This window comes from Oncorhynchus clarkii, chromosome 30 (assembly GCF_045791955.1).
Source record: "Oncorhynchus clarkii lewisi isolate Uvic-CL-2024 chromosome 30, UVic_Ocla_1.0, whole genome shotgun sequence".
Lineage (NCBI taxonomy): Eukaryota > Metazoa > Chordata > Actinopteri > Salmoniformes > Salmonidae > Oncorhynchus > Oncorhynchus clarkii.
The window spans coordinates 29,813,399-29,957,577 of NC_092176.1; the positions used below are offsets into that span (position 1 = coordinate 29,813,399).

At 43.1% G+C, this 144,179-nt stretch overlaps 4 protein-coding genes across 7 annotated transcripts; 2 read left to right on the forward strand and 2 right to left on the reverse strand.

Annotated features, from left to right (window-relative positions):
• Positions 1 to 36,954: 36,954 nt before the first annotated feature.
• Positions 36,955 to 53,074, reverse strand: LOC139389522 (coiled-coil domain-containing protein 183-like). Its single transcript, XM_071136341.1, has 13 exons — positions 52,975 to 53,074; positions 46,659 to 46,777; positions 44,877 to 45,044; positions 42,619 to 42,723; positions 41,974 to 42,101; positions 41,593 to 41,758; positions 40,131 to 40,185; positions 39,771 to 39,871; positions 38,873 to 39,033; positions 38,600 to 38,759; positions 37,475 to 37,600; positions 37,280 to 37,367; positions 36,955 to 37,085 (listed from the first exon to the last, which is right to left on the reverse strand). Exons 1-13 carry the CDS (start codon positions 53,072 to 53,074, stop codon positions 36,955 to 36,957), a joined length of 1,608 nt encoding a protein of 535 aa, XP_070992442.1.
• A 1,674-nt stretch (positions 53,075 to 54,748) lies between these two features.
• On the reverse strand, positions 54,749 to 88,543 carry LOC139389621 (patatin-like phospholipase domain-containing protein 7). 3 transcript variants are annotated; one of them, XM_071136476.1, is made up of 35 exons: positions 88,462 to 88,508; positions 86,371 to 86,423; positions 86,140 to 86,226; positions 85,786 to 85,882; positions 85,459 to 85,532; positions 85,109 to 85,206; positions 84,831 to 84,971; positions 84,280 to 84,439; positions 83,954 to 84,034; positions 83,536 to 83,664; positions 83,113 to 83,193; positions 82,352 to 82,526; positions 81,861 to 81,953; positions 81,667 to 81,770; positions 81,239 to 81,397; positions 80,895 to 80,972; positions 80,416 to 80,621; positions 80,130 to 80,261; positions 79,608 to 79,731; positions 79,220 to 79,409; positions 78,929 to 79,078; positions 78,732 to 78,795; positions 78,440 to 78,608; positions 76,839 to 77,021; positions 76,149 to 76,267; positions 75,427 to 75,583; positions 75,105 to 75,221; positions 58,505 to 58,574; positions 58,042 to 58,158; positions 57,724 to 57,872; positions 57,292 to 57,444; positions 56,986 to 57,102; positions 56,649 to 56,733; positions 56,410 to 56,564; positions 54,749 to 56,157 (listed from the first exon to the last, which is right to left on the reverse strand). In XM_071136476.1, exons 2-35 carry the CDS (start codon positions 86,419 to 86,421, stop codon positions 56,077 to 56,079), a joined length of 4,146 nt encoding a protein of 1,381 aa, XP_070992577.1. In that variant the 5' UTR covers positions 86,422 to 86,423; positions 88,462 to 88,508; the 3' UTR covers positions 54,749 to 56,076. The 3 variants fall into 3 exon arrangements, with proteins under 3 accessions (XP_070992577.1, XP_070992579.1, XP_070992578.1); XM_071136477.1 differs by having other exon boundaries at positions 55,381 to 56,157; positions 76,149 to 76,240; positions 88,462 to 88,512; XM_071136478.1 differs by lacking the exon at positions 86,371 to 86,423 and having other exon boundaries at positions 54,751 to 56,157; positions 88,462 to 88,543.
• A 63-nt stretch (positions 88,544 to 88,606) lies between these two features.
• LOC139389911 (large ribosomal subunit protein mL41-like) lies at positions 88,607 to 91,091 on the forward strand. The gene is made up of 2 exons (XM_071136944.1): positions 88,607 to 88,645; positions 89,334 to 91,091. Exon 2 carries the CDS (start codon positions 89,372 to 89,374, stop codon positions 89,777 to 89,779), a length of 408 nt encoding a protein of 135 aa, XP_070993045.1. The 5' UTR covers positions 88,607 to 88,645; positions 89,334 to 89,371; the 3' UTR covers positions 89,780 to 91,091.
• A 3,943-nt stretch (positions 91,092 to 95,034) lies between these two features.
• On the forward strand, positions 95,035 to 106,373 carry LOC139389942 (17-beta-hydroxysteroid dehydrogenase type 3-like). Of its 2 annotated transcripts, XM_071136979.1 has the most exons (12): positions 96,789 to 97,022; positions 97,168 to 97,250; positions 101,524 to 101,570; positions 103,367 to 103,442; positions 103,572 to 103,679; positions 104,140 to 104,207; positions 104,354 to 104,398; positions 104,672 to 104,706; positions 104,897 to 104,978; positions 105,136 to 105,201; positions 105,536 to 105,685; positions 105,791 to 106,066. In XM_071136979.1, the coding sequence occupies exons 1-12, from the start codon at positions 96,892 to 96,894 to the stop codon at positions 105,884 to 105,886; spliced, it is 987 nt and encodes a 328-aa protein (XP_070993080.1). In that variant the 5' UTR covers positions 96,789 to 96,891; the 3' UTR covers positions 105,887 to 106,066. The 2 variants fall into 2 exon arrangements, with proteins under 2 accessions (XP_070993081.1, XP_070993080.1); XM_071136980.1 differs by lacking the exons at positions 96,789 to 97,022; positions 97,168 to 97,250 and adding an exon at positions 95,035 to 95,279 and having other exon boundaries at positions 105,791 to 106,373.
• The last annotated feature ends 37,806 nt before the right edge of the window (positions 106,374 to 144,179 follow it).

Genomic DNA, 144,179 nt, shown 5'->3' on the forward strand with positions numbered 1-144,179 from the left:
TAAGTAAGTAAGCATTTCACTAAGGTTGTATTCGTTGCAGGTGACAACTAAACTTTGATTTGATATGATTTGGAATAGTGGCATTTTGGTTAGCTAACTGATTGCCATGAACTGTTAATTTATTATGAAACCAGTTGCAAGGACAGTGAGAATAAAAACTGACCGGAAGAAAACATTATCACATTATATACTCTAGATTGAGTAGCCAACTTTAATTTCCACTTTTGCTAAGCGGTACTCAATAGGCATGACTCATATTCCATTGAATTGTGCATCCTATGGCACAATTATTATTTATGAAGAGGAAGTAAGTCAGCCCTTGCCTCAAAGCAAAGCCTGAATCATCATCTATCTTGGTGACCTTGTCACTGACATCAACACATTATATACCGAGATGACATCATCGACCAACCATACCATACCAACAGCTCTTTCAGCACCATGGACAGTACAGTGCCTTGCAAAAGTATTCGGCCCCCTTGAACTTTGCGACCTTTTGCCACATTTCAGGCTTCAAACATAAAGATATAAAACTGTATTTTTTTGTGAAGAATCAACAAGTGGGACACAATCATGAAGTGGAACGACATTTATTGGATATTTCAAACTTTTTTAACAAATCAAAAACTGAAAAATTGGGCGTGCAAAATTATTCAGCCCCCTTAAGTTAATACTTTGTAGCGCCACCTTTTGCTGCGATTACAGCTGTAAGTCGCTTGGGATATGTCTCTATCAGTTTTGCACATCGAGAGACTGACATTTTTTCCCATTCCTCCTTTCAAAACAGCTCGAGCTCAGTGAGGTTGGATGGAGAGCATTTGTGAACAGCAGTTTTCAGTTCTTTCCACAGATTCTCGATTGGATTCAGGTCTGGACTTTGACTTGGCCATTCTAACACCTGGATATGTTTATTTTTGAACCATTCCATTGTAGATTTTGCTTTATGTTTTGGATCATTGTCTTGTTGGAAGACAAATCTCCGTCCCAGTCTCAGGTCTTTTGCAGACTCCATCAGGTTTTCTTCCAGAATGGTCCTGTATTTGGCTCCATCCATCTTCCCATCAATTTTAACCATCTTCCCTGTCCCTGCTGAAGAAAAGCAGGCCCAAACCATGATGCTGCCACCACCATGTTTGACAGTGGGGATGGTGTGTTCAGCTGTGTTGCTTTTACGCCAAACATAACGTTTTGCATTGTTGCCAAAAAGTTCAATTTTGGTTTCATCTGACCAAAGCACCTTCTTCCACATGTTTGGTGTGTCTCCCAGGTGGCTTGTGGCAAACTTTAAACGACACTTTTTATGGATATCTTTAAGAAATGGCTTTCTTCTTGCCACTCTTCCATAAAGGCCAGATTTGTGCAATATACGACTGATTGTTGTCCTATGGACAGAGTCTCCCACCTCAGCTGTAGATCTCTGCAGTTCATCCAGAGTGATCATGGGCCTCTTGGCTGCATCTCTGATCAGTCTTCTCCTTGTATGAGCTGAAAGTTTAGAGGGAGGGCCAGGTCTTGGTAGATTTGCAGTGGTCTGATACTCCTTCCATTTCAATATTATCGCTTGCACAGTGCTCCTTGGGATGTTTAAAGCTTGGGAAATCTTTTTGTATCCAAATCCGGCTTTAAACTTCTTCACAACAGTATCTCGGACCTGCCTGGTGTGTTCCTTGTTCTTCATGATGCTCTCTGCGCTTTTAACGGACCTCTGAGACTATCACAGTGCAGGTGCATTTATACGGAGACTTGATTACACACAGGTGGATTGTATTTATCATCATTAGTCATTTAGGTCAACATTGGATCATTCAGAGATCCTCACTGAACTTCTGGAGAGAGTTTGCTGCACTGAAAGTAAAGGGGCTGAATAATTTTGCACGCCCAATTTTTCAGTTTTTGATTTGTTAAAAAAGTTTGAAATATCCAATAAATGTCGTTCCACTTCATGATTATGTCCCACTTGTTGTTGATTCTTCACAAAAAAATACAGTTTTATATCTTTATGTTTGAAGCCTGAAATGTGGCAAAAGGTCGCAAAGTTCAAGGGGGCCGAATACTTTCGCAAGGCACTGTATCTATGATGGAAAGGCAGCATGTGTCAGCAATGTAAAAAAAAAAAAAAAAAAAGGGGGCATCCCAAATGGCACCCTATTCCCAATATAGTGTACTACTTTTGACCAGAGCCCGTCAAAAGTAATGCACTATATAGGGGGATATGCCATTTGGGATGTGTCTTTGGATCCACAGGACTGACGGGTTGCTACTGAGGACAGCAGAGACTTCCAGACAGAGACCAAGCGATGGGTAGAGAAGTGGAGAAAGTATGGTTCAATTACACACACACTTGACACTGAGACATCAGTGTGAATTTTTCCCATGCCTGCTGAAAAGCAATAAGGAAATTAATTTAGTGAAAATTAGATTCATTTCTGTTTTGTCTATTTTTGTGTGCGAACCACCCTTCAGTTTTTGAAAGATTGTAGAGGAAGAAAGTAGCGGGAATGTTTTTCTCATTTGTAGAAGAGATTACAGCCTGATAGATTAGAAACAGAGTTCCATGTGGACATCATAGAGAACACTAATGCTAGAGCACATTTGGACATCTGACCATGCAGATGTACTTACTAGCGAGGCGTGTTTATTAGTACAATGGGCAGATAGTGGGAGAGAAATTCAGACCACAACATTAGCGAGGGATGGGGTTGGCTTTAGGAGAGAAGTTTCTTTTTTTTTTTTTTTTTTTTAGCTTTTGGGCCATGTTAAATAATCAAAATGATTGCGAGACAGTCAGAGAAGAGTACCTGCCTATTTCTTTACTTAAAGGTGCCTTCAGGCAAGCATGGTGGGTACTTGTCTGCCTGGCCAGACCTATGGTTGGCCCTGCCCAGTCTTAGAGGTGGGTGGAATATAGGATTTAACTAGGACAAACGCAAATGAATAGGCATGAGGTGCAGGCTCCATACACACACAGACAAGCGCACCCAACCTCCAAATAACATTCTTGTCTGATTTAAAAGGCTTAGCTTTGAGTGGATACAAACAAAGCCTGTCTCATAATTATATTATACTAACAATTATATTACAGGCAATTTAAATGTACTTTTTGTGCAAATAGTTTTTCCTGTTGGGTCTCCAGGGTTTTTGTTTACATGAGCGTCAGCCAGTATTGAGTATCTAAAAATGTCCGTCACATGGTCACTAAGATGACCGCCAACATGGGTGTGTCTTCCCTCCCAGAGAATCCAGTTCAACAGCACCTCACGTACACTCCCCTGTGTACAGGGAAGCTTGACGTTCTCTCTCTCTCTCTCGCAGTGAGATGCTGGGAGTTTTTTGGAGTTTGAGTGTTTGGTGTGGAGGGCTCTGTCCTAACTTTTTTCTTGATTCTGTCCTTGGTCTTTTCTTTCAATTTTTGTTTTAGCGGTATCCAGTTTTTTTTTCAAAGTTATGGTGGAAGAGGACAGAGTTTTAGTTTCCTGGGGTTTGGAAGGTGTGGCTTCTCAGCCTAGCGTGGAGAAGACCCCGTCGTTACGGCATGGATTCAGTTGTGTCCCTGAGAATGGAGTTAAGGCTGAATTTAAACATTCCGCTTCCAGAATGAACAAAGCGATGGCTGTGTTCATGAAAAGAGCTAATTTGGTGGGTAGGCTCATTGCTAATGGAATATTTGTAAGGGGTGTGTTGGTACCAATTTCACCTTTTCTACCCATTTGACCAGGGTGGTATTCTCAAATTTGCCTCTTTTTAATACGGATGATCAAATCAGGAAAGAGCAGAGTTGTTTTTTTAAGTTTGCTAGCGGTTTTCGTGTACTGTCAGCAGGCTTTCAGGCAGATGCTGTTTCGTTGCGAAGGCAAGTGTTCATGTTTCTGAATAACAATGAGCAACAGCTAAATGTGCATTTTAAAGTGAGGCATGGGGAGGGGCTCTACGCAGGGTTTGCCAGCACAGATAGTCTACAGTTTGAGTGTGGGGATTTGGGGCATAAGAGCTTTGCGAGTCCACATAGGCCGTAGACAAGGTGAGTGTACAAGAGCCAGTGGGGGAAATCGAGGTCAAAGTGCAGGGGGCAATGAGATGCAGGCAGCAGAGGCTGGGCCTAGTCATACCAGTGGTGCAGATGAGACTGAGCCTAGTCAGGCTAGAGATGGTGGGGTAGCTGAGGCTGGGCCTAGTCATGCTAGGGAGGGTGGTGTAGATGATGCTGGGTCTAGTCAGGTTATGCTTGTGGATGAGGAGAGTATAGTGGGGAAGTGTAAGAGACTGGGGGGGAGGAGAAGGGTGTCAAGGAAAAAGGGGGGAGAAGAAAGGAGGTTAGAAGGGAGAGGATGGGGTGGTCAAAGGCACCAAGGAACCAGTTTTTTTTCTTGTCTGAGAAAGTTTGTAAGATCAGCACAACATCCTATGAAAAATGAGGGGCATGGTGTCCTCTCACCCAGGAAATGGTTGAGGTTGAGGAAATGGGTAACAATATTGGGTAAAGTTCTACCTTCAGACGCTGTTCAGATGAATAGTTTATTTCTGGCACTAGGGCTTTTTGAGCGTTGCTATTGGTCTCTTTCTCTTATGGAGACTCTTTAGGTAAGCTCGCTTAATATAAATGGTGCCAGAGATCCGGGAAAGAGGAGTGTGTAAAAAAAAAAAAGTACAGGTGTTGTTTCTGCAGGAGATGCATAGTGATGTGGTGAATGAAGTCTGTTGGGCTCTGGTGGAAGGGGGCAAGTGTGTTGTGCCAAATTTTAGTGCAGGGGTGGCAGTCCTTTTGTGTGGGATCTATCTGTAAAGATGCACTCCTAAAAGGAGGTGTGTAGGGTTAGGCTGCTTGTTGTAAAAGCAGAAATTAACAACATGGGGTTTTGTCTTTATAAATGTGTATGTGCCTAACACAGGGAGAGAGGGGGGGGGGGTTCCTTCTGGGTGTCTTAGACAGGAACTCTAATAGGAGGCGCCTGAGGAGACTCTGGTGGTCGGTGGGGACTGGAAGTGCACAATGGATTTCACGAAAGACAGAAATGGGGAAGAGCCTCATTCAGGGTCAGTGGGAGTGTTAAGGGACATGATTAATCAGTTCGACCTAGTGGATGTTTGAAGAACTAAATATCCTGACACAAGACAGTATACATGGGTGAAGGTCTTTGGGGCTAGGGTGAGTGCAGCCCAACACCAGACAGTATACATTGGTGAAGGTCTTTGGGGCTAGGGTGAGTGCAGTGGGTTTTTCGGATCACCACATAACCGTGGCTCGGATGTCTATTTCACCAGGGCCTCGGCATGCATCCAATTGGAGGTTTAATGTAAAGCTCTTACAGTATGCTACTTTTTGCTCGGATTTCTAGATTTCTTTGGGAAAGGTGAGGGCAGCAAAGAGGAGTATTAGTCAATGGTGGGATGTGGGGAAAGTCAAAATTAATATTTTCAGTCAACAGTATTCAGCTCTCTCATCCTCAGAGGCTAGGAGAGTATTGGAGGTACTCAAGTGTAGTATTAGTGAGATTGAGGTAGAGATGGTGGGGCAAGGCAATGTAGGCCTCCAGGCTAATTTAGCTGAATTATGTAGGGACCTGGGCAGTTTATTTTTCTAGGTTAAAGCAAAGGGAGCACTTGTAAGAGCTAGGTTCTCCATGCTCAAGGAGATGGATGCTCCCAGCTCCTTCTTCTTTGGTTTGGAAAGACAGAGAGTCTACGGCTGTCTGATGGGCGGGTGACCTCTGTGGTAGGGGAGATGCGGACTGTGGAATTTTATACTTGTATAGTTGTATAGGGCAGAACAGTGTAATCCTATGTGTGCTCAGGTCTTGTTTGCAGAACTCCCTAAGCTCTCTCTGGCACAGAGGGATGAAATGGACATTCATCCGTTGTCCCATGAACTGGCAGTGGCTGTAACCCAGATGTCCCTTGGCCGTGCACCGGGGGTCGGACTCCCAGTGGAGTTGTATAAAAAAATTGGGGGAATAATTGGACTGGACTTTTTTTTGCATGTTGTGTGAATGCATCGGGGTAGGTGAGTTGCCGATGAGCTGTCGTCGGACGGTTCTGACTCTCCTGCCCAAAAAAGGAGACTTGTGTGAACTTAAGAACTGGATGCCTGTGGAATTGCTCTGTGCAGACCACAATATATTTGCTAAGGTCCTAACTAACAGACTGAAGTCCCATCTGGACTCTATAATACACAATGACCAAACCTATTGTGTACCAGGATGCTCAATCACGGACAACATGTTCTTAATCAGGGACATTTTGGACTTGTCGAGAGGTTCTAGTGTGAACTTTGGACTGGTCTCTTCAGATCAAGAGAAGGCTTTTGATAGAGTGGACTATGAGTATTTTTTTTATGTGATGTCTGTTTTTGGGTTTGGGGAAAGGTTTTTGACCTGTGTGAAGCTGTTGTATGCTGGGGCATCATGTATGCTCAAGGTGGGAGGGGGGCTCAGTAGGCCAGTCTGGATGAGACGGGGCATTAGACAAGGATGCCTTCTATCGGGGCAGTTATTTATTTATTTATTTATTTATTTTTATTTATTTATATATATATATATATATATATATACACACTAGCCATGGAGACCTTTTTGGGGGCCTGCTATGCAGGAGTGTGCTGGACAGGCATGGGGTGTGTTGGCAGGCATAGCAGTGTCAGCGTATGCAGATTACATTTCTGTGATGGTTAGGAATGGTCAGGATATGCAGGCACTAGAGACTAGTCTGAAGGTGTTTGGGGGAGCTTCGTCAGCTAAGGTAAACTGGGGCAAGAGCAAAGCTCTGTTATGGGGGGATAGGGCCCCTCTGCTTCCAGGGGGTTTGCAGTGGGGTTGTGAATGGCTTAAAATGTTGGGTGTATGCCTGGGCTCGGAGAGGTGGGTCAGGAAGAACTGGGAGGGGCTGTCACAGGCAGTGATGTGAAGACTGGCCAGGTGGAGGTGGCTCCTGTTCCAAGTGTCATGTAGGGTGCTGATAATCAACCACCTGGTGGCATCTTCCCTGTGGCATACACTGGCTGTCCTCAACACCCCCCTGCTCGCAGACCTGCAACACAAGATGGTGGATTTTTTTATTTTCTGGGCGGGCCATCACTGGCTGAGGGCGGCAGTGTTGTACATGACCGTCCACAAAGGAGGACAGGGCCTGGTGGAACTGTAGAGCGGGGGTGGCTGCTTTCCGACTAAAGGCGGTGCAGAGCCTGCTGTACCATACTGATGTCGGCTGGAGGGAACCAACATGAGCGCTGCTGAGGATAGCTGTCGGATTATGGTTGGACCGGTAGCTGTTCCACATGAACCTGGAGAAGCTGAGTACAGCAAGTATCTGATTTTTACTCTGCAGTGCTGAGGGCCTGGCAGCTGCTAAGGCCCACACGAGAAGGGGGTGTGGAGCCTGGACTGTGGGTGTGGGAGGAGTATATCTTCCACAATCCAGCCATCCCTTTGAGATCGGATCAGTTGGCCACCCTGCAGAGGCAACTGATGGCAGCGGGTTTACAAAGGCTGGGTGACCTGCGATTGCTGGGAGAGGAGTGGAAAACCCCAGAAGTCCTGGCACAACAAACGGGAATAACGTCTCTTAGGCTGCTGGAGAGATTCATGAAGGAGGGTCCAGGAGGCACTGTGAGTCGGTAAGGGGGATGTTTGAGCGGCCAAAGGGGGAGGGTCCACCAATGTTTCCGCCACTGCAGGTGACTGCAGAGACTGGGGACTGGCAAGGGGACTTGTTCGATTTTAACACTCTGAGCCTGGGGGAGTTTGAGGGGGTGGGATGTAAAGCCCTCTACAACCTCTGCAGTAAGGTAAGGAACATTAGGAGTCTAACAGGAGTGAAGGCACATAATTAATGATTCATTAAATAAGTGTTTCATTAAAGGAAGACAAAGTCAGTGTCTCTCTCTCTCTCAAGCAGCACTAGCTCCAACACACATAGCTGACAAATGGACTCCCATGAATATTTAAGAAGCCATCTGTGTTCTCCTCCTGCTGTGGTCTAACTCTGCTCACTGCCCAAGTGACAGTAGGTTTAACACTACACACTCACACACACAACCCTAACACTGCTCCAGCAGAAAATCCAGGATGGAATATTCCTGGAATCAGGCGGCAATAAGCAGGAAATCCAGAATCTTTCAACCAGGATTTCTGGAAAATGTGGGATTTTGAGAGTTACTGGAATGTTGTAACCCTACACAGAGAGGAAGGCAGAGCGATGTATAAGAAAGGACGGAGCAGCTCTCAAAGTGTGAATAAATACAGCCCTAATGAAATCATACACACTGTGAATAAATACAGCCCTAATGAAATCATACACACTGTGAATAAATACAGCCCTACTGAAATCATACACACTGTGAATAAATACAGCCCTACTGAAATCATACACACTGTGAATAAATACAGCCCTACTGAAATCATACACAGTGAATAAATACAGCCCTACTGAAATCATACACACAGTGAATAAATACAGCCCTACTGAAATCATACACACAGTGAATAAATACAGCCCTACTGAAATCATACACACTGTGAATAAATACAGCCCTACTGAAATCATACACACGGTGAATAAATACAGCCCTACTGAAATCATACACACGGTGAATAAATACAGCCCTACTGAATGTCACACCCTGACCATAGTTTGCTTTGTTTGTTTCTATGTTTTGTTTGGTCAGGGTGTGATCTGAGTGGGCATTCTATGTTGTGTGTCTTGTTTGTCTGTTTCTGTGTTTGGCCTGATATGGTTCTCAATCAGAGGCAGGTGTTAGTCATTGTCTCTGATTGGGAACCATATTTAGGTAGCCTGTTTGGTGGTGGGTTTTGTGGGTGATTGTCTCCTGTGTCAGTGTTTGTACCACACGGGACTGGTTTCGGGTTTTCACATTTATTGTTTTGTAGTTTGTTCATGTATAGTTTTTCTTATTAAAAAACCATGAACTTCAACCACGCTGCGTTTTGGTCCGCCTCTCCTTCGACGAAAGAAAACCTTAACACTGAAATCCTATCAAGTGTGCATAAATACATAAATACAACCCCTTGACTTTTTCCATATTTTTATAAATTAGAAAACATTTCTAAAAAACTGTTTTTGCTTTGTCATTATGGGGTATTGTGTGTAGGTTGCTGAGAGAAAAAAAACACAATTTATTCCATTTTAGAATGAGGCTGTAATGTAACAATGTTTTTTTTTCTCACCGACTGCACTGTACAGTACAGATTTCAAACATGACTATTATTGTACTAGATTCCCAGAGAAAATAGCAGTCTATTTGAATGAATATGGATGGACCTAGTGTACAGTTGAGTGTTGTACTGTACTGACAGGCCTATCACAACTTGAGGATAGATCACTGAGTGTCCCACACATTTAGTTGTGAAATGCACTTTGTTAGAGGACCGAGTCAATGAATGATACTGTCATACTGCTGGTAAGCTGTTACTGATGAGGGCATCCACCAGGTTGTAGGTACCAGTAATGAACAGGGGTGAAGGATGGAGACGGACCCAATGAGAATAGTGGTCGGAACATACACTCTGCTCCATGCTTTCCCCTTTACATGCCAGACCTGGATTCAAATACTATTTGAAATCTAACAAAAACTTGTAGCATTTGCTTTAGACTGCCTTGAGTGACAGATGGGCAGGGTTTGCAGTTTTGCTTCTGTTCTATTGGCTTAATTGCGCCAGCCAAGCTCTATCAAGCCAAGCTCTATCAAGCCAAGCTCTATCAAGCCAAGCTCTATCAAGCCAAGCTCTATCAAGCCAAGCTCTAGTATTTGAAATGATTCCCAATAGAGTTTGAACACAGGTCTGTTATACAGAAGTCCCAGACATGCAGTACTCTCCAACAGTACTGTACTACTGTTCAACATGAACAGACATGCCTCTGCTCTGCTCTGACTCCCTGTCCCTGCCAGCCATACGCACGCTGGATATCCAAGGAATCACACCCTACTCAGCTTCACAGCAGGACATATAGCACACTGTGTAATGAAAAACCCCAAAACAGACTTGCCTATGAAATGAAAACAGTATTGGAGAGAGGACAGTGATGGAAAGCGGGGCTGAATCCACATACTGTATAGGCTGTATATTTTACACAGACAAAGTCCATGAAACGCTTTCATGCTATACACTTTGCTTCATATATCTTTGACTACACACAATCATGATTGTGGAGGACAACTGGTTCATGCTATGCTCTTTGCTTCATATCTCATGATTGCATTGCCGAGGACAACTAGAAAAAAGAGCAGAATTGTTTGTTGATCCTACTGGTTGGTTGTCAATGCAGCATAATAGCTGTCAATGAAGTGAGGCGGAAGGATGCTGCAGTTAGTTTTAACAAGGCCAGGTAAAGCAGAGGGACACTACAGTTAGTTTTAACAAGGCCAGGTAAAGCAGAGGGACACTACAGTTAGTTTTAACAGGGCCAGGTAAAGCAGAGGGACACTACAGTTAGGTTTAACAGGGTCAAGTAAAGCAGAGGGACTCTACAGTTAGGTTTAACAGGGCCAGGTGAGGCAGAGGGACACTAGTTAGGTTTAACAGGGCCAGGTAAAGCAGAGGGACACTAGTTAGGTTTAACAGGGCCAGGTGAGGCAGAGGGACACTAGTTAGGTTTAACAGGGCCAGGTAAAGCAGAGGAACACTAGTTTGGTTTAACAGGGCCAGGTAAAGCAGAGGAACACTAGTTAGGTTTAACAGGACCAGGTGAGGCAGAGGGACACTAGTTAGGTTTAACAGGGCTAGGTGAGGCAGAGGGGCACTGCAGTTATAACCTCACCAGGTCCCTGAGGCTGTAACAACTCTTGGTCTTATTGAAGTGGCATGTCTCTCTCTCACACACACACACACACACACACACACACACACACACAGAACACACTGACAAATACACACATACAACTACACACGTAAGCACCCACATACACACACACTTAAACATACTCGGCTGCACAAAATCATGTCTGACATTGAATCCATTCTCTGCCCACTATGGTAATTACCATATTGTACACATATTTTCACATTGCATAGCTGTCGTTTGATCTACACATTGAAGCAGGGTTGCATTATTGCTAATTACTGTTCCGACCTTGCTCAAGGATACAGTAATATACCTCTAATTCACCAGCAGGGATGTTATGAGAATTCATTTAAATATGACCTTGGAGAGCCAACTGACAATACAAACATTCAGCTGATGGATTGGCCGCCAATGAGATGACAGTCCTGGTGAGGAGGTAGAGAGGGATGAGAGGTAGAGAGGACCTGATGAAATGAGGTAGATAGGAGGGAATTGCATCAGTATCATTAGGTGGAGTTTAGCAGCATTGGTTGTGTTGCGTTGGAGGGTCAGACAGTGAGTAGGCTGCAAATCATGTGGAGGAAGTTAATTGGATTGCTGGAATAGCTAATTGGATCAACCTTCTGTCACGCTGAAGAATCACTGAGCCATCAATGTCAACACTCAGACAACTACTCCCAAATCAGCCTCACTACTTGGGGTGCAGCCATTCTCTCTTTATCATCCCTAGGCTATATGTTTTCCAGATTCTTCTAAATGATTGGTTGGTTCCCACCGTGCCAAGATATTGTAGATATCTGAATGTGAAGCACTGGTTGATTTTAGTAATAGGATATAGTTTATAGAGAACATAATCGAATTGCGTGGCCATTTCAACTAAAACCATGCATGAACAAACAGGATCTTGCAGTAAATGTCAAGACTCCATCTTGTTCCCATTCTGGCCCATATTTCACAAACACATCAGTTCCTTTTAGCGAACATCCATCTGTAGAATTAAACTGAATTCTAACAGAATTTAGAATTCATTCTATGATACTAACGGAATTACAATTAATTATATCAGTCATTGAAGAGTGTTATCATCTCTTCAAATGGAGTTGCTGAAGCCTCTTCAAATGATGTTGTTGAAGAGAGAAAGATGGAGCTTGCTTGCCTTGACAATGCCCCAGAGGACATGAAAGTTGAGGATTCCAAAGCTTACCATAAGGCATTGTAATGGAGCAGTATTCATTAACAAGGCAAGTTTTTCAGAAAAGGAAAAAGTTTCAGTCATTTGAACTCCACTGTGTTCTGCAACAAGCCAACAACTGAGGGGAAAGGCAAGCAAAAGTCATTCAGGTCTCTGCATCTGTAGACTTAGATCATCAACAGCAGCTCAGGCAGTAGGAAACTCTCATCCATTTATATGCAGATGTTTTTTACCATTCCGCCATCATATTTGCCACCAATGCTCCTTATAGGACACATCACTGCACACTATACTCCTCTGTAAACTGGTCATCTCTGTGTACCCGTCGCAAGAACCACTGGTTGATGCTTATTTATAAAACCCTTTTAGGCTTCATTCCCCCCCATCTGAGATATCTACTGCAGCCCTCAACCTTCACATACAACACCCGTTCTGCCAGTCACATTCTGTTAAAGGTCCCCAAAGCGCACACATCCCTGGGTCGCTCCTCGTTTCAGTTCGCTGAAGCTAGCGACGGGAACAAGCTTCAACAAACACTCAAACTGGACAGTTTTATCTCAATATCTTCATTCAAAGACTCATGGACACTCTTACTGACAGTTGTGGATACTTTGTGTGATGTATTGTTGTCTCTACCTTTCCCTTTGTGCTGTTGTCTGTGCCCAATGTTTGTACCATGTTGTGTTGTTACCATGTTGTGTTGTATGAGGCCTTTTGGTAGGCCGTCATTGTAAATAAGAATTTGCTCTTAACTGACTTGCCTAGTTAAATAAAGGTTGAATAAAAACGAAATAAATAAATCAAATCCATTCAAATCAAATCACATGAGCCAAATACAATAGGTGTAGACCTCACTGTGAAATGCTTACTTACAAGCCCTTAACCAACAATGCAGTTAAGAATAGGAGTTAAAGTATTTACTAAAATAAGTAATAAGTTAAAAAACATTATTTATATATATATATATATATATAGAGCAACAATAAAATAACAGTAGCGGGGCTATACACAGGGCGTACCGGTAGAGTCAGTGTCCAGGGGCACAGGTTAGTTGAGGTAATTGAGGTAATATGTACATTGAGGTAATATGTAGGTAAAGTGACTATGCATAGATAATAACACAGAGTAGCAGCAGTATAAACATGTAGGTGGAGTCAATGCAAATAGTCTGGGTAGCCCTTTGATTAGCTGTTCAGGAGTCTCATGGCTTGGGGGTAGAAGCTGTTAAGAATCGTTTTGGACCTAGACTTGGCGCTCCGGTGCCGCCTGCCGTGCGGTAGCAGAGAACAGTCTGACTAGGGTGGCTGGGAGTCTTTGGCAATTTTTAGGGCTAGAATTCTAACAGAATAATAATACATTTCTATGAAACATTGAAGAGGTCTGTCTCGTGTTAAAATGCACATATTTAAAGTCATAAAGTCTCACAGTCTTCTGCAACAACGGAGGCAAAAAGCAAACAAAAGTCATTCGGGTCTATGTAAAATATCCACAAAATGATTATCACCTCTCCTTTCAATTCAAATTCAGGTGAGCCATGAAGTGAGAGAGAGAAAGTGACTCTGTTATAATTATAAACAAGAATGGGAGAAGAACCAGAGTCCAAAAACAATATACTGTAGAATAAAAAACAGACCATTTCTTTCCGTACATTAAGTTCAACGTTGAATAACTGAGACGCAGTTGTGATTACATGATGATTATTACACATTCTCAATTTTTCAATTACAGCATATGAGTATGACACAGGCTACCATTTATTTTTCTCCACAACACAAAAACCTTGAGTGACAGGGAAGTGTGGAGACATGGAAAGTATGTAGGAGGTGGAAAAGAGAATGTCAGCGATGTGTGGAAGAAGGACACACTGCAAATCAGTGTGAGAAGGTGAGAAAGAAGGAAGGAGGAGGAGAAGAACATGTTGGCACAGTACGACTTTTTGAACTCCATCAAAACGCATGGCAATGAATGTAGAAACAACTAGCCACTTATGTTGAGGTTTCTAAATGTCATGAACTACGTCCCAAATGGCACCCTGTACCTTATATAGTACACTACTTTTGACCAGAGCCCATGAAGTGCACTGTGTAAGGAACAGTGTGCAACTTCTGACGCATCCATGTAGAGATGTGAAGAAAAAAACGACTGCAGGGTGTAATGAGGCGGAAGAGCATCCCTCCTGGTGTACAGCGCAGATGGTCGAGAATATGTACCATACTTATCGATATGAGCACGAGTGTTCAGTCATGTGTTGACTATATGGACCAGTGGGTATATCACATCCTATCCCCATTATTAAGCACCAAGCACCTTGAGCGCACCACTGGGACATGCGCCATCACAGGGCAGCATCCCTCTAACCAGAACAGAGTCACACACAAACATATTTGTCAAACCAATCTTCCTAAACCATTAATCACTCAAGCTGGGAGATACTTTTGGTCATGTAGTGTATGTGGACACCTGCTGGTCAAATGGCTCATTCCAAAATCATGGGCATTAGTATGGAGTTGGTCACCCCCTTTGCTGCTATAACAGCCTCCACTATTCTGGGAAGGCTTTCAACTAGATGTTGGAACATTGCTGCTGGGACTTGCTTCCATTTAGCCACGAGCATTAGTGAGGTTTGGCACTGATGTTGAGCGATTAGGCCTGGCTCGCAGTCAGTTCCAAAACATCTTAAAGGTGTTCGATGGAGTTGAAGTAAGCGCTCTGGGAAGGCCAGTCAAGTTCTTCCACACCGATCTTGATAAACCATTTCTGTATGGACCTCGCTTTGTGCACTGGGGCATTGTCATGCTGAAACAGGAAAGGGCCTTCCCCAAACGATTGCCACAAAGTTGAAAGCACAGAATCGTCTAGTATGTCATTGTATGCTGTAGCGTTAAAATTTCCATTCACTGGAACTAAGGGGCCTAGCCTGTTGGGGAATAATCAGAATTAGTTGGTAACATAGGTAAGATGTTTTATATTCATCATATGTTTGTAAGTTACTTCTCATCAGAATGTTTATTTTTGTATAATACTGTGGCCGGGTTTGCAGTATCTGTTCTCTGTCAGGACTAAGTTACTTGGGCCGGAGAGAGGGGAGAGGTCAAGGGTGTATCTCTTGGCTCCACAATGTCTGTGTGCCAGTCAGTGTGTCTCTGTGATCTTGTCAAGATAGGGTGGATGTGATATATGCCTGTTGATATGAGGATTTGTTTTATGGTTCTGAGTTTGAGAAAATAACATAGTTTAGGAGACAAAGCTGAACGATAAATTATGGTCAATGCTGTCTGGCTATGTGTGTCTTTGCTATAAAGGATCTCAGTTGCAATGTGTAAGGAACTCTCCGAGAATTAATTTATAGACACTGAATTGATCTGAGAGTCACAGGGTTGTGATGGAGCTCATATAATTAAAGATGGACTTTATGATACCTCTGACTTGTGTGTGGTTCGCTCTCATGATAGGGTAAATACAGGAAATCCAGTCCCGTTCTGTGAGCTTGTGTGGCCTACCACTTCGCGGCTGACACGTTGCTCCTAGAAGATTCCACTTAACAATAACAGCACTTATAGTTGACCGGGGAAGCTACAGCAGGGCAGAAATTTGCTGAATTGACTTGTTGGAAATGTGGCATCCTATGACGGTGGCATGTTGAAAGTCACTGAGCTCTTCAATGACATTCTACTGCCAATGTTTGTCTACGGAGATTCCATGGTGGTGTGCTCGATTTTATACACCTGTCAGCAACGGGTGTGGCTGAAATAGCCGAATCCACTAATTTGAAGGGGTTGTCCACATACTTTGGTGTATATACAGTGCATTCAAAAGGTATTCAGACCCCATGACTTTTACGTTACATATTTATTCTAAAATGTATAAAATAGTTTCCACACAATAGCCCATAATGAGAAAGCAAAAACAGTTTTTATTTTATATAAAAAAACAATAATGAATAATTACAGTTCCATAACTATTCAGACCCTTTACTCAGTACTTTTGTTGAAGCACCTTTGGCAGCGATTACCGACTCAAATCTTCATGTGTATGACGCTACAAGCTTGGCACACCTGTATTTGGGGAGTTTCTCCCATTCTTCTCTGCAGATCCTCTCAAGCTCTGTCAGGTTGGATGGGGAGCGTCGCTGCACAGCTGTTTTCAAGTCTCTCCAGAGATGTTCGATCGGGTCTGGGATCTGGCTGGGCCACTACATTCAGAGACTTGTCCCGACTTGTCCCGAAGCCACCTCTGCGTTGTCTTGGCTGTGTGCTAAGGGTCATTTTCTTGTTGGAAGGTGAACCTTCGCACCCAGTCTGAATTCCTGAGCGCTCTGGAGCAGGTTTTCATCAAGGATCTCTCTGTACTTTGCTCCGTTCATCTTTCCCTCAATCCTGAGTAGTCTCCCAGTCCCTGCCATTGAAAAACATCTCCACAGCATGATGCTGCCACCACCATGCTACACCGTAGGGATGGTGCCAGGTTTCCTCCAGATGTGACACTTGGCATTCAGGCCAAAGAGTTCAATCTTGTTTCTTCTCATGGTCTGAGAGTCCTTTATGTGCCTTTTGGCAAATTCCAAGCGGGCTGTCACGTGCCTTTTACTGAGGAGTGGCTTCCATCTGGTCACTCCACCATAAAGGTCTGATTAGTGGAGTGCTGCAGAGATGGTTGTTCTTCTGGAAGGTTCTCACATCTCCACAGAGAAACTCTGGAGCTCTGTCAGTGAATCTGCGCATCAACACAATCCTGTCTTGGCACTCTACGTACAATTCCTTCGACCTGATGGCCTGGTTTTTGCTCTGACATACACTGTCAGCTGTGGGACCTTATATAGACAGGTGTGTGCCTTTCAAAATCATGTCCAATAAATTGATTTTTACCACAGGTGGACTCCAATTAAGTTGTAGAAACATCACAAGGGTGACCAATGAAAACATGATGCATCTGAGCCCAATTTCGAGTCTCATAGCAAAGGGTCTGAATACTCATGTAAATAAGGTACATTTCTAAAAACCTGTTTGCGCTTTGTCATTATGGGGTATTGTGTGTAAATAAGGTATTTCTTTGTAATACATTTTCAAAAATAAAACTGTTTTGTCATGGGACATTGTGTGTCGATTAATGAGTGTCGACTTAATAATGAACTTTATAAAATATTTTATCAAGTTTAGAATAAGGCTGTAACAAAAACATAGGGAAGGGGTCTGAATACTTTCCGAATGCATTGTATAGTGTATTTTAAAACCTGTTCTGTTACATACTAGTCTCTCATGAAAGATGTGTGATTTGGTACTGGGTTGCTGAGATTAATCACATGCTAATCCCATGTGGACCTTTTTCTCTGAATTTAACACACATATTAGACGTGCTAGCCTAGGTGTTCCAGCATAATTAGCTGGTCTGTTGTTGCACATTGCTCACAGTTTTTACAGGGTGGGTTGGGGTGTGAAGCTTGATACCTTGGTAGTGTGGTTGTGAGTCTTCACGTGCATCGAGCAAGAGCTGTTTTTAGAAGCTTCACTGTTGCCTGACGCACATCACAGGCACACTAACATCCTACCCTCCCACTGAGCTAACAGCAGCAGGCAGGAATAGCTGCACAACAGGACTCAGGTTGCCTCCCAATTGGCACCCTATTCCCAACATATTTTCACTAGTTTTCACCAGAAGCAGTGTACTATATAGCAACTAGGGTGCCATTCGGGGAGCACCCTCAGTAGGTGCTATTCTTACCTGTAGGTCCCTCTATCATCACTCCCTATTACTGGACCAATCAGACCAGCTCCCCCACTGACATCAGGAGGCCTCTGCCAAGTCTGGGGTCCAAAATGGAAACCTATTCCCTAGTGTACTGCTGTTGGCCAGGGACCTTAGTAAGTGGTGCACTAGGTTGCCATTTCAGATCCAGCCCGGCTGGGTCTAATTATAGTTGGACCCATCACCTGACAAAATAGCATAGCTGCCATAGCATTCCAACTGTACTGTACAAGCTCAGCGTAAACACAGGAAAGCTTTAGCTCCATAACTTCAAAATCTGGCATTCATATTTAGGTAATTGTGGCGGCAGGGTAGCCCAGTGGTTAGAGCGTTAGACTAGTAACCGCAAGGTTGCAAGTTCAAATCCCCGAGCTGACAAGGTACAAATCTGTCGTTTTGCCCCTGAACAGGCAGTTAACCTACTGTTCCTAGGCGGTCATTGAAAATAAGAATTTGTTCTTAACTGACTAGTTAAATAAAGGTTAACAAAAAAAAAAAAAAATGTGTGAGGGAATTAATTCTAAATTTGAACACTTACTTTCAGAATGAATATCTGAATATACGTATTTCTTTCTATGGTGTGCAAAACGCTGTCTCAAAATGGATAAGCGACCCTTTTGGTCATCACTAGTTAATTAACACAGCTACAAAGTCAGATGGTCTGTCCAAAATGTAAACATTTATGTGAAACTGTGTACGTTTAACTTGTGGATTTTGAAAATAAAAATCTGAAATGAAAATGTGTCAATTTGTTTGTCTACATTCCATCTGAAAAACAATGCAGATATTGGAGTAAACCTATTTTCAGTTAAGACCAGTAACTAAGATTAAGGGCATATATCATGATAAGCTTGCATGCTGAGTTTGAATAAGGCGTCCGATTAGCACTTTGCATTTATAACGGTTGGTTTAACTATATTTAATAAATAACCAAATCATTGATGGATCAATATATAAAACAAATGTATGTCTCTTGTCTGTCCCTGCAAGCAGGTCGGCATATGTGTCATCACACTCCCTCACCTGACTGGTCGAGAAGGCAGGCCTTCTGACGTTGTGACAGTTGAAACTAGTGACGACCACTGCGTTCGCTTCCTATTCCCCAACTCCAATCTAATCGTAGATATTTCAGATTCATGTTGTCCTTGAACTCCTTAGAGAATCTTGAAACCACTGTGCTCAGAACTGGTGAGTGGACCAAAGCATAACATATGATTCAGTGTAGAAGGTATGCACTTCAAAAAGAGAGTTTTGAAAGGTCCCTGAAGTCTGTCAAATGAAAACGTAATGGCAGCTGAAAGAGGTTGCTGTCCTAAAGTCCCTGACATTTTTCAGTAATTCTAAAGCACAGTAACTTTCTTGAAAGGTGTCCTTGTCATTTCCTCCCTGGATGTCACTAAGAATCATTACGAGCAGCTTCTAAACATAAAACTGCCCTTACATAGAAAATGAAAACTTAAGCGGACTCCATAACTTAAATTTGTAATTGTTTTTCATGTTTGAATAACCAACAAGATCGAAAATAAAAATCTAATATAGGTCAACCAAAAAAACTCAAACTTTGCCAATTTACATAAGAATTAACCCAACACATGAATTACTCAATTAACAACAGACGTAATTCATAAAATAATATATAAACCTTGCCCACATTTTTTTTCCATTATGCAATATAGATTATCTGGGCAATCTGGGATTTCAAAAAATAACAAAGCAGCAGTTGTTTTGGTATCAAAACATTGTTTGATCTCTACAGCTTCACTCAAAAACACACTAGAGTGAAAGAATGATTAAGCAAAAGTCAATCAGGGTCCTCTCTGCCAAATGTCTAATATTCCACCTGTCAATCAACCAAGCTGTGCACCCGGGTGAACTGTCAGTCCCTAGTCTCAGCAGTGTCTAGCCCATTATTATGTAAATCCTCTTCATTATCATAGATTCCCTCTTCCCCACTGTCTTTCTGACTCAAAACAACAACAGACTTCTACACTTTCTGCAACGGCTCTATATTAAAATGTAAAGCGACTGTAAAAGAGAAGCGCCACATTGCTGTTGGAAACAGTCTTTTCAATCCACCTTGATACCGAAGTGACTTCATAGCAGCTTAGGAGAATTTACACAGCAGGTTAGGATAATTAATGGAGCAGGTTAGCAGACTGAGGTTAAGGTTAGGAAAAGGGTTGGAGAAAATGCTCTCCTGACCTGCAATGAAATTAACTATGTATCGAAGTGGAGTGAAAATAGTTTTTCCTACATAGCTGTCTTTACACTATCCAATATCCATAGCAAACTGTAATACTTTTGTCTTCTAATACAGTACTTTTGTGTATATATAGTGTATGTGGACAATCCCTTCAAATGAGTGGATTTGGCTATTTCAGCCACACCCGTTGCTGGCAGGTGTATCAAATCAAGCACATCGCCATAGAAAAACATTGGCAGTAGAATGGCCTTACTGAAGAGCTCCGTGACTTTCTATGTGGCACCGTCATAGGATCCATATCCGATGTGAGCAAAAGTTTAAAAAGGTCAACATTCACAAGGCCGTGGGGCCAGGTGGATTACCAGGGCGTGTACTCAGAGTATGCGCGGACCAACTGGCAAGTGTCTTCACTGACATTGTCAACCTCTCCCTGACCGAGTCTGTAATACCTACATGTTTCAAGCAGACTATCATAGTCCCTGTTCCCAAGAATGCAAAGGTAACCTGCCTAAATAACTACCACCCCGTAGCACTCACGTCAATAGCCATGAAGTGCTTTGAAAGGCTGGTCATGGCTCACATCAACACCATCATCCCGGAAACCCTAGACACACTCCAATTCGCATACCGCCCCAACAGATCCACAGATGACGCAATCTCAATCGCACTCCACACTGCCCTTTTCCACCTGATCAATAGGAACACCTATGTGAGAATGCTGGACAATGTACATTGACCCCCCCCCCCCCCCCCCCACTTTGTTTCTACACTGCTGCTACTTACTGTTTATTATCTATGCATAGTCACTTTACCCCTACCTACATGTACAAAATGACCACGACTAACCTGTACCCCACCCACATTGAATCGGTACCGGTACCCCCTGTATATAGCCTCGTTATTGTTATGTAATCTTATTGTGATAACTTTTTACTTTGGTTTATTTAGCAAATATTTTCTTAAATATATTTATTGAACTGCTTTGTTGGTTAAGGGCTTGTAAGTTAGCATTTCACAAAAGGTCTACCTACACCTGTTCTATTCCGGCAAAATTAGATTTAATTTGATTTGTGTGTGTGTCACTGTCAGAGTGTCATGCTCGGCTGCATCTCACTCTAACCTGCTGTCAGCAGGTTCCTCTCCTCGTCAATAAGGCTTAATTACTGTACTGTCCCCTAGCCGTCTGGAGACTTGGGCCCTGATCCAGGTGGATGTCATTATCATTACCCATAGATAGAGATGCACACACACGTTCCTACTGTATACTCCTCCAAATCGCTTGCCTGGCTACCCAGACTCCTAACTTTGGCGAAATGCTACGCCACAATGAGTCTGGATCGGAGTACCTCCTCGACCCTTCACCCGCATTCGGTGCCGCCTGATTGGTCCAGAAACCGATGGGTTGGCCAGAGCCAGAACACACATGGGTTAAGAGGCGGCTTGAACATTTGTCATCGGCTTTGATACTCTGATTAGTTAGACGATCCAATCACTGATGACTTTGGTTTGTACACTGCCCCTAGTCACCACAAACAACTTCAATGATCGTAGTCTCAGACTAAAGTATGTAGCGAATGACAGAGCAGCGGAAGAATTTAGTGTGAGTCGTCAGGCTACCAAATCGCACAGAAGACTTTCCCACAAAGCATTTACTGATGGCGATGTCTTCTGGAGTTTTCCCAAGTTGATGCGCAAGAGACCAAACAGCCTCCGATCACGAGCTCAGATCATGTTCGAGCCTCGGACTGGACAGTGAGACACACGCTAGCACCTACAGGCAAGTTTTTTTGTTTGTTATTCATAATACAAAAACTTGCAGGCGATGTGCATATGTTTCATTTCTCTCTTATGCCGTCATGGCTGAAGCCAGCGCAAATTCATACTATTTATGTGTCCAGGTTAAACGTTTGTTATAAACAAACAGTTGGTTAAATCCATGGTTAATGCATAATTTACAGATCAATTGGAAGGTGATTAATAGACAAAACAACAATGTCATTGAACCAATTGACTTGCCAGATATCAGGGCATTCATTAGCAAAGACGCAGTGCAAGCTGATAGTATTTTGGACAACCAAATTGGGGTCAAAATGATTGATGAAATCGAAGTGTGTCAGCTGTATGGTGATTTGCGATTCATAACTTCAATATTAGCGGTACTACCAGTAGTAGTAGGCCAAACGATAACACCAAAGACGGAATGCGTTTGAAGTGATGATGCGGCGCCGAGAACAGCCAGCATGTCCAGCAAAGTACATCGCCAGCGGAACGTACACACTTCGTGCAGATCAGCAGCTCCACAATGATGTGATCGACTATCTCCAAGATGGGGTCTTTTTCTGGCAGCCAGACGAGACAATCGAAACAGTGTCCTGTCCTGAGCAAAGTTACGGGGCTCGAATTTAGTCAAGCTTGCTCTATACAGTTGAAGTCGGAAGTTTACATACACTTAGATTGGAGTCATTAGAACAAATTTTTCAACCACTCCACAAGTTTCTTGTTAACAAAATATAGTTTTGGAAAGTCGGTTAGGACATCTACTTTATGCATGACACAAGTAATTTTTCCAACAATTGTTTACAGACAGATTATTTCACTTATAATTCACTGTATCACAATTCCAGTGGGTCAGACGTTTACATACACTAAGTTGACTGTGCATTTAAACGGCTTGGAAAATTCCAGAAAATGATGTCATGACCTTAGAAGCTTCTGATAGGCTAATTGACATCATTTGAGTCAATTGGCGGTGTACCTGTGGACATATTTCAAGGCCTACCTACAAACAGTATCTCTGCTTGACATCATGGGAAAATCATAAGATATCAGCCAAGACCTCAGAAAAAAAAATTAAGACCTCCACAAATCTGGTTCATCCATGGTAGCAATTTCCAAACACCTGAAGGTACCACGCTCATCTTTACAAACAATCGTACGCAAGTATAAACACAATGGGACCATGCAGCCATCCTACCGCTCAGGAAGGAGACATCTTCTGTTTCCTAGAGATTGGTGCGAAAATTGCAAATCAATCCCAGAACAACAGCAAAGGACCTTGTGAAGATGCTGGAGGAAACAGGTACAAAGTATCTATATCCACAGTAAAACAAGTCCTATATCAACATAACCTGAAAGGCCGCTCAGCAAGGTAGAAGCCACTGCTCCAAAAACGCCATAAAAAGGCCAGACTACGGTTTGCAACTGCACATGGGACAAAGATCGTACTTTTTGGAGAAATATCCTCTGGTCTGATGAAACAAAAATAGAACTGTTTGGCCATAATGACCATCGTTATGTTTGGAGGAAAAAGGGGGAGGCTTGCAAGCCGAAGAACACCATCCCAACCGTGAAGCACGGGGGTGGCAGCATCATGTTGTGGGGGTGCTTGCTGCAGGATGGACTGGTGCACTTCACAAAATAAATGGCATCATGAGGGAGGAAAAGTATGTGGATATATTGAAGCAACATCTCAAGACATCAGTCAGGAAGTTAAAGCTTGGTTGCAAATGGGTCTTCCAAATAGACAGTGACCCCAAGCATACTTACAAAGTTGTGGCAAAATGGCTTAAGCACAGCAAAGTCAAGGTATTGGAGTGGCCATCACAAAGCCCTGACCTCAATCCTATAGAACATTTTGTGGTCAGAACTGAAAACGTGTGTGCGAGCAAGTAGGCCTAAAAACCTGCCTCAGTTCCACCAGCTCTGTCAGGAGAAATGGGCCAAAATTCACCCAACTTATTGTGGGAAGCTTGTGGAAGGCTACCTGAAACATTTGACCCAAGTAAAAACATTTTAAAGGCAATGCTACCAAACACTAATTGAGTGTATGTATACTTCTGACCCATTGGGAATGTGATGAAATAAATAAAAGCTTAAATAAATCACTCTACTATTATTCTGACATTTCACATTTTTAAAATAAAGTGGTGATCCTAACTGACCTAACAGGGAATTTTTACTAGGATTAAATGTCAGGAATTGTGAAACTGAGTTTAAATGTATTTGGCTAAGGTGTATGTCAACTTCTGACTTTAACTGTAGATTGATGCTTCTAATTGTGCATGTTATAAACAAAAAAGGTTATTTTGATGATGATAGGCTATACTCTATGGCTGGATTTATGTATGCTAGATTGTGTCCAATGCTAGATTCATTTGGCAGACCTAACTTGATTCACCCTCTTTCTACAAGGGCTAGTCTATGAGAGACCTAATCATATTTGTATTCATATTTTGTTAACGCCTATAGAGATGCATTCAGGTAATGAACTCATTATTATACATCAACATTTTAATTTGATTACAATTATTTATTGTCAATCATTCTTGAATTAATTATTGTATTGTAAATGAGATTGTAAATGAGAACTTGTTCTCAACTGGTTAAACAAAGGTGAAATAAATAATAATGAAATTAGACTAAATGTAAATAGTCTACTCTATTACCCTATACATCACGTTACATTATGAGTTTGGATTGCACGTTTTTTGTCAGGAATAAAGAAACTGTCACAAGTTATACTTCCCATTGTGTTTCATTTCTCATGGTTACAACAACATTGTAACATCTGCCTTCTTTTTAAAGATAAATAGCATAGGTTTTCATGGAATAATATACCTCTTGAAGCTCACATTTGGCCTAGACTAGAGTCTGGACAAGAGCCTAGGACAAAGTGGTAAAGTACTGTTATTGTCATTATTTTTTGCTCACCTCACTTTTCTGGAGGTAAAATCTGTTAAACATTGAATAACTTTTGTCTGGCCTTAACAAAAAATATATATTTTCAACATCTGTAAAAACATTTTCAATGTCCGTAAAATAAATGTGTTTTTGACATACAGAAAATACATTTTCACCTTTCATTCAAGCAACTAAAATGCACCTGATTCAACGTCCGGGAAATACGTATTTTTGATCCCCGGAAAATGCATTATTTAGACGTTTGGAAAATGCATTTTCGACATCTGGAAAATATGTACACTGCTCAAAAAAATAAAGGGAACACTTAAACAACACAATGTAACTCCAAGTCAATCACACTTCTGTCCACTTTGGAAGCAACACTGATTGACAATACATTTCACATGCTGTTGTGCAACGTCTAAAATATGTCTTTTGAACACAATTTTGCTCACTGGGTTACAAACTTGAGTAGGGAGAAGACTGTTACATAGCTGAGAAAGACAACCCTGAGGAATTACGTTTTACTGCCGACTGCGTCCCAAATGGCACCCTATTTTCTATGTAGTGCACAACTTTTGACCAGGCCCCAAAGAGCTCTGCTCAAAAGAAGTACACTACAGCAAATAAGGGCCCTTTGAGATGCACCCTGCGTGATTCATACAGTATCTGACACGTTTTGGCAACTTTATGTGTGATATGTCCACGGTATTAGTTAAGAGAAGTGAGAGAATCTGGCCATGCGTGGTGTGGTGAATCTCTAATGCTGCACACTGAGTCAGGTCTCCAGTGTTCATCTCATCTTTCAGACAAGCGTTTTGAAGAAGAAACACACAGAGCAGCATTCATTACATCTAGGATTTGATGAGCCTTGTCTTTGAAACATGTGAAGGTCTTTCTCCTGACATGACTAGGAGGGAGAGAGTGGGAAAGCGAGCAAGACGATACAGCAGGCTACATGAATGTTGATAAATTGATCATGTAGGAGATGATAACAAGAAGATTACTTTAGTCGGGGGCATTTCTTGCAAAGTCAAGATACTACTGTAGGTATAACTGGGCAATTTGCTGTGAACCATGCAATACACTGCATCATATAATAAAATCACAGAGAATACTATTTTTTTAAAGACAGAAATCATGGCAAAGATATCAATTATGTCAGTACTGTATGTAAAATGGTAGGTGTGAGTGTTTTAAATTGTACCTATATAGGAATATTTGGGGATTAAACATTCCCATATACTGTAGGTACAGTTTAAAACGTTCTAACACCTACCTCAACCTCTGATATTAAAGTTTAAACACTGAGGTAAACACTAATGCCCAGGCACTATTTAAAAAGGGAAAAAATACAATCTTATTCAGATTCAGAGGGGTTCTATGTACCCTTCTTGCCTTTCAGGAATTCTTTCTTTCCAATAATGTTTCTTACAATGCAATGTAGGAAATTAAAAACGTGTAGTGTTTCTGAAGTTTAAAAAGGCTTCTGAAGAATGTAATCTCCACTTTAAAATGTCAGACTTGATTTTCCCTTACGAAAAATGTATCAACCCCTACAAAAATGTAAATGTATTATAATCCACATAATCATTCACATTTCCTGCTGCTGCAGGATTATTTTCCTGCTGTAGCAAACTGACTCAAATTAAGATCCTACATCTGTAGGATGAAAACGGTTCTACGTAGAACCCTTTGCCTTTCAAAGAACCTTAGTCTTTCTAAGAACCCCCCCAAAAGGGTCAGATGAAAACAGTTCTTGGTAGAACCCTATCCCTCTGCAAATAACCCTTTTTGACAACATTTTATCTAAGAGTATATATGAAATAGTATGTTTAAGGCACACGCTTGGCTCATTGATTTGGTTGTGTGGCCTGACTGACTGAGCAACGTGCCACCATCGTCACCACATGCTAATTGGTCATGTGTGCTGCATGTATCGCATGTGAGCCGGAGGGGCTTTCAGACTGGAGCTGTCTGCCGCTGCGCGGTGCCCCACTTACCTGCCTCACTGCCTGAGGGACCTGATTCCCCCCCCCCCCCCCTTCAAAATTGATGATTTTGGAAGCTGGGATCTGGAGGAGGAGGAGGGTGAGATGGAGGGGGGAGGAAAGGAGGAACGGAAAAGGATGGGGGAGAAGGAGAGTTCTGTGCTGAGGATTGAAAATGGGAGCAAGACGGGCCACTAAAACAGATTAAATCAATACTGCCCTTAGGGTTTTAGCCATATTGCTAGCTATCACTCAATTTTTATTTTCAGCTTTCTCTACCAGGTGGCTCTGCATGGGCTTTATATTCTTTATGATCTAGTGTGGTTTATTTATTCCAAAGGCCCAAAAGTATGTGGACACCTGCTCGTCAAACACCTCATTCCAAATCATGGGCATTAATATGGAGTTGGTCCCCCCTTTGCTGCTGTGACAGCAGAAGGCTTTCCACTAGATGTTGGAACATTGTTGCGGGGACTTCCTTCAATTCAGCCACGAGCATTAGTGAGGTCGGGAACTGGTGTTGGGCTATTAGGCCTTGCTCACAGTCGAGTTCCAATTCATCCCAAAGTTATTCGATGGGGTTGAGGTGAGGGCTCTGTGCAGCCCAGTTAAGTTCTTCCACACCGATAACAAAAAAACATTTCTGTATGGACCTCGTTTCATCATTCTCATGCTGAAACAGGAAAGGGCCTTCCCCAAACTGTTGCCAAAGTTGGAAGCACAGAATTGTATAGCATGTCATTGTATGCTGTAGCATTAAGGTTTCCTTTCACTGGAACTAAGGGGTGTATCCCGAACCATGAAAAACAGCCCCAGACCATTATTCCTACTCCACCAAACTTTACAGTTGGTACAATGCATTCGAGCAGGTACAGTTCTCCTGGCATCCGCCAAACCCATATTAGTTCGTCGGACTGCCAGATGGTGAATCGTGATTCATCACTCCAGAGAATGCTCCAGAGTCTAATCGAGGGCAAGCTTAACACCACTTCAACCGACGCTTGGCTTTAAGCATGGTGATCTTAAGCTAGTGTGCGGTTGCTCGGCCATGGAAAACCATTTCATAAAGCTCCTGACAAACAGTTCTTATGCTGACGTTGCTTCCAGAGGCAGTTTGGAACTCGGTAGTGAGTGTTGCAACCGAGGACAGATCATTTTTACTCGCTTCAGCACTCTGCGGTCCATTCTGTGAGTAAGTATCTGGCTTTGTAATCAAGGGTCAGTGTGTATATTCCTGAGGGGGAAATCCTTCATTCTGTACGTTTGTAGCCTTATAAACAAAAGGAATGTCAAACCGGGCCATTAGGCAAGATGACCCCCCCATCCCTCTAGCTCCCTCCCCTCCCTCTTTTTCTCTCTGTTCCCCACAGGTCCATCCCTCTTGCTCTCTCTCCTCTTTCACCTCCCCAGCTAGTTCATCTCATAATTAGATTCTTCCATAACTTCCTCTGCCTTTCATATTCAATCACCTTCCATATCACTCTCTGTCATACACACTCAACACTTCAGAATACTATGCACAATGCCACCACCCAATGGTTAATGAGAGAAGTGCAGTATCACTATCTCACTCCAGCTAATTTTTACTGATTATTTTGGCCTTGTGCAAGTTGACATTGAGTGACCATGACTTATGATACCCACGTGAATGATGTCTAGGATCCAAGCATTATGTCCCAGATGATGCATTTTATGAATTGCTAAGGTATGCAGAGGATGGCAAAAAAACAAATTAGTAGTTTGTTAGACTTTACTCTAATCTCCCTGACTTTTGACCCTACCAAATCATTAAAGTGGAACTTGCAGCATTTTAAATACTTTGCAGATATGAAACACACAGACAATCATAATATACAGTACCAGTCAAATGCTTGGACACACCTACTCATTCCAGGATTTTTATTTATTTTGTACTATTTTCTACATTGTAGTATAATAGTGAAGACATCAAAACTATAAAATAACACATATGGAATCATGTAGTAACCAAAAAAGTGTAAAACAAATCCAAATATATTTTAGATAGTAGCCACCCTTTTCCCTTGACAGCTTTTTACACTCTTGTCATTCTCTAAACTAGTACGTTATTTGCTGCCTCCACCCATTCGGGATGCACTGTTTAGTTTCAATGACATTTGAACAAAAAAGGACGACTTACTAAGTCTGGGAATGTCAATACAATGAAACTAACAAGGGCAATGATCACAAGTCATTCATAACGTGGCTAATAGGCTAGCGCACATGTGTCAAACACAAGGCCCACAGGGCTGAATAGAACACACAAGCGAGTATAAATTAGTGAACAGTTGAGTCATCTTCTTTACGAAATTACAGCCTGATTACAACTTCAATTGTGCTGCTTTTGTGTGTCCCGTTGACAGCGTGCAGCGGAGGGGAAGCCGCGGCCATGCTAGTCCACTAAAATGTTGCAGCCTGGCTTCGGTGTCCCCCCCGCGGGACTTTTGAGCTAACGTAGGCTAATGTGATTAGCATGAGGTTGTAAGTAGCAAAAAAAAATCCCAGGACATAGACATACAGTTGAAGTCGGAAGTTTACATACACCTTAGCCAAAAACATTTAAACTTAGTTTTTCATAATTCCTGACCTTTAATCCTAAAAATTCCTTGTCTTAGGTCAGTTAGGATCACCACTTTTATTTTAAGAATGTGAAATGTCAGAATAATAGTAGAAAGAATGATTTATTTCAGCTTTTATTTCTTTCATCACATTCCCAGTGGGTCAGAAGTTTACATACACTCAATTAGTGTTATAAATGTGATATTCCCATAAATATTCCCTATGTAATGTTAATGGGGCGCTAACATGGCTGCCATAGAACATTGAAGTGTCATGTAAATGCGTCATAATCCAAAAACCGCATTGGCCCAACTATCTAAATAGATGGCTCTGTAGTGCACTACTTTTGACCATGGCCCATAAGGCTTTTGTCAAGGGAAGTGCACTGTGTAGGGAATAGGATGCCATTTGAGCCACTTTGCCAGTCCTACCTAGTCACACTGGTCTGTTGATCGGGATTACACTGACTGGAGTATATCTCCCAAAGGAGACTTGAATTCAATGTTAACAATTTTATTTAATTCAATGTCCACAAAGAAAGGCTGATATTTGTGAATGTAATAGTGTTACAGACCCGATGTAGGTGGTCGCAGACTCGCAGGTAGGTTTTTTGGATCCTCTCAGCCTCTGTGATTTTGATGGTCATCTTTTCTAGACTGTTCTCCAGCTCTCTCACACGCTGCCATGGAAGACAGAAATGTCAACAATAAAAAAAAACATATCAAGCCAATTACTGTGCAGTGTAAATGCTTGGATCCTAGACATCATTCACATGGGTATCATAAGTCATGGTCACTCAATGTGAACTTGCACAAAGCCATTCACGGGGCGGCAACTAGTGGTTAGAGCATTGGACTAGTAACCGAAAGGTAGCAAGTTCATATCCCCGAGCTGACAAGGTACAAATCTGTTGTTCTGCCCCTGAACAGGCAGTTAACCTACTAGGTCGTCATTGAAAATAAGATTGTGTTTCTAACTGACTTGCCTAGTAAAAAAATAATTTAAAAAAAGGCCATTCACACACCAACACCACAGTGCCTCTCCTCTTTCTAAAGACTTTATAAAATGTTCCTGTATATGAAGTGTGTAAATACTATTTTTGTCTCTTGGTGTCTTCCCTACAAAAACAGTTTTTTTGTTGTCTATTACTGTAACGGTTTTCTGTATGAGAAGGAGAGTCGGACCAAAATGCGGCGTGTAGATTGCGATCCATGTTTATTGTGACTATAGCAACACGAATCTAAATACAAACAGTGCAAAATAATAAACGTAATGAAAACCGAAACAGCCTAAACTGGTGCAAACTAACACTAAGGACAAACACACAGTGAAACCCAGGCTACCTAAATATGGTTCCCAATCAGAGACAATGACTAACACCTGCCTCTGATTGAGAACCATATCAGGCCAGACATAGAAATAGACAAACAAGACATCCAACATAGAATGCCCACCCAGTTCACGTCCTGACCAACACTAAAACAAGGAAAACACACACGAACGATGGTCAGAACGTGACAGTACCCCCCCTCCAAGGTGCGGACTCCGGACGCACAACTTAAACCTATGGGGGAGGGTGTGGGTGGGCATCTGTCCGCGGTGGCGGCTCTGGCGCTGGACGTGGACCCCACTCCATAACAGTTTTAGTCCACCTCCTTAGCGTCCCTAGATAGGTTACCCTCCTTAAAGACCGCTCGGGACAGAGGGGCAGCTCGGGACAGAGGTAGCTCGGGACTGATGGGTAGCTCGGCACTGATGGGTAGCTCGGCACTGATGGGTAGCTCGGCACTGAGAGGAAGCTCAGGCAGGTGGTTGGATCCGGCAGATCCTGGCTGGCTGGCGGTTCTGGAAGAGTCTGGTCGGCTGGCGGTTCTGGAAGAGTCTGGTCGGCTGGCGGTTCTGGAAGAGTCTGGTCGGCTGGCGGTTCTGGAAGAGTCTGGTCGGCTGGCGGTTCTGGAAGAGTCTGGTCGGCTGGCGGTTCTGGAAGAGTCTGGTCGGCTGGCGGATCTGGAAGAGTCTGGTCGGCTGGCGGATCTGGAAGAGTCTGGTCGGCTGGCGGATCTGGAAGAGTCTGGTCGGCTGGCGGATCTGGAAGAGTCTGGTCGGCTGGCGGATCTGGAAGAGTCTGGTCGACTGGCGGATCTGGAAGAGTCTGGTCGACTGGCGGATCTGGAAGAGTCTGGTCGACTGGCGGATCTGGAAGAGTCTGGTCGACTGGCGGATCTGGAAGAGTCTGGTCGACTGGCGGATCTGGAAGAGTCTGGTCGACTGGCGGATCTGGAAGAGTCTGGTCGACTGGCGGATCTGGAAGAGTCTGGTCGACTGGCGGATCTGGAAGAGTCTGGTCGACTGGCGGATCTGGAAGAGTCTGGTCGACTGGCGGATCTGGAAGAGTCTGGTCGACTGGCGGATCTGGAAGAGTCTGGTCGACTGGCGGATCTGGAAGAGTCTGGTCGACTGGCGGATCTGGAAGAGTCTGGTCGACTGGCGGATCTGGAAGAGTCTGGTCGACTGGCTGCTCTGGCTGCTCCATGCTGACTGGCTGCTCCATGCTGACTGGCAGCTCTGGCTGCTCCATGCTGACTGGCAGCTCTGGCTGCTCCATGCTGACTGGCAGCTCTGGCTGCTCCATGCTGACTGGCAGCTCTGGCTGCTCCATGCTGACTGGCAGCTCTGGCTGCTCCATGCTGACTGGCTGCTCCATGCTGACTGGCGGCCCTGGCTGCTCCATGCTGACTGGCGGCCCTGGCTGCTCCATGCTGACTGGCGGCCCTGGCTGCTCCATGCTGACTGGCGGCCCTGGCTGCTCCATGCTGACTGGCGGCCCTGGCTGCTCCATGCTGACTGGCGGCCCTGGCTGCTCCATGCTGACTGGCGGCCCTGGCTGCTCCATGCTGACTGGCGGCCCTGGCTGCTCCATGCTGACTGGCGGCCCTGGCTGCTCCATGCTGACTGGCGGCCCTGGCTGCTCCATGCTGACTGGCGGCCCTGGCTGCTCCATGCTGACTGGCGGCCCTGGCTGCTCCATGCTGACTGGCGGCCCTGGCTGCTCCATGCTGACTGGCGGCCCTGGCTGCTCCATGCTGACTGGCGGCCCTGGCTGCTCCATGCTGACTGGCGGCCCTGGCTGCTCCATGCTGACTGGCGGCCCTGGCTGCTCCATGCAGACTGGCGGCCCTGGCTGCTCCATGCAGACTGGCGGCCCTGGCTGCTCCATGCAGACTGGCGGCCCTGGCTGCTCCATGCAGACTGGCGGCCCTGGCTGCTCCTTGCAGACTGGCGGCCCTGGCGGCTCCTTGCAGACTGGCAGCTCTGGCGGCTCCTTGCAGACTGGCAGCTCTGGCGGCTCCTTGCAGACTGGCAGCTCTGGCGGCTCCTTGCAGACTGGCAGCTCTGGCGGCTCCTTGCAGACTGGCAGCTCTGGCGGCATCCTGCAGAAAGGCAGCTCTGGCGGCTCCTTGCAGACTGGCAGCTCCATGCAGACTGGCAGCTCCATGCAGACTGGCAGCTCCATGCAGACTGGCAGCTCCATGCAGACTGGCAGTTCTGAACAGGCGGGAGACTCCGGCAGCGCTGTAGAGAAGGAAGGCTCTAACAGCGCTAAACAGGCGGGAGACTCCGACAGCGCTGGAGAGGAGGAAGGCTCTGGCAGCGCTGGACAGGCGAGGCGCACTGTAGGCCTGATGCGTGGTGCTGGCACTGGTGGTACTGGGCCGAGGACACGCACAGGAAGCCTGGTGCGGGGAGCTGCTACCGGAGGGCTGGGGTGTGGAGGTGGTACTGGAAAAACCGGACCGTGCAGGCGCACTGGAGCTCTTGAGCACCGAGCCTGCCCAACCTTACCTGGTTGAATGCTCACGGTCGCCCTGCCAGTGCGGCGAGGTGGAATAGCCCGCACTGGGCTATGCAGGCGAACCGGAGACACGGAGCGCAAGGCTGGTGCCATGTAAGCCGGCCCAAGGAGACGCACTGGGGACCAGCTGCGTAGAGCCGGCTTCATGGCATTAGGATCAACGCTCAATCTAGCCCGGCCGACACGCGGAGCTGGAATATACCGCACCGGGCTATGCACCCGCACTGGAGACACAGTGCGCACCACTGCATAACACCGTGCCTGTCCGGTCTCTCTAGTCCCCCGGTAAGCACAGGGAGTCTGCCCAGGTCTCCTACCTGACGTAGCCATACTCCCTGTTAGCCCCCCCCCAATAAATTTTTGGGGCTGCCTCTCAGGCTTCCATCCGCTACGTCGTGCTGCCTCCTCATATCTGCGCCTCTCAGCTTTCGCCGCCTCCAGTTCTTCTTTGGGGCGGCGATATTCTCCTGGCTGAGCCCAGGGTCCTCTTCCTTCTAATTCGTCCTCCCATGTCCATACCTCTTCTTTGGGCTGCTCCTGTTGCCTCTTCTCCTGCTGCACCTTTGGGCGGCTACACTCCCCTGGTTTAGCCCAGGGTCCTCTCCCGTCGAGGATTTCCTCCCATGTCCAGAAATCCTTATTAGGCGTCTCCTCGCGCTGCTCCTGCCTGTTGACACGCTGCTTGGTCCTTTTGTGGTGGGTGATTCTGTAACGGTTTTCTGTATGAGAAGGAGAGTCGGACCAAAATGCGGCGTGTAGATTGCGATCCATTTTTATTGTGACTATAGCAACACGAATCTAAATACAAACAGTGCAAAATAATAAACGTAATGAAAACCGAAACAGCCTAAACTGGTGCAAACTAACACTAAGGACAAACACACAGTGAAACCCAGGCTACCTAAATATGGTTCCCAATCAGAGACAATGACTAACACCTGCCTCTGATTGAGAACCATATCAGGCCAGACATAGAAATAGACAAACAAGACATCCAACATAGAATGCCCACCCAGTTCACGTCCTGACCAACACTAAAACAAGGAAAACACACACGAACGATGGTCAGAACGTGACAATTACTGTTCTGTAATTTGTCATGTACAGTTGAAGTCGTAAGTTTACATACACCTTAGCCAAATACATTTAAACTCATTATTTCACAATTCCTGACATTTAATCCTAGTACAAATTCCCTGTCTTAGGTCAGTTGGGATCACCACTTTATTTTAAGAATGTAAAATGTCAGAATAATAGTAGAGAGAATGATTTATATCAGATTTTATTTCTTTCATCACATTCCCAGTGGGTCAGAAGTTTACATACACTCAATTAGTGTTTGGTAGCATTGCCGTATAAATTGTTTAATTTGGGTCAAACGTTTCAGGTAGCCTTCCACAAGCTTCCCACAATAAGTTGGGTGAATTTTGGCCAATTCCTCCTGACAGAGCTGGTGGAACTGAGGCAGGTTTGTACATTATAATACATTATGGCCTTTCTCTTGCATTTCAAAGATAGTACAAAAAAAGAACAAATCTTAACAAAAACCCAAGTTTTTTGGGGTTGGGATCATTTTTTACTAGATCTAATGTGTTATATTCTCCTATATTAATTTGACATTTAAACAAACTTCAAAGTGTTTCCTTTCAAATGGTATCAAGAATATGCATATCCTTGTTTCAGGTCCTGAGCTACAGGTAGTTAGATGTCATTTTAGGTGAATATTGAAAAAAAGGGTCCGATCCTTAAGAGGTTTTTGAAGCTTGACAATGAATAACCAAAAACTAAACCTGCAACAAAACACCATGCAAAGGAGAAACATGAAGGGCTATTACAGCAACATTTGAGTAGTATCTTAGGCTGACTACTCAACTACCATACATTTTGAGTGCACCATACAGCATTCACCCACACAGGTGATCCAAGCTGTGCAAACATTTTTTTAAACATATTTCAAGTTAAAATGTAACAACAATCTATAGCCATATTTGTGTTATTTTGAGTTGTTAAATACATTTTGATTAGGGTCACAGAATATTGTGAACATCTGTGTTATGGGTGTAAGATGGCTTCACTGTGCAATCTTACACCCATAACAATCTGCAAGCATAGCAACAAAGGCTGGACAAATACTATTTCTCTCTTTTGTTTTAATATGTTAAAATGCTATATCCATCATCCTATAAATTATAAAAGGGACATTTTCTTCTAATAAAACAAAAGCTAGTTTGCATCTGAGTTTTTTTGTAAAAACAAACAGACTATATCTGGCTCGCAAATTCGTTGTTTTTTCAATATTGTCTGTCCGGTGATTAAGTTTGACACCCCTGGGCTATCTATTTATGTAGCTAGCTATTTATTTAGCAAGCTAAGAACACAGCCTAATATTATCTAGCTAGCTAGCAGCTGGGAGGATGTCATGTCATTAGAGGAGGGGGTGAGTGACCGACTCCAATCAGATTATGTTTTGGTGGCTACAGATAGAGATAGCAAGAAATGTGAATCACTTTGCTTGCTAGCTATGCTGAACTTGAACGACTGTTATCCACAATTAGCATATCTCTTAGTTGTTAATCAAATGTATTTGGCATCGATCGAATGGGCGGGCAGGCAGGCATGTTCCCATTCTGTTTTCAAAACATGGGTTGGGACAAGCATGCAGGATGAGCAAGCTACTATTCCCCATCGTTTCGTGCAATTTTTACAGCCAACTAGTTAAAGTTTAAAAGGTTCACTGAATGTTCCCTCGTTAGATTTTAGCTTATCTCGTCCTGACTAACATTAGTTGTTGATCTTGTTGTTGTGCATAACGGAGGGAGAGGGAGCCTACCATTTCATGGTTGTTTGATCAATAGGACTGTAATGTTCCCAAATGTAAGAGGACTCCAGTGGTATTTACATATTAGCAGAAATCCATTCAGGTGTATTTAGTGGCTTTTGGCAAATGCATTCTAATCTAATGTCACACTGTTGCTACTGCCTGTAAACACACAGTCCAGTTTAAAGTGAATGATGGCAGGCCCATGTGGCAAATGGCTTGTTTGCATTTAGGCCTACTGTAGCTCTGATTGGCTATGGCACACCCGTCTGTGTAGACTCCGGTCCTGGACAAGACAGATGTTTTTATTTGGTTTTATTTACTGCAGTCTATTAATTGTCCATATACACGGCCGCTTTCCCACTCTGTATTGCTATATAATTTTCACAAAAGCCTTACAAAACATAATTCCCAAACATTCTATACATTTATGAAAATTACCATATCGAAGTGCTTGTTGGCCAGAAAATGTAAAAAAATACAAATATTAAAATAAAGTGTCGCATGCCTCCCGGTGGCGCAGCGGTCTATAGCACTGATTGGTGCTAGAGCCACTACAGATCTGGGTTCGATCCCGGGCTGTGTTGCAGCCGCCCGGGACAGTGAGAACCATGAGGCGGCGCACAATTGGTCCAGCGTCGTCCGGGTAAGGGGAAGATTTGGCCGGCTGGGATATCTTTGTCCCATCGCACTCTAGCGACTCATTGTGGCGGCCGGGCGCATGCACGTTGGCTTCTGTCGCCAGCTGTACGGGGTTTCCTCCAAAACATTGGTGCGGCTGGCTTCCGGGTTAAGGGAGCAGTGTGTCAAGAAGCAGTGCGGCTTGGCAGGGTCGTGTTTCGGAGGACGTTTGGCTCTCAGTGATGGGACAGGACTATAACTACCATTTGGATATCACGAAAGGTGTCATTCTTTCTGGGGATGTATATGAACAGATTATAATATGATTTCATGTAGCTAAAACGCTGTCAGTTCCACTTTAATCATAGCAGTAACTAACTCCGGTATAAAGTAGACAAAAAAAGTAAAATCATACTATGAGCCTGTTTATTATTTCCTCAGGTTTACTCCCTGTAGGATATAGAGGGCCACAGCTGGAGCTTGTCTCTAGCTCTTTGTGTTGCTCTTCTGGGCTTTCTTCTTTGGCTGGTGCACCTCGATCAGCTGGATGCTGCGACGCTTGATCTCATCGCGAGACATGGAGCAGTCCTCCTCCTGACCGCGGAACTGGAATGTATCTGAGAGGGAGGAGAGGAGCAGTGAGGAGCAGGTGGAACCAGAGGTATTACACAGAATATGCAAACACCATTAGCCAAGCACTCAACAGCCATTATGGAAATGTACAGCAATGGCCTCCTGCTGTTAATAATAAGATTTTGTTTACAATATACTGAAAAACCATGCATAACCATACACCCCCAAAAAGGCATACCTTCTGAGGTACTGTCATACACAGGGCTGCTGGCCCTCTTGTAGTTCCTGGGCTCCATCATGGTGCTCTGCTCCAGGAAGCTCCACACCTGAGGTGAGCGGGGAGGGGGTGAGATCAGAGGGGAGAGATTCAGGCTCACAGAAAAGAGGTAGAGAGAGATGAGGGCTGAGGAAAGAAAGTAAACCAGTGTTTCACCTTCTCATGGTCAGCTGTGTTTTCCTCGGTCTTCTCTGAAGCTGTGGTCTGCAGTGTGGGCAGACGGGCGACGATTTCCCTCAGCTTCTCTATTGCATCCAGACCCCACAACTCCCTGGGAGAGTCCTATAACAAGACAGACATTTGGTTTAGAATCCTCTCTATTCCTGATTTAAATCACCAAGGGCTGGCATGTTTAATGAGAACGGTAGTAGTAAAGAACAGAGCCTCTGGCTGATAGGTGACCAGGGGTTTGTTTTTCATGGTGACCAAGAAAGGGCCAGATGAGACTGAACTGTCCATCTACAACTTGATTGGAGTCCAACTGTGGTTAATTCAATTGATTGGACATTATTTGAAAAGGCACACGCTTGTCTATATAAGGTCCCACAGGTTAGAGTGCATGTCAGAGCAAAAACCAAGCCACGAGGTCGAAGGAATTGTCCGTAGAGCTTCGAGGCAGGATTGTGTCGAGGCACAGACTAGTCAGGATCAAGGGAAAGATGAACGGAGCAAAGTACAGAGAGATCCTTAATGAAAACCTCCTCCAGAGCACTCAGGATCTCAGATTGGGGCGAAGGTTCACCTTCCAACAGGACAACGACCCTAAGCACACAGCCAAGACAACGCAGGAGTGGCTTAGGGACAAGTCTCTGAATGTTCTTGAGTGGCCCAGCCAGAGACTGGACTTGAACCCGATCAAACATCTCTGGAGAGACCTGAAAATAGCTGTGCAGAGATGCTCCCCATCCAATCTGACAGTGCTTGAAAGGATCTGCTGAGAAGAATGGGAGAAACTCCCCAAATACAGATGTGCCATGCTTGTAGCATCATAACCAAGAAGACTCGATACCGTAATCACTGCCGAAGGTGCTTCAACAAAGTACTGAGTAAAGGGTCTGAATACTTATGTAAATGTCATATTTCCATTTATTTATTTTTTATACATTTTCAAAAATCTAAAAACAATAACGGTTGTTTGCTTTGTAATTATGGGATTGAGGGTGAAAAAATGATTTAATAAATTTTAGAATAAAACTGTAACGTAACAAAATGTGGAACAAGTCAAGGGGTCTGAATACTTTCTGAATGCACTGGATATAAAGAAAGGGATAAAATGGCTACCTTCACTTGCACGCAGCTCATCCTGAAGAACAGGTTGTTGACACCCTTCTCCACCCCATGTAGCACTGATTGGGCCTTTCCAAGCTTGTCCTCCCAATGGCTGCAACGCTCCTCTTCCTGCTCAAGCTCCGCCTGCATTTCCTCCTTCAGCCGCTCAAACCTTTAGATAAACAGGCTGAGTCTGAGGCTCGAGATCTGAAGTCTCTTCAGATCTTTTCCTCTTTTTCCATGGATGACACAGGAGTACAACTCTTCTGTGTAGCTCTACTGTACCTGTCAGAGCTGGGCCCAGCGCTGAACTTGAGCTGGGCGTACTGGAGCTCCAAGGCAGCAAAGGTCTCCATGCTCTGCCTGACCAGCTCCTCACACTGGGTCATTTGGTTGTGCAGCTGCTCCCTGATGGCCTTCTGAGAGACCAGCCGTGTTTCCAGCTCCTACACAGAGGACAGAGAAACGGGTGAACAGGTGGACACATAGTCAGCTCAAAGAGACTACCAAGCACCTGACTGCCATGTTGACAGGATGCCCAACTCAAGTGCGGCAGCCCAGGAAGTCCACGTATATACAGTGGTACTTGGTGAGCAATTAGCCCTGACAAAGATCCAGTTTGGGGGAGAAACGTTGTCCTGTTAAACACTTTGAAGCCTTATACAAGTGTGGATTACATTTTTGTTCAGAGACTATCAGGCAAGTTACCAGTCTTGGGGTTTGTTTCACAACCTTTGTTTTTTCTGTAACAAGTGATCACGTTTTCATATGTGTAGTTTCATGCTATCACATGTTGCTTTACATGTTGTCACGTTATCCCATTAACTTCACATGAGAACGTGTTTTTGGAACACTTCACATGTTCACGTGAAATTCATGTGGTTTTCACGTAAGGTCTCAAACACATCAAACATCACATCAAAGTTTCCATGTGTTTAATACCATTCCAATTACTCTATTCCATTCATTATTATGAGCCGCCCCCCCCACTAGGCTCCTCTGACTGCAATATAACTCAATAAAATGAAACGCCTACATCAATGTGTCACGGGACATAAAGTGCTGTTTGCAACAGTGGCTTACATAAAAAGGTAAGATGAATAATAGGTAATGCGTTGCTTATTAGAGTGCTTATTAGATACTGCATATAATAGGGCTAAATGATCCACGTGGGCCACCATACCTGCAGATCAGTGCAGCTGAGAGCTTCTCTCAGAGCATCAATATCCTCCACCAGTTTGACTATGGACTGGGGAGTAGTGGAGACAGGGGCGGTCTGCTGGGCTGCAGGAGGAGAACACAACACAGACACACATCATTTCATCATCTCCCTGCTCAACATGGGGAAATAAAATGTGAGCACAAGAAAAATGGATATCGTATGTACGCATATTGCCTTTTCTCATGCAAATGATGTATGATTCAGAATATTATTGCCTTCAGGCTAGAGTACTATCTGGACATGGGTGATCTGGTGCTTAGTATTCACTGTATTTATTTGAATACATAAGTGTCTTTGGTGAACGATCCCCTGTCATAGTACCTCTGATATGAGCCGACTCTTCAGCCAGTCCCTCTCTGATAGTCCCTCTTCGAACCTGCAAAACAACAACGCTCATTGACTGCAATAGACATCCTTCTGGACCAGAGATGGGCAACTGGTCCCTCTTTTGTAAGCTTGCGGATCAATTCCGAATGTTTTATTTATTTAATTGTTTTACTCAGTCGGGGTCTCAACTTACTGTTGAGAGTTAGAATAGTATAATACACAAGTTACAATTTCGAAATTTGGTTGTGCATCAGCAGTTTTTCTCATCATGTCAGTCACTGACAGTCACTCAAGTAGCCCATGTCAGCTAACATTTTTTAGTTTGGTAAGTTAGTCTAGCTGCCAGTAGTAATCATGGTCGAATTACCGACCGGGGGCCTCCATTGATTTTGTTAACCACTCACTCAGATATTATATTAAAAACTGTTACTTTTTCTCTCCGCCCCATGGCAAAATGTCTAGAATTGAATGAAATGAATTATAAAATTGCAAAATCTGCTCACATGGCAAAATGTATAGAATTGCAGGAAATTAGCTCTAAAACGTATTTTCTCTTCGTTGTCAAGTGCGGGCCGCAAAAAAATTATTCTTGCAAGTTATCCCCAACAAAATGTTGCTTAGGGCCGGCTCAGACTGTATGTGTGGGTATGGATGTGGGTATGCAGACCCGTGAGTCACTGTGGCCCCTCATGATGAGTTCAGATTTTTTGTGGCCCCATCATAGTTGCCCATTCCAGCTCTTGACTAATGTGTTCTTTCACTTTAAATATTCCCTTTCAATCGCTCTTTCTTTTTCTAGCTCTCGGTTCCCCACAGGTCCCTCCCTCTCTCTCTCTCCCTCCCTCTTGTTCTCTCTGTTCCCCACAGACCCATCCCTCCCCCTTTCTCTCCCCCACAGGTCCCTGTCTCTCTCTCTCGCTCTCTCTCTCCCTCCCTCTTGTTCTCTCTGTTCCCCACAGACCCATCCCTCCCTCTTTCTCTCCCCACAGGTCTATCTCTCTCTCTCCCTCCCTCCCTCTTGTTCTCTGTTCCCCACAGACCCATCCCTCCCTCTTTCTCTCCCCACAGGTCCATCCCTCTCTCTCTCTCCCTCCCTCTTGTTCTCTGTTCCCCACAGACCCATTCCTCCCTCTTTCTCTCCCCACAGGTCTATCCCTCTCTCTCTCTCCCTCTTGTTCTCTGTTCCCCACAGACCCATCCCTCCCTCTTTCTCTCTCCACAGGTCCATCCCTCTGTCTCCCTCTCCCTTTTTCTTTCCCTATTGTCTCTTTCTCACTCTCTGTTCCCCATCCCTCTCTTTCTCCCTCTCTCTCTTGCTCTCGGTTCCCCACAGGCCCATCCCTCTCCCTACCTCCCTCCCTCCCTCTTTTCGCCCTCCCTCCCTCTCTTTCTCGCTCTCTGTTCCCCACAGGTCCAGCCCGCTCTCTCCCTCCCTCCCTCTGTCTCTCTCTCTCACCTGCTCTTTCAACTTCTGAGCTCCTTTGCTGCTTCGTCGCTCTCCCTCCCTCTCTCTCTCCAGCCGACCCTCCACCTCCTTCTCTTTCACTCCCCTCCTTTCACTCAACTCCTTCTCCATCATCCTGCGTTCCACCATTAGCTGTCTCTCCATCTGAACCAGCTGACTCAAGGCGAAAGACAGAGAGACATACACACATTCTACTAATGTAGTGTGAAAAGACATGCACACATCCTGGCCGGTATTCAAACGAGCCTTACCTTTTTTCTCTTATTTTTTTCCCATTCATACAAAGACATGTTACCGAAGATAATGTTATTCAAATGTAAACATCCCAAAATAGGCAAGTGGGGGCTAAAAGTTACTGGACCCCCAATTTGCCTTACCTTAGTGCAGTCCACAGCAGCCACTGCGGTGTGAGACATGTGGGCCACCTTTCCCAGCTCGGTCTGCCCGCTGACCACTGCGTTCTGCAGCTGATCCAGAGCCATGGGCATCTCACGCACCTCCTGAACCAGGAACAAACAACCCAACCCCAGGTTACATTGGAGCTAGATTTGTCTGTATCCCAAATGGCACCTATTCCCTACATAGTGCACCTGAGCCATATATTTAGAATGTTGAATATTGTTCTAATTCTAGACATTCAGTTGTAGCGTTGTTTAAATATTCCCTATGTAATGTTAATGAGCGCTAACATGGCTGCCATAGAACGTTGAAGTGTCATGTAAATGCGTCATAATCCAAAAACCGCATTGGCCCAACTATCTAAATAGATGGCTCTGTAGTGCACTACTTTTGACCATGGCCCATAAGGCTTTTGTCAAGGGAAGTGCACTGTGTAGGGAATAGGATGCCATTTGAGCCACTTTGCCAGTCCTACCTAGTCACACTGGTCTGTTGATCGGGATTACACTGACTGGAGTATATCTCCCAAAGAAAACTTGGATTCAATGTTAACAATTTTATTTAATTCAATGTCCACAAAGAAAGGCTGATATTTGTGAATGTAATAGTGTTACAGACCCGATGTAGGTGGTCGCAGACTCGCAGGTAGGTTTTTTGGATCCTCTCAGCCTCTGTGATTTTGATGGTCATCTTTTCTAGACTGTTCTCCAGCTCTCTCACACGCTGCCATGGAAGACAGAAATGTCAACAATAAAAAAAAACATATCAAGCCAATTACTGTGCAGTGTAAATGCTTGGATCCTAGACATCATTCACGTGGGTATCATAAGTCATGGTCACTCAATATCAACTTGCACAAGGCCATTCACACACCAACACCACAGTGCCTCTCCTCTTTCTAAATATTTTATTAAATTGTCCTGTATATGAAGTGTGTAAATACTATTTTTGTCTCTTGGTGTCTTTCCTACAAAAACAGTTTTTTTGTTGTCTATTACTGTTCTGTAATTTGTCATGTACAGTTGAAGTTGTAAGTTTACATACACCTTAGACAAATACATTTAAACTCATTTCACAATTTAATCCTAGTAAAAATTCCCTGTCTTAGATCAGTTAGGATCACCATTACATTTTAAGAATGCGAAATGTCAGAATAATAGAAAGAATGATTTATTTCAGCTTTTATTTCTTTCATCACATTTGCAATGGGTCAGAAGTTTACATACTCAATTAGTATTTGGTACCATTGCCTTTAAATTGTTTAACTTGGGTCAAACGTTTCGGGAAGCCTTCCACAAACTTCCCACAATAAGTTGGGTGAGTATTGGCCCATTCCTCCTGACAGAGCTGGTGTAACTGAGTCAGGTTTGTAGGCCTCCTTGTTCGCCCCTGCTTTTTCAGTTCTGCCGACAGATCTTCTATAGGATGAGATCAGGGCTTTGTGATGGCCACTCCAATACCTTGACTTTGTTGTCCTTAAGCCATTTTGCCACAACTTTTGAAGTATGCTTGGGGTCATTGTCCATTTGGAAGACCCATTTGCGACCAAGCTTTAACTTCCTGACTGATGTCTTGAGATGTTGCTTCAATATATCCACGTAATTTTCCTCCCTCATGATGCCATCTATTTTGTGAAGTGCACCAGTCCCTCCTGCAGCAAAGCACCCCCACAACATGATGCTGCCACCCCCGTGCTTCACGGTTAGGATGGTGTTCTTCGGCTTGCAAGCCTCCCCCTTTTTCCTTCAAACTTAACGATGGTCATTATGGCCAAACAGTTCTATTTTTGTTTCATCAGACCAGAGGACATTTCTCCAAAAAGTATGATCTTTGTCCCCATATGCAGTTGCAAACTGTAGTCTGGCTTTTTTTATGGCAGTTTTGGAGCAGTGGCTTCTTCCTTGCTGAGCTTCCTTTCCGGTTATGTCGATATAGGAATCATTTTACTATGGATATAGATACTTTTGTACCTGTTTCCTCCAGCATCTTCACAAGGTATTTTGCTGTTGTTCTGGGATTGATTTTCACTTTTCGCACCAAAGTCTCTAGGAGACAGAAGATGTCTCCTTCCTGAGCGGTATGACGGCTGCGTGGTCCCATGGTGTTTATACTTGCGTACTATTGTTTGTACAGATGAACGTGGTACCTTCAGGCATTTGGAAATTGCTCCCAAGGATGAACCAGACTTGTGGAGGTCTATTTTTTTTCTGAGGTCTTGGCTGATTTCTTTTGATTTTCCCATGATGTCAAGCAAAGAGGCACTGAGTTTGAAGGTAGGCCTTGAAATACATCCACAGGTACACCTCCAATTGACTCATGATGTCAATTAGCTTATCAGAAGCTTCTAAAGCCATGACATCATTTTCTGGAATTTTCCAAGCTGTTTAAAGGCACAGTCAACTTGGTGTATGTAAACTTCTGACCCACTGGAATTGTGATACAGTGAAATAATCTGTCTGTAAACAATTGTTGAAAAAATTGCTTGTGTCATGTAAACTTCTGACCCACTGGAATTGTGATATAGTGAAATAATCTGTCTGTAAACAATTGTTGAAAAAATTGCTTGTGTCATGCACAAAGTAGATGTGCTAAACGACTTTCCAAAACTATAGTTTGTTAACAAGAAATTTGTGGTTGTTGAAATGATTCCAACCTAAGTGTATGCAAACTTCTGACTTCAACTGTATTTGTACGTTTTATGTGGACCCTAGGAAGAGAAGTTACCGCATGCGCAGTAGCTAATGGGCATCTTAATAAACTGAACAGTTGTGTGAGTGGTGCTGTCCATGGTGCTAAACCTTGACATTTGCTTTCTTCTAAGTTTTTGGGGACAATTGAGTCTGTCAAATGACACCCTAACTATATAGTGGAGTCACCTGGTCGTAGTGCTGCTCGTCTCCGTCCTTATTGGAGTCCAGCTCCAGGGCTTTCATGGCCTGCTCCATCTCCAGCAGCTGAGACCCCTTGGCCCTCACAGAACACTGCAACCCGTTGTGCTGCTCTATCAGAGTACACCGCCTACGCTTCTCCCGCTCCACAATGCTCTACGCACAGAGATATGCAAGCATATTATGTACAAACCGGCATATACAACTGGGCTCTTCCAAAAATGTGATGCCTTCATACTAAGCTAATATTGTCTACGCACGCACAGGTCAAGCTTGCCACCTCTCTCTCTCTGCCTGAGTTGAAGTTAAACTGAACAAAAATATAAACACAGCATGCAAACATATTACAGTTACAATTCATATAAGGAATTCAGTCAATATAAATACTTATCCCTAATTATGGATATCACATGACAGGGAATACAAATACGCATCTGTTGATCACAGATACCTTTAAAAAAAAAAAGTAGGGGCCTGGATCAGAAAACCAGTCAGTGTCTGGTATGACCACCATTTGCCTCATGCAGCGCGATACATCTCCTTCGCATAGAGTTGATCAGGCTGTTGATTGTGGCCTGTGGAATGTTGTCCCACTCCTCTATGTGCAAAGTTGCTGGATATTGGCGGGAACTGGAACATGTTGTCATACACATTGACCAGAGCATCCCAAACTTGCTCAATGGGTAACATGTCTGGTGAGTATGCAGGCCATGGAATAACTGGGACATTTTCAGTTCCTGGAATTGTGTGAAGATCCTTGCGACATAAGACCATGCATTATCATGCTGAAACATGAAGTGATGGCGGCGGATGAATGGCACGACAATGGGCCTTAGGATCTTGTCACGGTATCTCTGTGCATTCAAATTGCCATCGTTAAAATGCAACTGTGTTCGTTGTCCGTAGTTTGTCTGCCCATACCATAATCCCATCGCCACCATGTGGCACTCTGTTCACAACGTTGACATTAGAAAACCGCTCGCCCACACGATGCCATACACGCTCTCTGCCCGGTACAGTTGAAACAGGAATTCCACCATGAAGATCACACTTCTCCAGCGTGCCAGTGGCCATCGAAGGTCAGAATTTGCCCAATGAAGTCAGTTACAACACCAAACTGCAGTCAGGTCAAGACCCTGGTAAGGACGACGAGAAGAGCTTCCCTGAGACGTTTCTGACAGTTTTGTGCAGAAAATAATCAGTTGTGCAAAACCACAGTTTCATCAGCTGTCTGGGTAGTTGGTCTCAGATGATACCGCAGGTGAAGAAACCAGATGTGGAGGTCTTGAGCTGCCATTGTTACATGTGGTCTGCGGTTGTGAGGCTATTGGGCTTACTGCCAAATTCTCTAAAATTACATTGGAGGTGGCTTATAGTAGGGAAATTAACATTATATTCTCTGGCAACAGCTCTGATGGACATTCCTTTCCTTCCTACTTGAGACATCTGTGGCTTTGTGCTGTGTGACAAAACTGCACATTTTAGAATGGCCTTTTATTGTACAAAAATGCAAGGTGTACCAGTGTAATGATCATGCTGTTTAATCAGCTTGTTGATATGCCACACCTGTCAGGTGGATGGATTATATTGGCAAAAGAGAAATGCTTACTAATAGGGATGTAAACAAATGTGTGCGAAAAATATATATATTTGAGAGAAATAAGCTTTTTGTGTGAATGGAACATTTCTGGGATCTTTTATTTCAGCTCATGAAACATGGGTCCAAAACTTTACATGTTGCGTTTATATTTTTGTTCAGTGTATATGTACCTCCATTGACAGTCCTGGCTTGGACAGTAACCTGCTCAGGGTCGTTCCACCACGTGGGGCTTTCTGATCATTCTCTAAAATCTCCTTGGCAGCACTGTACTCTGCCTGGGCCTGCCGCTCTGAACATCATATACAGGGAACAGAAGTCATTGAGAGAGGGGTGATTAATAAAATAATTGCAATCTATAGAGCATTTGTTTGGCAGTAGAGGATGCCTGGTTATTCTTTAAAAGTGCCTTCCTCACCATCTTAAATAAGCATGCACCATTCAAAAATGTAGAACCAGGAACAAATATAGACCTTGGTTCTCTCCAGGCCTGACTGCCCTTGACCAGCACAAAAACATCCTGTGGCATTCTGCATTAGCATCGAATAGCCCCCGTGATATGCAACTTGTCAGGGAAATTAGGAACAAATATACACAGGCAGTTAGGAAAGCTAAGGCTAGCTTTTTCAAGCAGAAATGTGCATCCTGTAGCACAAACTAAAAAAGTTCTGGGACACTGAAGTCCATGGAGAATAAGAGCACCTCCTCCCAGCTGCCCACTGCACTGAGGCTAGGAAACACTGTCTCCACCGATAAATCCACTATAATTGACAATTTCAATAAGCATTTTTCTACAGCTGGCCATGCTTTCCACCTGGCTACCCCTACACCGATCAACAGCCCTCCACCTCCCACAGCAACTCGCCCAAGCCTCCCCCATTTCTCCTTCACCCAAATCCAGATAGCTGATGTTCTGAAAGAGCTGCAAAATCTGGACCCCTTCAAATCAGCTGGGCTAGACAATCTGGACCCTCTCTTTCTAAAATGATCTGTCGAAATTGTTGCAACCCCTATTACTAGCCTGTTCAACCTCTCTTTCGTATCGTCTGAGATTCCCAAAGATTGGAAAGCTGCCGCGGTCATCCCCTTCTTCGAAGGGGGAGACACCTTAGACCCAAACTGCTACAGAACTATATCTATCCTACCCTGCCTTTCTAAGGTCTTCGAAAGTCACGTTAACAAACAGATTACCGACCATTTCGAATCCCACCGTACCTTCTCCGCTATGCAATCTGGTTTCAGAGCTGGTCATGGGTGCACCTCAGCCACGCTCAAGGTCCTAAACGATATAGAGGTCGACCGATTATGATTTTTCAACACCAATACCGATTATTGGAGGACCAAAAAAAGCCAATACCGATTAATCGGACGATTTTAAAAAATGTAAAAAAAGTATTTGTAATAATGACAATTACAACAATACTGAATGAACACTTATTTTAACTTAATATAATACATCAAAATAAATTTAGCCTCAAATAAAAATGAAATGTTCAATTTAGTTTAAATAATGCAAAAACAAAGTTTTGGAGAAGAAAGTAAAAGTGCAATATGTGCCATGTAAGAAAGCTAAAGTTTAAGTTCCTTGCTCAGAACATGAGAACATATGAAAGCTGGTGGTTCCTTTTAATATGAGTCTTCAATATTCCCAGGTAAGAACTTTTAGGTTGTAGATATTATAGGAATTATAGGACTATTTCGCTCTATACCATTTGTATTTCATTAACCTTTGACTATTGGATGTTCTTATAAGCACTTTAGTATTGCCAGTGTAACAGTATAGCTTCCGTCCCTCTCCTCGCTCCTACCTGGGCTCGAACCAGGAACACATCGACAACAGCCACCCTCGAAACAGCATTACCCATGCAGAGCAAGGGGAACAACCACTCCAAGTCTCAGAGTGAGTGACGTTTGGAACGCTATTAGAGCGCATCCCGCTAACTAGCTAGCCATTTCACATCAGATATAAAAGCCTAATCTCGGGTGTTGATAGGCTTGAAGTCATAAACAGCACAATGCTTGAAGCATTGTGAAGAGCTGCTGGCAAAACGCACGACAGTGCTGTTTGAATGAATGCTTACGAGCCTGTGAGGATTCTGTGTTATGCACTATAGCCCGTTACCATATATGTGATTGAATATTATCTGCTGTTGGCTTGTGTGGATGTATGTGGTATGCAACATAGCTGACTTGAGACATTGTTAACAGTTTCAGGGCCATGGGCCTTTCTCATGATGGAAAAATACAGAATAACATGAAGACAGGAACTGTGCATGAGTTGTGGGGGCACATTCAGAACGTAGTGTTGCGAGAACAAACGGTATTTTGTTAGATAACAAGAGCCAGGTGCCTGATAACTGTATATTCTACACAACTACAACGACTGACCGCTGAAGAGCCTAGGAGGCTGGGACCAGCCTGTGCGCCAACAATCAACGATAGGCTGGGTGAGTTTAAACCACGCCCAGTCTCTACTCTGACAGGCCGGCTCGGAAGCAGGAACTACTTCCGTCATCAGAGTATATTATAATATCTTTGTCAGGAACAAGTCAGTTCTCTGTTTTGCCCAGCGAGGTGTGACAGAGCCCGTATATACGAAAATTGCATTTACCACTTATTGCTTAGCTAATAAAAAATACATAGCATACAATGCGGTGGGTGACTCATTGTCATATTTATCCTGATACCAGATTAGATTAACGGAACCCTAACAAGCCTGCTGGTGCCTACCACCGCTCAGTCAGACTGCTCTATCAAATCATAGACTTAGTTAGAACATAATAACACACAGAAATACGAGCCTTTGGTCATTAATATGGTCGAATCCGGAAACTATCATCTCGAAAACAAGATGTTTATTCTTTCAGTGAAATACGGAACCGTTCCGTATTTTATCGAACGGGTGGCGTCCATAAGTGTAAATATTCCTGTTACATTGCACAACCTTCAATGTTATGTCATAATTACGTAAAATTCTGGCAAATTAGTTCGCAACGAGCCAGGCTGCCCAAACTGCTGCATATACCCTGACTCTGCGTGCAATGAACGCAAGAGAAGTGACACAATTTAACCTGGTTAATATTGCCTGCTAACCTGGATTTCTTTTAGCTAAATATGTAGGCTTAAAATATATACTTCTGTGATTTGATTTTAAGAAAGGCATTGATGTTTATGGTTAGGTACACATTGGAGTAATGACAGTCCTTTTTCACGAATACGCAACGCATCGATTATATGCAACGCAAGACATGCTAGATAAACTAGTAATATCATACCATGTGTAGTTAACTAGTGATTATGATTGATCTTTATAAGATAATTTTAATGCTAGCTAGCAACTTACCTTGGCTTACTGCATTTGCGTAACAGGCAGGCTCCTCGTGGAGTGCAATGTAATCAGGTGGTTAGAGCATTGGACTAGTTAACTGTAAGGTTGCAAGATTGAATCTCTGAGCTGACAAGGTAAAAATCTGTCGTTCTGCCCCTGAACAAGGTTGTTAACCCACTGTTCCTAGGCCATCATTGAAAATAAGAATGTGTTCTTAACTGACTTGCCTAGTTAAATAAAGATTAAATTAAGGTGTAAAATTATTATTATTTTTAAATCGGCCAAATCGGTGTCCAAAAATACCGATTTCCGATTGTTATGAAAACTTGAAATCGGCCCTAATTAAATCGGCCATTCTGATTAATCGGTCGACTTCTAATCATAACCGCCATCGATAAGAGAGATTACTTGGCAACCGTATTCATAGACCTGGCCAAGGCTTTCGACTCTTGTCAATCACCACATTCTTATCGGCAGACTCAACAGCCTTGGTTTCTCAAATGATTGCCTCGCCTGGTTCACCAACTACTTCTTTGATAGAGTTCAGTGAGTCAAATCGGAGGGCCTGTTGTCCGGACCTCTGGCAGTCTCTATGGGGGTGCCACAGGGTTCAATTCTCGGACCAACTCTTCTCTGTATACATCAATGATGACACTTGCTGCTGGTGATTATCTGATCCACATCTACGCAGACGACACCATTCTGTATACCTCTGGCCTTCCAGACGAGCTTCAATGCCATACAACTCTCCTTCTGTGACCCCCCAACTGCAAGTAAAACTAAATGCATGCTCTTCAACCGATCGCTGCCCGTCCGTCCAGCATCACGACTCTGGAAGGTTCTGACTTAGAATATGTGGACAACTACAAATACCTAGATGTCTGGTTACTGTAAACTCTCCTTCCAGACTCACATTAAGCATCTCCAATCAAAAATGACATCTAGAATCGGCTTCCTATTTCGCAACAAACCACTCATGCTGCCAAACATACCCTCGTAAAACTGACTATCCTACCAATCCTCGACTTCAGCAATGTCATTTACAAAATAGCCTCCAACACTCTACTCAACAAATTGGATGCAGTCTATCACAGTGCCATCCGTTTTGTCACCAAAGCCCCATATACTACCCACCACTGCAACCTGTACACTCTCGTTGGCTAGCTCTCGCTTCATACTCTTCACCAAACCCACTGGCTCCAGGTCATATACAAGCCTCTGCTAGGTAAAGCCCTGTAGCACGTGCTCCAGCAGTTATATCTCACTGGTCACCCCCAAAGCCAATTCTTCCTTTGGCTGCCTTTCCTTCCAGTTCTCTGCTGCCAATGACTGGAACAAACTGCAAAAATCACTGAAGCTGGAGACTCATATCTCCCTCACTAGCTTTAAGCACCCAGCTGTCAGAGCAACTCACAGATCACTGCACCTATACATAGCCCATCTGTAAATAGCCCATCCAACTACCTCATCCCCATACTGTATTTATTTATCTTGCTCCTTTGCACCCCAGTATCTCTACTTGCACATTCATCTTCTACACATCTACCATTCCAGTGTTTAATTGCTATATTGTAATTACTTTGCCACCATGGCCTATTTATTGCCTTTATTAACTCCCTTATCCTACCTCATTTGCACATGCTGTATATAGACTTTTTCTACTGTATTATTGACTGTATGTTTGTTTATTCTATGTGTAACTCTGTGTTGTTTTGTTTCGAACTGCTTTGCTTTATCTTGGCCAGGTCGCAGTTGCAAATGATAACTTGTTCTCAACTAGCCTACCTGGTTAAATAAAGGTGAAATAAAAATTGGAGTACATTTTATGCAGCCTATCATATATTTTGCAGTAAAAGTGTTTTAAGAATAATTTATTCAACTTTTATAGCGCCATTTATTACATACGGAATATCAAAGCACTTTAAAGCAACAGTAAAAAAGACAAGCAATTTAGAAAACATCATTCATGAGATGGAAGGTCATAACAGGACAGCTCAAAGACCGGCATCTGCGTCCAAACGCATCGTATGCAGCAAGAAAAAAACACTGTATCATCCGTGGACCGGTTCGTACCTAAAACATTCTCTATACAGTCAGTAAAGGCGTTGACTTCCTATTTAACTCAATTTAATGGCGAGAAGGCGGACAAAAATACGGAAATATGTGTCCCATGTTGCGTTCAGCCAATACAGTTGCAGCAGTCTGTCCTGGCTGAATGCAGGGTAGGGTGCAAGTCATCAGGAGGTAGCATTAGCATTGTTGTGGAAAATTGTGTTTTTCTAAAGAAAGTATTGCTATTTTCCCGCCATTAAATCTAGTTATGGATGAAAAACGATGCTTTTGCAGCCTGAATGGATGTTTTTGGTATTAACCGGTCTACGGGGACACGATTGTATTGCCGGCTGCATTGTTTGGGCTAATGAGACGGTCGGAAAGTTCATGACTTGAGTGGTGAAGCAACATCGGAAGGTGGTCAAAGGGGGAGCGCAATGGTCTCTGGAGCAAGTCCAGTGGCAGGCAGCCATTACGGTGCCTCGTCTGTGTTTGGCCTCCATATAGTTGGACTGATGAAGTTTGAGCTCAGCAACTGCAGGTCATGGACTCCGTTGTAGGTGTAGCAAACTAGCTAGGCTTCACTACTACCTAAATGAAACACCCACTTGGGTAGGGCTACGCCAGAAAGCACGCCACATTTCATGAACAATTCAATAGTAGCCTCGTTACTTGGTCCTTACTACAGTGAACACATCAGCCGTCTTCGGGCTTTTCTCCATCCTAAACCTCCGGACAGATGGCTGGCAATTCAAATCAAAACAATTGCCAGCGAACCAGCTAACACATTAGCTAGCTTGCCAACTTCAGTTTTGAAACTCCGTGGTGGATTCTGATATTAATTCGCTATATATGTATATTTTTAAAACAATGTTTGCAGGGGGGAAAATGACAAATGTATTAGAAATATTTCCAAAATGTACAGGCGCTCTTTGCCGATGCGACCTCATGGCAAACACGGAATCAATAATTGTGTCAAGGTGTGACTGATATATCGAATGCCTGGCTACAGTGGTTTAGAACCACTTAGTTATCGTTTGAATGTTTACACTAAACGTGCATGTATTATCCCTCAGAAATAGGCCTACCCGTGTACAAATAACTTTTACCTAATTGTTGTATGCGGAGTCGCTGTTCTTGCAGAGTCAGCATCGTTGGCTGCTCTGTATCCGCTGGCTGCATACTGCCTTGTCTTTTGCTGTACGACATTTGTGTTTTATCGTCGATTTTCAATAGGTTTCTGTCACGTAGTGATCTATATCATTCTATTGAGATGTCATAATAAAACATAAATACGTGTTTGATAACAGGCACGTGAAGTAGCCACACTAGGTGCGTTCGTAAATTCACTAACTACTCCGATTTCAGAGCACTCTCGAGTGCCAGGGCGCAGAATAACTAATGCATTTACAAACGCGCAGTAAACGTGGGCAAAAAAACGTCATTCAATTGTTGCCAAAAACACATTTACAGTCGCTCTAGAAAACATCCAAACCAGCTCTGCTAGGGCGAGTAGAATGGTCAGTGAGGTATTCTCGCATTTTTGTCTGGAAGTAGTTAGCAACCTAGCCAACATTTCAATAGTTTGGGTGCTACACTGCCATTGTGAGGTCAGAACGCTCTGATCAACCTGCCGAACGCTTCGAATTTACGAACAGACAATCTGACAACGTTTCGAATTTACGAACAGACAATCTGACAACGCTTTGAATTTACGAACAGACAATCTGACAACGCTTTGAATTTACGAACAGACAATCTGACAACGCTTTGAATTTACGAACAGAGAATCTGACAACGCTTTGAATTTACGAACAACCCAAAACAGACTCTGACACACTGGAAGAAATTTACGAAAGTACACTACTTCTTATTCATTTGTGTTATTGGAGTACGATTTGGGGCAGCCCAATTTCTCATTTGGGTCTCGAGCTAAAAAAGTTTAAGAACCCCTGGGCTAATGTAATGTAAACAGTAGCTCTAGTTTAGATCTCTGGACGGAGTTGCGTTTACAAAGCTATGTAAACTGCATCATCAAATGCTATGCTGTTATTGATCAACATAAATCAGTGCAATTTATTATATATATTTTTTTATTAACTTTAATTTAACATGGCAAGTAAGTTTAGAACAAATTATTATTTACAATGACGGCCTAATCCCAACGACGCTGGGCCAATTGTGGGCCACCCTATGTGACTCCCAATCACGGCCGGTTGTGATACAGCCTGGAATGGAACCAAGGTCTGTAGTGATGCCTCTAGCACTGAGATGCAGTGCCTTAGACATCTGCGCCACTCGGGAACCCTGAATGGGTGGTCTGAGCCCTGAATGCTGATTGGCTGAAAGCCAGGTATGACAAATTAATTTGCACTGTTGTAATTTCCTTAGTAACCAGTTTATAATAGCAATAAGGCAGCTCGGGGGCTAGTGGTATATGGTCAATATACCACGGCTAATGGCTGTATCCAGACACTCCATGTTGCGTCGTACATAAGAACAGCCATTAGCCGTGATATATTGGCCTCAAACCACACCTCCTTGGGTCTTATTGCTTAATTATAAACCAGGTGGTTTCAGCACTGAATGCCTGACTGGTTCCCTGGTTCTGATGAAACAAAGATTGAACTCTTTGGCTTGAATGCCAAGCATCACATTTGGAGGAAACCTAGCACCATCTCTACTGTGAAGCATGGTGATGGCAGCATCATGCTGTGGAGATGTTTTTCACTGCAGGGACTGGGAGACTAGTCAGGATTGAGGCAAAGATGAATGGGAGAAACTCCCCAAATACAGGTGTGCCAAGCTTGTAGCGTAATACCCAAGAAGACTCAATGCTGTAATCGCTGCCAAAGGTGCTTCAACAAAGTACTGAGTAAAGGGTCTGAATACTTATGTGTTTTATAAATTAGCAAAAATGTCTAAACCTGTTTTGGCTTTGTCATTATGGGGTATTGTGTGTAGATTGATGAGGGGAGAAAAACAATTGCATCCATTTTATAATAAGCCTGTAACCTAACAAAATGTGGCAAAGTCAAGGGGTCTGACTCTGAATACTTTCCGAAGGCACTGTATGAAGACTGTTTAGTGACAAAAATAAGGGGTTACAGGCATAGAAAACATGTTTTTTTTTAGTTTTTTTTTGTTGTTTTTTTTTTGTTTGTTTTTTTACATCTTTCCTGTATCTCTCGGATATCGGACAGACACTTCAGAACAAACTTCCTTTTCATTTTTTGCGGTACTATCTGTTCCATGTAGTGAATCTGTTATTCAATGTGTTTATATGGGCTAATGGCAGTAAGCCCCACAATTATTTTTTTTATACTTCCAGGCGTCTTATAATTCCAAATCAAATATCTAAATGATGGTATGACCTCATTAAAACAATTCCATATAGCTTAGTACAACCTCCCCGGCTTAGACTGGGCTTAGACTCTTATGGGTTAAATCATCAGTTTTCAAATCATAAAGGACAAAACCATAGTGTTTGCAAAATCATATCAAAGTATGATCTATTTTCTGCTACACTTCCACCTTTTATTCTTAGTAGTGTACTACAGATGTTCCATAACCCTGAGTAAAATGTTCTACTCTGCTAAGGAAAAGTAATCTAAAGAAAGGGAAGGAGAAATAAATACATATACCGTTAGGTATCACACACAAATCCCTGATAATATGGCACTCAACAGTGTCCTTTCTAACAATGTAAATAACAATACATATTCTAGATAATTAAAGTAATACATTCACTCTAAAACAACAATACCATGTATAATGTTAATACTAGAAGAATGGTATGATTGTTTTGCAACCCAATCTAATAAGATTGAATATTTCCTTTATCATAGTTGCCCCCAGGTCAGGCTTCCAGCTCCATTAATTCATTATTGGTACTGGCTACAATAAATCACTATCAATCGATGAATCAGAAAGGAGCTGTTCTGTTACAACCATGAATGTGAAAGGCACACATGGCAGCAAAAAAAGAAGAGTAAAATATTGCTTTGTAAAACATCTCTTCATATAGTTTCATGTAACCAAAAGTATTAAGAATGACATGTAAATGTTATGACCTTGATTATAATACAACCTAACCTTAACATAACAGCTGAAAAATGATAAACATCCTAACATAATACTAATGTCTAGACTGGCATTGAAGACCACTGTCAACCGGACAGAGAAACAGTACATCATGAATATGATGGATGTTATGCATCATCAACACTGTCTGAGCGGTTTGGTGGCCGTTTGGTTAGGTGATGTCGGACCCTGATCTGAATCTCTTCATCCTGCGATAGGAAGATGGAGAGAGAACATGAAACAGAATGAAAAGAGGTGAGTAGTTGTAGGAGATTAAACAATGCTTTTGTAAAACTGATCTCTTGACTTTATTATTTTCTTCTTGAGAATTCCTTGGTTCTTTGTTTATTTAGTAGTTAGCATAACTTTAGTAAAGGTAATACTGGATCCTGCTTCAGTGGGTGTGCGTGTGCATTCCGAATGGGAATAGGGGACCAATTGGAACTCAAACTTGTACATACTGTGTCAGTAGTGTCTGCAGTCTCCTCCCCCTCTGTGTGTTCCACTCCACTGTTGGGATTAGACATGTCAAAGTCGGAGAGAGCACTTTCTCTGGCCTCCTCATCATAGTCCGTCTGGTAATCATCATAGTCCGTCTGGTAATCGTCTGATAACTCTGAAGGACGGAGAGCGAAAAACACAGGAATCAGAAAGGTACCGTAGGGGGGTGTGTGTGTGTGTGTGTGTCCGTCCCTCTCACCTTCCACCAGGACTGGTTTGACAGGCTCAATTCGAGAGACAATCTCTGCCAGGTCAGTGAAAGAGGCATTGGGACATGTGACCACCTGAGAGAGACACAGACCGAGGATCACAAAAGGCAGTCAATAATAGCCTGGTATCAAATCTGTTTCTGCCATCTTGCCAACTCCTTGTCACGGCAAACAATTGGTATGACAATTCAATAGGGAATTGGCAAGAGAGCAGAAACAGGCTGGGACCTAGGCTAAGTCAACAAAGTCCAAAGGAACATTTATTGGCGACTATAGAAACTAGGTGTGGTGCAGTTAGGAAGCTGTCTGTGTAACTTGCTAACTCACATTGCAGCTCTTGGTCTTGTGAAATTCCTCTTGATGTCTGTCTTTCATCATCTTATCCACAACTCCACTACGACTCCACATGTCAAACACTGTCTTACCATGCTGGAAGCCCACCTCCTGAGACAGAGACAGAGAAAGGGGGATTAGGTGAGATCATGATGACACATCTAAGGTGTTTATGTCCCAAATGGCACCCTATTCTCTACATAGTGCACTACTTTATGGGCTCTGGTCAAAAGCAGTGCACTATATAGGGAATAGGGTGCCATTTGGGATGCCGCCAGTGAGAAACAGAGGGCTACTCACAGCGATCTCGTCAAACTTGCCAAACTCCAAGGTGCCATAGTGATCGATGGGCGGACGGATGCACTCGCAGTACTCGCTGTCTTTAACCAATTCCAGCTGACGAACGCAGCAGACATAGGCCAACCTGGTCTGGATCTCAGCCATGTTCAGGACCTTTATAGTGAATTAGAGCACACAAATACATGGGAGTGCAGGTAGACATCCACGCTTACGCAAACAAAGGAAAGTAGCAGGGGTGTCCAAACAATGACAGGAATCCAATTACAGGGCTTACCCAGAAATGTCCAAAAACTGACTAATACCTGGTAAACAGGAGATGGAGCATTCAAAACCGTCCTCATAGATCTGTTGTGATCAACAACCGAGAGCTTACTCATTGTCAACTAAATAACCCTGAAGTATCCTGGGTTTTCTAGCAGCCCTCTTACTCACCTGGACTTTCTCTGACAGGGGATTGAAGCGTTTCCATAGCAGCCACCAGCCAGACAGCGAGTCGCCATAGTTGGTGAGGTTAGTCTCGTCCTGGCTGCCCACGTCGATGGCAATCACTACTTTGGCCCCCATGGAGCGAGCTACGTCAGCTATAGACAGAGAGCGAGACAGAGGTAAAGACTGACCAATAACCATGGCATCTACTGTGTACTGTACATCACATGCAAGTTAATGTCTCTAACTTGTTCAGTATTACAAGTATGCTGACTTAATTTCATGTTTTATAGTCATTTGAGACATGGTCATATGAAAACTGACCAGGTAGGTTATTGATGTAGCCACCGTCCATGAGTAAGTGTCCGTCTTTGGGGTCACAGAGGGGAGGCATGTACCCAGACAGTGACATGCTGGCACGCACATACCTCCACAGGGAACCTACAAGAGGAGGGAATGCTGAGGTTTAATACTTCAAAAGAGTCAAAGAGCTAGATGATGTGTCCCAAATGGCACCCTATTCCCTATATAGTGCACTACTTTTGACCAGGGCACGCATCAAATTATATCCTATTCACTATACTTTAGTTTATTTAGTAAATATTTTCTTAGAACTGCATTATTGGTTAAGGGCTTGTAAGTAAGCATTTTACGGTAAGGTCTACACCTGTTGTATTCGGCGCATGTGACAAATAAAATGTGATTTGATAGTGAACTACTTTTAACCAGAACCCTAAGGCCCTGGACACTATATATGGACATAGACAGAGATTAAAGCCAGACAGACCATCAGTGTGAACCCTCATGGAAGAAGCAGTGATATCCGTTGTGACGTTGAAGTAAGGGATCCACAGGTCCTAGGACAGTAGGAGGAGCAAGAGGGGGAAAGGGAAATTAAGAGAGGATCATCTAAAACCACCACACAGAGGATTTCACCTTATCTTGTTTGACCTTATGTAAATTTGAATAGGGTAAGAGCACAATAAAAATGTAACTGACATCCTAAGTTTGTACCGACAGATGTAGCCTATTGAATATCATTATAGAAATGCATAAAATGCAGCCTCCAATTGACCCTTCGTTAAGCCCCGCCCCAGAATCTAATCGCAGCGCTCCAATGGATAGCAACTGTCGAAATGGAAGTGTTGCGGTAGCTATTGATAAATAAGAACATCAAGGCGAAACAGCTGCTTTACAAGTGGGATGCACTGTTGAGTGCTACATCCTAAGGGGTTCGTGCAGATTGTACAGAGATTGTGACAGCCGTTTAAATGGCGTCCCTTGAGAAGGCAAGAACAAGATGTATGTCAGGAGAAGTGTAGTATAATCATAAGTAGATGTATACTTGGAATACGGAGGAGGAATAGAGGCAGAGGAGGTCTCAGAGAGACAGAGAGGAAGAGGGTGAGCTTGAGTCGGTTAAAAATGGCAGAAAAAAAGGAGATAGTTTGTTAAAGGGGGAATGGGGTATTGTGTGTTGATTGATGAGGGAAAAAAACATTTAATCAATTTTAGAATAAGGCTGTAACGTAACAATTTATGGAAAAAGTCATGGGGTCTGAATACTTTTTGAATGCACTGTAGACATACCAACAATGCAGTGAGCTTGTCTGATGCTTTAAGCGCACTGTTTGAATAAATAATTAAGACACATATGACTCAAGAAGGAGCCAGAGATCAAGATAGCCTAACCAGAAGAAAAAAAACCTGTTCCCGACCCGCCCCTTCCTCCTGCTCCTGTTGGCCTTTGCAGATTCTGCCATTATGCTCCCGAAGTTGCACCTACACCTATGGTCAGCAAACCTTTCCATGTGGAGTGCCAATTTACAATTTCTACCGATCAATTATAATAACATGTTTTGTTCTCTTGCCAACTAGATAAAAATTGCCTACATAAAGCCAACCAATAAAAACATTTCAGGTAGAATATCCTGATATACAGTGGGGCAAAAAAGTGTTTAGTCAGCCACCAATTGTGCAAGTTCTCCCAATTAAAAAGATGAGAGAATCCTGTCATTTTCATCATAGGTACACTTCAACTATGACAGACAAAATTAGGGAAAAAAATCCAGAAAATCACATTGTAGGATTTTTAATGAATTTATTTGCAAATTATGGTGGAAAATAAGTATTTGGTTACCTACAAACAAGCAAGATTTCTGGCTCTCAAATAAGTATTTGGTCAATAGTAGCCTAGGGTAACGTTGGACTAGTAACCGGAAGGTTGCAAGTTCAAACCCCCGAGCTGACAAGGTACAAATCTGTCGTTCTGCCCCAGGCAGTTAACCCACTGTTGCTAGGCTGTCAGAATTTGTTCTTAACTGACTTGCCTGGTTAAATAAAGGTTAAAAAATAACAAAAGTTTATCTCAATACTTTGTTATATACCCTTTGTTGGCAATGACAGAGGTCAAACATTTTCTGAAGGTTTTCACACACTGTTGCTGGTATTTAGGCCCATTCCTCCATGCAGATCTCCTCTAGAGCAGTGATGTTTTGGGGCTGTCCCACCAAAGTGTCCTATTTCAAATAGGCTTTTCAGCGAAAGCACTACAAATGATTATGTTAGGTCTCCACCAAACCACAATAAGCACAGCCATTTTCCAGCAAAATATAGCATTCACAAAAAGCTGAAATAAAGATAAAATGAATCCCTAACCTTTAATTATCTTCATCAGATGACACTCAAATGACTTCATGTTACACAATGCATGCATGTTTTGTTTGATAAAGTTCATATTTATATAAAAAAATCTGAGTTTACATTGGCGCGTTAGATTCACTAGTTCCAAAAACATCAAGTGATTTTGCATAGCCACATCGTTTCAACAGAAATACTCATCATTAATGTAGATGATAATACAAGTTATACACATGGAATTATAGATATACCTATCCTTAATGCAACCGCTGTGTCAGATTTCAAAAAAAGTTTACGGAAAAAGCAAACTATGCAATAATCTGAGACGCCGCTCAGAACAGTAGCCAAATTAGCCTCCATGTTGGAGTCAACAGAAACCAGAAAATACATGATAAACTTCATCAGAATGCAGTCCTAGAAATCCCAGGTCTACAATAAATGCTTGATTTGTTCGAAAATGTCTGTTATTTATGTCCAATTAGCTACTTTGGTTAGCGCATTTGGTAAACAATTCCAAAGTCACAAAGCGCGTCCACTATAACGTGACGAAATGTCCAAAAGTTCCGTAACAGTCAGTAGAAACATTTCAAACGATGTACTGAATCAGTCATTAGAATGTTGTTTACATATATCTTGAATAACGTTCTAACCGGAGAATTAGAATTTCTTCAGATGAGCGATGGAACGCAAGTCCTTCCCCTGTGAAAGCGCCTGGTGAAAACATGGTCCACTCATGGCTGTGGTGACTATTTCCTGTGTCAATCGACCCCCCTTCACATTAGTCATCAGACAAAGTTCTATTGACTGCTGACATCTAGTGGAATGTGTAGGAAGTGAAAACTCATCCATATTTCGCTGTAATTTCAATGAGACCTTGGTTGAAAATCTCCAGAAAAAGAAAACAGGAAGTGGAATTTCTCAGTTTTTTGCCTGGTATATGAGTTATGTTATACTCACAGACATAATTCAAACAGTTTTGGAAAATTCAGAGTGTTTTCTATCCAATACTACTAAAATATGCAAATATTAGCAACTATGACTTGAGGAGCAGGCTGTTTGATATGGGCACCTTTCATCCAAGCAACTCAGTACTGCCCCTGCAGCCATAAAAAGTTAGTAAATAAATATATAATTAAGCCAATTTGTGTATCTTTGAGTCATCATTTAGACTTGTGTTCGTGCAGATTTGAAATCAATGACGTTCAGAATGAGACTGATATGAGGTAATAAATGATTGAGGGATGACTGGTATGATAACGATATTCCGATATATTCTTCAGTTAATTCGGGAAATGGTAACTCATTAAACAAACTTCCGTGGTGCCCCAAGATTGCTAATGAGTTAATTGTTACATGATTCATTTAATCACGTAATAGTTCAATCTAGTTAATTGATTTTATAAAATAACCATCACATTAATGATAGTCACATCACGACATATGGAATGGTGAATTGATAGACAATCAAACTAATAATCACAGGGAAAACAGTTCACACAATGAAGTTATGAAACAAGGAATGCACACAAATTGGCGGTAAGAGTGCATTCTGGAGAGAGATGTGCCTTGTGCATCTAAGCCTTCCTTGACTCAACATTTGAAAATTATACCCAAGAGACATTATCTTCACACATACCGTAGGCTTAAGGAATACTCTCTCTCACAAACGGTGTCATGTCCAAAGCAGTAGCCATTTATGGAGAACCAATGCAATTGAAACAAATGCAATTTCACTTATTTTCTCAATTTTATAAAATTTCTTGGTGTGCAGAGGCAAATACCCTGGCAGCATATGCATGCCTTACTTTGCCAATGCCTGTCTTAGAGTGATGGACTTTGCCATCCCCATGGCCTCCGCAATGGATTAGACAGTCCACTGAGATGGGCACGAATCAGGCAGGTGTCTCGTGTGCCATGATTACATTTTTTTATTTGCGACTGCTCAACTAAAGAAATCTCAGTCGACCACAAGCCTATTGACCAAACAATCAACCACTCAACTAAATAGGGTCAGCCCTAAAACTGAGATATCTGCCACCTTGGTGTCAGAAGGGGGGAAGGAGAAGAGAAGTTGAGTGTTGTCCGCATAGCAATGATAGGAGAAATCATGTGAGGATATGACGGAGCCAAGTGACTTGGCATACAAAAGCAGAGGGCCTACAATCGAGCCTTGGGGGACACCAGTAGTGAGAGCATGTGGTGCAGACACAGATCCTCTCCACGCCACCTGGTAGGAACGACCTGCCAGGTAGGATGCAATCCAGGAGTGTGCAGAGCCTGATACGGCCAACCCTGAGAGGGTGGAGGAGGATTAGATGGTTTCAAGGGATTTAGCTTTCTGCAGTGTTTAAGAAGTCAACACAATATGATGCTCTGTAACTTTATTAATTCAGCTGTTTAATTAGATAACTAGCAAGTCAAGTTAAGGGGTCGCGTTAACACACAAAAATAAAGAATAGGAAATATCTTGCTGTGTTTTGTAAAAACAGATCTAAAATGCTTCTTATTGGAATTTCTGGTCAGCATCAGACTCAGACTCTCTTTTCGCAAAAAAGACCTTGCTTTTTCATTGTAAGCTCATTTTACTTGTCATCTGTTGAAGATTAAGCTATTTTTGGCCAAATGTGTTGCACTAATGTGTTTTCTTTGAAGGAAAACTATAGTTGCATGTCTCTGATCACTCTATTGAAGCAAAAAAACACTTGACTTTCAATATAAAATGCGACCGCTGTCAATACACAGCTGAACTCACCTGCTCCCACTTTCTCCCATTGTACTATTTATAAACAAACTATCTAAGCTCTGGGGAACTACAGTAAGCTTCATAATGTAAAAGAATGTGACAGGTAAAATGAAGAATGCGATCTGCTTTATCTCCTAACGTATTGCACAAGTTGACTGCAGGTATTTACAAATATAACAATTTATTGAAAAACTTCAAAGAAATAGTTTAAACAGTATTGATAGTATTGAAAAACCATCCCGTGGCTATTTCTAAATACCTCGGTATATATGGTATATGGTATAGCGCCCATGCAACAAAAGAAGCAGACATTGAATATCCCTTTGAACATGGTGAAGTTATTAATTACACTTTGGATGGTGTATCAATAACTCAATTGCCGGAGAGGAAGAAAATTGCTTAGGGATTTCCCCATGAGGCCAATGTTGACATTAAAATAGTTACAGAGTTCAATGGCTGTGATAGGTGAAAACTGAAGATGGATCAGCACCATTGTAATTACTTCACAATACTAACCTAAATGACAGAGTAAAAAGAAGGAAGCCTGTATAGAATACAAATATGCCAAAAACATGCACCTGTTGGCAATAAGACACTAAAGTAAAATTGCAAAAAATGTGGCAAAGAATTTAACTTTATGTCCTAAATACAAAGTGTTATGTTTGGGGCAAATCCAACACAGCACATCACTAAGTACCACTCTTCATATTTTCAAGCATGGTGGTGGCTGCATCATGTTATGGGTATGCTTGTCATCGGCAAGAACTATGGAGTTTTTAGATAATATACGGATAAATAAATAAATGAAATAGAGCTAAGCACAGGCAAAATCCTAGAGGAAAACCTGGTTCAGTTTTGTTTCCAAAAGACACTGGGAGACAAATCCACTTTCAGCAGGACAATAACCTAAAGACAAGGCCAAATATGCACTGGAGTTTCTTACCAAGATAACACTGAATGTTCCCGAGTGGCCTAGTTACAGTTTTGACATAAGTCTGCTTGAAAATCTACGGCGGGACTTGAAAATGGCTGTCTAGCAATGACCAACTTGACAGAACATGAATACTTTTTTTCAATTTAAAGTTTTTTTTTCAATTTAAAGTTTTATTAAGTTTTCTTATTTTTCAATCAACCAACAAAACACATTCCCAGATGTGACAGACTTTAAAAATATATACAGTGCCTTGCGAAAGTATTCGGCCCCCTTGAACTTTGCGACCTTTTGCCACATTTCAGGCTTCAAACATAAAGATATAAAACTGTATTTTTTTGTGAAGAATCAACAACAAGTGGGACACAATCATGAAGTGGAACGACATTTATTGGATATTTCAAACTTTTTTAACAAATCAAAAACTGAAAAATTGGGCGTGCAAAATTATTCAGCCCCCTTAAGTTAATACTTTGTAGCGCCACCTTTTGCTGCGATTACAGCTGTAAGTCGCTTGGGGTATGTCTCTATCAGTTTTGCACATCGAGAGACTGAAATTTTTTCCCATTCCTCCTTGCAAAACAGCTCGAGCTCAGTGAGGTTGGATGGAGAGCATTTGTGAACAGCAGTTTTCAGTTCTTTCCACAGATTCTTGATTGGATTCAGGTCTGGACTTTGACTTGGCCATTCTAACACCTGGATATGTTTATTTTTGAACCATTACATTGTAGATTTTGCTTTATGTTTTGGATCATTGTCTTGTTGGAAGACAAATCTCCGTCCCAGTCTCAGGTCTTTTGCAGACTCCATCAGGTTTTCTTCCAGAATGGTCCTGTATTTGGCTCCATCCATCTTCCCATCAATGTTAACCATCTTCCCTGTCCCTGCTGAAGAAAAGCAGGCCCAAACCTTGATGCTGCCACCACCATGTTTGACAGTGGGGATGGTGTGTTCAGCTGTGTTGCTTTTAAGCCAAACATAACGTTTTGCATTGTTGCCAAAAAGTTCAATTTTGGTTTCATCTGACCAGAGCACCTTCTTCCACATGGCTTGTGGCAAACTTTAAACAACACTTTTTATGGATATCTTTAAGAAATGGCTTTCTTCTTGCCACTCTTCCATAAAGGCTAGATTTGTGCAATATACGACTGATTGTTGTCCTATGGACAGAGTCTCCCACCTCAGCTGTAGATCTCTGCAGTTCATCCAGAGTGATCATGGGCCTCTTGGCTGCATCTCTGATCAGTCTTCTCCTTGTATGAGCTGAAAGTTTAGAGGGACGGCCAGGTCTTGGTAGATTTGCAGTGGTCTGATACTCCTTCCATTTCAATATTATCGCTTGCACAGTGCTCCTTGGGATGTTTAAAGCTTGGGAAATCTTTTTGTATCCAAATCCGGCTTTAAACTTCTTCACAACAGTATCTCGGACCTGCCTGGTGTGTTCCTTGTTCTTCATGATGCTCTCTGCGCTTTTAACGGACCTCTGAGACTATCACAGTGCAGGTGCATTTATACGGAGACTTGAATACACACAGGTGGATTGTATTTATCATCATTAGTCATTTAGGTCAACATTGGATCATTCAGAGATCCTCACTGAACTTCTGGAGAGAGTTTGCTGCACTGAAAGTAAAGGGGCTGAATAATTTTGCACGTCCAAATTTTCAGTTTTTGATTTGTTAAAAAAGTTTGAAATATCCAATAAATGTTGTTCCACTTCATGATTGTGTCCCACTTGTTGTTGATTCTTCACAAAAAAATACAGTTTTATATCTTTATGTTTGAAGCCTGAAATGTGGCAAAAGGTCGCAAAGTTCAAGGGGGCCGAATACTTTCGCAAGGCACTGTATATAATAATAATATATATATATATATATATATATATATATATATATATATTATACATGCATACACACACACACACACACACACATATATATATATACACAAAGAATAATTATTAAAAAAGAAATATATTTATAAAACTTGCAGCAGCACAATCAAGGTTCTTATTAGCTATTTCCAGCCTTAGCGGAGACGACGAGCAAATAATTTGTTTTTAGATTTTACAGCACCTTACACAACATGTATCTGCTCATTTCCCTAATCACCCCATTCACTCTGTCCAATTTGAAATATAGTTGAGTAGTGGAGACCAGAGTCTATCAATCTTGGGCTGTCTCTTGTGGAGGTCATAAGTGAGCTTTTCAATTGGGAGAAAGTCAACAATCTGGTCAATCCACATTTTAAATGTAGGAGATGTACTAAAGGCCCACAATAGAATAATACATTTCTTAGCAAAGTATGTAATAGTCATAGGGAAATTTTGATCAAGAACAAAGTCCTGTTGGGCATTAAGAAGATAGATACACGGGGTCATATCAAACTATCCATCTAGTATTTTCTGTGCAACAGTATGTATAGATTTCCAAAATCTGGCAATCTCTCTACAGCTCCAAAATACATGCATACAGGTTCCACTTTCAGAGGTACATCTTTTACAGTTAGGAGAAATGTCTGTTTTCATTCTATGGAGTCTCATTGGAGTGTAATAAAATTTGTACAAAAATTTGTAATTAGATTCTTTCATTTTTACATTAGCAGAGGAGCTGTATATCCTGTCGCAAACCTCCGCCCATAACTCATCACTGATAGTCAGACCAAGGTCCTTTACCCAGATTATTTTCAAAGGAGTAAAGGAGGAGCCTCCTTTCTCAGAAAGGAGTCTATAGATATAAGAGATTTTGCCTTTAATGGATTGTGCTGTGACAAGAAGGGTTTCAACTTCATTCAGCTGAGTTCTAAACCTCCTCTTGGAAGTAAATGAGGAAATGACATGTCTAATTTGAAGATATAAAAAAAAGGGATCTTGGCACATTGAATTCACTGCAGAGCTCTTGGAAGGATTTCAGTGTAGTGGTTTTCTGATGAAATAGGTCTGAAAAGGTCCTGATTCCAAAGATTAAAGTTGGCATCACTCAGGGCTTTTGGCAAGTCTGGGTTGCCTACTATAGGCGAGTGAGAACATATTTGGGAGGAAATGCCCAGGAATTTCTTACAGTCCCTCCACGCTAGCTAGTAGGGTGCTGTAAATCACAAAGGTTTTGACTATGTTGCCCACTTCACTAAAGTTATTAGTGAAGATAATTGAGCTTAGGGGCAATGAACCACATGATTGGGCTTCTATCTGAATCCACGTTGACTCTTGTCTGTTTGTGATCCATGTTAGAATGTTGCGGATTTGGGCAGACCAGTAGTACAATTGAAGGGAGGGAAGGGCAAGACCACCCTTAGATTCAGGTTACAATAGAGTGGAGAACATGATCCTAGGTTTTTTATTGCCCCATATAAATTTGGTGATGCTTTGGTTAGTTGTTTTGAAAAAGGAAACTGGGAGATAGCATGGGAGCATCTGAAATAAATAGTTCAGTCTAGGGAGGATGTTCATACGGATTACATAAATTCTTCCTACTAAGCTAATTGGGAGGGAGATCCAGGTTTGGAGATAGTTCTTGATTCGATCCAGGAGTGGAAGATAATTTTCCTTGAAAAGGCCATTCAGATCTGGTGTTCTGAAGATCCCAAGATATTGAAACCCCTGTGTCTTCCATTGGAATAGACATAGTGTCTTCATAGAGCTGGTGAGTGTAATATTGAGAGGGCAGACAGTGGATTTGTTAAAATTGATCTTATATCCTGAAAACTTGCCATACTGAGCAATTGTGTCTAAAATGGGAGGGAGGATATGTAGAGCAAGACATCATCCTTGTAGAGCGAAATCTTGTGCTGCAGGCCGCCTGCAGAAACATCCATAATACTTGGATTGCTCCTTATCAACTCTGCCAGAGGTTCCGCCCCCAACAAGTAGAGCAGGGGGGACAGCGAGCACCCTTGTCTTGTGCCCCGTCCCAAAGGGAATCTGTCAGTTCAGTCCGTTAGTAGTCACCATGGCAATTGGATGAGAGTATAGTGATTTGATCCATTTAATAAAATTTGGGCCCATATTGAACTTTTCTAAGACTGAAAACAGAAAGCTCCACTCCATCCTGTCAAACACCTTCTCAGCATCCAGTGAAGACAGCAGGACAGGGGTGTGGAACACCTTCTCAGCATCCAGTGAAGACAGCAGGACAGGGGTGTGGAACACCTTCTCAACATCCAGTGAAGCCAGCAGGACAGGGGTGTGGAACACCTTCTCAGCATCCAGTGAAGCCAGCAGGACAGGGGTGTGGAACACCTTCTCAGCATCCAGTGAAGACAGCAGGACAGGGGTGTGGAACACCTTCTCAGCATCCAGTGAAGCCAGCAGGACAGGGGTGTGGAACACCTTCTCAGCATCCAGTGAAGCCAGCAGGACAGGGGTGTGGAACACCTTCTCAGCATCCAGGGAAGCCAGCAGGACAGGGGTGTGGAACACCTTCTCAGCATCCAGTGAAGCCAGCAGGACAGGGGTGTGGAACACCTTCTCAGCATCCAGTGAAGACAGCATGACAGGGGTGTGGAACACCTTCTCAGCGTCCAGTGAAGCCAGCAGGACAGGGGTGTGGAACACCTTCTCAGCATCCAGTGAAGCCAGCAGGACAGGGGTGTGGAACACCTTCTCAGCATCCAGTGAAGCCAGCAGGACAGGGGTGTGGAACACCTTCTCAGCATCCAGTAAAGACAGCATGACAGGGGTGTGGAACACCTTCTCAGCATCCAGTGAAGCCAGCAGGACAGGGGTGTGGAACACCTTCTCAGCATCCAGTGAAGCCAGCATGACAGGGGTGTGGAACACCTTCTCAGCGTCCAGTGAAGCCAGCAGGACAGGGGTGTGGAACACCTTCTCAGCATCCAGGGAAGCCAGCAGGACAAGGGTGTGGAACACCTTCTCAGCATCCAGTGAAGCCAGCAGGACAGGGGTGTGGAACACCTTCTCAGCATCCAGTGAAGACAGCATGACAGGGGTGTGGAACACCTTCTCAGCGTCCAGTGAAGCCAGCAGGACAGGGGTGTGGAACACCTTCTCAGCATCCAGTGAAGCCAGCAGGACAGGGGTGTGGAACACCTTCTCAGCATCCAGTGAAGCCAGCAGGACAGGGGTGTGGAACACCTTCTCAGCATCCAGTGAAGCCAGCAGGACAAGGGTGTGGAACACCTTCTCAGCATCCAGTGAAGACAGCATGACAGGGGTGTGGAACACCTTCTCAGCATCCAGTGAAGCCAGCAGGACAGGGGTGTGGAACACCTTCTCAGCATCCAGTGAAGACAGCAGGACAGGGGTGTGGAACACCTTCTCAGCATCCAGTGAAGCCAGCAGGACAGGGGTGTGGAACACCTTCTCAGCATCCAGTGAAGCCAGCATGACAGGGGTGTGGAACACCTTCTCAGCATCCATCCAGTGAAGCCAGCAGGACAGGGGTGTGGAACACCTTCTCAGCATCCAGTGAAGCCAGCATGACAGGGGTGTGGAACACCTTCTCAGCGTCCAGTGAAGCCAGCAGGACAGGGGTGTGGAACACCTTCTCAGCATCCAGTGAAGACAGCATGACAGGGGTGTGGAACACCTTCTCAGCGTCCAGTGAAGCCAGCAGGACAGGGGTGTGGAACACCTTCTCAGCATCCAGTGAAGCCAGCAGGACAGGGGTGTGGAACACCTTCTCAGCATCCAGTGAAGCCAGCAGGACAGGGGTGTGGAACACCTTCTCAGCATCCAGTGAAGACAGCATGACAGGGGTGTGGAACACCTTCTCAGCATCCAGTGAAGCCAGCAGGACAGGGGTGTGGAACACCTTCTCAGCATCCAGTGAAGACAGCAGGACAGGGGTGTGGAACACCTTCTCAGCATCCAGTGAAGCCAGCAGGACAGGGGTGTGGAACACCTTCTCAGCATCCAGGGAAGCCAGCAGGACAGGGGTGTGGAACACCTTCTCAGCATCCAGTAAAGCCAGCAGGACAGGGGTGTGGAACACCTTCTCAGCATCCAGTGAAGCCAGCAGGACAGGGGTGTGGAACACCTTCTCAGCATCCAGTGAAGCCAGCATGACAGGGGTGTGGAACACCTTCTCAGCATCCAGTGAAGCCAGCAGGACAGGGGTGTGGAACCTTCTCAGCATCCAGTGAAGCCAGCAGGACAGGGGTGTGGAACACCTTCTCAGCATCCAGTGAAGACAGCAGGACAGGGGTGTGGAACACCTTCTCAGCATCCAGTGAAGCCAGCAGGACAGGGGTGTGGAACACCTTCTCAGCATCCAGTGAAGACAGCATGACAGGGGTGTGGAACACCTTCTCAGCATCCAGTGAAGCCAGCAGGACAGGGGTGTGGAACACCTTCTCAGCATCCAGTGAAGACAGCAGGACAGGGGTGTGGAACACCTTCTCAGCATCCAGTGAAGCCAGCAGGACAGGGGTGTGGAACACCTTCTCAGCATCCAGTGAAGCCAGCAGGACAGGGGTGTGGAACACCTTCTCAGCATCCAGTAAAGCCAGCAGGACAGGGGTGTGGAACACCTTCTCAGCATCCAGTGAAGCCAGCAGGACAGGGGTCTTCTGTGCGTTTACTTGATCAATATTATCAAAAAGACGGTGAATGTTATCAGAAGAGTATCTGTCTCTAATAAATCCAGTTTGGTCCGCTTTTATTATTTTGGGAAGAAGAGTGTTTAGTCTTTTGGCGAGCAATTTGGTAATTATTTTGTAGTCGAAATCCAACAAGCTTACGGTCCGGAAGGACGAGCAGGATAGGGGGTCCTTGTCTCTTTTGAGCAACACTGTAATGCGAGCTGTGTGCATTGAGTCTGGTAGAGCTTTGTAGAACTCTCTGGGCAATACATCTGGGCTTATTAGGTGGCATGGAGGTAATTGCCTCCAGGGCCTCCTCAGGAGTGAAGGGGGAGTTGAGATCTCCTTGGTCGGTCTCTGATAATTTAGGTAGCAAGAGTCCCTCTAGGAAGGAGTGGATTTCTGCCTCCGTGTGTTTTCTCTCGGAGGTATATAGTTTGCAGTAAATATCATGAAAAGTTAAATGTATCTTTTTTGGGTCATATGTGACCTCGTCCTCTGCTGTTCGGATAGCCATGATTGTACGCTCTGACTGCTCCTTTTTTAATTGGTAAGCAAGCAATCTACTGGGCCTATTGCTATACTCATGGTATTTCTGTTTAGTAAAAAATTTTTTTTTTATCTCCCGAGTGTAGTCCAAATTCAGTTTGGCTTTGGCTGCTTTAAGATGACTCCAGGAGGTGCTGTCTGGGGATTGTTTATGTGCTTCTTCACAGCATCCCAGCTCCCTCTCAAGATCTAGCCTGTGTGCTTCCATTGCTTTTTTCTTAGAGGAAGCATATGCAATTAGATGACCTCTTAGTGTGGCTTTAGCAGCGTCCCACATTGTGGCCGGAGAAACAGGAGAATCTTTGTTGTCTTGTGTGTAGTTGTCTATCCATGTAGTTACCAATGTATGGAACGCTTCGTTTGATAGCATGGAGGTGTTGAATTTCCAGCTCTTTGACCTCGGGATGTTTTTGCAGAGGTCAAAGCGGAGGTGGACAAAGGCGTGATCTGAAAGTGCTATGGGTCCGATTGTACATGTGGCTGAATTTATGAAACTCTTTGGGATAAAAATGTAATCTATACGGGAGTAGGTGTTATGGACAGAGTAGTATGTATAGTCCATAGATGAGCTATTAGTCTCTCTCCAGATGTCTATCAGTCCCATCTCTTTAGTAAGAGAGTTCAACATCTTTGAAGATCTAGGATTTGTGGTGGGGACTTGAGATGATTTGTCTAGGGTTGGGTTACGGGTACAATTAAAATCTCCGGCCACCACTCCAAAGGAAACACAATGCTCATTGAACAGGGTTATCATTTTTGACATAAAAGCAGGAGTATCTGTGTTAGGGGCATATATGTTTAAGATAGTAATTGGTTGGCCATACAGTGACCCAGTTATCAAAATAAATCTCCCCTCCGGATCAGATGTTTTTGTCGATTATGAATGGAACATTCTTATGGATAAGTATGGCTGTACCTCTACTGTTTGATTTGAAAGATGAGAAATACACCTGTCCCACCCAAGCTCTGCGGAGTTTGGCATGTTCGGCATCACAGAGGTGTGTGTCTCTTGTAATAGCGCAATGTCTAATTTTTCCTTTTTAGAGCACATAGTATATTTTTCCATTTTATTGCATGACCTAGACCATGGCAGTCCCATGTCAATAGATTTAAGGTACTAGTCATCGTCATCGAACAGTAATCGAACTTTAGTGCAAGTCATCTCTGGGTAAAGGTGGATAATAGTTACAGCTGCGTTCACATAAAAGGAAAATAAATGGTGTACATAAAATAATAATCTGAACACCCCAGCCGAGTTCCCAAACAACTCAACACATCCCGTTGGATCTATTACCCCCCCGCTCAGTCTCAATTCTGTGTTCCGAAAAAAACAAAAAACAGGAATAGTTAGCAACGCACAACGTCTCCCCCTCCCCACCAAAGAAATGCCTCATCCTCTCCGCCCCGCATTGAGTAAATGACAACGTCTCCCCCTCCCCACCAAAGAAATGCCTCATCCTCTCCGCCCCGCATTGAGTAAATGACAACGTCTCCCCCTCCCCACCAAAGTAATGCCTCATCCTCTCCGCCCCGCATTGAGTAAATGACAGCGTCTCCCCCTCCCCACCAAAGTAATGCCTCATCCTCTCCGCCCCGCATTGAGTAAATGACAACGTCTCCCCCTCCCCACCAAAGAAATGCCTCATCCTCTCCGCCCCGCATTGAGTAAATGACAACGTCTCCCCCTCCCCACCAAAGAAATGCCTCATCCTCTCCACCCCGCATTGAGTAAATGACAACGTCTCCCCCTCCCCACCAAAGTAATGCCTCATCCTCTCCGCCCCGCATTGAGTAAATGACAACGTCTCCCCCTCCCCACCAAAGTAATGCCTCATCCTCTCCGCCCCGCATTGAGTAAATGACAACGTCTCCCCCTCCCCACCAAAGAAATGCCTCATCCTCTCCGCCCCGCATTGAGTAAATGACAACGTCTCCCCCTCCCCACCAAAGAAATGCCTCATCCTCTCCGCCCCGCATTGAGTAGATGAGTAAATGACCACATTAAAAGAGGGAGAAAATAAAATCAATAGCCCAGCCTACATATACCTTCCCCAGGGGACATAGGGAACCACAGTGATAATATCAACAAAAAGATGGAAATAAAAGTAGGCTGAAACATTAGTAGGCCTAGGTTAGGCTATAGAGCCTACCCCTCTCAGCTAAAGGAAAATAAATATAGATTAGACGGCTATAATGACATTTAGCGGGGCGGGTGGGTCTTTGGATGTTGGCTATATGTTGTCTTACCTCCTTTAGTAATAACAGTAATCGCATTTAGTCATTGGTCCATTTCACATTGACCAGGATTGTCTTTCAAAAACCGTTTTTCCTCTTCGGCAGTTTTGAAGTGTCGCAAGGCTCCTTGGTGAAGAATCCTGAGCTCGTTTGGGTATTTGAATCCCCTAAAGATGCCTCGATCAATGGAATATTTCTTCACCTCGTCAAACTCTCGGCGCATTCCAGCTGACAGGTTCTGGTGTAAAGTGAGTTTGGCATTTCCCACTGTAATGGTGTTGATTTTCGCCGCCTGTAGGACTCGTTCCTTGTCTGTGAATCTCAGGAAACGTATGGTGGTTGTCTGGCTGCTGGTGGGGGCCTCAGTGCTCGTTGAGCTCTCTTGAGTTCTATGGGCCTGTCGGTGGACATGTGGAGCCACTCGGGATGTTTGTCTTGCAGGTAGCGGATCAGTGGCATGTTTCCCTCTTCTTTTTAGCCCAGATTTAATAGAACACAATTATTCCTTCGCCCCCTGTTTTCCAGGTCCTCTGATTTCTCTTCCAGATGCTCTATTTTCTTTTTAGCATATGCTATTGTTTCCATGGCGTCTGTCCATGGATAGGATTCACCCCTCTGCCTCAACCATTAACACAAGGCGCCTGGACATCTTGTTGTTGATGTCAGGCAAATCATTTTCCAGGATTGCCACCTTTCCCCCTAACGCACTGAGCTGAGAGTTAATGGCATCTAATCTAATGTTGAGTTCTGTACGCTGGGATCTCAGCTCAGAAAGAATGTCTTCGACAGAGTGCGAGGTTGGCATTCATTGGGCCTCAGGGGGGGGGGGTCCTCTTGCTCCTGGCTAATGGTGCTAGCTTTTCCTGAAGCTGCTTCTTGGAGGCTTTTTCCGTCGCTAATGCTCGAGGCCGGGTAAAAATGTCACCTGTAGTGTCGCCTTTTGTAGCCGCCATGACTTTTTGACTAAAGCTAAATGAGTTTGAACTTGGAGTGGAGGTAAGATTAGGAATTGGAAACTACTTGTGCGGAGCTCTTAGTTCATGCAGCCATCTCTTCATGGGTCACATGATCCCCATGAATACTTTTTTAAGAATAATGTGCAAATATTGTAGAATCCAGGTATGCAAAGCTCTTAGAGACTTACCCAGAAAGACTCCCAGCTGTAACCACTGCCAAAAGTGATTCTAACATGTATTGACTCAGGGGTGTGAATACTTATGTCAATTAGATACTTCTGTATTTCATTTAACACATTTGCAAAAATTCCTAAAAACATGTTTTCACTTTGTCATTATGTGTATTATGTGTAGATGGGTGAGAAAATGTTTGAATCAATTTTGAATTCAGGCTGTAACACAACAAATGTTTGAATCAATTTTGAATTCAGGCTGTAACACAACAAAATGTGGAATACGTAAAGGGCTATGAATACTTTCTGAAGGAACTGTATATCTTTTCATACGTGCAATGTGAATGCAAGAGACAAGTTGGAATGTCTGACTGAAATACAGGACAAATCAACCTTTTTTTCTAAATTAGTGATGTTTGAATTTGTTGATAAAATGCAGGACATGATTGTTTGGTTGCGGGACAAAGGGCCAAAATTCAGGACTGTCACGCACAATTCGGGACATGTGGTCATATAAACCACAAAATAATCCAGCACGGGGCTTATTCTTTAACCAGTCACTATTAGAAATGGAATCCTGTCATTGGGAGTGGACTACAGTATAACCTACTCAGTCTCACCTCAATCTGTTTGTCCTTAAAGACAGAGCTTATGCTGTTGTTGAAGGAAGCCCCAGAGAACATCGAGGTCACAGGGTACGTCAGGTCGAACACATTCTTGAAGATGGACCCCGTGTTCTAGGGATGGAGAGGGGAGAGAGATACATATTACAGTAAACTTCTCTAATGCATTTAACCCAGTTCCTTGAATTTTATTTGACATATTTCAAATATAGAGTTGTCTCAGCCACTGGAGTACAACAATACATACATAACAAATCATCAAAAATGCTAAACACAAAGTCTACCGACTTATTTTCATTGTGGTCCTGTACCTACTCACCATGGCCCACTCGCGAGCGCGAACCCTCATACGGCTGCTGCTCTTCTCCTCAGCGTACAGCGCCCCCATCAGGGAGCCGATGGAGGTTCCACCCACCATGTCCACAGGGATTCCTGCCTCATTGATCGCCCGCAGGATGCCAACTTGAGAACAGCCCCTGGATTGAGGAACACAGACCACGGTTAGGTTACAGATTCCAAAAAATGACACTGTACAATAAGCACAGTCAGTGTGTGAGTAAAAGCAGGGGAAAGGGGATGTTCAGCCTAAGAAGCCTTTAGTGGACATTCAAGTAGAGCAGTATTTAGGGGACTAGAGTGAGTAGTACCCACCTTGACCCAGCTCCTGGACATGCCAGAGCAGAAAGGAAAGAGAAGCAGAGAGTAGACAAGACAGACAGAAAGGCCATCATCAAAAGACAGGCCTCACAGAAACACAGCAAGGTAGACAGAGGAGAGAGTAATGCAGAGCAAACAGACACTAAGAACACTATACTACAAATGTAAAGCTAGGCAAAAACGTGGAAAAACCATTACATGGGACTAAAATCACAAAATAATGGTCTTTATATAATTGCAGAGTTGTAACAATCTGCAGCATAGAAATCATAATATGACTACTGCAGACTACATATCTAATCAGCTTCAAAAGTCCTACTGATGGTGCTGCATGTTCATGAGCATGTTACACTGGAGTGTGAGGTAAAGAGAGAGTAGCAGTACCTAGCACCCCCTCCCCCTAGCACCAGGGCGATGGTGTTGCCTGTCAGTACTCTGGCCAGACGGCTGAAGTCAGAGTGGCGGTCCGGAGGCTTCTGGAAAGCACGCTCGTACATCTCTCTCTGAGGATGACCACACAGGACCACAACAGGAACACAAGACCAGGGGTAGAGGGAAAGAGTCTGCAAACTAGTGATTCATCCCAATTGGCACCCTATTCCCTAGTACACTACTTTTGAGTGCTATGTAGTACTCTATATAAGAAACAGGGTGCCATTTGGGAAGCAGCCTAGGTCAAGGCTGTCCTTTAAAGGCTTCTTTCTGAGACCTACATCATATGAGCAGTGAAGCAGAGTGAACCAAGACCAAGAACTAGGTTGAATATTCCCTAGTGAGAGGAGCTGGGATTATTCTGGCTGAGGTGTGTGTGTACCAAGCCTGGACACGCAGCTCTTGGAAAAGTGTGTGTGCGTGTGCTTGCGTTGCCTGTGCCTGCCTGTGTGTCTCTGTGCCTGTCTGTGTGTGTGTGTCTGTGTGTCTGTGTGTCTGTGTGTGTGTCTGTGTGTGTGTGTCTGTGTGTGTGTGTCTGTGTGTGTGTCTCTGTGTGTGTGTGTGTGTGTGTGTGTGTGTGTGTGTGTGTGTGTGTGTGTGTGTGTGTGTGTGTGTGTGTGTGTGTGTATATATATAAGGTACCAGTTTAGGCAGGCTCCTCTTGGAGAAGACCCTGTGTGGACAGGAGAGATGCAGGTGTTTGGAGATCCAGCTCCTCATGTTGAGCCAGTCAACAGTGCCCTGGGGCGGGGGACCATCCTCCCTGTGCAGCAGAACCAGCTGCTTCTGTGCCCGCACAGCACTGCCCTCCAGCATCCGCTCCAACTAGGAGACATAGGCCAAAGCACAGGGACAACAGGGTCATATCCACAGTGGAGTTAAGGTTGTTTTCCAAATGGCACCCTATTTCCTATATAGGCCATTACTTTGGACCAGAGCCCCAGAGCCATCTGGAACACATCCCCAAGGCATGATGTCACTGACAGCTGGGTGGAAATGTAATCTGGAAATACAAATAGCTGTGAAACTCTAAAGTCTTCTGTCACAAGCTGCATTTCACACGATGTCCTATCCATCATGTAATAATAAACTATTGGACCAGATCCATATGTGTTCAAACATTCGGTAGTAGCTTTATAAGAAGTACACTGTATAAGAGGGATTGGGTGCCCATCAATATTATCCCTTCATAGCAATCAGACAGCAGAGAATGAAATAGTCCAAAAGCCTTTCCTATGGGTATCATGATGAAGAGACTCAATGTAAGACCGTATGCCTGCTCCTTAACAAAGCAGAGTGAGGGTAGAAAAGAGAAAGAAACGTGTATTTTAAAAATCATGAGCTTGCCTTGGGCTCAGTTTCAATATATCACCTTTTTTTTATGGCAGTTGTGTGTGGAAAAAATATTATTTGTATTTGATTCCGTTATATTCCATTATATTCTTACTATAAAATATATGGGTGTTGACTAATCAGGGTAGGTGTGTTTTGTCTGTTTAAATAAACAATATAACATGATTTCATTTGGATGATGCCACCATGGCTGCACAGAACCGTAACATAATTAAGCTCAAAATACGCCATTCTGTTATTTTCAAAATGTTTTTAATTATTCTTTGAATGTTTCTTAAAACAAATGAATAATGGATTTCTTTCGATGGTGTATATTCAGTTGATTTATTAAAATAGATGTCTGACCACATCGGCTCACGTCTACTCATACTCCTAAACATGCCGGCATGTGCACAGGAGACATAAAGGCTTATCCTGGCAAGAATGTGGTAAAAATGGGACTGTATGAATTGGGTTCTAAAAAATATTGCCAGATTTTTTATTTTACAGGCAACATACCGTAAAGTCTTTCTCTAAAGGGTAAAAGAGACAAGCTTTGTAAATCTCCTTCCTCATTAAGCTAGAGCATCAGTCATTCAACCCCTAATTAACAGACTTACTTTAATAGGGGTTAAACCTAACAAAGCTAATTAAGAATCCCTTTACACTTCACTAATCCACACACACACAAACACACTCATTACTCTTTACCAGTAATTCCACTTGATAAGATATTGCTTTCAACAAAGTAGTCCCTTGACTATGCTAATTCCAATTAGGCAGATACGGTTTTATATGTTGATTCTCTATTCAGCTGCCCTTCTTCAGGTTCCTCTTGTAAAAGAGGTCTTCTGAATGGGACTTCCCAGTTAAATAAAGACATTTTTTTTAAAAGGCTGTGCGTTTTGTACCTCGCCCACAGTGGGCTCAGCCTCTCCTAGTCCCACAATGATGATGCAGTCGGCCTGGCGGATGCAGCGCTGGGTCCAGGGGGTTAGGGTATCGTCTGATTGGTAGAGAACAATGCGGTGGATGTCCTCCTGCTGCCCCAGCCAACTGGACAGACGGTACTCATGCACACTATAGAGGAGAGAGGTGAGATGTGTTTGTGTTTTCATCAACTATGACAATGAACTGATCTTGACATTAATGTGCTAAAGCAGATAAGCGAGTGCATGCCTGACATTATGACATCATTTCTACCTGTCAAGTGCAGCAGCACCCAGTCTCTGTTTGATGATGTCACTGGTCAATAGTAAGGTTGGACCTAAAGGACCAACATAAATAAAAATGGTACATACTGAATGTTGACCAGTAGTTCACTTTATTGTCCCACATTGGGAAAGCTGTTTGAGTCACTGGGATTGGTGGAACTGGAGGAGTACTAGCGTGGTACATACCAATGGCACTGAGTGCATGTTGCAGCTCCAGTGTGAAGGCTGTTAAAGGTACCTCCAATGATACAGGCAGGATGGTCACAGTGGACAGGTTAGAGGCAGGGTTCCCTGAATCCCACTTACTGCTGGGGGTGTGTAGGAACAGGCCACTAGCTACATACAGGGGGAAGGAACACAGTAGCATGGGGGAGACATCATGGGTGGTTAACACAGACAAAATACAAGAACAACACACACACAGGCACACAGACACACATTCCCCATGGCACACACATGTTTTGAATGTACACTAACCTGCCAAGGGTCCGTTAACCTGCTGCATATTCCCCAGGATTTTCTGACCCAGCAGATGGATGAGTCTGGTCACTACCTGTGGATACCTCCTCTTGATGGAGCTGAGGGCCCCTTCAGGCAGCTTGGCTAGCTCAGAGTCCCTGACTGCGTGTACTGTAGTGGCTCGGTTCATATGGGTCAGGGCCTCCACCTGATGACACCACACAAGTTTTATGAACAACAGTAAATAAAGGGTTCTATCTCTGAAATGTCGAGTTAAATTAGTCGGGTCCCAGATGCTATGACAATGGGTGACAATAAATGGACATGATAGCACAAAAAGATCTGGGACCAAGCTAGAGGTAAATACATAAGCCATAAATAATATGCGATTCTACAAGACTCTCACCACCCCAATGAGGTCACCGCGACCATACTCCCCAGTCAACGCCTTCTTCCCATCATCCTTTGCAATGACAGAACGTAGGCGGCCACTGAGGACGATGAAGGTGCTGTCTGACTTGTCTCCCTGCCTAGGAACGGGTGGGTATAGAGGTGAGACAGAGGAACAGATAGAGGACATGAGTCCATTCAGCAGAGAGAGAGCCATTATGTCATGTGGCTACGATGCCAATGTCCATTCTAGTGTTCTGTTCAGATGTAGGATCTTAATTTGATCACACTGTTGCAGAATAACTTATATTTGAGGTTTTAAAAGTCTTCTGAAGTATGTAATTCCACTTTGAAATGTCAGACTTGATTTTCCCTTACAAAAAAAACATATTATCCCCTAAAAAAATTCCATTAATTATAATCAACATAATAATTCACATTTCCTGTTGGTGCAGGATTATCTTCTTGCTGTAGACCGGCTCAAATTAAGATCTTACATCCTAGTACAGTATGTACTTTGATGCTATTCAGCAGGTACCTGTAGACAGCGCGGCCGGCCTCCAGAGCCATCCAGTCCAGAGCAAAGTCTATCTGCCTGACGAAGGAGGATACTCTCTTCACCACGGTGTGAGCCACATTCAGCACCACCCTGGGCTCCTCGCGCATGATCCTACATAGACACACATTCGCATGTTCAGATAGCAACTACTGTGCACAAAAACATGCACACCAACAGGTGGGACTCTTGGACAAAGATGACAATTACAGTGACAACACTGCCATCAGACATTGACAGAGAGTGTCTGTGCACTGGGGACACATACTCATAGAAGGCAGCTTTAGAGATAGACAGGAAGGTGCAGTCCCTGTGTGCTCGGACGCTGAAGATGAGGGGTTCACCGGTCAGCACGGCCAGATGACCCACCATCTCCCCCGGGTGGGTGAGAAACAGCAGGGTGTCCTCCTCACGGTCGATCGTCCTCTGGTACACATGGAGCGCCCCCGAGATCACAAACTGCACACTCACATCCTGCCAGATGGAACAGAGACGCAGATGTACATAATGTCAATGGGTGCGTCCTAATGGCTCCCTATTCCCTATGGGCCCTGGTCAAAATCAGTGCACTATATAAGGAATAGGGTGCTACTTGAAACGCATAAATAAACCACTTATAACATGCAGAGACAAACGGACGACTGTTTCTGCCAGTGCTACTGAGAGAGAAGAAGTAGACGTTGTAGTGAGCTGAGCTCTAGCCTCAGGGCTTTGGACCACCACCAGCATGCAGACAGATAGACTGACCTGGTCCCCCTGGCTGTTCACCACACAGCCAGCTTTGACCTGACGCAGAGTCACTCTGCCCTCCAACAGACTGAGGTCCTGACAGAGAGAGGCAGAGAAGAGAGGGTCAGAAAATACACATTGGCTCTATGGCAGGAATGTCCAAAGTCTCTGGAGGGACGCAGTGTGTGTCCCGGCTTCTGTTCCAGCCCAGCTACTGATCAAGCAATAACAGTCTTCAATCAGGACTGTAAATAGTTGAATCAGGTGTTAATGCTGGACTGGAACAAAAGCCTGCACATGGTGTGTCTCTCCGGGGCCAGAGTTAGAGTGTATACTGAGACCCAGAGGGAGCCATGCAGTACCTGTAGTTGTATGAGACGCTGCAGGTCCTTCTTGGCAGCCTGGAAGATGGTGTTGATCTTGCTGTGGTGGATGTGGGCTGACTGACTTTCTCCAGCCTCACGGTAGTGATACACAGCAGAGGGAGTATGCAGCATAGTCACACTCTTCTTCAGAATGGACTGATGAAGGAGAGAGAGAGAGAGAGAGAGAAGGGGTAGAGAGAGAGAGAGAGAAGGGGTAGAGAGAGAGAGAGAAGGGGTAGAGAGAAGGGGTAGAGAGAGAGAGAGAGAGAGAGAGAGAGAAGGGGTAGAGAGAGAGAGAGAGAGAGGGGGGGGTAGAGAGAGAGAGAGAGAGAGAGAAAAGCCTTTCTGATTTTCCATGTATCTTTATAACTTTTTTGTTACTACATAGTGAGAGGCGTCCATTAAGATTCCAGTGGACCATATACCTTGTGTGGGACCTGGGGACTTGCTGGTGGTGTCTCTGCTTTAGCTGCTGCTTCTCGTATTCTGGCTCGCTGATACGTCATGTTGAGGTCAGCAGACGTGACACCTGAGAGTGTGAGGAGAGAGCATTCAGACACACGGAGCAGGGCTTGTACAGTACAGGTGTGTGTGTGTGCATGAGGTAATGGATGCTTACTTGACACTGCCACAGGAGTGGACTGAGAGCGAGACCTCTTTCCTTTAGTGGTGGGGCTGCTATCTAAAAGACAGGACTTCCTCTCCCCATTCTCTGAAACACCACAACCATACAGCAACACCATGAGTATGTGTTTCCAGAAAGCCACCATTGTTCATAGTGACATAACATAACTGCCTCCACATTCATCCATTTGGATCAATATTTACATGATAAAGTGTTCCAAATGTAATCCAGACATAATCCAGACTAGAGTTTCACATTTCCAGTAGCTTTCCCAAAATTGCCACGTTTTCCCAGAAACCCGAGTTGGAGGATTCCCGGATTTTCTGCTTATACCCTCCTGATTTCAGGAATCTTTCAACTGGGATTTGTTTTTTGGGGAGAGTTACCTGAATTATGGAACCCTATGCAAAACCAAAGGATAAATGATCATTCAATGCAATGATGCTGAGATTGACCAGTGAGATGACCATCCCATAATAACTGACCTGTGTCACTGGGCCCCTTCTCATGGCAAGACTCTTCAGACTGAGTCTGTCTATGAGAACCCCCTCTATCAGGCCCAGCCTCTTCAGACCGGGAGTGCTGTCTGTGTAGACCCCTGTTAGGGTTGGCTTCACCTATCACACTGTGCACTGCCACCAAGGGGACTGCCTGGCTCTCCTGAAACACAACACACACAGAGAACCATCAGGTTTGTGCATTCCCTTCAAAGATTAAATACCCAGTCATTAATCTCAGGTTAACTCAGAACTAAAGTATTGAGTAATGGTCAGCTGCTGGGTCCATACATGTTAAAAGAAGAGATTAAGAGATGCTAGAATGAGGAGTGGAACTGGAACGAGGCGCTCAACCCTCTCTCTTTGCAAGTTATGGGAAAGTCTATGGGCTGAATGTCCTGTCCCCTTCTGAGAATTCAAAATATGCTAAAACCTGCGAAAACATAATTTGTCCAAATAACAAGTGTCGAAAAACCCAAGCACCAGACCTATTGCTGCTCGTTAGCTATCGGCAGCCATAGTATAGATACAGTGTCTGTGTCTGTCAGATCTACGATACGATTTATGTTTACGTTGTCTCCCCATGAGATTACCCAGTCATGGATCATCTTTCATTATTGAGGTCTGTGTGTGTGTGTGTGTGTGTGTGTGTGTGTGTGTGTGTGTGTGTGTGTGTGTGTGTGTGTGCGCGTGCGTGTGTGTGCGTGTGTGTGTGTGCGTGCGTGCGTGCATGTGCGCATGTCTCATACCGCATTGAAGAGCTCGGTGGTGAGACCTAGGTAGTTGTGAAGGGCTAGGAAGGTCACTCTCTGCAGGCGCACCATGATGATCTAGAAAGGACAACAAAAAGTAACAACGGACCCACTGTTTTAGGAGAGCAGAACAGAGTACAGCCAGGCTGTGTCCCTGAAAATAATAAATACTCAGCCATTTTGTATCTTGTGGTTAGCTGTGTAGCTACAAAATAATGTTTCAGTTGCATACAAACCAGTCAGGGGTGTAATCTCCAGTATTTGAGTGAGATTATATAATCGCTGATTTCCCTATCTACAGACCACATCCCAAATGGCATTGAATCAGTTGGGCCCTGGTCAAAAGTAGTGCACTATACAGGGAATAGAGTGCCATTTGGGAAGCAGCCTAGGACAGTCTGTCAATGATAGTAACAGTACCTGGATAACGCGGACCAGAGTCTCTGGGTATTTCTCAAACACACACTGGAAGGCAGCAGCTGGAAGACGCAGTATGGTAGAAGGGGCTGCAGCTCTGGCAGATACAGTCTTGTAGGGGGCTGAGTGACCCTGGGATGCATAAGGTGGTAGAGGACGAGAGGAATTCATTCTAGCTTAGTTCAGTGGTGGCTGGTGTCACTTTAAACCAGAGGACGGGCTCCTTGTAATGGCTGGAATGGAATAAATGGAATGGTATAAAATACATCAAGCACATGGTTTTCCATTCCAGCCATTACTATGAGTCGTTTGCCCCTCACCAGCAGTCCTGTGTCTTCAGTACTTATCAGAGTGGAGCGGATATATAAACATGCACTAGTTGAGTCAAAGGGTAAATGACAGAGTGGAAAGCGTAACATACAGTGATGACATCCAGGATACTGAGCAGACTGTGGACACTGTCTCCTGGCAACACCTCCTTCACAACCACATCTGTCCCATCCTATAACAACAAAATACATTTCATTTGCATTTGACTGTCAAATTTGACATACATAATACATGTAGTTGTAAACGCATCGTAATGTCGGAGATCACTTCACCTCATGACCTTGGGGCGAAATGTTTGTCAAATATGAAATACAATTTCCTTTCAATCACTGCAAATACCTTCGGCATTTTCCTATTCATTGAGGTGAAATAACATTGTCTCCAGCACCAGATAGATATAGCATGTGGAGACCTTACACTCTCATGTATGCAGAGCTCCAGACGGCCATCTTGCACCACGTAGATGCTGTCGTCGATGTCCCCGGGACGGAAGAGAGGCTCCATCTCATGGAGCTGCACAAACACCATGTGACGACACAGCTCCAGGAACAGAGGCTTCTCAAAGTGGCCCAGGACCCTGGTGAGATGGATTACACAGGGGTTATCACTCACAGGCTTTGCTAACACAACTGTTGGTAATGCAACACCTTACAACATGAGAACCCATCATTTACTCAGTCTAGGTGAGGGATACTCAAATCTGGACCTTGAGTCTAGGTACACTTCTGGTTTTGTTTTTTATCTGGTAGTTCATTGAACTCACCAGGTGTCCTGGGTTTGTTGTTGTTTAACCATTTTAAAAAATATATATAATATTTATCCAGGCGAGTCAATGAAGAACAAATTCTTATTTACAATGACGGCCTGGATTAAAGTGCAAGAATGAGAATTATCAGTGTAACTGGACTCAAGGTCCAGATTTGAGTATCCCTGGTCTAGGTGTAGACGTATGTTTGCGGTTCCCTTACCTGACATTCTTGAGCATGTAGAGCACCTCAGAGGGCAGGTGGGAGTTCTGCACGTCAAACTCTGTGAGGTCAGCCTCCAGAAGAGAGGGAGGGGGCTCCTTAGCCACCAGGGTGGGAGGCTCCTTCCTAATGCGCAGGATTCTGGGACACAGAGTGTTAGCCTTAGTGCGTGGTGTTCAAACTCATCCTAACAAAACTTGGTCAAATTGTTCACCATCAGGAAAGGAGAGGTTATCACTTCAGGTATCATCTGAATACACAATGTAGTCATGACTCACTTTCGTGCTATAGACAGGACTTTAGTTCTCTTCCTGATTCGCTGCTTCTGGGACCCTGAGGTAGAGATAGGGGTTGAGGTAGAGGACAAGGTCTGCACCTGGTATGGAGAAAAACAGGGAGACATATTTTTATTTAAATATACTCTGTGGAACCAGCCTGATCTCGCAGTAGCTCACATTCTGACAAGTGAAGTCAAATGAAACCAGAGCGCAGTGCTCAGTCCGCTTGACCAGGCTACAGTGGAGCCTAACAATCGGACAATCTACTGTATCTCTATGTGCTATTTATACTGACAATAACGCCAAACAGTTATGGGAGACACACTAGACAAAATATGCGAGGGACTGACCTTTCTCATGATCTTTCTGCCATAAAACATAACTTTGTCTCTTTTCCTGAAGCGATAGTGAGGCTGCTCCTCCTCTGGAAAACACATACAGAAACATGCCATGAACATATTAGGCCTAAATGGCTTTTAGAGATAATCTACATTTTTGGGGGGTTCATTACAATGTTACAAACTTGAACAATGTTCACTATTTTACTGGTTTCAAATATTTTGGTTTCAAATATTTGCTAATACAAGTAGGTAGTTACTGTACAACAACTGACTCTAACAATTAAATCAAATAGTAAGCTCTTCAGTTATAAGGGAATGGAGGAAGGGAATACAGACTGTACTGTTCGTATCTTCTGTAGAATAAAAACACAACAACGCCTATGAGAGACACTCCCACCACAGCCAGTACAGCTACGATCAGCAAACCAGTCCACTGGGAGGGGAAAAGAAGATGATTATTTGGCGTGAACCAAACCACATCCACACTAATATATTGGCTAGGGGTTTGTCCCAAATGACACCCTATTCTCTATAAAATGCACTACTTTAGACCAGAGCCCTAGTAGGCCTACACTGGGAGCAATTTGGGACGCACAACAGTAGGCTTTTGGCATGCTGGTCTAAGAACAGCCACAAAAGCATTTTTTGCAGAGTAAGTGCTAGAGAAGAAAGTGTTGGGTAGCTACCTACCAATGGCAATGGCATAGCAGTCTCTGTTCTGTCCTCCACCCAATGTTGCATCCTGGCCTTGATTTCACTGCCAAGAGGCACCATCCTCTACAAAACAAAAAGGAAACCAACATTCATCTGATGTGTATTCATGACCAGGCATATAGGAGGTTAGATAGAGGAATGGAATCAAAGACTGCATATTAGACAGGGTAATAGAGTGGGTAGGAGACATAGAACTTGGTTTATTACTGGGTATGTACTGCAGCTGTCCTCATCTTTGTCATCCACCTTGTCATCCATTCCTGGCAACAACAAAACAAGGTCACAGTGGAAGAGACTGTAGAAAATATCAGAAAGTCTTTCTCACCCACTTCAATCATTCCATACAGTGATAGGCCTAATCAGAAAGGAATGGGGTTAAATGTGCATTGTGTGAATTATTGAACTCCTAAAAAGTAATTAAGGCAAAACATCCACTAACAAAACAGATTAGAAATTAGAACACTGGATCACTCACTGGCTGTAGTCACAGAGAACTGCCACAGTGTGACTTTCTGCTGCACTCTGTAACCAGACACCCTCTCGCCACTGCACTTGCATACTTGAATAGACTCACCCACAAACAAGGAGGCTACACTACACACCAACGTAAACAGATTGTTCATGACAGGCATAACAATGGTTTAAAGTCAGATCAAATAAGGCCTGTTCATAAAATACTGTGCAGGTGCACTGCAGGATTGTTTTCAAGAACTGGACTTTTTGCCTAGCTGTGCTTGATCAACAAACTGACAAAACACAGGCATACCACTCTACGAATGTTTCCCCTCCCTTAATGTATCTATGGAAGAAATATGGAAGACTATATTTCCAATCAATTACATTTAACCCCAGATATTAAATTGGTGCTCATAGGTCCAGGCAGTCGACGGCTATATACCGAGGTAAAGTTGGTTTTAGACATTCAACAGATATTCACCAAAAGCCATTTTAAAATGTAAAAATTAATATCTAATTCACCGTTTGTCACATAAACATCAAACTATGTATGATTTATTCTATAAATGTCTAGCATACCTTTACAACCTTTGTTTTGAGTAAACATTATGTAGTCCGTCTAGAGGCCATGTGGTCAAAGTTGTAACGAGTCTGTTATACCCTATTAGAAGGGGCCTGGCATAAAATTCTGCATCTTCAGTCATATTAAATTAGATTACAGGAAAAAACTAAGGGGTCAGGCCTGACTAACAAAGAAGACAGGTGGATGGATCAAGAGGACCAATACAACCAAGAGGATCAACATGGACATTCCACAGTGGAGATAAGGAAATCTAAGAGTGACCCATAACATATACTACCGTTCAAAAGTTTGGGGTCACTTAGAAATGTCCTTGTTTTCAACAGTGAAGAGGCGACTCTGGGATGCTGGCCTTCTAGGCAGAGTTGCAAAGAAAAAGCCATATCTCAGACTGGCCAATAAAAATAAAAGATGGGCAAAAAAACACAGACACTGGACAAAGATATGTATTTTTCTTTGCAACTCTGGATAGAAGGCCGGCATCCCGGAGTCGCCTCTTCACTGTTGACATTAAGACTGGTGTTTTGTGGGTACTATTTAATGAAGATGCCAGTTGAGGACTTGTGAGGTATCTGTTTCTCAAACTAGACACTCTAATCTACTTGTCCTCTTGCTCAGCTGTGCACCGGGGCCTCCCACTCCTCTTTCTATTCTGGTCAGGGCCAGTTTGCGCTGTTCTGTGAGGGTATTAGGTATTACCATATCCCTTTCAATTCACATTCCTTGCAGAAATAACTATTTGCAAACATTGTGTAACTTCATATAGAACAAATTGCACTTGAAATTAACATTTCTTTAAAGTTATTGCAAATAAATGCATATTTTCACTTTTTTTCTGCGACGATCACTGAATTAGTTATTGATCTCTTCATCTTTAAATGCAATATTTGATATTTTATGTATTTCAATCAAATCAAAACTGGAATTTCTACTCAAAACAGGTTGTAAAAGTATGCTAGACATTTATAGAATTTATCATATCTAGTTTGATGATTTTGTGGCAAATGTTGAATTCGTTATTGATTTTCACATTTTTAAATGGCTTTTGGCGAATATCTGTTGAATGTCCAAATGTGTGAATATAAAACCAACTTTACCTCGGTCGGCTATATGGCCATTTGTGTAACAACTGCCACACGAAGCTCAATGGACTGACAAACAAACATACGAAGTCCCGCTATGCAGTTTTGTTGCCATGCAGTCAAATAAACACAAAGGAATTGCACCACACTATATGGTTAAATTAAAATATTATGACTTACTGGATCGTATTACCAAACGTTCCACTTTATTATCCACTGTCAAAGTCTTGTACACATGTATTTTCATTCCAGTATCTGGAATTCCAATTGGCTACCACTGACTGAATCCAACCAATAACAAAAGGTTTTATTCTGACGTCGGTGTCTTCGTGTGCGCCCTATCTTCCGGTGGGCACTGTTCAAGGTGAGTGTGTAAAATGTCCACGTATTATCGCTAAAGTGAGATTAATCGAAGTCATGTAGCTAGTGCCTATCATCCAAAAGTTGATCTAGCTAGCTACTTCAACAATTAATGTCCGCACTACAGCTGTTTACAAACCGAGAGTGTGTTGTTAACCCATGCCATGTGTTTTGCCAGCTACAGCAGCTAACGTTAGCTAATTAACTCGTGCTATCAACATACAAGGGACAAAAACCATATTGCTAGCTAGTTATAACAGCCAGCAACGAAACTATGGACAGAGGACAATGTTTAGACGTTTTCAATTATTAGCCATATCTTCAGGAAGAATCACAACATGGAACATGTGGTAATTCGAGTCGTGCATAACATTAACGGTACAAGCATGATGACATCGACCGTTAACGTTAGTTACTAGTAGCTAGCTAAAAATAGCTAGCGAGAAAGCGAAGCAGTAGTTGCTTAACAATTAACTAATTTGCACAGGGTAGGAAACTGAAGTCAATAATATAACAATTGATTTCTCATTCTTCATCTTAGTCTCATTTACTTAATTTAAACGAATGTGAAAGAACTGATACCATAAAGGTTGCTAGGTTCACCACGGTGAGGAGCTAACTGCTTAATATTGTTTCCAGAGTAGGTTTAAACTATCAGTTGTAATCTCACCCATTTCATTGACTCCATACAGATTTGTCCTCCAGCTCGAGACCAAAACTCTTCGATGCAATGGGTGTATTGAATGCTCTTCGAAGGGGCCTCGTGAGAGGAGCAGATCGTATGGCTGAATTCACCAGCAAGCGTGGCTCAAGGACTCACTACAAAGGCAGAGGGGCACAGCCAACGGGAGTACTGACCTCCAGCAGAAAATTTGTTCCAGTACAGGCAATGATTCCTCAGTTTGTGGTGCCAAACTTGGAGGGATTCAAACTCAAGCCCTACGTGTCGTACCGCACCCCGGCTGGAACGGAGCCCGCTGTCACCCCTGAGGGTCTGTTCTCTGAGACTGTGGCCCCACAGATCCAGAAAGACTTTGAGGAAGGCTCCTTTGATAAGGAACAGCTGGAGAAATACGGGTTTGAACCCACACAGGAAGGAAAGTTATTCAAACTCTACCCCAAGAACTTTATACGATAAGTAGTCCACCAAATCTGATCCATCTGGAACTCTGAGTGTTAAGGATCATTGACTTATTTAGTTTGTGTTGGGAGGTCAAGAGGTTGTTTTACTGGACCCTGGTGTATTATGGATGTGCTTGCTGAAAGTACTAGTAGCACTTCTTATTTAAACATGTATATTATGTTTTGGTCTTTATTTTTTTTAGACCTCAATATGCATGTTGGCTACAGGTTATTCGAATGTAGTCGAGGTTTGCACTAAGCAAAATCATTGCTTAGTGCAAAATGCTTACTTACGAGTCCTTAACCAACAATGCAGTTTTTAAAAATCCAGATAAGAAATAACAATAAGTAATTAAAGAGCAGTGTTAAAATAACAATAGTGAGACTATATACAGGGGGGTACCAGTACATAGTCAATGTGCGGGGGCACTGGGTTAGTTGAGGTAATATGTACATGTAGTTAGTTATTAAAGTAACTATGCATATATAACAACAGAGTAGCAGCACTGTAAAAGGAGCCATTTGATTAGATGTTCAGGAGTCTTATGGCTTGGGGGTAGAAGCTGTTTTAGAAGCCTCTTGGACCTAGGCTTGGCGCTTTGGTACCGCTTGCCGTGCGGTAGCAGCGAGAACAGTCTGAGGCTGGGAGTCTTTGGCAATTTTTGGGGCTTTTTCTGACGCCGCCTGGTATAGAGATCCTGGATGACAGGAAGCTTGGCCCCAGTGATGTACTGGGCCGTTTGCACTACCCTCTGTAGTGCTTTGCGGTCGGAGGCTGAGCAATTGCCATACCAGGCAGTGATGCAACAAGTCAGGATGGTGCAGCTGTAGAACCTTTTGAGGATCTGAGGACGCATGGCAAATTTTTCTGTGTATATATACAAAGAAATAAATGTAACATGTAAAGTGGCCCATGTTTTATTATCTTAAATACAAGATCCCAGAAATGTTCCATACTATCATGCTTATTTCTCTCATGTTTGTTGCATAGAATGTTTACAATCTTACATTTTTTGTTCAGTAATATATACATGGAAGTGCTTTTCCTGAAACATTTCTCAGCACAGTTGTAACAAGCCCATGATGCACTTGTCAGGGAAGCAAGCATAATTTAGGGATAGTTCACTGAACATTGTATAATGTTCATTAGTCCACTGTTGATATGCTCCCCAAAAATTATACGGCAGCAGTAAAGTTTTCAACATATACCACTTTCAGTTTAAAAAATCTAAACGTGTGACAGTTTTTTGTATCACAGTTTTTGCTTTTTACTGTTAGTGCTCTATCTTCAAGATTTGATATCTATAATAAAAAAATAATAATTGAAACTGGCGCTGGTTGTTTTGTTTGAACATTCAAATAGGTGATGCAGGTACGTTCCTCACAGGTGAAATATTTGCATTCTTCTGTCTCTGCTTCTTGATTTCATGGATTTGACCAAGGTGACTAAACAAGTCTCAACTTGTACTTTGCTGGTGCTCCTGCCTGGCAACCATCTCCCTCTCCCGTTGTTCCTCTCCCTCCTAGGCTTTCACAGTGCAAGTGACCTGTGGGTCCAGTCACAGTGCTACACATGCAGCATGTGGTCTTAGAAGGGTTGGGACAGGGAAGTGGGCATGCCACAGAGAACAGAGCTAGCAGGTGGTGGGGATAAGCTCTCAGGTACGTAAACACGACGTCCGGCATCATCTTATTGAAGTTGGCAGTGGGAAATTCATACTGAATCCTTAGGTGTCTTCCTGTATGGAACTGTCTTGCTCTGTGGTCTCCAGGGGGAGGCTCATCCAGGAACAGGCATGACCAGTCGGCCCTATAGGCCAGGGAGTTATGGAGCATGTAGGAAGCGAAGACGGAACACACTCCTCTGCCCATACCTAGAGGAAGAAGTGAAAAATACTGTTTTGACACAATGACAAAACATTACCCGCTCTTACAATTATATGGTACTTTACTAAACCTTTTTGTTGGAATGCCCCTTTAAAAATCTATCAGACATGGTAGTTGTGGTAAAGGGGTAAGTTTTCATGTGCATGTCATGCCCCTGTCTAGCCCCAATTCCCACACTTTGCTCGAATTTGAGGTGTATGTACCATATACTCTGCTGTTGTGATCTCTGTGCCTTTTGATGAAGTGTGTGATCCAGTAGAGGGTGACAAAATGCCACTATTGACCGTTATCCCATGATTAAATAGGTTCACAAGAAAATATCAAAATATTTGAGAATCGGCTGTCGTGACGTAATCTGTGTGAGATTGTTGGGTGTGTGTGTGTTTGCATATGTTTTACTGAGAATAGATTATTCCCAGATGTTAGTTTTTTTTTCACAAGTATGTCATGAATTTTCATAACTCCAAACTGGCAACACTTGTAACGAAGCCAGTTTTACATTCAAAACCTTTCATTGTGCATTCATTTTGTTTGTAGAGATCTTTCACCACACAACCATTGATCCAAAATATGTTTGCTGTGAAATATAATCATCATATAAATTAATCATATATCATCATATATATAATATAAGACCATTGGTTTAAGCACCAATATACAACAATTGAGTGATTTTGAAAACCAGTTAATCCAACAGCAAAACATTTTAAGATCTATGTTTTAACATTGTTATTTGAACGTATTATGCGGCAGTACTGTAAATTACTGTACATTACACTGTTTTCACATTAGGCAATACATTTCCACTACCCATTAAAATGGACTGAATATCAAATTTCCATCATTTCTATCCCATGTGTGATCAGAGATGTGATCATTGAAGACATATTTCACAATGTAATCACATTTTAAAAAGTAAAGAAACAATGTTTAGCTGGTTGATTTGAAAAGTCATAGTCAATCGATCAATAATATAATAATACTCAGCAAAAATGTTTAGCATTAATTTACAATCTTAGAAACTATGAGAATAGAAAGGTTCAGAACTTTGGTGAAACATCACAGCACAGTTGAAAATTATATGGCAATTAGAAATCAAAACTGGATGGTTTTCAGAGATAGATGAGAGGGGTTGAGGGTAGCTAAACAAACAAATATAACTCATGTAAAATATACCATGTCCATAAAATGTATATAGTATGTAAAAGCCTAAGTACTGTTGTCCATTACTTTACTCCAATTAGGGGAGGGGTGATAATAAAGAAGGAATATATTTTTAATAAAAACAAATGTTTACACCTCAACATTTTTTAATGTGCCAGAAACAACAATGCAATGCACCCACTAGTGTTTTTGGCACTCCAAAGATACTGTATGGTACACTATTCTGTGGGGGTGAATTACAGTACCATTCAAAATACAGCAATGTTCCCAGAATTAACCATAATTTACAGCCTGCTGCAGTAAAATGTTCCAGAGTTGTTTACCTTTTGGTCTGGATTGAAATCATTGCATGCTTCATCCATGGCCTGAAGGAGGGTGGTACACTTCATGGGGATGTATTTCTTTCTGTTTTGGACTTTCTGTATTATTTACATGTTGGTATTGTATTGATATTGTATAATTGCACTGTAGGAGCTACAAACAATAGCATTTCACTGCACCTGCTGTAACATCTGCTCATCTGTGTACGTGACCAATACACTTTCATTTGATTTGTTGCATACAGTACATCTCTGATCTTGTCAATATCAGATTTGTATAAAACTTACTGTGAAGTAAAATCACAAGTCATCATCATAGTAGTACATGTGAGTACATAAAATACGTTTTGTTTCTTCTTTCCAGACGTATTGCACATTTCCCTAACGGTTTTGTTTCAATCACTTTGGCACATTTTTCAGATGTACAGTGTTAAAGTAAAACAACTCTAAGGTGATAACACTTGTAATGCCCCTGTCTTATGTTTAGAACTTTTAATTGTGCACACATCTTTCACCGCTGAGTCATTCATGTAAAATCAAGTTTTTCGTGAAATATCATGACCACATTTTGTTTAGTCACCAATACACCAGATAATGATAGGCTCACCATTTAGTAATTTTAACTACCATTTAATACAATAGCAAAAAATGAAAGATACACATTTCAAATCTGTTCTTTTAAAGTGCTGAATGGAAAGAATAGTAGGTGGTAAATATCATTTTCCATTCAGTATGATACTTAAAAAAATAATTATCCATTGGCAGGTTGTGAGCAAGTTGGGAAATATGTCAGCCTTACAGTTGAATTGTCCTTATACAGTACATACATAAGACACACTCAGAAGTAAAAAACTTAGCAAGGTGGTGTCTTCCTTTTATGCCCCATGCAACATTGTACAAGATCACCTTTTCTATGTGACTTGTCAACTGATACAGTATCGCCTGTCTCTCTGCTTGAAATTCATCAGCTTACAGTGTATCAATGAAATTCAGATAATGAATGAAATATATTGTTATATACAACCCAGGTATTTCAGCATTGCCTTGTACACTACACTATACTGTTTATTTTAATCGCTATGGTACTATTTTCACAACTATGTGGTGAATTTTCAAAACTCTTAGTACAGAACTCCAAACTGTTAACACTTGTAACGCAGACAGTTTTACATTCAAAACCTTTCATTGTGCATCCATTTTGTTTGTAGACATCTTTCACCACACAATCATTGATCCAACATATGCATTTACTGTAAACTATAATGAGTACATTGGTTTAATCGCCAAAACATCCTGCTGCTTTGGATTGTTCCATTTCATGTAATTACAGCCATTCAGCAGCAGCCCTGTGCACAACACCTTAGCAAAACCCAAGCTTACTTTATGGCAATAGAGCTCCCTCTCACCTCTAGTGACTGGTTTTGAAGGTATTTCCCGACGTCTTCAGGACTTGGACACATGTCCAATTTCGGCGTCAGTCTTGAACGATCTCCTTGTTCTGAAGAAAGCCTGTATGTATTTTCAAACACTAGAAAAGTAAGTCATCTTGATTTAGCTGTGAGGAAATGCATGAGAGCATTTCTAAATTAAGTCACTAATCATTCTGAATTTGATACAGAGAAGTAGAGGCTACATCTGACAAGCTCTCCATTTTGTCCTTAACTGAAATGGAAGCTGTAGCTTGGTCTGATTGGATTTAATTTGGTGTCTGTTTTTGTGTGGCCTTGTGTGTGTGTGTGTGTGTGTGTGTGTGTGTGTGTGTGTGTGTGGGGTGTGTGTGTGTGTGTTTTGTTTATGTATCCTTCTGTGTGTGTGTGTGTGTGTGTGTGGGGGGGGGGGGGGGGGGGGGGGGGGGGCTATGGAGGGGGGCTATGGACTGGCTATTCCCCGGTCATTCCCCAGTGTTTCTGGCTGAGGAGCGTGGTCAAAGCAGACTGAGTCAGAGTTTGTTGTGGCAGGCAGACAGGCAGTTCTAAAGGGCTAGTCTGTGTGCTATGGATTTCATGGAGGTGTTTTTTGTCTCTCTTGGCACTGCAGTCATGGTCTTTTATGTAGTGAAAATGGTCCGCTTTGCTAAGATGTTTCATCCCAGAGTTTGGTTCCCGCAGCCAGAGTCCTTCTTTACATCCTTGGGAGAGTGGGCAGGTGAGCTCTGAGTGTGTGTTTAAGCATGTGTGTTGACATGTTTAACTATACTTGTGGGGAGTGTGTGTGTGTGTGTGTGTGTGTGTGTGTGTGTGTGTGTGTGTGTGTGTGTGTGTGTGTGTGTGTGTGTGTGTGTGTGTGTGTGTGTGTGTGTGTGTGTGTGTGTGTGTGTGTGTGTGTGTGTGTTCACTGAATATTGCCATTGGAGGCAAAAATAAGTTATTTTATAAGTAAGTAATTGAGAAGAATCAAGTAATGTAATGTCTCATGAAGTGGTTAAACATTTATATGAAAATGTTATACTTGAATGCCTTTCCCTGTAACACCTTGTGGCATCAAACCTCTGACAAGCTGGCTCTAAGGTATTGCACTGGATGTAAAGAAGTGTGGCAACTTGTGATCACAGTGTGATCTCACTGTGCAAATTATACTGAAGGACAACGAGTTCCATCTGGACTCAGATTAAACCCATTAGTTTTTTCCCCAGAGCTTTAAATGTCTGGGTGCCTGGGGAACACTCTGTAAGGTCATTCACAGCCCAGTGGTTCAGTTAGGAGATTTTAAAGGGGCAATCAGCAGTTGCTGTATCAATTTTGGACTTATATTATAAATTAATAATATGCACCCATTTATTCTTGAAGAATACAACTTCTAAACGCCTCATGAGTTTAGTTCAACGGTCATACCCCATCAGAACCTAAAATATACGCTTTTTATAATCCAACGTTTGTAAACAAAGTAGATGTAAACAAACACTATATAGCCTCAAAACATGGTTAAAACTCAAATGTTGATATCATAGATGGCCAGTCCTTGCATCCATAGCTCAGTCTATGAATTTGAGAGTGGTGACATTTCTTCAGCTGTCAGCTGTAAGGTTTCTTCACTGTTTTATTTGGCGCATGTGACTAATAAAATATGATTTGATTTGATTTTGATTTGTTCCATCAGCTTTTTACTGAAACAGGGGCGGGGATTACGCTTTGTTATTGTTTCTACTGCTAATTGTCCCTTTAAAGAATAGAGGGGAGTTTAGGTGAGTGAATTAAAGTTGTTTTAAACACAACTATCAATGTCATGCCATAACTATCAATGTCGTGCCATAACTATCAATGTCATGACAAAGCTATCAATGCCATTTTAATGTCACATTGATGTCATGTTGACACATTGTATTACCTGCTGGGGGTGACATGTTATCTGACACGGTCATCTGGTAATATTATTGAACTGGCTGACATCATTGATAGTCCATGAAAGTGACTTGCGAAAGTATTCACCCCCTTGGCATTTTTCCTATTTTGTTGCCTTACAAACTGGAATTAAAACAGATTTTTGGGGGGTTTGTATAATTTGATTTACACAACATGCCTACCACTTTGAAGATGCAACATATGTTTTATTGTGAAACAAACAAGAAATAACACCAAAAAACAAAACTTGGGCGTGCATAACTATTCATCCCCCCAAAGTCAATACTTTGTAGAACCATCTTTTGCAGCAATTACAGCTGCAAGTCTCTTGGGGTATGTCTCTTTAAGCTTGGCACATCTAGCCGCTAGGATTTTTGCCCATTCTTCAAGGCAAAACTGCTCCAGCTCCTTCAAGTTGGATGGAATCCGCTGGTGTACAGGAATCTTACCACAGATTCTCAATTGGATTGAGATGCCGATGGCAGCATGATCCTGCCACCACTCTCTTTGCCTGGTCCGTGAGTTGTGTTGGGCGGCCCTCTCTTGGCAGGTTTGTTATGGTGCCATATTCTTTCATTTTTTAAATAATGGATTTAATGGTACTCCGTGGGATGTTCAAAGATTTTGATATATTTTTTTTATAACCCAACCCTGATCTTTACTTCTCCACAACTTCATCCTTGACCTATTTGGAGAGCTCCTTGGTCTTCATTGTGTCAATTGTTTGGTGGTGCCCCTTGCTTAGTGGCGTTGCAGACTCTGGGGCCTTTCAGAACAGGTGTATATATATATATATATATATATATATATATATATATATATATATATATATATATATATATATATATATATATATATACTGAGATCATCTGCCAGATCCTGTGACACTTAGATTGCACACAGGTGGACTTTATTTAACTAATTATGTGACTTCTGAAGGTAATTGGTTGCACTCGATCTTATGTAGGGGTTTCATAGCAAAGGGGGGAATACATATTCACTCACCACTTTTCCATTTTTTAGACTTACGTGCCTTCAGAACGTTTTCACACCCTTTCACTTTTTCAACATTTTGTTATGTTACAAAGTGGGATTCAAATTGATTTAATTTAATTGTACAATCTACACAAACTACTCTGTAATGTCAAAGTGGAAGAAAAAATTCTAACATTTGTAAAAATAAATATGAAAAATAAAACTTGATGTTCAACCCTGTGAGTCAGTACATGTTAGAATAATATTTGGCAGAGATTACAGCTGTGAGTTTTTCTGAGTAAATCTCTAAGAGTTTTGCACACTTGGATTGTACAATATTTAACGTTATTATTTTTTAGATTCTTCATGCTCTGTCAGGGGGTGCTTTGCTGCAGGAGGGACTGGTGCACTTCACAAAATAGATGGCATCATGAGGGAGGAAAATGATGTGGATATTATGAGGCAACATCTCAAGACATAACTCAGGAAGTTAAAGCTTGGTCGCAAATGGGTTTTCCAAATGGACAATGACCCCAAGCATACTTGAAAAGTTGTGGCAAAATGGCTTAAGGACAACAAAGTCAAGGTATTGGAGTGGCCATCACAAAGCCCTGATCTCATCCTATAGAAGAACTGAAAAAGCGGGGGCGAACAAGGAGGCCTACAAACCTGACTCAGTTACACCAGCTCTGTCAGGAGGAATGGGACAAATTTCACCCAACTTATTGTGGGCAGCTTGTGGAAGGTTACCCAAAGCGTTTGACCCAAGTTAAACAATTTAAAGGAAATACTACCAAATACTAATTGAGTGTATGTAAACTTCTGACCAACTGGGAATGTGATGAAAGAAATAAAAGCTGAAATAAATAATGCTCTCTACTATTATTCTGACATTTCACATTCTTAAAATAAAGTGGTGATCCTAACTGACCTAAAACAGGGAATTTTTTACTAGGATTAAATGTCAGGAATTGTGAAAATCTGAGTTTAAATGTATTTGGCTAAGGTGTATGTAAACTTCCAACTTCAACTGTAGTTGAGATCATTTTTATGTTAAAATGATGTTAAACACCAAATCATGTTAAACACTTTTGCACACAGCGGGAGTCAATGAAACGTATTATGTGACTTGTTAAGCAAATTTTTACTACTGAATTTATTTAAGCCTGCCATAACAAAATGGTTGTATACTTATTGATTCAAGACATTTCAGTTTTTCATTTTGGATGGATTTTGAAAACATAATTTCACTTTGACATCAAGACTATTGTGTGTAGGCCAGTGATTGAATCCATAAAAAATCAGGCTGTAACACAACAAAATGTGGAAAGGATGTGAATACTTTCTGAAGGCAGTTTATATAGTCAGACTTATATAGTCAGAAAGTCTCCGAGTCAGTTTCCTAAAAGATCATATCCTGACCTAATATTATACCACGCGGTATGGGACATTGAGCACTATGCAATCCAAATACATACACGCCCACACACCAACTGAAACACACAGGGACACACACAACTAGTCCTGTGGTCCTGAGGGAGCAGTCAACTGGTGTTACTGGGTCCTCTTCTCCTCTGAGTGTGTTCTGCCTCCCACAGTGCTATAAACTGTGGTGTTCTCTTTCCACATAAAGGACCAACAATACACAGCCTGACCACCTCCCTTTTCCCAAGCTCTGCTTCTATTCCATTCCAATCCAGCACAGGGGGGAAAAAAGCAATTAGAACAGTATGTTCTGGAGCGTATTATCCTCTTCCTTCCCCTTAACCTGGAGGAGTCTCTCAAGCTCATTTGAAATCAAATGAACATATGTTTGTTTCTCTTTCTCTGTTTCCTTTCACTATCAAGCGTTTTTGAGTGTTCGCGACATGTTTGGTTAGAGTGTGTGAGTATGTGTGTTTGTGTAGCCTTCAGTCTGTGTATGTGTGTGTTTGTGTAGCCTTCAGTCTGTGTCTGTGTGTTTGTGTGTGTTTGTGTAGCCTTCGGTATTTGTCTGTTTGTGTAGCCTTCGGTATTTGTCTGTTTGTGTAGCCTTCAGTATTTGTCTGTGTGTGTGTGCTTGTGTAGCCTTCAGTGTGTGTCTTTGTGTTGTGTGTGTTTGTGTAGCCTTCAGTGTCCCATACCGTGTTGTTTCTAATTCTTCCTCTGTGGGAAGTTTTTGGTGCGTCAAGATGTGCTTTGCGTCTGTTCTTGCTTCATCTCTCTGCCCTGAAGCAATGCAGGAGAAGACAAGGGGAGGAAAACAGACAGTCTGGACATTGTACATTCAGAGGAGACTGGATATACTTCCGCTAGCTACTGAGGGAGAAAGACACGCAGGCTAGCTTGGACAGCCCTAAGACCACTCAGTTCTGTTCAGATACTGCTGCCTTTGTTATTTTAAGGTCAATAAACAATGCAGCCTTAACATCCCTCCCTTCCCCTCAGAGTGGAACATACCAGGGCTTCTGTGGTAGAGTTTGATTCGAAGGTTCTCGAAGGCTGGAGTTGTTATTCTGAACTTTTATGTTCACTATCACTGTATGTGTGTGTTTGTGTTCCCAAGCATATACAATTAGTGAATTGCATTAGTCAAAGACAAACAAGGTTTACCGAGGCATGGTGAAGACGAACATTTTTAGTTTTTGTTCGCTCTTCAAGCCAGGCACTGCCTCATGGTCAGAAAGTATGGATGAGTTTGTTACTGGGACCACAGAGAAATAAACACCGGACTGCAAATACCGCAGCAATATTGAAAACACTCCAAATAATTATGCAATTTATGAAAGTAATGTATCTCTTTTGCTAGCATGACACTGTATAAAAATGAATAGTCCAAATCTGAAATTGTAGTGTTTTGCTTAGTTGCCCAATACAATTAACCCTGAATTCTGTATCTATGGACGCAACCCAGACATTCATTCTAAATGTTCCATTGCCATACTGGCTGACAACGTTCTTATCCCTTGCTTGCTTGATAGCCAACTATGACTAACTTACAGTCACGTCAAACAGTGCAGCCAGAATAATAGTTTAAGCTGTTTTCTAGTGACATTGTTTTGGATACATCCATAACAATGAGCAAATGAAGCACGATTTCGCCTGTGCTCTCTCATTAGGACACTGTTGTTCAGAGGAACTAGCCATCAACACAGCTAACACAATAACCTCAAACTGAAGCTGGAAAGACTGCAAACTAGCTACACTTTGTTTCGTTGACCTTTTTTCAATTGACATTTCTTTGTAAATATCCAGAAAAATGATGCCAGCTGATTCATGATTTCGACTGGCTGAGAAACTCTGCCTGCCTGTCTCTCTCTCGTCCCAACCCCGACACGTTCATTACTATGGGACAGCTGGAGATCCAATTTAAATATTGAAACAATGTTTTATTAAGTGTCAGAGAGACAGAAAGCAAGGTTTGTACAAATCTCCGCTGTTGAAAAATAAATGTTAGTCTAAAAAAATGTGAGATAATGTCTAGATGTTTTTTATAGTGGAGATCAAGTTTATAAGGTGCCTGGCTGGGTTGATGAGACAGAGGATTGTGCAGTCAGATGGAACAGAGTAAATAGGCATTTAACGTTGTAGATTTAGCCGTGGGTAACTTGTGGAATAGACTCCAGCTGGAATGCAGTTTTAACCAATCAGCATTCAGGATTAGACCCACCCATTGTAAAATGTCAGTGTATAAAACACACAGACAGTTCTAGAATGAGTACATACTGCATGTGTGTGCGTGAACAGAAATCAGACTCATCAGGACAAAGGTCAAATTAAACACACAGAGACTGATCTCCTGTTGGTTCTCTGTCCTTGCGGTCCTTTTATCAGAACTGAGGAACACGCTGTATGTATATGAGTACACTGTGTCAGGACAAGATAGCACATGCAAACAAACACAGAAGAAAATTCCTATTTTTATTGTCTGCAGGAGAGGAGAGGAAAGAGGAAAGGGAAGTTCTAAGTGGAGCAGTACACCCATGCTGTGGTGAATGAAGCCTGTAGTGGAGGGAAATGTTACTGCCTGGTTACTTCTATCAGCTATGTGGAAAGAGATTTCCAGTGACATCCTATCCCACCTTCCTCTGTTGCAGTGGTCACTGGTGGGTCAGACGGAATAGGGAGGGCATATGCCTTTGAAGTAAGTTCCCATTGTTGTTTCTGAATATGCCTGTGACATCCTACCTGTCCATCACTATCTCCTACGGTTTAATGCTACCTGTCTGTCCATCACTAACTCCTGTGGTTCAACCCTACCTGTCTGTCCAACACTAACTCCTGTGGTTCAACCCTACCTGTCTGTCCATCACTGACTCTTGGTTTCTCAAATGATTGCCTCGCCTCGTTCACCAACTACTTCTCTGATAGAGTTCAGTGTGTCAAATCGGAGGGTCTGTTGTCCGGACCTCTAGCAGTCTCTATGGGGGTGCCACATGGTACAATTCTTGGACCGATTCTCTTCTCTGTATACATCAATGATGTCGCTCTTGCTGCTGGTGAGTCTCTGATCCACCTCTACGCAGACGACACCATTCTGGCCCTTCTTTGGACACTGTGTTAACAACCCTCCAGGCAAGCTTCAATGCCATACAACTCTCCTTCCATGGCCTCCAATTGCTCTTAAATACAAGTAAAACTAAATGCATGCTCTTCAACCGATCGCTGCCTGCACGTGCCCGCCTGTCCAACATCACTACTCTGGACGGCTCTGACTTAGAATACGTGGACAACTACAAATACCTAGGTGTCTGGTTAGACTGTAAACTCTCCTTCCAGACCCACATCAAACATCTCCAATCCAAAGTTAAATCTAGAATTGGCTTCCTATTTCGCAACAAAGCATCCTTCACTCATGCTGCCAAACATACCCTTGTAAAACTGACCATCCTACCAATCCTCGACTTCGGCGATGTCATATACTACCCACCATTGCGACCTGTACGCTCTCGTTGGCTGGCCCTTGCTTCATACTCGTTGCCAAACCCACTGGCTCCAGGTCATCTACAAAACCCTGCTGGGTAAAGTCCCCCCTTATCTCAGCTCGCTGGTCACCATAGCATCACCCACCTGTAGCACGCGCTCCAGCAGGTATATATCTCTGGTCACTCCCAAAACCAATTCTTTCTTTGCCCTTCTCTCCTTCCAGTTCTCTGCTGCCAATGACTGTAACGGACTACAAAAATCTCTGAAACTGGAAACACTTATCTCCCGCACTAGCTTTAAGCACCAGCTGTCAGAGCAGCTCACAGATTACTGCACCTGTACATAGCACATCTGTAATTTAGCCCAAACAACTACCTCTTTCCCTACTGTATTTATTTTATTTTATTTATTTTGCTCCTTTGCACCCCATTATTTGTATTTCTACTTTGCACATTCTTCCACTGCAAATCTACCATTCCAGTGTTTTACTTGCTATTTTGTATTTACTTTGCCACCATGGCCTTTTTTTGCCTTTACCTCCCTTATCTCAACTCATTTGCTCACATTGTATATAGACTTGTTTCTACTGTATAATTGACTGTATGTTTGTTTTACTCCATGTGTAACTCTGTGTCGTTGTATGTGTCAAACTGCTTTGCTTTATCTGGCCAGGTCGCAATTGTAAATGAGAACTTGTTCTCAAGTTGCCTACCTGGTTAAATAAAGGTGAAATAAAATGTAAAATTTAAATTTAAAAACTCCTGTGGTTCAACCCTACCTGTCTGTCCATCACTAACTCCTGTGGTTCAACACTACCTGTCTCTCCATCAGTAACTCCTGTGGTTCAACCCTACCTGTCTGTCCATCACTAACTCCTGTGGTTCAACACTACCTGTCTGTCCATCACTGACTCCTGTTGTTCAACCCTAACTGTCTGCCCATCACTAACTCCTGTGGTTCAATCCCACCTGTCTATTTATCACTAACTCCTGTTGTTCCATCCGACTTGTGCAGCTGGCAGGACGTGGGCTGAACGTGGTGATCCTGAGCAGAACCAAGGACAAACTGGATCGGGTGGCACTGGAGATAGGTGGGAGGAACTAACATCCTTCTTCTTCTGGGATGAGCAACATTGTCATTGGGGACTGTTTAGATGTTAGGTCAATGGGATCAATGATGTATCTATTGATCTTCATTCCGTGACATTGCTCTTTCACAGAAGAAACCACGGGTCAGAAGGTGAAAGTGATCGTAGCTGACTTCACTGAGGATGACATGTACGAGTGCATTAAGGAGAAGCTGAAAGGCTTAAATATTGGTGTATTAGGTACGTGGTTTTCAGATTTTTGTAAGTGCAGTAAGTCGTGTCATTCAGTCGTATTTATTGGAAATGTTAAAAATGAGTTTATAAACGGGGTGGTTTGAGCTCTGAATAATGATTGGCTGAAAGTCATGGTACATCAGACTATGTTCCACGGCTATGACAAAAAATATCTATATTTTGAAGGTTCTAATTACGTTGGTAACCAGTTTTTAATAGCAATAAGGCACAATAAGGGTTTGTGGTATATGGCCAACATACCACAGCTAACGGCTGTATCCAGGTATTCCGTGTTGCATTGTGCGTTCAGAACAGCCCTAAGCCTTGGTACATTGGCCATATACCACACCTCCTTGGGACTTATTGCTTAAGTATAGTATTATAAATAAGACAAGGAGAAATAATGATCTCCAAAAATGGTCTACCTAATGTCAATGAAAGTTAACATTTTATCCAATCCACACAGTGAATAACGTGGGGATTCTACCCAGTCATATTCCCTGCAAGTTCCTGCAGACTAAATACCTGGAACAGGTGAGAGGAGTCAGACACTATTGGTTATCTATTAGCCTGTCCTCGTACCTCACATGTCCTCTCACCTACATTGATGTTACCTGGTGGGAGACGGAAGACAAGGAAAGGGAAACACACTTCACTATTGTATTTTTTTTTCCTTCCAGAAAATTACTAAAGTGATCAACTGCAATGTGAAAGCCTTGGTCAAGGTGGGTAGACTTACTGCTATTGAATTGCATCAGGTGTTTATGCTTAAAACGGTATACCTCAGGATGTTGGCAATGACGCCCTTTATCTACTTCCCCAGAGTCAGATGAACTCTTGGATACCATTTTTATGTCTCTGTGTCCTGTATGAGGGAAGTTATAGGTTGTTTCGCGGGCCAATGATAAGTGGCGTTAGCGCAATGAGTGGAAGTCTATGGGTATCGCTTTAGGTGTCTTCTTGTTTTTAACGGACTTGTCTTATACTTTATCCCACAGATGTGCCAAATAGTCCTGCCAGGGATGGAGATGAGGTGTTTATGGAGAGAGGTTTTCCTCAATATAATATTGAGACGTCACACTGTCAATTAATCAAAAGTCCAGTTTACTGAAATTGTCTGTTGATTGCTTGATGAACATATGTTGATGAATGTTAGGAGTAGAGCTTGAATAGTCCTGACCAGAGCCATGTATTTGGATGTATATTCTCTTATGCCCTTACAGAGGGAAGGGAATGATCGTGAACATCTCCTCTGGTGTGGCCAGTGTTCCTTCCCCCATATACACCATGTACTGTGCATCAAAGGCTAGTACAGATCTGCTCTGTCTTTCACTTTGAAATCGCTTCTCTTAGCTTAATTTAAGTACAGGATGATCAGTAAATTGTTGAAAAATTATTCTGGAATTAGTGTAACAAATAATCAAAGTGATTTCAATGTTTCTATGTGTCGGTCTTTGTCCAGGTGTTTGTGGAGAGGTTCTCTCAAGGTCTGCAGGCTGAATATAAAGCTAAAGGAGTCATGATACAGGTGCAGTGATACATCTAAGCATCAGTGTGCATGGATCTATTTTACATTCATACGAAAGGGGGAAGGGTGCTCAAATGATCCGTATGTGCACTGGGGATCTGCTATCAGAGCTGGGGTGAATTCTATAGAAATTCAGTCAGTTTAGCTGGTGAATTTAAATTCTAGCTTAATCAATAATTTAAAAAAGTACTCAAGGGAAATAAATGCCACTTTTCAATTGGAAGTTGAATTCACTTCCACACTTGACTGATTTGAAATGGAACTGAGCTCTGACTTTGTCTTCTCTATTTGTCTGATTTACTCTATTTATCTTTCCTGTATCTCTGTGTCACAGGCAGTGGCTCCATTTGGCGTGTCCACCCCCATGACAGGCTACCAGAAGCCCAACATGGTAACCCTGACAGCAGAGGACTTCGTCAGGTCGTCCCTGGAGTACCTCCTAGCCGGGGACAAGACCTACGGCAGCATTTGTCACACAGTACTGGTAAAACACATGAGAACATTTACAGATTTGGAAAGGAGAAGTATTTACAGTGTATAGTCAGAGCCATCACTGAAACCATGCCACTTGCCTCTCTCCCTCCTACAGGGTTGGATGGTAAAGACTGTTCCCAAGCAGATCCTCCATAGTGAGAGCATGCAGGACAGTCTACTGGAATATGTGAAGAAAAGACTGGGGAAATAGGTGATGGATCACACATACACTATTTTGTCATCATATACTGTGCTTTCAGAAAGTATTCACACCCCTTGACTTTTTCCACATTTTGTTGTGTTACGGCCTGAAATTGATTAAATTGAGATTGTGTAAATGGCCCATAATGTTTTTAGACATTTTTACAAATGAATAAAAATTAAAAGCTGACATTTCTTGCGTCAATAGGTATTCAACCCCTTTGTTATGGCAAGCCTAAATAAGTTCAGGAGTAAAAATGTCCTTAACAAGTCACATAAGTTACATGGACTAACTCTGTGCTCAATAATAGTGTTTAACATGATTTTTGAATAACTACCGCATCTCTGTACCCCACACATACAATTGTCTGTAAGGTTCAGTTGAGCAGTGAATTTCAAAACACAGATTCAACCACAAAGACCAGGGAGGCTTTCCAATGCCTCGCAAAGAAGGGCACCTATGGTCGATGGGTAAAAATAAAAAAGCAGATATTGAATATCCTTTGAGCATGCTGAAGTTATTAATTACACTTTGTCACTTCAAATTAAAACTTCTTAGGGCTAGGCCCCTTTTTCTCCACTTCCTGTCTGAATGACGTGCCCAAAGTAAACTGCCTGTTGCTCAGGCCCTGAAGAAAGGATATGCATATAATTGGTACTATTTGAAAGAAAACACTTTGACGTTTGTAGAAATGTAAAAATAATTTAGGAGAATAACACAACATATATGGTAGGAGAAAATCCAAAGAAAAACCAACCAGAAATGTCTTGTTTTGAGAGACCATCCTCTTAGAATGGCAAGTACGAGGCATTTTGAAAATAAGCTCCCTGGATGCAATTCCCATGGCTTCCACATGGTGTCAGTAGTATATGTTCAAGGTTTCAGGCTTGTGACTTCAAACATGAAGAAGAAATATCAATTTTAGTACAGGGACACAGTCTTGGAAATTCGTGTTTGCATGCCATGAAGACAGGACGCACCTGATAAAATCGGTTTCCTGTTGAACAGACTTATTTCCGTATATTGTAGTTTGATTAAATTTTAGGGTATCTAAGGGGTAAATAGAAACTTTTAACTTTTGACTGATTTTCGGATTCCTTTCTCTGCATGTTGAACGAGTGGATTACTCAAATTGATGGCGCCAACTAAACTGACTTTTTGGGATATAAAGAAGGATTTTATCTAACAAAACGACACTACATGTTATAGCTGGGACCCTTTGGATCACAAATCAGAGGAAGATTTTCAGAAAGTAAGTGAATATGTAAATCGCTATTTGTGAATTTATGAAACCTGTGCCGGTGAAAAAATATTTTGATGTGGGGCACTGTCCCCATACAATCACATGGCATGTTTTCACTGTAATAGCTACTGTAAATCGGACAGTGCAGTTAGATTAACAAGAATTTAACCTTTCAACAGATAGGTTTAATATCCATGATTTTTATGATTATTTATTTGAATTGCGCGCCCTCCAGTGTCACCGGAAGTTGTCCCGCTAGCGGGATGCCTAGCCCCTTACACCCAGTCACTGCAAAGATACAGGCGTCCTTTGTAACTCAGTTGACGGATTTCACCATTAAGCCACTGGAGACTTTAAAACAGTTAGAGTTTAATGGCAATGATTGAGGATGGACCAACAACATTGCAGTTACTCCACAATACTGACAGAGTGAAAATAAGGAAGCCTGTACAGAATAAAACATATTCCAAAACATGCATCCTGTTTGCAACAAGGCACTAAATACTGCAAAAAATGTGGCAGTTAACACTTTGTATTCAGGAAAGAAAGTTATGTTTGTGGCAAATCCAATACAACACATTACTGAGTACCACTCACCCACCATATTTTCAAGTGTGGTGGTGGTTAGATCATGTTCTGGGTATGCTTGTAATTGTTAAGGACTGGGAGTGCTATAAAGTCAAAAAGTTATGACCGAGTCAGAAAGTTGGCTGTCAGAAGTTTTACAATATAGGTTCACCTTTAATCCATCTACAGTATGTGCATATTTCAAGATATGGCATATGAGGGTGTAATGAGGTACCCAATGGGTTTGACCGTATTTCTCTCAACAATCATTTGGAAAAAAAAAATTCTTAAAAACTGGAAATCAAATGACCATCCATCATTTTTTATTTTTTTTATTTTATTTTACCTTTATTTAACCAGGCAAGTCAGTTAAGAACAAATTCTTATTTTCAATGACGGCCTGGGAACAGTGGGTTAACTGCCTGTTCAGGGGCAGAACGACAGATTTGTACCTTGTCAGCTCGGGGGTTTGAACTCGCAACCTTCCGGTTACTAGTCCAACGCTCTAACCACTAGGCTACCCTGCCGCCCCCATTAAGACAGTGGATGAATCAAATGCCATTTTGATAGCAGATTTTACAGGTCTTCCTACTACACCGCCTGATATAGATGTCTTGGATAGCAGCGACCTTGGCTCCAGTGATGTACTGGGCTGTCTGCACGACCCTCTGTAGTGCCATGCGATCGAGGGCAGTGCTATTGCCATACCAGGCAGTGATGCAGCCAGTCAAAATGCTCTCTATGGTTTTGCTGTAGAACTTTGAGGGTTTGAGGGCCAAACTTTCCTCCTGAGGGGGAAGAGCCGCTGTCACGCCTTCTTCACGACTGTGTGAGTGTGTTTGGACCATTTAAAGTCTAGTGATTTGGACACCGAGGAACTTGAACCTGCTCTACTGCAGCCCCGTTGATATGGATGGGGGTGTGCTCATTCCCCCTGTTTCCTGTAGTCCATGTTCAGCTCCTTGGACTTACTGACTTTAAGGGAGAGATTGTTGTTCTGGCACCACACTGACAGGTCAATGACGTCCTCCCTGTAGGCTGACTCATCATCGCCTTTGATCAGGCCTACCACAGTCGTGTCGTCAGCAAACTTGATGGTGTTGGACTAGTGCGTGGCAACACAGCCATGGGTGAACAGGGAGTACAGGAGGGGACTAAGCACACAACCCTGTGGGGCCCCTGTGTTGAGGGTCAGCGTGGCAGAGGGGATGTTGCCTACCTTCACCACATGGGGTCAGTCAGTTAGGAAGTACAGGATCCAGTTGCAAGGGAGGTGTTCAGACCCAGAATCCTAAGCTTGGTGACAAACTTAGAGGGGACAATGGTGTTGAACTCTGAGCTGTAGTCAATGAACAGAGTTCTCACATAGCTATTCCTCTTATCTAGGTGGGTGAGGAAAGTGTGGAGAGCAACTGAGATTGTTTAAGAAAAAAGTGAAGTAAAAAAATAAGTAAATCATTTACAAATAAATTAAAAGAGCAGCATTAAAACAACTGTAGCGAGGCTATATACAGGAGGTTCCGGTACAGAGTCAATGTGCGGGGGCACAGGTTAGCATTCACTGTAAGGTCTACATCTGTTGTATTTCGTGCATGTGACAAATACAATTCGATTTCAAAACTGAAACCTACTTGAAGGTAACAGCGCTCACTTTTGCCCCTAGTGGCAGGTTTCCACATCATCGCCCAACATCCTCAGAGAAAGTCCCTACGTGGAATACCGACTTGTATCACGTGTGACCTGGTTGTAAAGAACACTCCTCATAAATTTAATTGAAGAACAGAGTGAAGACCTGAGACTGGAGCCATATCTCCACACACACACACAGTGTGTCTGTAACTCGTATCAGTGTAGTCTCATCCAGGGTGCGAGACAGACAGCCAGTCTGTCTCGCACCCCAATGTCTACGCTTTTCAGTAAATCACTAAAAATATTAATATATAAGCTTTAAAAAATATAAGCCTCAACTGTGGGATGATGTGAACAACAGCTAATCAACAAGGCCACTTATAAGAATAAGAAGCAAATATAACTTTCCATCCCACTTACCGGAAGCTGATGTTGTTCCAGCTTGTCAGAGCAGGTTGACTGGCTAAGCACAGTGTGACTGGAGTGATTTGACATGATGCATTATCTTCATATGGTAAGGGGGAAAGACGGGAATAGAGTCAGAGAATATACATTAGATAGAGGAAGAAAGGGAGAGATGAGAAGGAGAGATGATAGATGTTGAGAGGGAGGAGGTTAGATTGACCGAGAACAAAATCTTCGCTAGTTCTGCATATTACTGTCGGAGTCCCTTCAAGACCGAGACAGAGAGAGAAAGAGATTGAGCGAGAGGAGGGTAAACAAACAGTTAACTCATTATCAACACACAGCAAGACACAGGGGAGAAAGACAGACACACACACATATGCACGCACTCGCAAAAGGCAGGCAGGCAAGAACACACACACACACACACCCCCATATTGTTCAGCATGTCGTGTGTTTCTCACTGATAAACCACAGTAATGGGAGCATATCAGGATGGCTATCATTATTTCAAAGAATGTAACATGCATTGTTTTTAGTCTGTGTCACTATCTAGTGGCAGTTTATCGTCATCACAAGCAGAAACACAGGAAGTTATGATTATGTTACATTTTTATCAGAAAAAAAATATTACACATATATATATTATATATATATATATATATATATTTTTTTTTTAAATATATTTTATTTTATTGAACAAATTCTTATTTACAGTGACGGCCTACGCCGGCCAAACCCGGACGACACTGGTCCAATTGTGCGCCACCCTATGATACTCCCAATCACGGCCGGATGTGATACAGCCTGGAATCAAACCAGGGACTGTAGTGACGCCTTTTGCACTGAGATGCAGTGCCTTAGACCGCTGCCCAAATTGATCCAGAGATGCCCAAAGCCTAGTTCCTGCACCTTGGCTCCAAAGAGGAGTAGGATGACAGTGCTAACCCTAAGCCTAAAATGGTAATACATTGTACAGCCGTTACCTTAAAGCTAGCCCTGAGCCAAACCCTACCCAGATAACAAAATGTATCTGGGCTGGACCTGGCCCTCAATGACCACCTTCTTCCGGTCCACATTTGGTTTGGAATTACAGTCCTGAAGTGGCCCAGATGCAGCTGCCTTAAGACAGCCAGAGATGACCAAATGTGTAACCTCATGTCAGCCAGCAATTCAACAATGGATCCCTAGATTAAAACTAGACATCTACCATTAGAAAGCCTCATTTGGGACAACAAATTCCCTGAGCCACCTTCATTGGGCCAGAGCTTCGCCTGAATTAAGTGACCTGTACACACATGAGACATAATTACAGCAATAAAAAGAAGACATTACTAGCCTGTTCAACCTCTCTTTCGTATCATCTGAGATTCCAAAGATTGGAAAGCTGCCACATTCTTCCCCCTCTTCAAAGGGGGAGACACTCTAGACCCAAACTGCTACAGACCTACATCTTTCCTTCCCTGCCTTTCTAAGGTCTTCGAAAGCCAAGTTAACAAACAGATCACAGACCATTTCGAATCCCACCGTACCTTCTCCGCTATGCAATCTAGCTTCCGAGCTGGTCATGGGTGCACCTCAGCCACCCCCAAGGTCCTAAATGATATAACTTCCATCAGTAATAGACAATACTGTGCAGCCATCTTCATCGACCTGGCCAAGGCTTTCGACTCTGTCAATCACCACATTCTTATTGGCAGACTCAACAGCCTTGGTTTCTCAAATGATTGCCTCGCCTGGTTCACCAACTACTTCTCTGATAGGGTTCAGTGTGTCAAATCGGAGGGTCTGTTGTCCGGACCTCTGGCAGTCTCTATGGGGGTGCCACAGGGTTCAATTCTCGGGCCGGCTCTCTTCTCTGTATACATCAATGATGTCGCTCTTGCTGCTGGTGATTCTCTGATCCACCTCTACGCAGACGACACCATTCTGTATACCTCTGGCCCTTCTTTGGACACTGTGTTAACAACCCTCCAGACGAGCTTCAATGCCATTCAACTGTCCTTCCGTGGCCTCCAACTGCTTTTAAATGCAAGTAAAACTAAATGCATGCTCTTCAACCGATCGCTGCCCGCACCTGTCCTCCCATCCAGCATCACTACTCTGGACGGTTCTGACCAAGAATATGTGGACAACTACAAATACCTAGGTGTCTGGTTAGACTGTAAACTCTGCTTCCAGACCCACATTGAGCATCTCCAATCCAAAATGAAATATTTTGCAACAAAGCATCCTTCACTCATGCTGCCAAACATGCCCTCGTAAAACTGACTATCCTACTGATCCTCGACTTTGGCAATGTGTTATGAGAATTATGTTCTCAAGGTTCATAACCCAATTCAATTATACTACTCAGTCTGCAACTCAGAATTTGTAAGATACTGGTCGAATGAAACAGACGGAGGCCCAGCTAAAATGGTCAAAAAGGTTTATTCACGAGAGCGCTGGTCTGTTGTACAAAACCATTCATTTTATAGTGGCTTCTTACGCACATACTTTCACACACAAACATTAGGTATCCTACGCACACACTGTCCTGCTACCCAGCTGACAAAGATTTGGGGAGTCCGTGAGAATCACTCCCCGTCCTCCCTCAAGATAGGGAGACCCTGGGAAGTACTCTCAGCGGCCCCCAGCCAAGGTCGGCACCGAATCCTGCTCAGACAGTCTGTTTTTAAGATACTATAATATATTGTACAGATATATTGTTATACCCTAATTCTGACTAAAAACTACACTCACGGATATATAATTCTACTGACTAAAACCACACACATCATTAGAATAATCTCATGATTCTAATCAATTTCATACAATCATATGGTTTCAGGGTGGAATATTCTAATAATTAATTTAAACATATGAATCCCATTGACACAATGTAATTTACAAAATAGCCTCCAACACTCTACTCAACAAATTGGATGCAGTCTACCACAGTGCCTTCTGTTTTGTCACAAAAGCCCCATATACTACTCACCACTGCGACCTGCATGCTCTCGTTGGCTGGCCCTCAAAAACATTACGACCAGGAATACGGCTTTCCCGAAGCGGATCCTCTGTTTGGTCCACCACCCAGGACAATGGATCAGATCCCAGCTGGCGATCCTAAACAACGGCGCCGTAGAAGGGGCAGACGGAGCGGTCTTCTGGTCAGGCTCCGTAGACGGGCACATCACGCACCGCTCCCGAGCATACTACTCGCCAATGTCCAGTCTCTTGACAACAAGGTGGACGAAATCCGAGCAAGGGTAGCATTCCAGAGAGACATCTGAGAATGTAACATTCTTTGTTTCACGGAAACATGGCTCACTCGAGACACGCTATCTGAGTCGATACAGCCACCTGGTTTCTTCACGCATTGCGCCGACAGAAACAAGCATCTCTCTGGTAAGAAGAAGGGCGGTGGTGTATGCCTTATGATTAACGAGACGTGGTGTGATCATAACAACATACAATAACTCAAGTCCTTTAGTTCATCTGACTTAGAATTCCTCACAATCAAATGCCGACCGCATTATCTACCAAGAGAATTATCTTCGATCATAATCACAGTTGTGTATATTCCCCCCCAAGCAGACACATCGATGGCCCTGAAAGAACTTCATTGGACTCCATGTAAACTGGAAACCACATAACCTGAGGCTGCATTTATTGTAGCCGGGGATTTTAACAAGGCTAATCTGAAAACAAGGCTCCCCAAATTCTATCAGCATGTCGAATGTGCTACCAGGGTTGGCAAATCCCTAAACCACTGTTATTCTAACTTCCGCGACGCATATAAGGCCCTCCCCTGCCCTCCCTTCGGAAAAGCTGACCACAACTCTATTTTTTTGCTCCCTGCCTATAGACAGGAACTAAAACAGGAAGCACCCACGCTCAGGTCTGTTCAATGCTGGTCCGACCAATCGGATTCCACGCATCAAGATTGCTTCGATCATGTGGACTGGGATATGTTTCCGCATTGTGGCAAACAACAACATTGACGAATACGCTGATTCGGTGTGCGAGTTCATTAACCTTTTGTGTGTAGGGGGCAGTATTTTTGTTTTTGTCTAAAAAACGTACCCATTTGAAACTGCCTATTTCTCAGCCCCTGAAACTCGAAACTCTGAATATGCATATAATTGTCAGATTAGGATAGAAAACACACTAAAGTTTCCAAAACTGTAAAAATATTGTCTGTGAGTATAACAGAACTGATGTTACAGGCGAAAACCTGAGGAAAATCCAATCAGGAAGTGCCTCTTATTTTGAAACCTCTCTGTTCCTATGCAAGCCTATCCTCGATTTAAAGGGATATCAACCAGATTCCTTTTTCTATGGCTTCCCTAAGGCGTCAACAGTATTTAGACAAGTTTCAGGCTTTTATTTTGAAAAATGAGCGTGAAAGATCACATTGCGTAAGTGGATAGGTGGGGGCTCTCAGAGTGAGTTTTGTGCTACAGAGTAAAGCGGCCATTGTTTCTCCCGGTGTTATTGAAAAACCTACACACCCGGTTGATATACACTGCTCCAAAAAATAAAGGGAACACTAAAATAACACATCCTAGATCTGAATGAATGATTCTTATTAAATACTTTTTTCTTTACATAGTTGAATGTGCTGACAACAAAATCACACAAAAATGATCAATGGAAATCAAATTTATCAACCCATGGAGGTCTGGATTTGGAGTCACACTCAAAATTAAAGTGGAAAACCACACTACAGGCTGATCCAACTTTGATGTTGGAGGATGCTTTAGTCCATGTCTGGGAGGAGATCCCTCAGGAGACCATCCGCCACCTCATCAGGAGCATGCCCAGGCGTTGTAGGGAGGTCATACAGGCACGTGCAGGCCACACACACTACTGAGCCTCATTTTGACTTGTTTTAAGGACATTACATCAAAGTTGGATCAGCCTGTAGTGTGGTTTTCCACTTTAATTTTGAGTGAGACTCCAAATCCAGACCTCCATGGGTTGATAAATTTGATTTCCATTGATCATTTTTGTGTGATTTTGTTGTCAGCACATTCAACTATGTAAAGAAAAAAGTATTTAATAAGAATATTTCATTCATTCAGATCTAGGATGTGTTATTTTAGTGTTCCCTTTATTTTTTTGAGCAGTGTATTTAATTTTTTTTTATACAGAACACAGCCTACCTAATTCAGTTGGAAAAAAAACTCTGAACAGCTTACTTGCGCACCAAAGTCACACATAGACCAACAAATACCAGTAGGAGATTCAACCCTGTTAAATTATTTAGCTAACTACCGTGACAGCAAAATAATTTAAGTTGACAGTCTGCAACCAAATAGCGAGTGTCCTCTCGAAACAGCAGGGGTCTTAAGTCTTAAACCGGGGTACAATTACTTTTATATTGAATATTCGGTTTTAGAGCCAAATACACTGATATAAGTCACCTTGTCCGAGAGTGATTTACAGTTGTGGCCAAATATTTTGAGAATGACACAAAAATTAATTTTCACAAAGTCTGCTGCCTCAGTTTGTATGATTGCAATTTGCATATACTCCAGAATGTTATGAAGAGTGATCAGATGATTTGCAATGTCGCTATTTGCCATGCAAATTAACTGAATCCCCCAAAAACATTTCCACTGCATTTCAGCCCTGCCACAAAAGAACCAGCTGACATCATGTCAGTGATTCTCTCGTTAACACAGGTGTAAGTGTTGACGACGACAAGGCTGGAGATCACTCTGTCATGCTGATTGAGTTCAAATAACAGACTGAAAGCTTCAAAAGGAGGGTGGTGCTTGGAATCACTGTTCTTCCTCTGTCAACCATGGTTACCTGCAAGGAAACACGTGCTGTCATCATTGCTTTGCACAAAAAGGGCTTCACAGGCAAGGATATTGCTGCCAGTAAGATTGCACCTAAATCAACCATTTATCGGATCATCAAGAACTTCAAGGAGAGCAGTTCAATTGTTGTGAAGTAGGCTTCAGGGCACCCAAGAAAGTCCAGCAAGCGCCAGGACTGTCTCCTAAAGTTGATTCAGCTGAGGGATCGGGGCACCAACAGTTCAGAGCTTGCTCAGGAATGGCAGCAGGCAGGTGTGAGTGCATCTGCACGCACAGTGAGGCAAAGACTTTTGGAGGATGGCCTGGTGTCAAGAAGGGCAGCAAAGAAGCCACTTCTCTCCAGGAAAAACATCAGGGACAGACTGATATTCTGCAAAAGGTACAGGGATTGGACTGCTGAGGACTGGGGTAAAGTCATTTTCTCTGATGAATCCCCTTTCCGATTGTTTGGGGCATCCGTAAAAAAGCTTGTCCGGAGAAGACAAGGTGAGCACTACCATCAGTCCTGTGTCATGCCAACAGTAAAACATCCTGAGACCATTCATGTGTGGGGTTGCTTCTCAGCCAAGAGAGTGGGCTCACTCACAATTTTTCCTAAGAACACAGCCATGAATAAAGAATGGTACCAACACATCCTCCGAGAGCAACTTCTCCCAACCATCCAGGAAAAGTTTGGTGACAAACAATGCCTTTTCCAGCATGATGGAGCACCTTGCCATAAGGCAAAAGTGATAACTAAGTGGTTCGGGGAACAAAACATCGATATTTTGGGTCCATGGCCAGGAAACTCCCCAGACCTTAATCCCATTGAGAACTTGTGGGCAATCCTCAAGAGGCAGGTGGACAAACAAAAACCCACACATTCTGACAAACTCCAAGCATTGATTATGCAAGAATGGGCTGCCATCAGTCAGGATGTGGCCCAGAAGTTAATTGACAGCATGCCAAGGCAGATTGCAGAGGTCTTGAAAAAGAAGGGTCAACACTGCAAATATTGACTCTTTGCATCAACTTCATGTAATTGTCAATTACGTAAAGACTTGACACTTATGAAATGCTTATAATTATACTTCAGTGTTCCATAGTAACATCTGACAAAATTATCTAAAGACACTGAAGCAGCAAACTTTGTGGAAATGAATATTTGTGTCATTCTCAAAACCTTTGGCCACGACTGTACATGGTTATCAAAACGTCCTGCCAGGGTAAGCCTTCCAAAGCACAGCCCTTATTTTAAGAGTTTACAAAATACCCTATGGGCAAAATGGTGGTAAAATTATTGGAACCATTTCCCTGTTTGACTGCTAAGTTTAATGGGTTCATGACATCTCCACTGTGGGGTTCTATTGCTAAAAACCCATCCACATCTGCCCAACTTTGTGATGAAGTGAAAACTGAGGCATGCATCCTAGCCTAACCGGCTAATATAGAACATAAGCTATAGTATAGACAGAGACAGCCGATCAATTTTTTACATAATTTTGCCTGATTTAGATATGTTTCTGCTTATATTTACCAACATTTTGGTAGGCTGTTAGTCAACATGTCTATAATTAGACAGGCCTGCATTCAGCTTCTGTTCTTCCCTAATATGTTTCCCTAGAATACTAAATAAACCCTTGCTCACCAGAATAATGACACAAATCAATAGAATGAATGCCTCAATCTATTTGACATCTGTAAAGTTCTCTGTCATCTCTGCTTTCGTGGAGCAAAGACGTTTAGGGGCCAGGGAGAAAATGCCACAACAAAAAAAACGGAAATTTTGCACAGAAAACCTTTCTAAATGACATCAGTTTGACTGGTTCTAAGGAAATAGAAAGCTGTGAAATGACCAACATGTTTCTGATAAGATTTCCATTTGGCTTGGATGCATCATTTATGTGGTTGAAATACTATCAGCTTTTATGATGCTGATTGAAATGATTAAGATAGCACCCCTACAGAAGGCATCTAACTCTGCATTCATTCTCATTTCAAGACGCTGAAAGAAAGAAATTGTATTTCTCCAACATTTTGCATACATTGGGTGTATAATTTAACTGAGGGAAATGCCTAATTCTTCAGGAGTTAATATGAAGGCTATGTGAGAGGTTAGACCAGGCGAAAAACGAAATTTAAGATTGGGAATGATAGAAATAGCGCATATAGAACAGATCTACCGCTTCTTTGACTTTCTTTCAATGACAATGAAAGATCTATAAATCACACTTCTATGTGAATTTGGTTGGGTTGCCCAAAAAGTTACATATTATAGCTTTAACCCATCTGAACAGTAGACTACAATTCCTTTGAGGCGCCATAGGCCTATTTAAAATCCCCATCTTGTGACTGTGGAATTTATATAGCACCTCACAAACTTAACACATAACATACTGCTATCATCCTCTTTCACCACTTCAGCAAATCTCTTTCAAACATTTATTTTCTGGCCCTCCCTTCTCTTTATTGTCAACTCTTCATTTTGCAGATTTTCCCTCATTGAATTAAACTCTGGCATAGTTAATTTTTGATACACAGAGGGGGAAAAACTAGGCTATTTGGCTTGGTGTAGGGTATTTGGCCCGCCTACAGTTACACGCTGACTAGACCGGGCGCACGCAAGTTGATTTTGTCCATCCACACAAGACACGATCAGGACATGCAGGTTGAAATATCGAAACGAACTCTGAACCAACTATATTCATTTGGGGACAAATCAAAAAGCATTAAACATTCATGGCAATTTAGCTAGCTAGCTTATTGTTGCTTCCTAATTTGTCCTGGGATATAAACATTGGATTGTTACTTTACCTGAAATGCAAAAAGTCCTCTACTCCGACAATTAATCCAGAGATAGAAGTGTAAACTGAGTTAGTTTCTAGTAATCTCTTCCTTCAGTCTTCTTCTTCTTTGGACTTTATATGGCGGTTGGCAAACAACTTTAAGGTGCATTACCACCACCAACTGGACTGGAGTGTGGACCTCAGTTCATCTTTCAATCACCCACATGGTAATATGCTCCTAAAAGGAGATGGGAGATGCGGGATTTGCAATGATTGAATAACATGTATATGTACATTTATGTTTTGCAACGGGAGTGGGGGGGGGGGATCAGCATGTTACATGAGTGTTTTATGCGTTTCAACCTGTCTCCAAATTAGTATAGTGGGTTCTGAGTTTGTTTCAATATTTCAACCTGTGTGTCCTGATCGCCTCTGGTGTGGATGGACAAAATCAACATGCGTAAGATGGCGCACGCAGACGCACACGCCTGCCCGGTCTAGTCAGCATGTTAAGCCATAAAGCACAGTGCCAAACCAGTGGCTGCGGGTTTTCGCTCCTTCCTTGTACTTGATTAATGAATTTAGGTTTCTAATTAGTAAGGAACTCCCCTCACTTGGTTGCCTAGGTCTTAATTGAAAGGAAAAAACTAAAACCTGCAGACAGGCCCTTCATGGAATAAGATTGACACCCCTGTCCTAAACCTTAGGCTTATACACTAATGCCAGATAGTCTAAAATAATGCAAGAAAAACCTCAACCTATAGATATAAATTGCACAAGAATGACAGTTTACATTTATGTATTTTTGAAGGTGTTGTTTTCTGTTTGTTCATCCCACCCAGATAAAACTATGACCGCGGGGACTGCAGGTTAGGAGTCAACCTGTACATCACTAGTGCACACCGTAGCATAAACATAGTAAAACCTTACACAATTGAAAAGGAAAACAAAACAAGTGTTTCTTCTTGGACAAGTTCACGTAGTCAGTCCTTCCCGTTTGAGTTCCGTATCATTCCAAGTGGATAAGACCCATCACCCAGGTTGGATGACAGAGTGCTATGGCATTTAGAGCCACTAGAGGGCACTCGATATACACCTTTCACAGCAGTTCCAATGACACAATTAGTCCAGATTCATCTCTGGTTAGAAAGAATTAGGCACCACACACACAGTAGAGAACACCACAAGTGTCTGCCTGGTGAAACACAAGGAGTTTCCAGTGACAGATCTGTTTGACATAGACTAGTAGTTACTCAGGCTACTGTACGTTCTCCTTCCAACCCACAGTTTGAAGGATGAATATCACTTTCTCCTGAAATCAAAAGTGTTCAGTTTATTGTGTTCATTGATTGGACTTTCCACACCTGAGGTACTGGGTCATTATATGGTGGGACCTTGAACATGTTAAATACCACCTTTCAGTGTTCTATTTCAAAGCCTTATCATGGATCAAGTGATGAGTCAATTGAACCCTTGTCACATTGGCACAAGTTCAGCATTTAAAACTGTATGTTTGATGGGGAGAGAGCAAGAACAGGTGAGTGAGAGAATAAGAGAGAGACAGAGCGAGAGAAGGAGATAAATAGATAGAGAGAGAGGAGGATGAAGTAATCTGCCTATGCCCAGGGTATGCGCTGTGCATAGGGCTCCGGTTTATAGGAACTCAGTAGGGACTCAGTGTTGAGAGTTAGAACAATGTAATTCATATGGTGCAACTTCAAAATGTGGTTGTGCATCAGCAGTTTCTCTCTTGTTATGTCAGTCACTGACAGTCACTCAATTAGCCCATGTCAGCTAACATTTTTTAGATTGCTAGGTAAAGTAGTCTAGCCAGCCATCTAAACCCTGGGCATGTGCCCAGGGGCCCTGACCTCCCCATTGATTTTGTTAGACACTCTCTGTCAGATATCATTATGATCATGGCATAAGTCATGGCAAAATGTGCAGAATTACAGTAAATGTGCAGAATTACAGTAAATGTGCAGAATTACAGTAAATGTGCATCAAACATGCAGAAGCTTCTCTCCGCCCCCTGGCAAAAGGAGTACAATTGCATGAAATGAGTTTTCAAATTGAAATATATTTGTTTTGCCTGAAAGGTGGGAGGGTTCCCCAACCAAATCTCAAAAAGCTATGGGCGGCTCTGAGCACAACGCCGACTTACAGGTTCCCTCTCAATATTGACACAAAAAAACTGAAGCTCAATGGAATAAAAAATAAAATACAAATGCATGAAGGCACTCAACAAATGTTTAGTACAATATTTCCTTGTGTTTTGGGGAGGATAATATGGAGAGGAAAGTGTTTAAATTGTGCTGTATTTTTAGCAATAATAAATAGAAGTCTAGCAGCAACTGTCATGATGCATGTGTAGTGTGAATGCGCGTGTGTGTGTGTTTGTGTGTGAGAATGAGTGAGTGCATGTGTGCTAAGGTGAGAATGAGTGAGTGCATGTGCTATGCTATTGATATCCGTGCAGCGTTTCATGTAAACTTGCATGAAACGCTGCACAGATGGCTTGTGAGGCTACCTCTCTGCTTCCTGAAGTCGATAATAAATTCCTTTGTTTTGCTGATGTTGAGGGAGAGGTTACTGTCCTGGCACCACAATGCCAGTTCTCTGACCTCCGTGTAGGCTGAGTCATTGTTGTCAGTGATCAGGCCTACAACTGTGGTATCATCAGAAAAACTTGATGATGGAGTTGGTGTCGTTTGGCCACGCAGTCGTGGGTGAACAGGGAGTACAGAAGGAGGCTGAGCACGCATCCCTGCGGGGCACATGTGTTGAGTCCCCTATACAGAATTGTCCATTCAGTGATGAACACAAGGAGGGGAGGGGATGAAAAAATGAAATAAAGTGGTCCTACACGTACTAGAGAAAGAGTGATGGTGTGTACATCATCAACCTGAAGAAGACATGGGAGAAACATGTGGGTGGGCGAGAGGACAGAACAAAAGCCTAGCTGCCTTTGAAGACTGAGTGCTTGTTTTTTAAGTAAACAGAGCGGAAAGGGTCCAATGAGCGTCCAAAACAAGCACACAGACACCACGGCCCACCCAACATGCATGGTTATGGACCAGGTCGAACCACCTCAACACGAATGTTTATGGACCAGGCCGGACCACCTCAACACGCATGATTATGGACCAGACCGGACCACCTCAACACACATGATTATGGACCAGGCCGGACCACCTCAACACAAATGTTTATGGACCAGGCCAGACCACATCAACACGAATGATTAGGGACCAGGCCAGACCACCTCAACACAAATGTTTATGGACCAGGCCAGACCACCTCAACATGAATGATTAGGAACCAGGCCGGACCACCTCAACACAAATGTTTATGGACCAGGCCAGACCACCTCAACATGAATGATTAGGAACCAGGCCGGACCACCTCAACACAAATGTATATGGACCAGGCCAGACCACCTCAACACGAATGATTAAGGACCAGGCCGGACCACCTCAACACAAATGTTTATGGACCAGGGCAGACCACCTCAACACGAATGATTAGGGACCAGGCCAGACCACCTCAACACAAATGTTTATGGACCAGGCCAGACCACCTCAACACGAATGATTAGGGACCAGGCCAGACCACCTCAACACAAATGTTTATGGACCAGGCCAGACCACCTCAACACGAATGATTAGGAACCAGGCCGGACCACCTCAACACAAATGTATATGGACCAGGCCAGACCACCTCAACACGAATGATTAGGGACCAGGCCAGACCACCTCAACACAAATGTTTATGGACCAGGCCAGACCACCTCAACACGAATGATTAGGAACCAGGCCGGACCACCTCAACACAAATGTTTATGGACCAGGCCGGACCACCTCAACACGAATGTTTATGGACCAGGCCGAACCACCTCAACACAAATGTTTATGGACCAGGCCAGACCACCTCAACACGAATGATTAGGAACCAGGCCGGACCACCTCAACACAAATGTTTATGGACCAGGCCGGACCACCTCAACACGAATGTTTATGGACCAGGCCGAACCACTTCAACACGCTGGACCACCTCAACATGTATGGTTATGGACCAGGCCAGATCACCTCAACACATATTGTTATGGACCAGGCCAGATCACCTGAACACACATGGTTATGGACCAGGCCAGATCACCCCAACACACAGGCTGGAGCAGGCCCAGAATAGTCATCAGAGCTGAACTCGGACATCCTGGACAGGAACAATGACAAGATTTTGGCCGTTTTTCACTATAGCTTTCATATGTCTGATTTTTCCATCAGAGGTTTGTGCTGAGCTTGTAAGTATGACACACCACAATAAATATTTTAACATTTACATTCTCTGACATATTTCTGTGACATTACCACCATATCCCTCAACTTTTGTTTTTGTGAACATCAAAAAGGATGTTCACATCGTTTCAAGGTGTAATTATTTCCCTCCAAAGTAATACCACCTATCCTCCCTGTCCTTCGATGCAGGTCTTTGAAACTCAAGAGTATAAATTCCTACCTTTCATCTCCTCCTAAAGAGCGCGCTGTCAAGGTCAAGGTGAACTTTCGGCAAGCAGGAGGGGAGCAGGAAAGACAGAGAGAGTCAGAGAGATGGAGAGAGAGGGAGAGATGGAGTGAGAGAGAGGGAGAGATGGAGTGAGAGTCAGAGAGATGGAGTGAGAGAGAGGGAGAGATGGAGTGAGAGAGAGGCAGAGAGATGAAGAAAGAGGGAGAGAGGCATGGATAGAGAGAGAGAGGGGCAGACAGAGGACCCCACATTACAGAGATTGATGGGGAGAAAGAAAGAGAGAGAAAGTGATTGTGCACGCAAGAGAGGTTGGAGCGCACTCCACTCCACTCACATATGGTGGGGCTTTGCTTGTGTAGTCCCACTTCAAGGCAAGGGCCTTGCAAACATAAACAGGGAGGAGGCTACAGCTGGGGAGAGAGGAGGGAGAGGGGCCGGGCCGGCGAAGCACTTGCTTACTGATCCCCCCCGTTCACTAAACAATGGATCAGATGACGCAGGCCCCTTTGGCACCGCTACACAGACATGGCCCAGAAATGCCTTTCTTCTCAACATTCATGTCTCCCTACTCTCAATATTTACTCTACTGAAACGCACAATTTTCCATTGCTTTTGTCCCGTTTGAAAGGAGAGATCTCCCTCACTCTCTGTCTCACCTTCTACAGTTTGACATTAGGGCGTTCAGAGAGGACATGCATCTCATTATGGAATATCCAGAGGAACATGAAGACATTGACTTTCTACTAAAAACCATATTCTACTATAGAAACACGTATTATTTCAGTCATTCTGTCTAGGTGTGGAGAATGAGCAGGTCTGAGCCCATTTAGGTCATCTCACCAGTGGATCATTAACATTCAGACAGTGGGCTTGCAGTTTGTTTCCAGGCGTGGAAAGAAACGAGAGACTAAACTGGAGGATGATTCCTTCCTTCCTTCCTTCCTTCCTTCCTTCCTTCCTTCCTTCCTTCGTGTGTGTGTGTGTGTGTGTGTGTGTGTGTGTGTGTGTGTGTGTGTGTGTGTGTGTGTGTGTGTGTGTGTGTGTGTGTGTGTGTGTGTGTGTGTGTGTGTGTGTGTGTGTGTGTGTGTGTGTGTATCCAGTCTACCTCTTTTATAATGTAGAACAACAAGAGCGGAGGGGCCCAGGAGCTAGTGAATTAGACTCAATTACAGCAAACGGATTGCCTAGGAAACCAAGAAAGGAATGATTGACCAATGTTGTGTAATTTCCTAATGAAATGGGGGAATGTTTTTCATTCAGAGACCTCCTTGGAGAGTTATCGTAACAACTATAGGATATTCCCCTGCTCGATGGAGTACTTTGCTTGCTGAGTCAGCTAAATATGCCCCATGAGCCTTAATGAAACTTAGATACGCTCACTATATGGACTCTCATGTACTGCATGTCCATGAATATCTGTGTACTGCACAAAGCATTGAACATAGTGTTAGTGTGTATGTACTATGTTAAGTACTAAGGTATAGTATATACAGTTATTTAAAAATATTTTATGTTTAAAATAATACAGTTTTAGCAATTTAGGAGGAGAGAGAGCATATGGACGAGAGAGAGAGAGCTTATGGAGGAGAGAGAGAGAGCATATGGAGGAGAGAGAGAGCATATGGAGGAGAGAGAGAACATTTGGAGGAGAGAGAGCATATGGAGGAGAGAGAGAGCACATTAGGAGGAGACAAAGAAGGGAAAAGGTAAGATGGTAAATTTTGTGGCAACGATAGACATGGAGAGGAGAGTTGGAGTGGGAAAAGTATGTGAACTCTTGGATCAATTGTGGATCAGACCTGCACAACGGTCAGGAGGAATTTTGGACCATGCCTCTTTACAAACTGTTTCAGTTCAGTAATATTATTGGGATCTCTGGTGTGAACTGCTCTCTTGAGGTTATGCCACAGCATCTCAATCGGGTTGAGGTCAAGACTCTGACTGGGCCATTCCAGAAGGCATATTTTCTTCTGTTGTTGATTTACTTCTGTGTTTTGGGACATTGTCCTGTTGCATCACTCAAACAGGAAGTACCCGTGCTAAGGACTATTCAACGCTGGTCTGAACAATTGGAATCCACCCTTCAAGATTGTTTTGATCACGCGGACTGGGATATGTTCTGGGTAGCTTCCGAGAATAACATTGACGTGTACACTGAGACGGTTACTGATTTCATCAAGTAGTATATAAGATATATTGTAACCACTGTGACTATTAAAACCTACCCTACCAGAAATTAAAACCTAACCTACCAGAAACCATGGATAGACGGCAGCATTCGTGTAAAACTGAAAGCTCGAACCACCACATTTAACCATGGCAAGGTGACTGGGAATATGGCAGAATACAAACAAGGTAGTCATTTCCTCCACAAGGCAATCAAACAGGCAAAACGTCAGTATAGACAAAGTGGAGTCGCAATTGAACGGCTCAGACATGAGACGTATGTGTCAGTGTTTACAGACAATCATGGACTACAAAAGGAAAACCAGCCACCTTACCTGTCACCCTAGACCCACTTAAATGTGCTTACCGCCCCAATAGGTCCACAGACGATGCAATCCCTATGACATTGCACACTGCCCTATCCCATCTGGACAATAGGAATACCTATGTAAGAATGCTGTTCATTGACTATAGCTCAGTATTCAACAGCATAGTACCCTCCAAGCACATCATTAAGCTTGAGGCCCTGGGTCTGAACCCCGCCCTGCGCAATTGGGTCCTGGACTTCCTGACGGGTCGCCCCCAGGTGGTGAAGGTAGGAAACAACATCTCCACTTTGCTGACCCTCAACACTGGGCCCCCACAAGGGTGCATGCTCAGTCCCCTCCTGTACTCCCTGTTCACCCATGACTGCGTGGCCATGCACGCCTCCAACTCAATCATCAAGTTTGCAGACGACACAACGGTAGTAGGCTTGAATACCAACAACGACGAGACATCCTACAGGTAGGAGGTGAAGGCCCTCGGAGTGTGGTGTCAGGAAAATAACCTCTCACTCAATGTCAACAAAACAAAGGAGATGATCGTGGACTTCAGGAAACAGTAGAGGGAGCACCCCCTATCCACATCAACTGGACAGCAGTAGAGAAGGTGGATAGTTTTAAGTTCCTCAGCACACTCATCACAGACAAACTGAAATGGTCCACCCACACAGACAGTGTGGGAAAGAAGATGCAACAGTGCCTCTTCATCTTCAGCAGGCTGAAGAAATGCGGCTTGTCACCTAAAGCACTCACACACTTTTACAGATGCACAATTGAGAGCATCCTGTCGGGCTGTATCACCTGCCCAGTACACCACTACGGCCGAGCTCTCTGCCATCCAGGACCTCTATACAAGGCGGTGTCAGAGGAAGGCCCTAAAAATGGTCTCCTGCCACCCAAATCATAGACTGCTCTCTCCGCTACTGCATGGCACTGATTCTGGACAACAGGAACCTGAACAGCTTCTACCCTCAAGCCATAAGACTGCTAAATAGTTGGTTAACCTCTAAAAGTCTATAGCCCATAGAAACACATTGAATAACACATTCATACATGGAAAAGGGAATCAGGTTTTGAAGTGTCTGTACAATACAGCATCTAGGAGATATAAGAAAGGTAAGGAAATATTTACGTTTTTTGGACACATATTTAACCCCTTTATTTGTTGGCATACTTCCATTCATTTTTTAAACCTGTACCGGGTTACCTTCAGATGAGTCCCATGACAATTGTGGGGGTCGTAGAGCAAAACGGACAATACCATAAACCAATTGATTAAAAAAAATACATAACTTACTCCTCATGAGCCTCATGAGCTTAGTTCAACTGTTGTACCCCATCAGAACCCAAAATACAACCATGTTTTACTCCAATGTTTGTGAACAATATAAATGTAAACAAACACTGTATCGCATCAAAACATGGTTCAACTATAGTATTGATATCATGGATGGTCAGCCCTTGCATCCATAGATCTGTCTTTTTGACCAAAACACAGGCGTGGTGACCGCTTTGCTATTGTTCCAATTAGGGAGCTTTAAAGGGGCCTTCTAATTAGGACCACCAATGGTCCTGCCATGTAAATGGGCAGACATGAGATCCTCAGGCTGGCGGTCACTAATGAACACAGCAGGCAGCTTGGGTTACAACCACTGACACACTGTCAGACCATACCTGGTCCAAGTCAATAGCACATGGTAGTAATTATCTGCATTACAACGTAGATTTCTATACAAACAAACATGTGCACGCATACACGCGCATAGTAATCCGCAAGCTCCGGCTCCGAGCGTTGCTCGTTCAATCCCAATGATTTCCAAGGATGATGAGTGGCTCCAGTCTTCTTTACATCCTACAGTTTGTGACATATGTACTTTCGTAGACTATTAACATAAGCCTCATCAGTACTCGCTACTGTATATGGCCTCACTACTGATATTTTTCAGTCTTTTTACTGTTGTTTTATTTCTTTACTTACCTATTGTTCACCTAATACCTTTGTTGTACTGTTGGTTAGAGCCTGTAAGTAAGCATTTCACTGTAATGTCTACCTACACCTGTTGTATTCGGCGCACGTGACAAATAAACTTGGATTTGATTTGATTTACTTTGTCCATGCACTGTGACAGAATAAACATTGTACTTTGTGACCCCATTTGAACCCACAACTTTTTAGTTTGTAGTACATTGTTCTCTCCACAATGCCACCAGTTCACTGCTACATCACAAGAGGAATACGGGGGTTCAGATTGTTCAGAGAAATGTGAAACTTGGGGAAATACTTTCCTTGAGGTTGTAAAGACATTCCAAACATAGAGAATAGTTGAATATTTGTAAGAAGAAAAGGTTTTCTTGTTGTAATAGCCTGTTCAGCATGGTCTAAAAGTTATCCTCTTTTACTACTTCTACTGCTATCTGTTTTGAAATAAATATTTAGCTTTCTACATAATGCCATTTCTGTTATTTAATTTTTTAAAGATCTTAACATTTGTGTTCTATCTATGTTGCTGGACTCAGAAATGGACTTACTGCAAACCTCCAAGACTTGTTGCTGGACTGGCCATCTGGAATTTTTGGCAAATGGGATGGTCCATTTTTAGCCCAGTGGGCCTGTCTAACTTGGATTTTTTGTGTGCAAAATGATCATTATCTGGTTAATAAGTTTTTTTAAAAGTAAGTAAAGTAAAAAAGTAAAAAAGTAAAAAAGTTTTTAAAAAAGTAAAGTAAAAAAGTAAAGTAAAAAAGTTAAAAAGGGTTGTTGGAAAGTTAGAAATGCCAGTGCTGATTTCTGGTCCCATTCCGCCCCTGAGGTGTCTCTTAGTAGCTCTGTGAGGAGGACCCCCTCCCTGGGGGCTAGCTGTGAGCTTAGCCTGGGAGCGATGGTGATGGATGAGAGCTGAAGAAGAGGAGGAGGAATCAGGTCTATGTCTGGTCCAGTTGAGCTCCAGAGAATCCAGGTCGTTCCAGGTTGGAACGAGATTGTGTGTGTGTGTGTGTGTGTATTTGGATGTCCTCAGGCAATCATTTTGGGGTGTGTCAGGAGAGCTGTGGAGGGGAAAGGTAATACCATAGGGCCTGAACACAACTTGCTAAAGTTAGGCAAATGGGTGGGAGGGTTAGCTCACAGGTGGTCTCACACACATGTCATATACACTGAGAACCCTTTTGTACCAGTTGAGGGCACTCCACACTATAGTGGTGGTTAGATTTGGCTCTCTGCCCTGCCCTAGCAGGAATTTCTGCCCTCCCCTCACCTGCAGATGGTTCCGGGGGTCTCTCCGATAACAACGGTGGTGTGTCAGTTGGGATGGTTGATGCTCTTGGAGGTGTGTGATCTGGTGGTAAATGTCACCACTGCATGTCTGTCTGTCTGTGGTGCTGGGCCATAATTATGGTTCTGTGGGGCTGCAATATAACTATTTTGGCTGGAGGAGGTGAAAGTCGTTATGTTTGTCTGGATCTTCTGCTCTGATCTACTGGTCAGTTACTGGCCCGGTCTCCCTCCTTCCTTTAAATATTTTCTTAACTCTATTTTCTTAAAAATGCATTGTTGATTAAGGGCTTGTAAGTAAGCATTTCACAGTGCATTTGGCGCATGTGAAAAATACAATTTGATTGGATTTGATTTGATGTCAATATCATCAGACTCATCCGAATCAAACACCACCTGATGCCTTCTGTGAACTGCAGTTTTAGTGTTAGAGCGTTTGCCTCCTTCAGAGGGGGGTGAATCTTCGTCACTGTCTTCCTCCACCCTTCTCTTCCTCCTTATTCCTTGTTTTAGATTCGGTCTTTCTCTCTCTATGTCATCACTTTCTTCTGACAGTGCAACAGGACTATGGTCTCGCCCCCCTCCCTCCATCACCAAGCTACAGAACAGTGTTGGTAATTCATAAAGCATTTGGGATGCTGTCATCTACACAATCATACTGCGTTGCTCAGTTAAGCGGAGCTATAGGAGTGGGACTGACATGGTGGAGCACAGGCAGAGATTAATATCAGGGCAGCCGTTGAACTCTTTAACAATCTTCAGCCTCTTTAGCTGTGCTTGGTAATGCAAAGATGCTTGGAACAATAAATCATCCAGACATATATGTTGTGAGTCATGATGTCATGAATATAAAACAAAGGATACGTTGTAGTTTTTAGACCATGGAAGTTATGTGAGGGCCTTAATGAGTGCGACCACCTACAGTGATGATAATCTTTTGATTTTTGCCAACCAGATGACTCTTCCGTAGTATGTGTAAGTGTGTGCTTGTTACTGCACCCTGGTGTATTGTGTTGGCTGTTAAAGTCTGAACAGCCCCAGTACATACCCAGCCTTATAAAAGGACAATTGTGTTGGGTCTTAGCTGGGAAATGTCACAGTAGATAGAGGCCAAACTACTAGGTACTGCAGAACAAATAGCCTTCAGTGTGGTCTGGTCCTCCCATTATAGAGGGATAATTATGCCCGTCTGTTGGACACTGTATCAGAGAGAGAGAGAGAGAAAAAAAAAGAGAGGGGGCTGGTGAAGGAGAGACAGGAAGACCCACGTCTGAGGTATCCTCTCTTTCACCTGGGAATGGAGGAATGAGAAGGCCGCCTGGGAAAGGAGAGGGAGTGACAGATGAGAAAGACAAGTGACCCTGTCATGGGTCCTTGAGAAAGGCATTTACTCACGCTCTCTCTAGTCCTCTCCTCCTCTTCCTCTGTGTATGTGCAGGCCGTCATTACTCCCACCTCCACTCGGCCCTTCTGCTGAGAGGAATACACACATGCACACACTGTCATGTCCCTGCACTGGCCTATACGATACACCCTGAAGAGAGATCACACCATAGAAATAGACTGAACAGAACGGAACGGGCGACCCCGTTAAGGTCAATTATGCCATAATGGGTGAACAGTGGCCATTTTGAATGTCCCCATTGGCAAGGTTTCAGGTTGGGTCAAACAGCATCATAACATTGGCCCCCACAATGTTCAGGCCCAGACCCCCAGCCATGGGGGAGAAACAGACAGGGGAACCTACAGTCAGTGGTGCATTCATTTCAAACACATACAGGTTGCATCCCAAATGGCACCCTATTCCCTATATAGTGTAATACTTTTGACCAGGGCCGTGCACTATGTAGGGAATAGGGTGCTATTTGGGATTTGGGTCATCTACACAATCATATTGCGTTGCTCAGTTAAACAGAGCTATAGGAGTGGGACTGACATGGTGGAGCACAGGCAGAGATTAATATCAGGGCAGCCGTTGAACTCTTTAACAATCTTCAGCCTCTCTCTGGACTTTGTACTGCCGTCCAGTCTTCTGTGCTCCAGCCCCTACACCATACAGGACCAGCCCCTCGGCCATACAGGACTCCAGCCCCTCGGCCATACAGGACTCCAGCCCCTACACCATACAGGACTCCAGCCCCTACACCATACAGGACTCCAGCCCCTACACCATACAGGACTCCAGCCCCTACACCATACAGGACCAACCCCTCGGCCATACAGGACTCCAGCCCCTCGGCCATACAGGACTCCAGCCCCTACACCATACAGGACTCCAGCCCCTACACCATACAGGACACCAGCCCCTCTGCCATACAGGACTCCAGCCCCTCGGCCATACAGGACTCCAGCCCCTCGGCCATACAGGACTCCAGCCCCTCGGCCATACAGGACTCCAGCCCCTCGGCCATACAGGACTCCAGCCCCTCGGCCATACAGGACTCCAGCCCCTACACCATACAGGACCAGCCCCTACACCATACAGGACCAGCCCCTCTGCCATACAGGACTCCAGCCCCTCGGCCATACAGGACTCCAGCCCCTACACCATACAGGACTCCAGCCCCTACACCATACAGGACCAGCCCCTCGGCCATACAGGACTCCAGCCCCTCGGCCATACAGGACTCCAGCCCCTACACCATACAGGACTCCAGCCCCTACACCATACAGGACCAGCCCCTCGGCCATACAGGACTCCAGCCCCTTGGCCATACAGGACTCCAGCCCCTACACCATATAGGACACCAGCCCCTCTGCCATACAGGACTCCAGCCCCTCGGCCATACAGGACTCCAGCCCCTCGGCCATACAGGACTCCAGCCCCTCGGCCATACAGGATTCCAGCCCCTCGGCCATACAGCACGTCCAGCAGCTAGAGGGTTAACACAACACATTGAGAACACCTCCTTTTGGTGATGCGTTATCACAAGTACAGTGCCTTGCGAAAGTATTCGGCCCCCTTGAACTTTGCGACCTTTTGCCACATTTCAGGCTTCAAACATAAAGATATAAAACTGTATTTTTTGTGAAGAATCAACAACAAGTGGGACACAATCATGAAGTGGAACGACATTTATTGGATATTTCAAACTTTTTTAACAAATCAAAAACTGAAAAATTGGGCGTGCAAAATTATTCAGCCCCCTTAAGTTAATACTTTGTAGCGCCACCTTTTGCTGCGATTACAGCTGTAAGTCGCTTGGGGTATGTCTCTATCAGTTTTGCACATCGAGAGACTGACATTTTTTCCCATTCCTCCTTGCAAAGCAGCTCGAGCTCAGTGAGGTTGGATGGAGAGCATTTGTGAACAGCAGTTTTCAGTTCTTTCCACAGATTCTCCATTGGATTCAGGTCTGGACTTTGACTTGGCCATTCTAACACCTGGATATGTTTATTATTGAACCATTCCATTGTAGATTTTGCTTTATGTTTTGGATCATTGTCTTGTTGGAAGACAAATCTCCGTCCCAGTCTCAGGTCTTTTGCAGACTCCATCAGGTTTTCTTCCAGAATGGTCCTGTATTTGGCTCCATCCATCTTCCCATCAATTTTAACCATCTTCCCTGTCCCTGCTGAAGAAAAGCAGGCCCAAACCATGATGCTGCCACCACCATGTTTGACAGTGGGGATGGTGTGTTCAGGGTGTTGCTTTTACGCCAAACATAACGTTTTGCATTGTTGCCAAAAAGTTCAATTTTGGTTTCATCTGACCAGAGCACCTTCTTCCACATGTTTGGTGTGTCTCCCAGGTGGCTTGTGGCAAACTTTAAACGACACTTTTTATGGATATCTTTAAGAAATGGCTTTCTTCTTGCCACTTCCATAAAGGCCATAAAGGCTGCATCTCTGATCAGTCTTATCCTTGTATGAGCTGAAAGTTTAGAGGGACGGCCAGGTCTTGGTAGATTTGCAGTGGTCTGATACTCCTTCCATTTCAATATTATCGCTTGCACAGTGCTCCTTGGGATGTTTAAAGCTTGGGAAATCTTTTTGTATCCAAATCTGGCTTTAAACTTCTTCACAACAGTATCTCGGACCTGCCTGGTGTGTTCCTTGTTCTTCATGATGCTCTCTGCGCTTTTAACGGACCTCTGAGACTATCACAGTGCAGGTGCATTTATACAGAGACTTGATTACACACAGGTGGATTGTATTTATCATCATTAGTCATTTAGGTTAACATTGGATCATTCAGAGATCCTCACTGAACTTCTGGAGAGAGTTTGCTGCACTGAAAGTAAAGGGGCTGAATAATTTTGCACGCCCAATTTTTCAGTTTTTGATTTGTTAAAAAAGTTTGAAATATCCAATAAATGTCGTTCCACTTCATGATTGTGTCCCACTTGTTGTTGATTCTTCACAAAAAAATACAGTTTTATATCTTTATGTTTGAAGCCTGAAATGTGGCAAAAGGTCGCAAAGTTCAAGGGGGCCGAATACTTTCGCAAGGCACTGTATATGCTTAAAGGGTCCGTTGTAGCTCAGTTGTTAGAGAATGATGCTTGTAAACCAGGATAGTGGGTTTGATTTCTGGGACCACCCCTATGTAAAATGTATGCACGCATGACTGTAAGGGGCATTGGATATATTATATTATAAAGGAATAGTTTCCTTAGCGTGTAAGCCGTCTATGGACCAAGTCAGTAAGACAGCAATCTGCTTTGGTTTTCTTTGAACCAGACCTCTCCAACTGTGACACCATCTAAAGCCTGGTGTATGACCTCACCACTAACTACCACAGCCATTTTTCTACTGACACACCCCCATATCTTGTAACTCTTACACATCTACAGTACACACACACATACACAAACTTTGGCCACAAAGGTGTTTACATCCCTGTTAGGGAGCATTTCTCCTTTCAAAGACAATATGACAACCTGATAACCTGACATGTGTGGCATATCAAGAAGCTGATTCAACAGCATGATCATTACACAGGTGCACTTTGTGCTGGGGACAATAAAAGGCCACTAAAATGTGCAGTTTTGTCACACAACACAATGACACAGATGTCTCAGGTTTTGAGGGAGCATGTAATTGGCATGCTGACTGCAGGAATGTCTACCAGAGCTGTTGCTAGAGAATTAAATGTTCAACGTCGGGTTTTCATTTGAGATAATTTGGTAGCACGTCTAGCCGGCATTACATCCGCAGACCACGTGCAACCACACCAGCCCAGGACCTCCACATCCAGTGTTCTTCACCTGCGGGATCGTCTGAGACAAGCCACCCTGACAGCTGATGAAACTGAGGAGTATTTCTGTCTGTAATAAAGCCCTTTTGCGGGGAAAACCTCATTCTGATTGGCTGGGCCTGGCTCCCCAGTGGGTGGGCCTATGCCCTCGCATGGCTGCTCCCCTGCCCAATTCATTAGGTCCTAATGAATTTACATAAACTGTAACTCAGTAAAAAAAATGCATATATTTCATGTTGCGTTTATATTTTTGTCCAGTATACATAAAAAAGGAAATAAAAGTGAGAACTTTGCCTTGGTAACCAAAAATACAGACCATTTTCCTCCCAGCAGTTACTCAATAACACCACCACAGTGATATCTGTCCAGGCCAGCCGTCATGTTTTATCGTAAAAGAGGCCAGGGAACTGCCTTGCGCGGTTCAGCAAGAGAACAAGTGTGTGTGAGATCTAGCGCAGTATGTAAACCGTTTGACATCAGTGTTTGGACTTTCTTTATGGGAACATCTGCGGCGGCTGCCCTATTAATTCCCAGTGTTGAGAAAACAGGAACAAAAAGTTACATTTTTGTATGGCAGTGTACCATGGCGGACAGGCCTGGCTTAATTTAGGGTGCTGCACTGCGCTGCTTCTTGTAGAGAAAGTGAAGTAGCGTATAGAGGATACTAGACACTGTTACACAGTGTTTACAAGGCTGATCTGCATAGCAACAGATTAGACTACACTACAATATGTTGAATTGAACTAAATTCAATGTAATGGAATGGATAGCAATACAATTCCAAGGTACAATGCAGCCGTTTTTATCTCAATATCAAATAATTGTAATTGTTTTCAATTAAAATGGACAAAAATAAGCAAAAATAGCTTTTTCGCTAAATGCAATTTCTCCAGCAATAATTTTGCTAGGAAGGTCTGCTCTGAGAGGTGGGCCTAATTGGAGGAGCCTAATGGGAAACTAGCTGTTATTGGCAGAGAGGTGGGAATATATATATATATATTTTGTTATTGGTCTATTAACTTGTCACCACCTAGTGTCACCACCCAGCCAAACAAGCCAAACAAGCTGAAATTGCAGGTGATCTTTCCAAACAGCTCTAACACTAATAGCACATTATCATAATTTTCACAATTTCATAATATTATTCCAACCTCATAGTGTGGAAATATATCAAACTGAGCATACAAAACATCAGGAACAATATTGAGTTGAAGCCCCTTTTGTGGGGTGGCAGGTAACCAAAAGGTTAACCTAGTGGTTAGAGCGTTGGGAGAGTAACCAAAAGGTTGCTGGATCAAATCCCCAACCTGACAAGGTAAAACATTTGTAGTTATACCCCTGAACAAGGCAGTTAACCCATTGTTCCATGGTAAGCAGTCATTGTAAATAAGAATTTGTTCTTAACTGACTTGCCAAGTTAAATAAAGGTAAAACAAAATGTTGCCATCAGAACAGCCTTGGCTCTATAAGATGTTGAAAGCATTCCACAGGCCCATGTTGACCCCAATGCTTCCCACACAGGAAACTGTTGTGTGTGAAAATCCCTGCAGCATTGCAGTTCTTGACCCACTCAAACTGGTGTGCCTGGCACCTACTACCATTCCCTGTTCCAAAGGCACTTGTACTTTACAATGAGAATGTCACGTGTGCTCCCTCTCCGGACTCTAGGTCACCAGGCTGCTCGTTATGGCGCACACCTGTCCCCATCGTTACGCCCACCTGCGTCATCAGACTCACCTGGACTCCATCACTTCCCTGATTACCTTCCCTATATATGTCGCTCCCTTTGGGTCCTTCCCCAGGCGTTATTATTTCTGTGCATTGTTCGTGTTTCTTATTTTGTATTATGCTGTGTTTATTTATTGAAACACTCACTCCCTGAACTTCCCGACTCTCAGCGCACATCATTTCAGAATAACTAAGGGAAGCATCAGGGAGTGTTTTTTATTTATTTTTTCAGTGGGAATGACGTCGGGTCCGGCTCTCATGCCTCAGCCAGATCGCCAGGCTCCCCTGCCTCCGCCGGCTCGTCAGGCTCTCATGCTTCAGCCGGATCGTCAAGTTCCCCTGCCTCAACCGGTGTGACAGGTTCCCGCGCTCCAGCCGACGGCAGGTTCCCGCGCCTCAGCAGGGGTGACCGGTCCGCTCCTGATCCCCGGGATCGTCCCTTTGGTTGGCGTTGTGCGGCTGGAGCCGAACACTCTAGGTCACCATGCTCCTGCGTCTCAGCTGGATTGACAGGTTTCCCACACCTCAGTAGAGGTGTCCTCTCCTGATCCCCGGGATCGTCATTTTGGTGGGGGAATTGTCACGTCTGCTCCCTCTCCGGCCACTAGGTCACCAGGATGCTCGTTATGGCGCACACCTGTCCCCATCGTTACGCGCACCTGCACGTCATCAGACTTACCTGGACTCCATCACTTCCCTGATTACCTTCCCTATATATGTCGCTCCCTTTAGGTCCTTCCCTGGGCGTTATTCTTTATGTTCCTGTGTCATGTCTGTGCATTCTCGTTTCTTATTTTATGTTGTTTACTTATTAAAACTCACTCCCTGAACTTTCTTCCCGACTCTCAGCGCACATCTTTACAGAGAAGACAATCGTATCAAAAGAAAAGTGAACATTGCATTGTGAAAGGCGATTACTATACAGTATATGAACATGTGTTGCAATGTGAAACATGTAAACGCTGTAAAAAAAGAAATGTCCCTTTTTTCAGGACCCTGTCTTTCAAAGATAAATCGTAAAAATCCAAATAACACAGATCTTCATTTTAAAGGGTTTAAACACTGTTTCCCATGCTTGTTCAATGAACCATGAACAATTAATGAACATGCACCTGTGGAACGGTCGTTAACCTTTCTAGGATATGTGGGACGCTAGCGTCCCTGTTATAACTTTAATGTGTTACAGAGTTAATGTTTAAGTTTATTCTTTAAGCTGTATCTAAAGATATTTCTTTAGATTTATTTGCATATGTAATTGTATTGGGTTGTGTTGAATTACGCTTTTTGACTGCAAGTCCCAGAATGCCTTGCGAGAGGAATGAGAGAGAACGCACCAATTATGTGCAGGTGCAGGTGATTGTGGCTGACTTTCCGACAGCATCTTACCTGCATTGCTCTGTACCAAAACAAAGTTGTTAAAAGCCAGGGACAATGACGAGGGCCACATTTTAAAAAAATACTATAAAAATCAAACTTTCATTAAATCACACATGCAAGACAGCAAATTAAAGCTACACTTGTGAATCCAGCCAACATGTCAGATTTCAAAAATGCTTTTTGGCAAAAGCAAACTGTGCTATTATCTGAGGATAGCACCATAGTAAACAAAGAGAAACCACATTTCAACCCTGCAGGCGCGACACAAAACGCAGAAATAAAAAATATAATTCATGCCTTACCTTTGAAGAGCTTCTTTTGTTGGCACTCCAATATGTCCCATAAACATCACAAATGGTCCTTTTGTCGATATATATCCAAAATGTCCATTTATTTGGATTGTTTGATCCAGAAAAACACCGGTTCCAACTTGCTCAACGTGACTACAAAATATCTCAAAAGTTACCTGTAAACTTTGCCAAAACATTTCAAACTACTTTTGTAATACAACTTTAGGTATTTTTTTATGTAAATAATTGATTAAATTGAAGACGGGATGATCTGTGTTCAATACAGGAAGAAAACAAACTGAAGCATGCTTGCTGGTCATGCGCCTCTATCTAACAGTACACTTCAAGTGACCCTCGTTCAAGATGGCCGTACTTCTTCATTACACAAAGGAATAACCTCAACCAATTTCTAAAGACTGTTGAAATCCAGTGGAAGCGATAGGAACTGCAAAAAGGTCCCTTAGAAATCTGGATTCCCAATGAAAACTCATTGAAAAGAGAGTGACCTAAAAATAAATTAAACATCTGAATGGTTTGTTTTCGGGGTTTCACCTGCTAAATAAGTTCTGTTATACTCACAGACATGATTCAAGCAGTTTTAGAAACTTCAGAGTGTTTTCTATCCACATCTACTAGTAATATGCATATCTTATCTTCTGGGGATGAGTAGCAGGCAGTTGAATTTGGGCATGCATTTAATCCGGACGTGAAAATATTGCCCCGTCACCAAGAAGTTAGGACATTAACAGTTTACAGACGGTAGGCAATTAAGGTCACAGTTATGAAAACTTAGGACACTAAAGAGTCCCTTCTACTGACTCTGAAAAACACCAAAAGAAAGAAGCCCAGGGTCAGTGCTCATCTGTGTGAACATACATTATTCATGCTGCATATGTGGCCAGGGCAATAAATTGCAATGTTCGTACTGTGAGACGTCTACAGGGACAGCGCTACAGGGAGAGAAGACGGACAGCTGATCGTCCTCGTAGTGGCAGACCTCATGTAGCAACACCTTCACAGGATCGGTACATCCGAACATCACACCTGCGGGACAGGTACAGGACGGCAACAACAGCTGCCCGAGTTACACCAGGAACACACAATCCCTTCATCAGTGCTCAGACTGCCCACAATAGGCTGAGAGAGGCTGGACTAAGGGCTTGTAGGTCTGTTGTAAGGCAGGTCCTCACCAGACATCATCAGCAACAACGTTGCCTATGGGCACAAACCCACTGTCGCTGGACCAGACAGGACTGGCAAAATGTGCTCTTCACTGACAACTCGCGGTTTTGTCTCACCAGGGGTGATGATCGGATTTGCATTTATCGTCGAAGGAATGAGCGTTACGCCGAGGCCTGTACTCTGGAGAGGGATCGATTTGGAGGTGGAGGGTCTGGGGCGGTGTGTCACAGCATCATCAGACTGAGCTTGTTGTCATTGCAGGCAATCTCAACGCTGTTTGTTACAGAGAAGACATCCTCCTCCCTCATGTTGTACCCATCCTGCAAGCTCATCCTGACATGACCCTCCAGCATGACAATGCCACCAGTCATACTGCTCGTTCTTTGCGTGATTTCCTGCAAGACAGGAATGTCAGCGTTCAGCTATGGCCAGCGAAGAGCCCAGATCTCAATCCCATTGAGTACGTCTGGGACCTGTTGGATCGGAGGGTGAGGGCTAGGACCATTTCTCCCAGAAATGTCTGAGAACTTGCAGGTGCCTTGGTGGAAGAGTGGGGTAACATCTCACAGCAAGAACTGGCAAATGTGGTGCAGTCCATGAGGAGGAGATGTACTGCAGTAATGCAGCTGGTGGCCACACCAGATAGTGACTTTTGACCCCCCCCCCTCCCTTTGTTCAGGGACACTTTAGTCCATTTCTGCTAGTCACATGTCTGTGGAACTTGTTCAGTCTCAGTTGTTGAATCTTGTTATGTTCATGCAAATACTTACACATGTTAAGTTTGCTGAAAATAAACACAGTTTACAGTGAGAGGATGTTTCTTTTTTTGGTGAGTTTATTTCTAGATGAAAGACTGATTAGATTTGGTTAAAAAGTGACTGTTTGATTTTTTTGTGTTGTATTTAGTTAATTGACCCTGAAGAATGCACAGTGATGCTGAAACATTGGTGATTTTCCCACCAACATTTCAGCATCACTGTGCATTATTCAGGGTCAATTACTGGGAGTATATTTATAGAATGTGAGACTCACTTTATTTTTTTAGTTTATTCGCTGTTAGTCACCACCTCTACAAAAATAATTGTATCTGGGTGTGCGCGTGCTCATGTTTTTTATTCGGGTATTTAGTCAATTGAAAATGTGCTTAGAGTTTTGAAACATCTGCCTTTTTGATGATCTGCTAGAGTTTTGTACTAAGAGTTGTGAATATGTACCACATTCTTGTGAAAATTGCACTAAAGCAATAAAAACTCTGATCTCCAAAAGGAAATTGAAACATCACAGGCTTACAAAAAATCACATTACAAAGATACACTGAGTGTACAAAACATTATGAACACCTCTTTCCATTACTGACCAGGTGAATCCAGGTAAAATCTATGATCCCTTATTGATGGCACTTGTTAAATCAGAGGGTGAATGGACAACACAAAATATTTACATAAGTTCCTTTGAATGGGGTACGGTAATAGGTGCAGGGCGCATTGGTTTGTGTCAAGAACTGCAACGTTGCTGTGTTTTTCATACTCAACAGTTTCCCGTGTGAATCAAGAATGGTCCACCACCCAAAGGACATCCAGCCAACTTGACACAACTGTGGGAAGCATTGGAGTCAACATGGGCCAGCATCCCTGTGGAACGCTTTCGGCATCTTGTAGAGTAATGACCTAATGAATTGAGGCTGTTCTGAGGAAAAATGGGACAATTCAATATTAGGAAGGTGTTCTTAACGTTTCGTATACACAGTTTATAAAGGGCTGCTGTACCTTAGAACTACAATCCAACCGACAGTTTCCACAGTGTTAGCTTAGATCTACAACATGTACAAGACTGCTCTGCCTAGCAACAGATAGACAACAGTTATTTCACTCTGGGTAATCGGACCATAACCCACCCAAGGAGAGACATTTCTTCTTCATTTTTCCCAAACTGTTTTTTTAACTGTATTTTCTCTCACCCACCCACTCTCTGGCTTCTGGTTTATAAAGTAACACTTAGAAACTCTCCGTCTACGTACGTACATTTTCAGACTAGAATGTACTGCCAGTCTGAAAAGTGAGATTCTTTCTATATATACTGAACCAGTCAAAAGTTTGGACACACCTACTCATTCCATTTAGATTTTTTTTAAACTATTTTCTACGTTGTAGAATAATAGTGAAGACATCAAAACTATGAAACAACACATATGGAATCATGTAGTAACCAATTTTTTTTAAACAAATTAAACATATTTTCTATTTCAGATTCTTCAAAGTAGCAACCCTTTGCCTTGATGACAGCTTTGCACACTCTTGGCATTCTCTCAACCAGCTTCATGAGGTAGTCACCTGGAATGCATTTCAATTAACAGGTGTGTCTTGTTAAAAGTTCATTTGTGGAATTTATTTCCTTCATAATGCGTTTGAGCCAATCAGTTGTGTTGTGACAAGGTAGGGGGGAATACAGAAGATAGCCCTCTTTGGTAAGAGATCAAGTCCATATTATGGCAAGAACAGCTCAAATAAGCAAAGAGAAACAATAGTCATCATTACTGAAGTCCTCTTCATCATTACTGACATGAAGATCAGTCAACACGGAAAATTTCAAGAACTTTTCTTCAAGTGCAGTCACAAAAACCATCAAGCGCTATGATGAAACTGACTCTCATGAGGACCGCCACAGGAAATGAAGACCCAGAGTTACCTCTGCTGCAGAGGATAAGTTCATTAGAGTTAACTGCCCCTCAGATTGCAGCCCAAATAAATGCTTCACAGAGTTCAAGTAACAGACACATCTTAAAATCAATTGTTCAGAGGAGACTGCGTGAATCAGGCCTACATGGTTGAATTTCTGCAAAGAAACCACAACTAAAGGACACCAATAATAAGAAGAGACTTGCTTGGGCCAAGAAACACGAGCAATGGACATTAGACTAGTGGAAATCTATCCTTTGGTATGATGAGATTGAGATTTTTGGTTCCAACTGCTGTGTGTCTTTGTGAGATGCAGAGTCGGTGAACGGATGATATCCGGATGTGTGGTTCCCATCGTGAAGCTTGGAGGAGGAGGTGTGATGGTGTGGGGGTGCTTTTCTGGTGACACTGTCTGTGATTTATTTAGAATTCAAGGCACATTTAACCAGCATGGCTACCACAGAATTCTGCAGCGATAAGCCATCCAATTTGGTTTGCGTTTAGTGGTACTATCATTTGTGTTTCAACAAGACAATGACCCAAAATACACCTCCAAGCTGTATAAGAGCTACTTGACCAAGGAGGAGAGTGATGGAGTGCTGCATCAGATTACCTGGCCTCCACAACCACCTGACGTCAACCCAATTGTGTGTAAAATTATTTATTAAAATATTAATATCATACAGTGGACGCCTAACTATAGTCCTGCTCATGCAATACCCTGATACATTTACTCAAATCTCTGAGAGCTGAAACGTGAGGTGGAAAATTATAATTTTAGGAAAGTAGCCTAAAAACCAATAAAAAATTAAATAAAGCTTTGCATATGCTACACAAGGAATAGTGTTTTTGTCATTTGTTATAGTTGTTCTTAAGGACACATAGTTGTGGGATATTTGGCCAACATCCCTCGTTTATTGATTTCGCTGGCTGTGGCAGGTCGGATCTGAATGCATATTGTCACGACTTCCGCCGAAGTTGGCTCCCCTGCCTGTTCGGGCGGTGCTCGGCGGTCGTCGTCACCGTCCTACTAGCCACTACTGATCCCTTTTTCGTTTGTCTGTTGGTTTTGTCTTATTAGTTTCACCTGTGTGTATTTTAGTTTAATTAGCGTCCTTATATATAGTAGGTTGTCCCGCCCTTGTTTTGTGCGGGATTGTTTTTGTTATCCTGTTATATGGTGGTTTTTCGTGTGTTTTATTCTCCGGACTATTTTGGTCCTGTGTTAGGGCTGGGTATTTTATTCGCCTTGTGTGTTGGCGTGACCCTCGTTTGTGCGCCGGAGAATAAACTGACAAGTAACTGAAACCTGCTCTCTGCGCCTGATTTCACCCACCTTAGTAATTCGTGACAGAATCCCGCACCAGTTCAATGGAATCAGCAGGAGCAGCCCGTCTCCTCTCCCATCGATGGAAGAGAGGGTCCTCCATCACACCAGCGTGCTTCACCGGATTGGTTCGGCCATGGACCAAATGATGGAGAGGATGGATCGATGGGAGAGGAGTGGCCTTCCCACCTCATCTCCAGCACCCCCTTCTTCTGCACCTCCTGTTCCTGCGACCACATCTGGCTCCGGGGCTCTTCGGCTGACGCTCCCACGGGAGTATGACGGAACGGCGGCTGGGTGCCAGGGTTTCCTTCTCCAACTGGAACTATACCTGGCTACCGTGCGTCCTGCTCCCTCCGGAGAGGAGAGCGTGAGCGCCCTCGTCTCCTGCTTGACTGGGCGAGCCCTCGAGTGGGCCAACGCAGTGTGGAATGGTCCGGACTCGGCGAGGGATAATTACCCAGAGTTCACCCTTTGCCTGTTTCTGGACTTTGTACCTGCCTGTCTGACCATTCTGCCTGTCTGACCATTCTGACTGCCTTGACCACGAGCCTATCTGCCACTCTGTACCACCTGGACTCAGATCTGGTTTTGACCTTTTTGCCTGTCCATGACAATTCTCTTGCCTACCCCTTTGGATTAATTAACATTGTAAGCCTCCAACCATCCGCCTCCTGTGTCTGAATTTGGGTCTCACCTTTTGCCTTGGGAGGGATGGAGGGATGTATTTGTAGAGATTGACATAGTCTATTTACTGGGGGTTTAAAAAGGCAAACCATGACATTGAAGTGCCTGAAGTTGGTATGCTTTGTTTATTGGTTGTGTTGTGCATTGGTACAGAAACCTGAACATTTGTTACATATATTGTAAATAATTATAAATATGGCATCAAAATGTTGAGAATAGGATTTCCCACTAGCTGGTCATTTTCTGCAGCCAGCTCTGATCGTGAAGTAATGAAACAGGCAGGGAGAGTGAGCTCCTCTGTGGTGGTTGGCGAACCCAAAACCTTCTGTCCCCTAGCCCTGTGTGGCATCGACTGTGCCACCAAAGCATGCTGAAGTGGCAAAGTCGATATCCATGTTTATAAATACAGGGTTGCTACAGTTGTCATTTTTGTCGTAAACATTATTTTGAGTTAATTATATGAGGGGGGAGGGTATTCCATTTATTGTACAGAACAAGGGGTGGGTCATGTGAAAATATTTTTTATTGTGGGGGGGGGGGGGGTGCATTTATTTTTATGACACCTTGAGTTGGACCACACCTCAGCAAATGTTGATCTGTCCCTAAGTATAAGGGTTTAATTACATCAACAACAGGACTGGATTCAACACCATGTTGGGAGCGGACATTATCCGGACGTCTGTTGTAAGTTATAATCAGATGCAGGAGAGTCTAAGACCTGAATGGGAGATTTGTACTTCTCAGGGGTTTAGGAAACGCTCCATCTGTGTTCCTCCCATGAATCACTGGGCCCAACATGGGCCAAAACCAATTACAGCCATGCCAAAAATGGCAGTTTCCATAACCATTGATTGCAGAAATGGAAAATGAGGATGATATTTCATGTTTTTTCTTTCCCTTTGCTATTCCCTCTTCATTAGATTTGTAAGTACTTCATGGTGTGAGAATGTGTCTACTTGTTGAATGTTGGTTTATACACAGTTGGATTCACATGACCTCATGGACAGTGTGTCTATCTATCCTCCTGTTGCTCTTCCATCTTTCCACTGTGCAATCATGTCTAATATAAACAAGTTACATTTGAATCAAGACGCTTGAATCATAACAGTCCTCACTGCTCTCTCTCT

What these genes read in the sequence shown, in the direction of transcription:
- LOC139389522 (XM_071136341.1), bottom strand. Translation starts at nt 53,074, where the DNA reads ATGTCGTACAGCAAAAGACAAGGCAGTATGCAGCCAGCGGATACAGAG. An exon ending in ACGAGCAGCACTACGACCAG is followed by an intron (nt 42,724 to 44,876) that starts GTGACTCCACTA and finishes CTTCCATGGCAG; the next exon opens with CGTGTGAGAGAGCTGGAGAA. An exon ending in AGAGTCGGCTCATATCAGAG is followed by an intron (nt 39,872 to 40,130) that starts GTACTATGACAG and finishes CTCCTCCTGCAG; the next exon opens with CCCAGCAGACCGCCCCTGTC.
- LOC139389911 (XM_071136944.1), top strand. Translation starts at nt 89,372, where the DNA reads ATGGGTGTATTGAATGCTCTTCGAAGGGGCCTCGTGAGAGGAGCAGAT.
- LOC139389621 (XM_071136476.1), bottom strand. Translation starts at nt 86,421, where the DNA reads ATGGATGACAAGGTGGATGACAAAGATGAGGACAGCTGCAGTACATAC. An exon ending in GCGCTCGCGAGTGGGCCATG is followed by an intron (nt 75,222 to 75,426) that starts GTGAGTAGGTAC and finishes CTCCATCCCTAG; the next exon opens with AACACGGGGTCCATCTTCAA. An exon ending in CATGAGGGTTCACACTGATG is followed by an intron (nt 58,159 to 58,504) that starts GTCTGTCTGGCT and finishes CTCCTCTTGTAG; the next exon opens with GTTCCCTGTGGAGGTATGTG.
- LOC139389942 (XM_071136979.1), top strand. Translation starts at nt 96,892, where the DNA reads ATGGAATCCGCTGGTGTACAGGAATCTTACCACAGATTCTCAATTGGA. An exon ending in GGAGGGCATATGCCTTTGAA is followed by an intron (nt 101,571 to 103,366) that starts GTAAGTTCCCAT and finishes CGACTTGTGCAG; the next exon opens with CTGGCAGGACGTGGGCTGAA. An exon ending in TCGGGTGGCACTGGAGATAG is followed by an intron (nt 103,443 to 103,571) that starts GTGGGAGGAACT and finishes GCTCTTTCACAG; the next exon opens with AAGAAACCACGGGTCAGAAG.